Raw genomic sequence first — 113,435 nt, forward strand, 5'->3', positions numbered from 1 at the left:
AGGTATTTGCCCCATTTTGGATTGGGGCATCGACTTATTGCCTGAACATTAGAAACAGCAAATAAAGTAGGTCGTACATTACATCTAGAAAATCTAACGCTACAATTTGGGTATGCTGGTCAACCAAGTTTTTTGATGAGAATTTATAAAATTTTTCTCTCTTAAGTAAATTATGTTAAGTTAAATAGGTCGTTTTTGTCTGTACATTCTGCAGTAGCTCCTTAAATAGTTGCTAATTAAGAATGATAAGTTTAGTTGTGATACATATTGATATGGGTTTCATTTGCAGAGTATGCATGATTCAACTGCCCTATGAACATGGGGTGGATCGGCCTCATTCATCAGTAGACATTTTAAACGGCTGCAGTGAAAGTGAACAATTTGACGTCAACCGTAGTTGCTGATTTACTTTATACATGGTAAGAGAGGGGCACATTCAGGTCAGTGTGGTTATATTTGATCCGACGATGTCTTTTCTGAGTTAAGAGATAAACTGTAACAGAGCAAGTTACAATTAAGCCCAAAATTATTCCTAAAAATTCCCAAATTTGACTTTTTTTTGTTGAATTTGTGTGGCCTCGAAATTGCACACCAAAGGGGCATAAGCATAAATTAAATATTATTCCATCTTGCCTTCCTCTCACCCTCCAAAAACAAGCGAAACTGGTAACTCTCATTGTCACCATGTAATTGAATTACTAGAATAGCGCTGGCTATTGTCATGTACACTGCCCATTTTACAAAATGTCACTACAGCATCTAACAGGAAACAAAAGCTGAATAATTTTAAATTAAGTTATGCCTTTAAAGATTATAAGGATAAATCAAAGATCTTGTCATGATTACTTAGACTTTAATTTTTTCTGACAGAGTCTCATTTGTTAGGGTCAGGCCTGGATTTGGCTACTTGGTTCTCAGTCCATTATGTCTTATTGTGACTTTGACACTGTCCAAGTGTTTCACTGAAAGTGTTATGGGCTTAGCCATCTCTCGTATAGCTTGTTTAATGTTTAATTTGTACTGGTCACTGTCTGATGTCCTGGTGCAATGCCAAACTGAGAAATTTAGGTTAAACAGTCAGTGCAAATAGAACATTTTGACATGGATTAAGATTAAAAGAATTCCTTTTATTTTTAATTATGACACATCAATAGTTTATCACTGCCATAGTGCCATAGAATCATATTCCCCATATTGTTTTAGACAACAACAAGTTTGATTGTTGTATTTCTGTTTTCACAGAGCTAACTTTATTAGAGCTGCAATATCAATTTGCCAGGTTATAATACTGGTATAATTTGCACCATTTTTCCACAGCTGACCTAGAAAGTACCAACTTGAACTAGTAACAGCCTGGCATCCATGCCAATTTTGGCCATTGAACCTGAGATATGACCTAACTAGAACAAATAGGAGTAGCTGCAAAAAAATCACTGTGCTGGACCAAAATGTCATTTTTTCCGAGTTCTTCAAATGAAGACATTTGCACATTACTATTTTTGGCATTATAATTTAACACCAAAACTTGATTGCCTGCTGTCAATGTAAAATGTACTGTTATTGCACTGTGGCTGCACTGTTGTATTCATTACAACAGTGGTAGAAACTGTTTACTATTTCATCTCAGTAACAATTGTGCTGAAATGAGTTAATGCAGTTTTTTCATTAAATGGTGAATGACTTCAATCTAACATGGCTCTGTCAACTAATTTTGATAATTATAGGGTTCATTCTCTACTGATGTGTTTGTTGTACTTCCAGAGATGCTGCAGTAAATTTGTGTCAAATGATTCTTGATCTATATAGTGTTTTATGTTTGCTGATACACATGTTCAAATGCTTGTTCAAAGATATGAGCTAGTTTATGTATCGTTGGAGCTTTTTTCTTCTTGTACTTAACATTAGACTTCTTCAGGTTACCCAATCTGCCTGAGTTAAAGATGAAACTTGTTATCAGACATTAGTAAAATATAAACTGAAGAAGAGCCCACATCTGCCCTGAGGACTTGTTCAAGGTCTCCACTCTGGTCTGGCTTCAGGCCACACGGGGTGGAGCTTAAAGATGGAGTAGTTACTTTCCTACACCCCTTTGGTCTAAGTTAGGTTTTATATTTTGCAGTATAAAAAACAGCCTGCACAGGAAAGGCTGGACCTGCACAGAAGTTCAAAGAACAAGGTAAGACACAGATTTGCTATTTACTTCTACAGAGGATGCAGTGTTCATAAAAGTTATTCTCTACTAATAAAGGGGCTGCTGTATGTATCCATTTACTTAACCTTTCTTTGAACTGCTTCCAGGCTCAATCCCAATTCTACCTTTTAAGGCTGGTTTATAGTCCTGTGTTGAGCTGAGAACTAACATCCTCACGCAGACATGAACCATATGATTTTCTGTGGAGCTAATCGGGGTCCATGTGTATTGTGGTAATCCAAACAATTTAATTTGCAGTAACAAAAAACAAGTTATTAACTGTGACAATAAACAATCATATTAGGTTTTGGTTGATCCAAAAAGACTATATGGACTGATTAAAAACAACGGAGAACAGCAAAAGTTTGGCACAGAAGTGTCTGCATGTAAGCCTAATATAATAGTTACTAGTTACAGTAAATAAATAACAAATGATTAATACAAATTAAATAGTTTGGATTGCCACAATGTACCTGGACCCTGTCTGGCACCATAGAAGCTTGTATGGTTGTGACTATAAATGTAATGAAAGTAGCCCCAACGGAACTACACTGGAGACTGCTACTAGCCTGCCCAGAAACTGGAGATATCACAGGAACGGCAGGGCTTTTCCCACTCAGAATGCACCCAGCATGCTCATGATGTTGTCGACCCTTGTGGGCGAAGGGCAAGCAACTATGATGACAGTCCCCAAAAAGACAGTGTCCTGGGTCGGGACCAGATTGCTCTTGTCCATATTCGGACTCAGACCCTAACGGTTCACATGATCGAGTACAAGCCCTCTGTCACAAATGACCTGGTCACGGTTGGGTGCACAAATCAACCAGTCGTTAAGGTAAGGTAGTAACTTCAAACCTCGTGTGTGCCCAGGGGCCAAGGTCGCTGCCTTCACCTGAGTGAACACCCTGGGCGATGGGGACAGTCCAAATGGAAGGACCCTGAACTGAAAATGTCTTCCCTGTAAAGCAAAGTGAAGGAACTTCCAGTGATTGTGTGTGATCAGTACATGAAAATAAACGTTCTTCAAATCGGTGGTTGTGAACCATTTGCCTGGGTAAAGTGCTTGAAGCACCTCTGAGGTGCGTAGCATGTGAAACGGCATGACCTTTAAAAACACACTGAGACCTCGCAGGTCTAAAACTGGACATGGGTTGCCAGTTTTCTCTGGGAGAAGAAAGTATCCTGAATAAAACCCAGTCATTCGGAGCCCAGCGAAAACAGGAGGTCAGCATCGGAACTGTAGTCGGTATCCCTGTGATAAGGTGGTCAACACCCAAACGTCTGGGATGTTGGCAGCCCAGTACTGGAGCTGTTCCGGGGTGAAACAACCGACTGCCGATTCATCTATGCCCCCTCCCCCCGGCCTCTCAAAATCCCAGAGGTCTGGTGACTCGACTGTGATGACCGAGGAACATGTGAAGACCTGGGCACTCCAGGAGTGCCCAGATTAAGGAGTGGGCTGCCAAGGAGACACAAATGGGCTTGTCTCAGAGTCTCATCTGGAGCCATGATAAGGGCAGTCACATGTGGTTCAATCGCAGGCATATGCCCCAGACCAAATTTAAGTGCGTCCTGCATGGCAGCAAGAAGCCTTCTGTCAGACATCGGCTTAGAAAATACTTTCGTATTCGACCAGCAGGCATGTAGTTTCTTAATATACCCTGTAAGGGAGGAACCAAAAAGGAAGACACAGAGCCCTGTCATCTAAATAACACACTAGAAACCATAGGCTGTGGAGCAGGTGCCTCCAAATGTAAACTTGCAAAAGTGTAAAGAGGAGTCATCATCACCTCCCTGAGAGCAGGTGGAGAGGCCAACTCTGATATGTCAGAACACGCATCCACTTGTATCCTCAGTATACAAGTCAGTGTCTTGGAAGAGCATATCTGACGCTGCCACAGACAGACATCTGCCGCTGAGCAGCCTGCTGGCCACTATGGACTCAATGAGAGCTTTCATTCTAGTGAGCTCTGAGGTAAGGCTATCTACCTTCGAGGATAACCCCGCAGAGCGATCCAATTTGCTACTTGCAATAGGGGGAGCGGTGCCAACAGCAGAGCATTTTTTTTCCTTCTCGCTCGCTGGCAAATGAGTGTCCTGCATATTAGAGGGCGCCGTGGCCAGGCGGTCAGCACGTAGGGATCTAGGCATAACGCTGCAACTCATGCAAGCATTCTCAGTCAAACCCCAATCTCAATTCTCTTTAGCAGCTAGGGGTAGGGCCAAAGCGAAGGGCTGTACAGCCCTTCAAATGGACCAAATTCAGATCTCCACTTCAAACCAAAGCGTAGGAGGAGTTTGAAGAAACAAGGAAATGCACTGGCGAAATAAACTCTGAAATGTCATCAATAGGCTCTGCTATTTATACGGTCATAGCATTGTTCTTTGGTGTTTTTGTTCACTTTGCACCCCTGTAATCTGCTCAAAGCAGAACAGTTGTAGGTTACGCATTGTCGCGTATCCAGCTGTATTCATCACAGCACAGGCCCCTGTCCACCTGCTCTGCCGTTGGAATTTACAAACTTTACCAGAGAAATTAACTCAAGTTGCATTTCATTTCACGTTTACGCTGGATATGACAGAGAGCTACGGTCTGAGCAAGAGGGAGTCATGGGGGGACAGCCTCTCTTTTCCCCGCTGTGAGGTCATATTGAGCAAGTCAAACAGCAGCTCCAGTGTCCATTCATACAAATATACATGATCCAAGTGTTCCCTAATTCCAAACACTTTTACTGTCACAACAGACTGCTTAGGTTGGCCAGAAGTCGGCCGCGTTTACACCGCACTTGCCCGTTCCAGAGTGTGAGTGGAGCCACTCCGAGATCTCCTGTTTGAAGAGGTCTCCGGTTGGTCTTTATTGCGGTCCAGGGTGCAACGTTTGTGTTCACACTGGCCAAAGTGTGTCGCTCTTAGAGCAAATGTCCTTTTACGTTGACCTAACTAGTGGCAGTGTGAAAAAGACCAGAGACAGATGTACCAATGCAGAAATATATATACAATATGGAATAACAGTTAGCTGCGTGGCCTTTTGTCTTGTCATTGCTTGCTTGTTTAACTAAATAAAAAGCCTATTGATGATTGTGAACTTGGACAGTCTGTCATTACTAAACAATACAGTGGCCTAATCATTACAGTGTCTTGTCATTGATATGTCATATCGCTGGAGTATAATATCTAATAGTCCATATGATTATTAATAGCCTAAATAATTAAACCTAAATGTAGTCCTTATAATATAGGCCTATATAATAATGTAGCCTGGTATAATCATATATTATAACCTATTACATAATATTAAGCCATTTATTATGGTATAAAATATTATGACCTTATATAATGATTATATATCATTAAAAATATTAATAATTTGACATAAATAACAGAATAAAGCTCTTGGCTTATCATAATTGAAAAATAAGCAGAGACAAGATGAGGGTTGTCCAATTTCCTAGTGCTGTGTTTTCAGCCCTTCCCCTTTGCCCTAATTTTGAAGGGGTATGGGAAGGGGTAGGACGAGGGTTAAGCGGAAGGGGTTGTGTCTTCAGGCAAGATACTTCACCCACATTGCCAAGTATGAAAGTGGTGTGTGCATGAGTGATAGTGGTGATCGAAGGGGCTGATGGCACAGATTGGCAGCCTCACTTACATCAGTCTGCCCCAGGGCAGTTGTGGTTACCATAGAAGTTTGCCACCACCGAGTATAGAGTGAATGAATGATGCACAAAATTGTATAGCAACTTTGAGTATCTGGAAGCACTATATAACACTAATGCATTATTATGATTATTATTATAGGTTCAGGATGGTGCAGCGTGTGGCAGTGATCGGGGCTGGTCCCTCTGGTTTGACTAGTGTGAAGGAGTGCCTTGATGAGGGCTTGGAGCCAACCTGCTTCGAGAGCAGTGATGACATGGGTGGACTCTGGAAGTTTAAGGCAAGTGGAGAATGTTGTATATGCGTAGATTGTAGGCCAAAAGACAAGGCATTGGCTCTCTGAGGTGCATAACAGTAATAATGCAGACAGACAGAATATTGGGTTGTATCTTGTTCCTTATATTAACAATGCAAAAGTGAAAACACAGGACATATAAACCCAAATAGTTGCAATATCTGCAAATAATTATTAAACTTGATGGTCAAGTACTTTGATTAAAAGTTATACAATGTGTTATTCACGAATAAATATGCAGTTCACAAAATCAACAACAATAATGATAGTATTCCAAACAGTCCCACGTTTCGCCCACCAAATACTGCGATGGCAGCAACCACTAACTTGCAAATGTGGCGAGTGACTGGCTGTAACAAGCCTACTACTGAACCATAGAAGGATGAGCGTTAACAGTGATTGAGTTCAGGTTCTTTAGGTTCCGGGCTGGTCCGAGCTTGTCCAAAAATTCAATGTTTTGTCCGCGACTGAACGTGACTGGCAATAGCAAGTTGTACACACAATTCCAATGAACAGGCAAAACAAATAAAACATGCCAGCGGAGTTTTGATGCTAACCGCTTGCAGCTAGAACCCAGCGCTGATAACAGAGATTTCTACAAGCGTAAAAAGTACACGTTTAGTTTAAACGAATAAACATTACACCTGGGAGACTACAACTATTGGTTGCATAGCTAACCTATGAAGCAGTCCTGTGGCTCCTCTCCCCAAATTGCGAATGCAGGAGAGACCCTGGATCTATTAAAATGGGAGAGAAGCACAGGAGGCCTGTATCAGCATGAAGAATGCGATTGGCTGAACCCACACCGTGTGCGTAATATAACGCACACATGTGTCACGTGATCATGTGGCGTGTTCATAGACAGAAAATGACAGGAATTTACAGTTAATCATAGTTTAAGCACATTTTTATAACCTGGGTTACTATTGTGTTACACAGTCTTCTACAATGTGCAATAAATTATGTTTACCGTGTTCATCTGCAGGAGGTTTCAGAGCCAAACAGGGCCAGTATCTACCGCTCTCTTACCATAAATATCTCCAAAGAAATGATGTGCTTTAGTGACTTTCCGATCCCTGCTGACTACCCAAACTACATGCACCACTCAAAGATCCTACATTATTTCAGGATGTATGCTGAACATTTTAAAGTACTACAGCATGTTCGATTCCAGGTGAGTTTTACATTTGACACGCGTAATAAACAAACAAAGCTGTTAATGTTGTATAATGTTATAATGATGCATTTTTATATATCACAGACCTCTGTGAAAAGTGTAAAACAGAGACCTGACTTCACCAGAACTGGACAATGGGAAGTTATCACGGAGACGAAAGATGGCCAAGAGGAAAGACATGTTTTTGATGCAGTAATTTGTTGCTCTGGTCACTACACATATCCCAATCTCCCGCTAAAAGACTTTCCAGGTAATGCTTACGGCGGCTGCATATAGACCTGCAGTCTGTCACGTTTAAATGATATAGATTGATATTTAAAAAGATGTTTATGTAATAACTGATCATTTTTTAATTATATTTTTACCCCAAAAATGAAAATATATTTTTCCACTACAGTCTATCCAGAAGTGTTTTGGTAAAGACTGCATTATTATAATGAATAAAAAGTGGTCACTCTGCTCTTTCTAAACAGGAATTGAGACATTTGAGGGAAAGTACTTCCACAGCTGGGACTACAAAGGCCCTGAAGGCATGGAAGGAAAGAGAGTGGTGGTGATTGGCATTGGGAACTCTGGAGGAGACATTGCAGTGGAGTCCAGCAGATTTGCAGAGCAGGTTAGGTGTATCCTCAATCAAAGCAATTCATTTTACTGGGAAATGATCAGCCCTTTCTCTTGCTCCCCTCAGGTGTACATGAGCACTCGGCGAGGTGCCTGGGTCATTCGGCAGGTGTCAGACAACGGACTCCCAGTCGACATGAAATACAACACCCGATTTGTCCACATTCTCTTCCAGCTTCTACCAATGAGTGTCTTGAACTGGATTGGAGAGGGCAAACTCAATGCCATGTATGACCACACCATGTACGCTCTGAAACCCAAGCATCGGTAAGTGGACTGAATATTTGAATAGAGCTGCAATTCATGATTTTTAGTAGTCAACTATTATCATACATTACTGATTATTGGATGGCTGTCTTATATTTAATACAGTTTTAACCAACCAATTTCAATCAATTTTTAACATAAAAATATGTATTTAAGAGCCCTTAATATTGAAAAATATCATATTTAAGAGGCTACTTTTATTATATTCACAAAATGCATATCATCTTGAGCAATTTTTATTTACTTATTGTTTGCGTATCTTGCTTCTAGGCTGTTCAGTCAGATTCCTGTGATAAATGATGACCTGCCCCTGAAAATCCTGTCTGGCTCCGTCATCATTAAACCAAATGTCAAAGAAATCTGTGGATCCAATGTCATATTTACTGATGGCTCTGTTGTTGAAAAGGTACTTACAAATCGACACAAACTGCAGCATCACACAATAAAATACTCAAGTGATTCTGTAGAATGTTCAGAGTTGCACACTGTCTGAACTCTATAATATAAAACTGAATTATGGAAATACGATAAATCACAAAAATAAATAGAATTAATCAAGTATTAATATAAAAAACTATGTATTAATAAACACAAATACCATATATATATACTTCATAGATTCAATATACACAACAGGTGTGAAGTATATTATTTTAATGTTTTACTTATCTTTATTTATACAGGGAGAGCCCAATGAGAACACTCAGGCTCTCCTTTTCTTAGCCGCTCTGTTTAAAATACAGAAAAATGCAAACAAAAAATAAATATGTGCATAAGTTGATAAAAAAAATAATAATAATAACGACAGGTGCTGGTGTGAGTATAAATATTACCAGATTATTAAATTGCTTCTGTGGCACCAAACCAGTTTTCCATTTTTGGGAAGCAAAATAACCAAATGCTTTTTCCCCCATTTCAGTTCTGGTGGGGGTCGGTTTTTAGAAGTAGACAATCATGAGATGTTGTATTAAGTGTATTTAGTTCCTATATCAAAGTTCAACAAGCAAGTGAGATATTGCAGCCGTCTATAAAGTAGTCGCTTATGAATACATTTTATACAGAGTTGTTCTCTCCAGACTGATAGCGATGGCCAACCTACTTTTTCAGAGAATGTACATTGACAAGTTTTAAATTAATCACCTTTTATGAAAAGAAGGGCAGAGTCAAACAGTGTATCTAAGGGTTCAAAGTAGAGGCTGAAGTTTGCATGTACATTATGTCTCCATAATCTAATACAGAAAGAATGATGGGTTGAACAATTTCATTTCTGTAATTTAATGGAATACAAGGATTTGTTTTTATAATAAAATGATAACTGATTTCAAATTATGAGATATGTATTTTAGAATCAGTTTTTACTGTGTTTGAGTAAAAGTCATAGAAGTAAATAATGTTTTTATTTTTTTTACAGGTTGACATAATTGTTTTTGCTACAGGCTACAACTATGACTTCCCATATTTGCCCAAAAAAGTTATGTACAGAACTGGCCATCGCGTTGGCCTGTACAAACATGTGTTTCCCCCGACCCTTGAGCACCCGACTTTGGCTGTGGTTGGATTCATCCACGCCCTGGGAGCCATTATGCCCCAGGCAGAAATGCAGGCACGCTGGGTTACACGGGTGTTTAAAGGTAGGCTTCCAACTAATAATAAATAAGTGTCTATCATCTAACTGCTTTGGCTTATGGTTTTACAGGCCTTAAAAAGCTTCCTCCAACCCCAGCAATGGTAAAGGCTGTGGAGAAAGACACTAAGGACATTGAAAATAAGTGAGATCTGCTTGTTTAATTGATATTGCATTGCTACACAAAGAAAATAACTGTCAATCAATAAATGCCACTGAGAAAACCTGTCAGGAACAACAGGTGAGCATAGAGCCTAGAGACCTTTCTCCAGATCTTGAGCTAGGTAATGGTCACTGGTAGCCTGTAGCCAATTTCCCACAGGAATTTTAGGAATCTAACTCATGACCTCCAGTTTGTCATATAGAACAGAGCTGCTTCACAGGACATATAAAACCCAAAATGTTATTTACTGATGGAGTGAAAAAGGATGTAACATATGAGAAAGACAAAGCGGTGGACAGTAAGACTAGAAGATTGAGGATAGATCAAAATGAACTTGTAGCTTAGATCACTGCTAATGTGTCAGACATCTTAGGCTAATTTAAATCTATCAGTCCCAGCTCCTTTTAATTTCATTTTTTTTTAAATAAATAATTCTCTCCACAGCTACGTAGTGTCCAAGCTGACCCCATTGCAAGTGGATTTCGTTTCCTACATGGATGATCTCGCCGGGGAGATTGGAGTGAGGCCAAGTCTACTGTGGCTCTTCTTCACAGACTATTCCCTGTTTAAGAAGGTCCTGTGGGGTCCTGTCACTGCCTATCAGTACCGCCTCGTAGGACCCGGGAAGTGGGATGGAGCACGCAGGGCAATCTTCACCCAGTTTGATCGCATGTACCAAGCTCTCAAGACAAGACAGGTCCAGTGTGCTAACTAAATACAAGGACTTATCCAGTACTATCATGTAATTTCTAACCTTACATTATTTATTTATTCAGGTTGAAGAAGAGTCAGACGTATCCTACTTTGGGAGACTGATGAAGCTGACTATGGCTGTGATGGCTGGTGGAGCTGCTGTGTATTACGTTCATAATCGCAATCCAGACACCATGCCCAGCCTGATTTCAAAGATCCGCTCAATAACTTTCTGAAACAATTGCCCGAGAAAGTGAAAGTTATTATTTGTTTGCCTTATTTGTTTTATAGGCTGTGATTTGCATGGATAGAATGTTGATTTGTTGTACGCAAAGACTGTAAAATCATGACCAATCTTTTATTATATTACCATACATTTTAACATACTCTGTATGTTGCTGTAATCTTTTTGGTTATCAATGGAACTCAAAAGCATTTTAACACATGTATTCCCAGTTTTGTCAAAAAAAAAATGTAACTCCAATTTTTTCAATGCATGTGTGAAGTTATTTGAGTGTGCCCCCTGGTGATGAAACATTCTATTCTATTGCTGGTTAAAACCAGTGAAAAGAAAAGTGGTTATTCAAGGCAATTAGGCAGTGTATGAAATGTAAAATCAGTTTGGTGTGATATCACTCTAGTGGACAAATCTTTTATTATTGACAATTTCTTTCGATTTAATTAAATAAAATTATGTAATTAAATACATTTCTTTCTATTTAATTACATAAAATTATGACAGTTTGTTTTTTGTACAAAATACAGTCCTCTTGCAATGACTGAAGACATAAAAAGAGTTTTTTGGTTGTTTTTTTTTCAACTTTATTGCTCTTGTTTTGTGACAAAAAATCCATTTTCTGTTTGTATGTTAACATCAAAATCAGTCTGTGACAGTGGTTTGTAAGGTGTATTTTAGGTAATGTAACTACATTAGCATTGTCTTATATCAGTTTTTGCGTTGGCTTGGCATTCTTGTTTGCCAAGAATGCCAAGCTTTCTTTATAAAGTTTTGAAAAAGATACCGTATCACTCATGTTTAAGTTGAAAGTAGCAGTGTTTCACCCTCTTCTCTGAAAGTAACTGGGATGCTTACCAGTGGAAGTCACCAGGAGCATACAGTGAAGTCCTTTTTCAAATTCATTAATTTGTTGTTCATAGTTCCGACAGCGTTCACAGAAAGAATTCCTTTGGTTTCTTCCCCCGGACATGCCGCGGACTCGTCAGAAATTTTGTTAAAAAATGTAAAGTAGCGCTTCAGGCTGTACACCCAGCGCTTCAACCTGCTCAAATACATACACTTCCAGGTAGGTACACATCTGCTGTTACTAGCACTGTTTAGCACTTTTGTAGATGTGCAGTAAGTAATTTTGTTTTACTCAAACGTGATGGTGGTGTTTTGTTAAAACTATGTCATGTTAAACTGTAAATATACATTTTGCACAAAAGGTAAATACATTATTTTTAAGACCACAGTGAAGTGAGTAGAGTAGAGACCAGACTTTTCTGTCAGTGGGATGTGGATGTGTGTGTTTTTGATGCTGTGATGGTGTCCCCTAGCCTTTAGGGCACCCTAAGCTGAATTTGTCCTCTGAGCCCCTTACCAATTCAGTGCCTTATATTCATATTTGCCAACATTAAAACATCATCACAACCACTTATAAAAAGACTGCAAATTCTAGAGGAAAGGGGGTCTGCCAAAGAAATTTTAAAACTCTGGACATTTTTTTTCTTGGTTTTGAGTACATTTGAATGTGTTCCAGTTGACTAAAGTGGGCTTACATTTATCAGTTCTTTCGATTCGATATTTTGGCCAGTGGCTACACCACTTTAATAACAGTAGAGGGCACTGTTTCCCTTCTATGCCGTGCCAGTTCTTTTCATCTTATTATTGTAAAGTATTTTCTAGCAGTGCAGCGCTACCTCAAACTAGTATCTTGATTTACTAACTCGAAGGTAAATGACACGTGCCACCAGGGGGCGCAGACCTATTGAATGTACCGGAACACATGAATATTTTGTGCACGTCTCTGGACTCTCTTCTGTCCTTTCTGGAGAGTCCGTTGCTTCATTGTTCACATTACCTGTGTGGAACCGATTAAACTCTTCTGACTTTATGTTTCAGTCTCTTGGTCTTTGACGCTTACAATAGAAACGGCCCATGTGTCCTCCTCGCTGTAGCCGCCCAGGCCCACACCACGGACCGCACTTCCACCGCTGTCTTTGAGCATATGATATGTACGTTATTTTTAATTATTTATTATTAAATAATAATACAAGAAAAGTCAAGATGTCGTCATCGCAGCCGTTTCTTTCTGTTTAGATTGAATATCAATAGGCAAATATAAGTTTCAAGGTGATTTTTTTTCTCAATTGTAGCTACTTCATAACTTTAACAAAATATACCTTATGAAAACGTAATAACAGAGACAGAGGTAACAATGTAATTTTTACAGTCATAGTCTATAAGAGAGAGAGAGTCCTGAGACGTGCACAAAATCTTCATGCGGTTCCGGTACATTCCATAGGTCTGCGCCCCCTGGTGGGTACGTGTCATTTACCTTCGTGTTAGTAAATCAAGACATTAGCTTGATGTAGCGCTGCACTGCTAGAAAATACGTTACAATAATAAGATGAAAAGAACTGGCACGGCATAGACACGGACCGTACTTCCACTGCTGTCTTTGAGCATACATTATGTATGTTATTTTGAATTCTTTATAATTATTTATTATTTAATATAATTATTTATTATTTAATTAATTTAATAGAAGAGTCAAGGTGTCGTCGTCGCATCTGTTTATTTCTGTTTAGACTGAATGAAGTAAGGAATTAATGTTTCCCTTTGAATATCAATAGGCAAATATAATGTTCGAAGTTTGTAGCCACTTTATAACTTTAACAAAATACACCTTGTGAAAACATAACAGAGACAGAGGTAACAATGTCATTTTTACATTCATAGTCTATAAACCAGAGAACAATAATTTATTGTACATAAAGTAGGATATTGCAGTTTAAGATTCGGCATTTGGCCAGGTTCAATTTGATCTGTGGCTAAACCACTTTAATACCAGTAGCGAGCGCTGTTTACCTTCTATGCTGTGCCAGTTCATTTTATTTTATGGGGAGACCCTATAAAAGCTGTACCATGCACATCTCAGGACTCTCTTCTTTCCTTTCCTGAGAGTCTGTTGCTTCATTGTTCACTTTATCTGTGGAACTCATTAAACCTTCTGATCTTATGTTTCAGTCTCTTGGTCCTCTTTGACGGTTTCACCAGAAACGAACATTCTTATGTTATTCTTATTATTGTAATAAAGATTTCAAACTTCAAACAGTGCATTTAAGGGCATTTTGGCGAATTGGGACACAGCCGAAGCGTGCATCTATGCACTGATGGGGCTGAGTTGAGTTGATCTACCTGACTATCAAATATAATCTGCTGATAATTATATTCTTGTACAAAACATTTGTACATAGATTGTACATGGTTTCTTTTTGTATTTTCTCAAATTTAAATTAAATGTATTTGTTTTCTAAAATGGCCCTTTGTCATTTTCTCCAAATCCTAGAGTAGTTACCAGGCCTACACTCAGATAAACTAGCACCACTGTTAGAGCACCACATTCTGTAAAGGTTTCTTGCTCTTGTGCATCACTCTTACCTTGGAATAATTCATTCTCTTCAGTTAAGCAAATATAACCTACCCCAGAATGGCTGCATACAAACCTTTTGCATCCTGATCATATTTATTCCATTCTGAGATACACATGGACAAAATTGTTGGTACCCTTCGGTTAATGAAAGAAAAACTCACAATGGTCACAAAAATAACTTGAATCTGACAAAAGTAATAATAAATTAAAGCCGCAAGCGGAGTTTGATGTAATTCGGATGAAAAACCTAGGAGTAGATATAAAGCATAGACATGCAAGTCAAAGTGCCAAGTGCCAATTTCTTTTCAATTCATTGCGCCCCTGGTGGCCAACAGTGGAAAATAACCCATGGCCATAATTTAATTTTTTGTTTCTTCTGAGATCATGAATGGATTCCCCAAATTTCGTAGGAATCCGATAATGTTGGCGTTTCACCCCTATGGTAGGGGGCGCTATAGTGTTCATTTTGATTAAAATTAATATTGCATTCCATTCATGCCCCAATCTCGCATATGTGATGTGAATGTGAGCTCTGTAGGGCAATGCCTGTGTTTGCGAGAGGACATCGAAAAAACAGGAAACGAAGGCGTTTTTCGGCGGCGGTGTACGGGCGAACCGTGTGGAATTCGGAGAAAACGTGGATATTTATGAAAACCTATGTGTCTGGATGTGGCATGTGAAATCTGAGCTCATTTGGACCAAAAACCTGAGACTAGTAGCGTTTTGAAAACACACTGCGAATGATGTGGCAAATTTTTGATCCAATATGGCCGACTTCCTGTTCATCATAGGGCAGTGCTATAATTATACTTTTTGCTTCTCACAATGAGCTCTGTCACTGGTGCGAATTTCGTCAAAATCTGAGTCGGGCCTTCCTATTAAATTGAAAATCTCAAAATTTCTAGGTGGCGCTGTCGAGCCGGTGTGCTTCAGACATTGTCGTGATGCTAATTTTATGAAATTTTTTGCCAAGCCGGTCGATCCTATACCTGTATGTGGGACTTTTCGTCGATGTTCAGGGGGTGAAAACTATGATTGATTTGGCGGAAAAAGAATAATAATAATAAGAAGAAACCCAGCAAGAACAATGTGAGGGCCAATAAAAATTCTATGATATTTAACCAATGAAAGTCAGACATTGCTTTTCAACCATGCTTCAACAGAACTATTTAAAAAAATCAACTTATATAAGACACCTGGACAACCTTAATTATCGAAGGGTACCAACAATTTTGTCCACATGTTTATCTGCGCAGGTGTCCACAACACAGAGGATATCAGAGTAGGTATCTGCACAGCTGTCACCTCTACTGGAGCAAAGTACAATCCGTCAGTAGGCTATTTACAGGGAACTTAGATTATTTTAGTTTGGGGGGGAAAAAAAGATAAACAGGCCACATTAGAAATCTGACACATTTATTAATTTCAGCCTTCATTCAGAAAATTGTCAAAGAGAGTCTGCTGTCCCGACATCGAGACAGGTCGGCCTATGATGCCATGTAATAGGAGCTATATATCATATTTAACAGGCTTTGGGTTATATACACTGGTGGAAAATAAGTAAGTCAAGTTTAAAGTAGATCCATTTTACCTGTACTTCACTTTATTTGAGAGCAGGTATATCTGTACTTTCTACTCTACTCTCTACTCTCTACTACATTTTTTAACTGAGCTGAAAAGTAAAAGTATGCTTACTATTGTTTGAGCCCTTCTGAAAAGGCTGAGGGTTTATTTTTAACACGTTCATAATTTGAGCAAACAAAAATATACAAATAAAAACAACTAGATCTGCTTTGGAACAGAACGTGACAAGCTGCCGCTAGTCGCTGCAGTTTGTCGCTGCCCGTGTGTTCGATTTTAAAGCCTATGCGATGAGTGTCGCTGCACGCTGTCGTTAGTCGCTCCCCGTGTGTCGAGCCCATGACTCGGACTAGAGACTTCTGTGAGGAAAACATGTGAGGTTTGTGACTTTTCATGTTCACGTTAGTCCTTATGGAGTATTACACAGAATACAACCAATATATCAACATGGCATTTTAACAAAACCCAGATCAAGCTTACAGTGAGTTTATTCAAAGAAATGTGCGCCCTTGTGTGTTTGATTTCCTTTTCATACAAAATGAAAATGATTAGTCTGTGTGTACAGGCCACAGGCAGAGGCTGTAGTGCTCAGTAGTCAAATACAGCAGATAATAATACTGTATTTACTTGAGTAATTATTTATGTATTTTTACAACAACTTGAGTAATTTAGTTTTAATGTAAAACTACTTGGCGTACTCATAATTTGAATTAATTTTTGGGCTAATCCATTCTCAGTGCAGCGGCTATAATGCACAGCGAGTGGGTTCTGCACATGTACTGTTACCATGGCTACATATACTTTTAGCTTGGTACATATAATGTTAGCTTGGTACATATACTGTTAGCTATCATCGGATGAACGCACTTGGCTCTTTTTGGGAGAGGGCCGTGACCCCGTGAGTCACAGCTCTAATCCTCTTATCCATTCACTCTATGGTACTATTATTCCTGATTTATGTTTATTTATTATCCTTATCATATTTATTCCATTCTGGGGCATGTATCTGCACCACTTTCACCTGGGCCTACTGGAGCAAAGAGCAGTAGTCTAGATGAAAGTGGACTAGAAGCAGTTAGTAGTGACAGTAATCCTGTGACAACTAAATGTAATCTTAGTTTGATTAAAAAAAAAAAAAAAAAACCCTGCTAAATCGCTAGATTTTTTTAATTTATTTTTTTATTTTTTTATTATACAATTAGATTAACAGTTAACAATAGAAAGTACAGAACAACAAAAGAACACAGAATACAAAATACAAAATGCCAGGGGGGTATACAAAAATAAAAGAAAATTAATTTGATCCACTGTGACATTTAACAAAAATGTTTAGACATGCAACTTTCAAATGTCAATATAGCTTTTTTGTTTAAGCTTTTGGAAATAGTGGAAATGTACGATTCTATTTGATTAATTAAAACAGGAAAAAATAAGGATGCGTAAGAAAATTTAGATTTATGAATATAAAATTTGCCAAATATAATAATTAAATTAATTGCTTTTTTTTTTTTGAATCTAAGTTTTTATCATGTATACCAAAAATGATATGTTCAAATTTTAGTAAAAATTTAGAATCAATATGTTCTTTTATAAATTTTAAGCAGTCTTTCCAAAAGGACTTTGTAATAGTGCATTCCCAAAAAAGATGACATAGTGTTTCAGGGTGTTCTTTACAAAAAGTGCAATTGGGGTCAATTGTTTTGATATATCTGAGCATAAATTGATTGTCGGATAAATTCTATGCATTAGTTTAAAGGAGACATCTCTCATCTTATTATTTATCATAAATCTTTGGTTCAGAGTCCATCCTTTTTCCAAATATCATCAGGGACAAATTTTCTCCAATAAAAAATAGCAGAGGGCACAGAGATAACATCTTGTTGTAGTAGGGTACGTATTTTTCGATTATTTTTACAAACAGTAGAAAAACAAATTTGTCCTACGGTGGTTTTAGTTACATTCAGTGAGCACATATATTTATCAATGTTAGTATTTTTAAATAATTCACATATTTCTTTGGTCACTGCATCAAACACAATGGCATATTCCCGAGGAGTTACAGCAAGGTTGTATTTCAAATTGAACTCATTGTACCTCAGCAAGTGTCCATGTCCGTCAAATAACTGACCCACCAGTAGGATGTCTTTGTTAAACCAATGAGGATAAAATAATGATTTGTTTTTGTATAGAATGTATTTATTATTCCAAATTAAAAAAATATGAGGAGAGAAATTATGTTTGTATGCAAGTACCCATGCTAAGAGAGTCTGCTTGTGAAATGCTGAGAGTTTTATTGGAATTTTGTCTACATTATAATTGCAGTAGAAGAGTAGAAAATTAAGGCCACCCAAGTTTGAAAAGATGTAGTGAGGAAATATACTCCAGATGGAGGTTGGGCTTTTCAGATATGATTTAATCCAATTAAGTTTAAAAGTATTATTTAGGGTTGTGAAATCAAGGAAGTTCAGCCCTCCATTTTCATAGGAGTTCATTAAGACTGAATTTCTTAAGTAATATATGCGATTTTTCCAAATAAAATGATACAGAATTTGGTCAATTGATTTAAGTGTCTGATTGTCCACATACAGAGATAGTGTGGGATAAGTGAGTCGAGAAATTCCCTCTGCCTTCGAGAGTAATACTCTGCCTTTTAAACTTAAGTCTCTTTGGAGCCATAAATTAAACTGTTTTTTAGTCTTATCAATTAAAGGATTGAAGTTTAATAAAGTTCTATCCTTTTCATTTTTAGAAATAGTAATACCCAAGTATGTTACACTTTCTTTAACTGGAATTTCACAAATAAATCCTAAAGTACAGTTTTTGACTGGAAGGAGTTCACATTTTTTAACGTTAAGGTGAAGTCCTGAAGCTTTAGAGAATGTTTGTATTAGGCTTAGTGCACAAGAAATTTGGCTACTGTTTTTCAAGAAAAGAGTGGTGTCATCAGCTAACTGACTTATTAGAATGTCTTTGCCAAATACAGAAATACCTTTTAATTGACTCATGGATATGTAATCGGCGAGGGTTTGAGTGGCTAAAAGAAATAGGTATGGCGAAATCGGACAACCCTGCCGTATTCCTCTGTTAATATAGAAACCCGGAGATGTACCATGTTTTAATTTAACTGAGCAATTAGCATTGTTGTATAATAATTTAATTGCATTGCAGAAGACAGGACCAAACCCAAATTTATGAAGGCAACTGAAGATAAAATTGTGATTAATTGAATCAAAAGCTTTGTAGAAATCTAAGAAGAGAATAAAACTCTCATCAGATATAAGATGAGAATAATCTAAAATATCAAGTACAAGCCGAATGTTATTTGAAATGTGTCTGTTTTGCATGAACCCAGATTGTGTTTCTCCAATGATAGAGTCCAACACAGATTTTAATCGTCGTGCAAAAATTGAAGCAAAAATTTTGTAATCATTATTTAGTAGACAAATAGGCCGCCAGTTATCAATATTAAGAATGTCTTTTTTCGGTTTTGGTATCAGGGTGATCACTCCTTGGTTTAATGTTGGAGGAAGTGTGCCTTGGCCAAGGCTTTCTGAGAATACTTTTATTACAAAGGGAGCAATTTGGTTTCTAAATAATTTATAAAACTCTCCTGTTAGTCCATCTGGGCCAGGCGATTTATTATTTTTTTGTTTACTAATAGAAATGAGTATCTCATGAGTGGAAACAGGAAGATCACATAACTCACGTTCAGAAGGTTGAATTGTTTGAGAATTTATATTTTTTAGGAATGGTTCAGGAATTTCAGATGAATCATTTGGAGCATAGAGTTTGCTGTAAAAAGAACTAACAAATTTGGCAATTTTGGGGGGTTCAGAAGTTACTTGGCCATCGATGTTTAATTGATATAGTGTATTTGATTTGGCACGATGCTTTTCCAATTGAAAGAAATAAGATGAGTTACTTTCACCCTCTTCTAACCACTTTAATCGAGATCTTACAAAGGCACCTTCAGCTCGTTTTTTATAAAGATCATCTACTTTATTTTGTAAAGAGGCTAAACTAATTTTGTCTTCTTCTGAGAGATCTTTTGGATTTATCGTGGATAAGGTCATAATGTCCTGGATAATTTTATCCTCTTCTGCTCTGCTATATTTCTTTAACTCTGAACTATGTTTTCTTAGGTATTTTGTTATTTCATATTTGAAAAGTTCCCAGTTTTTATTATAACAGTTTTCAGAGTTAGCTTTATCAAAATAGTAAGAGAAATCAGAAATCAGAAATCTTTTGTTGTACCGTCTCCAGTCTAAGTAAAGAATTATTTAGCATCCAGTAGGCTTTCTTGTTTTGGGATTTACTTTGAGATAATTTGATGTTAATGTAGATAGCTTTATGATCAGTGAGTGGAGTAGGGAGAATATCAATGTTAACATCAACTGTATCTAGACAATCAGACACCAGCCAGTAGTCAATTCGTGACTGCCTGGAACCATTATTGTTATTCCATGTAAACAGTAAATCTGTTTGGAATTTTTCTCTCCAAAAGTCTTTTAGACTGAAACGTTGCATAAATGTAAGTAATTGATTATCAGTACTATTGGTCTGTGGTGGCCATCTATCTAATTGACTATTCAGTACCATATTAAAATCTCCTCCTATAATTATTACTGCATTAGGGTACTGGTTTAGTAAGTCAATTAAATTATTTTCTATGGTGGATAGGAGTTTGGAATTTTTATGTTTTAAGTTGTAACCATAAATATTAATAATAATGAAAGTCTTATTATAATAGTCCAACACCATGAATACAAAATGTCCCTCACTATCACATTTGTGTGAGAGGATATCACCTTCAAATTTGTGCTTTACCGTGAGAGTGCCAGCCGAATGTTGACTTCCATGTGAAGGGAAAATATTATCACCCCCACTGAGTTCTCCAGAAGTTAGTGTCATCACATGTAGAGTGGGATTCTTGGAAAAAGAAAAAGTCTGTATTTAAGTTTTTAGCAAACAGAAATAGTGCTTTACGTTTTATGGCATTTTTTTAACCCCCTGGCATTCAAGGAACCTAAAGATAAAGACATAAAAACAAGAGCAAGAACCTGAGTACAGAAGTGCGCGCGCTGTGTTACTTCAATCCAGCGCCATTATTAACAAATAGAGTGGAAGAAAAAAGGTATATATTAAAAAAGTGAAGAGAATTAACGTTACCTCATATAGCAAGTAATGAAAGATGCTAAGATAAAAAAATAAAAAAAATGCATCACAACCTTTTAGCTGCTAGTGAGATTTGGTAAAAGCTCAAACCGATAATATAGAACAAAAAGTTTGCATCTAGGACCACAAAAACAAAAAAACAAAAAAATTAAAAATATTGGAACAAGTGGTCAGTATTCTTCAAGTTGTAAACAGTTGAAAACAAACGTGAGCTTATACCGGGTGTAGATCAGACCCTCACAAAATCAGGTTCCTGGGAGGCCAACTTCTTTGCCGTTGATGTACGCGTGGGGACCAACGTAGTAAGCGATCTTTCCCTCTCGTCGGGCCGCCTGGACCACTGGCCATAGCGCTGCTCTCCTTTCGCGATCCGCTGGGCAAAGACCTTCCGTGAAGTAAAGATGGCGCTCTTTAAGGAAAGAATTATTTTTTGCAGCTTTCCATACAGCATCTCGGTAGGTTCTGGACGAGAATTGCAGGATGATCCCTCTTGGTCGGCTCTTGTTCTCCTTCAATTTCCCTAAGCGGTGCACAGTGTCAATCATATCGGGGAGCTTTTGTTTACCTTCAGGGAGAACACTCTGGCAGATTCGAATGGTTTCTTTTTTAACATCTTCTTTGTTCACAGTCTCTGGTACCCCGTAAAGTTTCAGATTCCAGCGTTTAGAGTAGCGTTCAGATTCAACAAGTCGTTCCTTTAGCTGGAGGATAGTACTATTTTCAATCACATCAACTCTTTGTTTAATGTCTTTAATCTGATCATAGGCGAAGTCTACAGATTTTTTAAGACCCTCAATCTTCATTGTGTTCGCACTGATCAGTTTTTCTAAGTTGTCAAAACGGGTGTTAATCAGATTTGACAGAACTCCAATTACATCTTGGTCACAGCCACATTCTTTCTTCCCTTCTCCTCCAGGCATCGCAAACAGAGCTTTTTTGTGTGCTGGTTCTTTAGAGGGGGTTCCTTCGACTGAGAGAGGCAGGGAAGGGAATTCTTCTTCTCCCGTCATCATATCTTTGTCGTCGGGTATTTTGATGTAGTCCTGTTCCGCGCTGGCTGTAGTCTTGCTATTGCTAGCCTTAGCCATGGCCGTGGAAGTAGCTAGATTTTTTCTCTTTGGAGGATCTTTTCCTGTCCCGGGAAAACATTGAGACTTCAGAAAGTGTTCCAGCAGTTTATCAGTACCGAAAAGATTTGAAGTAGCGTTTAAAAGCAGTTTTCCATAGCAAAATACGGGTTTTGGCGCAGCCGATTGAAAAAGGGCTACCGCTCAAGCCGCCATCTTGGCCAAACTCCAAATCCATTCAATTCTTCATCCTTGGTGTCACTTCTGAACTTCGTCAACTCCGGAAGTAGATGAAGCGTCACTTCTGCCTGGCTTTCATTCGTACACAAGCCTAAGGTGCCCTCGTGCAGTTGTCGGTGTGACATTAACGAAGACGAGAAATTATCTATTTTAATAATTTCACACATAAGTCGCAAAAAGTTCAACTTATATATTTTAGAATTTACAGTAAGTGTAATAATATCCCGACATGGTAGTGGGAAGATTACATTGTACCTAATGGTAGTGGTACTGTGCTTGGGTGAAATGTAACAAATTCAAACTTTATTCAGAAATCAAGACAAAACCCGCATCAATGAGAAGCAGGAAGTAATATGGCATGACATGAGCCTGCCAATCCCTGAAGACCCTGAACTCAAGTGGATGTAAGTACGATGGATTTGTAAATATTTAAACAGGAGTACAGCAGAAGTGTTGTAGGTAACATTTCTACCCCTTTTTATTTAGAATCTTATTTAGAATATTTACTGGTGACAATGTCACCACTAAAGGCAACCTCATTTATTTTCTTGTGACAATTGTTTTGTCTTACATTGTTTTTATTGCAAATTTTGTTTTTCTTCATGTGCAGATGGGACGTGTACAGTGCCCCCTGTTGTTAGTGGTGGGTCAGGATGATCAGAACTGGCCCGCTTTTGTATCTGCTATGGATGTGAGTTCACTGCATTTCTTACCAGATTTGGTGATAACATTAGACATTAGGAGCTATTGCTGTCTGTCAGGTGGAAAATATTAACACATTATTTAAGATATGTTAATTTAATAATAATATATTCTTAATATACAGTATGCAGGTAGGGGAATAAATACAAATTACGTTCTCCACAAATCTGAATGCTGGAAATTTCTTTACTTTTAAAGTCTTTACTTTTGTAGAAATTTGATTGTATATTGCTGACCTTTTGTTCTTAATGGTAGCTAAATTTGTTGTTTTTTTGTGTGTCAGATAAAGTCGATGATGGAGAAAGCTGGGAACATTCACCTGCTCACTCTGCTCATGTATCCCGACGTCGGGCACCTGATGGAGCCTTCGTACTCTCCACACACACGGGCCAGCTTCATACGACACTTGCAAACAAGAAAATTGTGCAAGAGAAGCTGTAAAAACCTTAAAAAAGTATGCTTTCAGCAAGGGGGTGGGAGAATTAAACACATGAGGAGACGTGTTTAGACACTTTATACTGTGTATGCTTTTATGTATTATTTTTTCTAAAGTGATTTTTCTTTTCCACACGATAGACCGCTCCTGGATAGGGTTTTTCATCAATCAAAATGTGTCAATAGTGACTACCTTTAAAACCTTTTCTACCATTGAGCACATGAGTTACTTTCTCTTGCATAGGCCCAGAGCACTTTCCTGCATGATCCATGCTGCTTTAGTCCCCCTTATACAAAAAGTGTGCTGATTACCAGAGGTGGGACTGAGTCATTGATTTGCAAGTCTCAAGTAAGTCTCAAGTATTTGGCTTCAAGTCCGAGTCAAGTCCCAAGTCAGTGGCCCTCAAGTCCAAGTTGAGTCCAAGTCCTATTTTGAGCTTCGAGTGAGTTCAAATTGTTAAACCAAAGTTCAGAATACAGCTTGCATTATTGCAGTTTATATGCTTTTTACACTAAATTGTACTACTTTAGAAAGTCATAAAGCAAATAGGGATGTAACAATATCCAAATCTCATGGTATGAGACTTACTGTGATATTTTGGAGAGAACAAAATTGTCCATATCTACTTTTTAAATGCCTTAATGCAAATCATTTTGTTATAATCCAAAGAATTAAGATTTAAACGTGTGTAATAAAAGTGACTTCATATGCACTAAAATGAAGCAAAGAATCATGGTCTATATAGTTCCCTCTGTTTTAGCTGTTGCTGCATTAAAACAATGCATTTAAGCAAGGGAGTTTGTAAGACATAATACAATATCACAGTATTTCATTTACCATCAAATCCCTAGTAATAAATAAAGAAGTGTGGAGGGACATGTTCCAGTTTGTTCCTGTAAAATTAAGCACCGAAAGTATCATCAGTATAGAGAAAAGTGTTCTCTAAAATCTTTTTTTAGGAGAAACGGCAAGTCTTCTCAAGTCAAAGGGCTCAAGTCCAAGTCAAGTCTGAAGTCATCATCACTCAAATCTGACTCAAATTCAAGTCATGACTTTCAAGTCCCCACCTCTGCCGATTACTGATGAGTGCATTAGTAATTTCAAAGGTGTATTTGGATGTAAACAGTAAGACAGACGCACATTTACCATAATAACCATGAAGCAAACAGGCAGTTCATTACTTTCGAAGATAAGCTCACACATACACTTTTATTCACTTGGCACTTTATAACATTCAGATTGCACTTCAATAGCACAGAGTACTAATAAGATGCGCTAATGTGCACATAATAAAGATTGCACACATTTGTATGGTTTTTAAATATTTATTGAAAACTTCGTTTGTCCCATAGATCCAGTACGATAGGCACTTCTGGTTTGCGGAGACTAACAATACAGTACGATTACAAATGGGGAAATATGCAATATATGTGCTGTATGTTAAGTTAGTGGTGTCTTATATATGTCCACATGTGTGCAGTGTATATGTTTAATAAGTGAAAGTTGTATGCGTGTATGTGTACCAGTGTACCCACTGGTAGGGTCTTGTTTCAGCAATTCATAGGTGGCGGTGTCAGTGAGGAGGCTGTTCACTTTAGCCTCATAATCAACTGAGTTCAAGATCACGGTGCATCTTCCTTTGTCAGCTGGCAAAATGTTGATGCTGTGGTCCTTTTCTAGAGCAGCGAGAGCCTTCCTTTCCTCTGATGTTATGTTGGAGGGAGGAGGTTTGGCACTGCTCAGTGCAGCTGTTACTTTCAGTCTCAGGTCACCACCTTCCGCCTCTGTAAGCTTATTGTTTCTAATGGCCGTTTCTGCTGCTGTAATGTAGTCCACTGTGGGGATCTGGTTAGATGTTACAGAGAAGTTCAGTCCTTTAGAACATACCTCTCTCTCTGACTGGGTAAGCTCGTGGTCTGACAAGTTCTTCACCCAGTATTACCATGTGCCAATTACTTTTTTTTTCTGAAAACTGAATGGCACTTAGTTGTTTAAACTTGTCTGCATATCCCTCTTAAACGATTAGATGTGTTTTATTTCCAGTAGCTAAATACGTGCTGCCTACATTTTTGAGTCAGGCATTGATGTCGATAACTACGTGTTTACACTGGTGTGAAGGACCCCCTTCCATCCAGGTGCACTCTGGGAGCCTGAGGAAGCAGAGGAATATTTGAATGGGTGTTTTACAAACTAAAAGAAATAAAGAGGGACTCCTCAGAGCAGACTTGAAATATGTCCCAACTTTACACCATTGGACCTGCAGATAAAACAGTGAGACTGGACATGCATAATTGTGCAGACAGAACATATACAATACATCAATGCAGGACAGCAGGTGAGTCAGTGTATTACACTGGCTGTTTTTGGTTGTGGCTGACCCTTTGTGATCTAAACTGTGAATGATGTGAGTGTAGCTAAAGCAGGTCACTGCTCCTGTGTCAGATTAACAACGTTGATTATGGCAGAAACGTCTGTTACATCTGCTGGACGAAAGAACGACCTTTGAACAACTCCTGAATGTGCTGTTAATGTTCATATAGGGATGCACTGTTGCCACTTTTTGCAAAAGGAGTGCAAGTACCTCATTTTGAGTACTCGCTGATGCTGAGTAAAAATACTTTTTCCAGACATAATTTTTACTGGTGTTTGATAATAGTGGTAAATCTTATTACTTTCATCGGACTTTTATAAAATAGCCTACTTTTTTATCTTAGAATTCTTATCTGCTGAAATCATTGTAGTTAGGTATAATTCCAATATAATTTATTTAGATGAGCTCCTGGCTTTAATATTTACCACTTCCTCTTTGCAGACTGCGCTCCAGGCTAACTGCTAACGCGCTAACTGCTAATGCTAACAGTTTTGTTGTTTTTTTCCGCTGGAGCATCACTTTTATACTCATGACGTGTTTAAACTGTAGCGATAACATGGCTGGTCTGTGGCACAGAACAATGTGCGCTTTTCTCTTCCTTCGTTTTTCATTTGAATTTGTGAATCCAGTTGCCCTTAATCAGAATCAGAAGACTATTATTGCCATCATTTGTGAACACAGTTCACAAACTAGGAACTTACATTGGTGATAAAGTGCAACATAAAACACACTGAATAAATATAAATACAAATAAGGGCATGCACAAAGTTAAAAAAGATATGCTTAAAAACTAAAATAAAATACTTATAGGTAGAAAATATATACAACAGCAGCATCAGAACAACAGTGCAAACATGACTTATTAAAGTGACCGGTGTTATAAAGTGTCCAGTTTTGTGCAAATATAAAGTGTTCATGAGACAAACGGCAGAGGGGAAGAAACTGTTCTTATGACGAGAGGTTCTGGTCCCAATGGACCGTAGCCTCCTGCCAGAGGGAAGTGGCTCAAATAGTCCATGTCCAGTGTGAGAAGTGTCAGCTGCTGTACGGTCTGCTCGCCCCCGAGTCCTGGAGACATACAGGTCCTGTAGAGATGGAAGGCTGCAGCCAATCACCTTCTCAGCAGAGCGCACATTGCACTGCAGTCTCTGTCTGTCCCTGGCAGTGGCCCCAGCAAATCACACAGTGATGGAGGAGGTGAGGATGGACTCAATGATGGACGTGTAAAACTGCACCATCATCTGGGCTGGCAGCTTGCCTTTCCTCAGCTGCCGCAGGTAGAACATCCTTTGATGGGCTTTCTTGATGAGGGAGCTGATGGTTGGCTCCCACTTGAGATCCTGGGTGATGCAGGTGCCCAGGAAGTGGAAAGAGTCCACAGTGGTGATGAGGGAGTCTGTCAGGGTGAGGGGAGGCAGGGGGCTGTGGCTTTCCTGAAGTTCACGATCATCTCCACTGTCTTCTGGGCGTTAAGCTCCAGGTTGTTGCTGCTGCACCAGAACACCAGCCGGTCTACCTCCCTCCTGTAGGCAGACTCATCGCCGTCCGAGATGAGTCTGATGAGGGTGGTGTCATCCGCAAACTTAACCAGTTTGACGGAGTCGTGGCTGAAGGTGCAGCAGTTGGTGTACAGGGAGAAGAGCAGGGGAGAAAGTACACAGCCCTGTGGAGATCCTGTGCTGATAGTCCACGCGCTGTCTCCTGTCCGTCAGGAAGTCAATGATCTACCTGCAGGTGGAGTCAGGCACGTTGAGCTGAGCGAGCTTGTCCTGGAGCAGAGCAGGGAGGATGGTGTTGAATGCAGAGCTGAAGTCCACAAATAGGATCCTGGCGCAGGTTCCCAGGGAGTTCAGATGCTGGAGGATGAAGTGAAGGGCCAGGTTAATGGCGTTGTCTACAGACCAATTGGCTCTATAGGCAAATTGCAGAGTTTCCAGGAGGGGGGAGGTGAAGGACTTGAGGTGGTGCAGGACCAGGTGCTCAAATGACTTCATGACTACAGACGTCAGCGCCACAGGTCTGTAGTCATTAAGTCCAGTGATCCTGGGCTTCTTGGGGACGGGGACAATGGTGGACAGCTTGAAGCAGTCTGGGACGTGACATAACTCCAGGGAGGTATTAAAGATGTCCATGAAGACAGGAGCCAGTTCCTCAGTACAGTGTCTAAGGGTGGAAGGAGAGACATCGTCTGGGCCCACGGCCTTACGGGGGTTTTGCTTCCTGAAAAGCTTAGTCACGTCCTGCTACAAAACTGTGAGGGCAGTGGGGGAGGAGGAGGGGTCTGAGGTAGGTTTGGCTGTAATGTCCATGGTAGTGAGGGAGGAGGGGGAGGGGTGTGAGACCTCAAACCTCGTGTAAAAGCTATTTAACTTTTCTGCTAATTGTTTGTTGTCCACAGCGGGAGGGGCTTTGGACCTGTAGTTGGTGATTTGCCTAAGCCCTCTCCAGACAGAAGCAGAGTCGTTGATGGAGAAATGCTGCTCCAGACGTGTATTGTACTTTGCTTTAGCCTTTTCCACCTCTTTGCTAAACGCATACTTGCAACACCTGTAGCCTTCACGATCTTCTGCCCTGTAAGCCATCTCTTCTCCCTCCTCAGATGTCTCAGTCTGGGATAGTGTTTCCCTCTTTGAGGGCTAAACATGCGCAGATACAAAACTCAAGCATCTACATCCTTACTACATTTAATTAAACATGGCTCCAAATCTTTAGGAGACACATTCTGCTGACTCGCCGTCTGCTGGTTACAATTGACCCGTACATCACAATGAAAGATCTCTAACCTATAATCTGTACCTATATGCGGTATAGCTTATATCGGGAGCTGCAGACTGGAGCAGGGCGCTCCTCGTGATGTTATACGCTCTTATCCTGCGCAGTCCTGTGGGCTGGCTTGTTTTATACTGGGGCACAGTCGATTTATACTGGGGCATGTGCCCAAGTAAAAAGGCTCTAGTGACGTCCCTGTTAGAAATAAAAAGCGTTCTATGGGCTGCACTCACACGTGCACTACACTCACACCTGCACTCACACTTGCACTACACTCACGCTCACACATGCATTCACACCTACACTCACACCTCCACTTACACCTTCGCACCCGCACTCACATCCGCACTTACACCTGCACACCCTCACTCACACCCACACTCACACTTGCGCACTTCCACACCCAAACTCGCACCTGCACAACTGCCTTCACACCGGCACTCACACCTGCACACCCACACTCACATCTGCATGCACTCACACTTGCACACCCGCACTTGCACCCACACCTGCACAACTGCACTCACACCTGCACACTCACATCCACACCCGCACCTGCACTTATACTTGCACACCTGCACTCACACTTGCACAACTGAACCGAGCCACAGCTCGGTAACGTCATCACACGATGATGTTTGTTTACATGTCCCACAGCAGTGCTAACTCATTAGCGGGGAAAGAAGTCCAGTGGCATGAAATATCTCTTAAATAGTGAGGCACATAAGAGTCCACTCACACTTGCACACCTGCACTGACACCTGCACTCACACTTGCACCCACAACTCATTAGCGGAGAAAAAAGTCCAGCGGCATGAAATATCTCTTAAATAGTGAGGCAGATAAGAGTCCATTCACACATGAACACCTGAACTCGCACTTGCACACCCGCACTCACACCTGCACACACACACTTTGATATGCACTCACACTCGCACACCCACAGTCACACCCGCACTTACACTTGCACACCCTCACTCACACCTGCACTCACACCCACACTCAACAACTGCACCGAGCCACAGCTCAGGGACATCATCACATGGCGGTGTTTGTTTACATGTCACACAGCAGTGCTAACTCATTAGCGGGGGAAAAAAAAAGTCCAGCTACATGAAATATCTCTTAAATAGTGAGGCAGATAAAAGTCCAGCTGTGATACTCCTCTGTGAGCTTATGGATTAAACAACAGTGTGGAGGAGCGAGGACCACAGGAAATGAGGTTTCAAAAGTTCTCTCTGTCCACCGTCCTTATTTAGGGCAAGCGCAGATTCATCATGGGTTTGGAGCAGAATTCATTCACATTTTCCTCTTCTCCTCTATCCTCTCCGTGCACAGGACAGGCTCGTAAACATAAATCGTGTGTGTGTGTGTGTGTGTGTGTGTGTGTGTGTGAGAGCGTGTACATGAGCAACTGTGCCGTGCTTTGGCCCATCTCCCTCAACCTATATTGAACTGAATAAACTACAAAGACATGATATTTAATGTTCAAAATGATAAACTTTATTGTTTTTATGCAAATATTAACTCATTTTGAATTTGATGTCTGCAACACATTCCAATAGGGCATTCATTGTTGGTTTTCGGCCTTGCCACTTACATGTAGAGATTTCTCCAGATTCTCTGAATCTTCTGATATTATTGAAGGGTATGTAAAGTAATAAAGCTTCTTAGTTGCATCACATATACATATATCAATATACTGAATGCATATTAGTTTGAATAAAGCTTTTTAGGTGCATTATATATACATATGTATCAAAACACTGAATTCATATATCCTTTGAATGTTGTCTAATAAGCACCATTTTTATACTGAATTCACATATCCTTTGTGTGTTGTATCCTTTTGAAGGTTGTTTAACGAGCACCATTTTTGTACAAAATTTTGAGTACTGGTTCGATACTCTAACACTGAAACTATTCATTCATTATAATAGTCCTCCTTTGTGTGTTCTGAATTATGGGAAGCAGTTGGGTGCTTTGCAGAAACTCCTTTACAGAGATAAGGCAGCCGGAGACTCGAGGCAGAAAAACAGACCGGTGCAGTTGGGGATGTCCGAGACAGGTGAACGAGGCCGGAGGGAGGAACCAAGGCGTCAACCTGGGCAACATAATATTTGCATATTCATGTTGTATTTTACCTCTGGGTCAAGGGAAAGGCAGGTAATCAGAGCACCTGACTGTAAGTCCTGCATATCTAGACTGTTAGGGAAAACGTTTTGACCCCAGAGCTCTGTATTAGGATTGTAACTGTCAGGGGAATAAAGTTTTGCGATTTGAACTGATCGAATCCAGTCGTCATTTTTGATAGAACACGCCTAACATTATGGACCAAAGATGATGAAATCTCTAAATTCCTGGCAATTGTACATTGTGAAAGGTTGTTCTTAGACTGTTGGACTATTTGCTCATGCAGTTGTTCACAAAGTGATGAACCTTGCCCCATCCTTGCTTGTGAATGACTTAGCCCTTTGGGGATGCTCCTTTTATACCCAATCATTACACTCACCTGTTTCCAATTAATCTATCCACCTGTGGAATGTCCAAACAGGTGTATTTTAAGCATTCCTCAACTTTCCCATTCTTTTGTTGCCCCTGTCCCAGCTTTATTGGAACGTGTTGCAGGCATCTAATTGAAAACGTGAATATTTGCATAAAAACAATAAAGTTTATCAATTTGAACATTAAATATCATGTCTTTGCAGTTTATTCAGTTCAATATAGGCTGAAAAGGATTTGCAAATCATTGTACTCTGTATTTTTATTTTATTTTATTTTTGTTTTCTACAGCATCCCAACTTCATTGGAATTGGGGTTGTACTTTCTCTTGCCTGTTTTTGACTTTCTCTTATAAAATTATTTTCTTTCATAGAATTGTGTGTCAAATTCCTCTCCATAAGCTTACATAGCTTCTTAGGGTGTTGATGCTTTTTACAGTTTCACTTATATACTGGCATACATATATAAATAGAAATGTGCATGTAGTATGTATGAGCTTAAGTGTGTATATGTGCATGTGTATATGTTATGTATGTGTATGTACATGTCTTATATAATGCTGACTATGACTCTTTGCTCCATTTTAGTGCAGATAAAGTAACTTTTATTACCCACTTTTAAATCGTAATTCTTTGGATTATGACATGATTCACATTAAGGTCTTGTCAAGGCATTTAAGTAGATATAGAGAATTTTTTTCTGTCTAAAATATCGCAATAAGTATCATACCTTCAGATTTGGTTATTGTTACATCCCCATTTGCTGTATGACGTTCTAAATTAGTACTATTTACAATGGTAAAAAAGCTTTCAAAGTTAGTCACTATTGACACATTTTGATCTATGAAAATCCCTATCCAGGAGTGGTCCATCATGGACCAAACAGAGTTACAAAGCATACATTGAGCAACTTTTATGGCACTTAAGGCAATGTTAAAACAGGATTGTTGTTCTAATTTAGTAAACCTAAATGAATAGTAATTATTTAATTATTATTAATTATTATTTTATTTTAAATTATTTAATTCACAGATTAGATTTTTTTCTCCTGCCATACAGATGTTCTCTCAGAAACATAAGAGACTTCCTCCACGAGTCCTCCTGAGCGCGAGCGTGGCCCACAGTCTGCCCGCCCCACAGTGATGTGTCTGGAATACAGGAAGAAAAAGAAAAGAAAAATCACTTTGGAACCCCTGATTAATTCGCCACCCCCTGCACTTTGTGCCGTATGTAGTATGTTGAAAGAATGCTTTCTTAAACGTTTTACAGCTTCTCTTACACAATTCTCTGCTTTCAAACGATCGGAAAGTGCTGGCCCGTGTGTGTGGAGAGTACGGAGGCTCGATCAGATGCCCAGTGTCGGGATACACGAGCAGAGTGAGCAGGTGAATGTTTCCAGCTTTCTCCATCATCTTCTTTATCTGACACAAAAAGGCAACACATGTAACTACCATTAGGAACGAAAGGTCAGCAGTATACAATCAAATATTTACTTAAGTAAAGACTTAACAATTCCCAGCATTCAGATTTGTTGAGCACTTCCGGCGCTGGCGAGAGCTGCAGCTGGTTTGCATCGCGCTCCTCTTTTCCAACTTTTTTTACTCTTTACCCTCTTTGTTTGTTTTGTACTTTTTTGTAAATAGTATGTAAGGCTACGGATTTCAGAAACGCGGTGTTTCTGTTTAGTTTTAATTTTTCTTCTGTTGTATTTCATCAAATTTCACCGGCGCGATGTGCGTGGGACCACGACCGCCCATTGTTTACTCCAGAGAGCAGCTGTGGCAGGATCGACATGACATCCCAGCGGAGCTGCTACGGAGAACGCGGAGGGGCAGACGAGCGGGACGTAAACTCCGGGAAAAGAAGAGACGTTTCAGACCTGTGCTCCCCTCTGTCATCGCGGGAAACGTGCGGTCTATTTCGAACAAGACGGACGAACTAGCGGCGCTCACGCGATATCAACGGGAATACAGAGACAGCAGCATCATGCTTTTCACGGAGTCCTGGTTAACCCCGCAAATCCCGGATTCAGCTGTTGCTATGGACAACTTTCACCTGCTGCGCGCAGACAGGACGGCAAAGAGCGGCAAGAGGAAAGGAGGAGGTTTGGCTCTGTTTGTGAATGAGAAGTGGTGCAAACCTGGACACTGTACAGTGAAGCCCAGCTGTGTAACAAAGACATTGAGCTGCTGGCTGTCAGCATGAGGCCATATTATCTGCCCCAGGAGTTCTCACATGTGATTGTGATCGCTGTTTATGTTCCTCCCTCTGCTAATGCTGAGACGGCCTGTGACACGCTGCACTCCTGTACTAGCACACTTCAAACAAAGCACCCACAGGCTCTTTTCCTGATCTCTGGAGACTTCAATCATGCATCTCCTGTACCTGTTCTGCCCACATACACGCAGTATGTCACCTGCCCCACAAGAGACAATAAAACATTGGATTTATTTTTTGCCAATGCCAGGGAGGCCTGTTCTTCATCCCCACTGCCTCCCCTGGGTAGAGCTGACCACAACATTCTCCATCTTGAGCCTGTGTACCAGCCCATTGTGCACAGACAGCCTGTGGTGTCCCGTGTGGTGAAGAAGTGGACTGCTGAGAGTGAGGAGGCTCTGGGAGACTGCTTTGACACCACAGTGTGGACAGAGCTCTGTGACCCACATGGAGGGGACATCAATGCAATGACTGATTGCATCACGGACTACATACACTTCTGTTTTGAAAACATCGTTCCCTCCCAGACGGTTCGGTGTTTTCCGAACAACAAGCCGTGGATTAACCCTGACATAAAAACTCTGCTGAAGGAGAAGAAGAGAGCTTTTAGGTCGGGGACGAAGGAGAAGCTGAAGGCTGTACAGAAGAAGCTGAGGAGGAAAATCAGGACGAGCCAAGCCAGCCATAAGAGAAGGATGGAGCAACAGCTACAGGAGAAGAACATCCAGGGGGTGTGGAGAAGTCTCAAGACTATCTCAGGCTTCAAAGCACCTCCTGCCCAGACGGAGGGGGACCTGCAGTGGGTGAATCTCACTTCCTGAGATTTGATCAATCCGGCTTCAGGCCGGTGGCTCTAACGTCTCACCTGATGAAGACACTGGAGAGACTGGTTCTTGGCCACTTTCGCTCCACCGTGAGCTCAGCGATAGACCCACTGCAGTTTGCGTAGCGACCTGGCATTGGAGTGGAGGATGCCGTCATCTACCTTCTGCACCGCTCACTGGCTCACCTGGAGAACCCCGGCAGCACTGTGAGGATTCTCTTCTTTGACTTCTTCAGTGCTTTAAACACCATCCAGCCACTGCTCCTGAGGGACAAGCTGGAGACCACCGGGATGGACTGTGACCTGGAAGACGGGATCCTGGACTATCTCACAAACCGGCCCCAGTTTGTGAGAGCCAAAAACTGCGCATCTGATCTCATGACCTGCAGTGTGGGGGCACCCCAGGGCACAGTCCTTGCGCCCTTTCTTTTCACCCTTAACACTGCGGACTTCAGACACAACACGGACAGCTGCATCCTGCAGAAGTTCTCTGATGACTCTGCCATCATTGGCCTCATCAAGGATGACGACGATGTGGAGTACAGAGGACTAACGCAGGACTTTGTGGACTGGCGTCAGCAGAACCACCTCATCATCAATGCAGAGAAGACCAAGGAGGTGGTGGTGGACTTCCGCAGACGCCACTCTACTGCCCCCTCAGTGAACATCCAGGGAAGGGACATTGAGAGAGTGGACTCATACAAGTACCTGGGTTTTCATCTGAACAACAAACTGGACTGGACTCACAACACAGATGCACTGTACAGGGAGGGCCAGAGCAGGCTCCATCTCCTGAGGAGACTCGGGTCTTTTGGAGTGAGAGGGCCACTCCTGAAGACTTTCTATGACTCTGTGGTGGCATCAGCCATCCTGTACTGTGTGGTCTGCTGGAACAGCAGCATCACAGAGAGGGAGAGGAAGAAGCTGGACAAGGACATCAAGAAGTCCAGCTCTGTCCTGGGCTGTCCTCTGGACTCAGTGCAGGAGGTGGGGGACAGGAGGGTCCTAAGGTCATTTCTATGCTGGGCCATGAGTCTCACCCCCTGCAGGACGCTCTGACTGCCCTGGAGAGCAGCTTCAGTGACAGACTGATTCACCCTCGCTGTTTGAAGGAGAGGTTTCGCAGGTCTTTCCTTCCTGCTGCTGTCAGACTGTACAACGAACACTGTTAACACTGAACTTGCGTCATTCAACTATACCCATGTGCAATACTGAATACCATGTAAATCCACTGAAGTCACTTTACTGAGATTTATTCTGTTCATATGTTGCACTGCACTGTCACTCTTATTGTACATAATCGTTTTTGTTGGTATTTTATATTTTGCTCTTAGAGTCTATTTTTAGTTTATTTTTTTAAGTCTATTTTAAAATTATTTAAGCTATTATCTATTATCTTGAACTGTGCAGTGCAATACTGGAATTTCCCCACTGCGGGACTAATAAAGGCATATCTTATTTTTGACAACATATGAGACACAAGGAGAACATAGGGAGAATAGCTACTGTCAAAATTCAAATAATAAATAAAATATTTTTGATGTTCCAGATTTCTGCTTGAGAGTATTTCCTCTAACTTTATCTTGATATTTTTTATTTGTTCCATTACCTATATTATGTATATTAAGAATATATTATTATTCAAATAACACACCTGAAATAATGCTTGACAAATAATGTACCACAAATAATGTCAGACAGCAGTAGCTCCTAATGTCTAATGTTATCACTAAATCTGGTAAGAAATGCAGTGAACTCACATCCATAGCAGATACAAAAGCGGGCCAGTTCTGATCATCCTGACCCACCACTAACAACAGGGGGCACTGTACACGTCCCATCTGCACATGAAGAAAAACAAAATTTTGTAATAAAACAATGTAAGAAAACAATTGTCACAAGAAAATAAATGAGGTTGCCTTTAGTGGTGACATTGCCTAAAAAGATCCTAAATAAAAAGGGGTAGAAATGTTATCTACAGCACTTCTCCTGTACTCCTGTTTAAATATCTACAAATCCATCGTACTTACATCCACTTTGAGTGCAGGGTCTTCGGGGATTGGCAGGATCAAGTCATGCCATATCATTTCCTGCTTCTCATTGATGCGGGTTTTGTCTTGATTTCTGAATAAAGTTTGAAATTGTTACATGATGAAACATTTCACCCAAGCACCCAGTGCTATACCATTAGCTACAAAGTTGAAACCAGACGTTTACATACACCATATAAAAAGACATACACTTTTTTTCTCACTGCCTGCCATGAAATCAGACTTTTCCTGTTTTAAATCAATTAGGATTACCAAAATTATTTCGTAAATATTAGAATAATAAGAGAAGGATTTTTTAAGGGATTTTTTCATTACTTTCTTCAAAGTCAGAAGTTTACATATATTTCATAGTATTTGGTACCTTCTATCCATCCATTTTCTTCCACTTATCTGAGTCCATGTTGCCAGGGCAGCAATCTAAGCAGGGACTTCCAGATATCCCTCACCCCAGACACATCCTCTAGCTCCTCCGGTGGGACCCCAAGGCGTTCCCAGGCTAGCCAAGAGACATAGTCCCTCCAGTGTGTTCCTCGGTCTTCCCTAGGGCCTCCTTCTGGTGAGACATGCCCAGAACACCTCCCCAGGGAGGGGCATCCGGAACAGATGCCCGAGCCACCTTGCATCACTGCAGACACTGCACTGATCTGCCTGTCAATCTCACGCTCCATCCTTCCCTCACTTCTGAACAAGACCCCGAGGTACTTGAACTCCTCCACTTGGAGCTAAAGACTCTCCTCACTTTTTTCCAGTCGAGAACCTTGGCCTCGGATTTGGAGGAGCTGATTCTCATCCCAGCCACTTAACACTCGGCTGCAAACGACCCCAGTGCCTGCTGCTGGTCTTGGCTCGAAGAAGCCATCAGGACAACATCATCTGCAAACAGCAGAGATGAGATCCTGTGGTTCCCGAACTGGACCCCCTCCGGCCCCTGAATGCGCCTAGAAATTCTGTCCATAAATACAACAAACAGAACCGGGGACAAAGAGCAGTCCTGGTGGACCAAAGGGCCCCAGACCCCATACTCCCAGAGCACCCCCCCAAAGGACACCATGAGGGACACGGTCAAATGCCTTCTCCAGATCCACAAAACACATGTGGACTGGTTGGGCAAACTCCTATGAACCCTCAAGCACCCAATGGAGAGTATAGAGCTGGTCCAATGTTCCACGACCGGGACGAAAACCGCACTGCTCCTTCTGAATCCAAGGTTTGACTATTGGTCTGATTTTCTTCTCCAGTAACCTGCAATAAACCTTACCAGAAAGGCTGAGGAATGTGATCCTCCAGTCCCCCTTCTTAAATAGAGGGACCACCAGTCCCTCCCAGTCCAGTGGCACTGTCTAAGACAGCCCCAAAACTTCCAGAGATTTCAGGTACTCGGGACAGCTCTCGTTCTCCCCCGGAGCTTTGCCACCTAGGAGCTTACCAACCATAAGTACTCAGCAGTGAGAAACCTGTCCCCAACCCGAAGGCGCAGAGATACAACCCTCTCATTCACTGGGGTAAACTCCAGCATGAGGCTGCTGAGCTGTGGGGCAATAAGCAAGCCCACACCAGCTTGCCGCCTCACTCTGCGGGCAACACCAGAGAAACAGAAAGTCCAGCCCCTCTCAAGGAGTTCAGTTCCAGAGTCCAAGCTGTGCATGGAGATGAGGCCGACTATATCTAGTCAGTAATGCTCAACCTCCCGCACAAGCTCAGGCGTCTTCCCCCCAGCGAGGTGATATTCCATGTCCCCCATCAGAAAGCCAGTCTTAATGTCCGGAGATCTGGTTGTCGAGGCCCTTGCCTTTGATTGCCGCATCTCTTTGCACCGGCCTCTCACAAAACATGTGTGACCTTCAGTCCCTCGGGCAGAACTGTATTAAAAACAGACATGAATGTGTAAAGGATATATTCCCTCTTTTTTTCTCCTAATGCAACGATGCTCATTATGATCAAAGAGTCTAATTTTAGTTTTGTCAGACCACAAGACATGTCTCCAAAAATTAAGGTTCCTGTGTGCATTTGCAAACTGTAATCTTGTTTTTTATGTTTCTTTTGGAGTAATGGCTTCTTCCTTACAGAGTGGCCTTTCAGCCCATGTCTGTACAGTTCTTGTTTCACTGTGGGTAATGACACACTAACTAGCTTCAGCCAGCATCTTCACAAGATCTTTTGCTTTTGTTCTTGGGTTGATATGCATATTTCAGACCAAAACACATTCATCTCTGGGACACAGAACCCATCTCCTTCCTGAGAAGTATGATGGCTGGACATTTCCATGGTGTTTATACCTGTGTATAATTGAACAGATGAATGTGGCACATTCAGGCATCTGGAAATTGAACTGCAAGTCCACAATTCTCTTCCTGATATTTTGGCTGATTTCTTTTGACTGTCCCAAGGTTTTACACAAAGAAGCAGTGTGTATCAGGTGTGCCTTCAAATTAACAAGTGCGTCTCTAGTGAATTCAAATGCTGTCAATAAAGCTATCAGAAGCTTCCAAAGACATGACATTATCATCTGGGTTTTCACAAATTCTTTAAATGCATAGTAATCTTACTGTATGTAAACTTATGACTTTGAAGAAAGTAATAAAAATTGTCTAAAAAATCCTTTTCTCATTATTCTGACATATAGCAAGTAATCAAATAATTTTGGTAATTCTAATTGACCTGAAACAGGAAAAGTTTAGTCTGATTTCATGTCAGACAGTGAGAAAAAAAAGTGTATGTAAACTTCTGGTTTCAACTTGTTGCGGAAAAAAATCCAATTCCAATGAAAAGTAATCCATTTGTGAAGCCCAGTGACTTTTGAAGTACAAAAAAAGTAAATTCTTTGTTACAGCAGATGCAGACTGGACAGGGCCCAGGCCTCACCTGGCCACAAACTGGTAGCCTTCTAGCGTCCCAAGTCTCTCTCCTTGAGCATCTCTCCCCCTGGTCCTTAGTCTCCCCCAGAGCATCTGAGCTCTGAGTATTTATAACAGCATGGCAAAGCTACATACATTTCAAAGCAGTGACTTTCATTTCACACCCATGACATAATGAACTTTTGCACCTGAGGACAGGTAAGACAACAAAGGCTTTCTTTGAAGATGGGATGAGGCCTTCACACATGTTAATGTCTGGTCTGGGTCTCTTCATTTACACAATGAGTACACTTAAGTTTCCATCACACGTTCTCCCTTTTGATTATTAATTAATCATACTTCTTAAACAATCATCATCAAACATACAGAGAAATGTTAATTGTGCATCCAAAAAAAAAAGCAGTTCATGGAGATGAAGTCCGTTCCATGATTGTTGACTGAGAGGCAAATTCAACAGTTCATTTTTAAGGAGCATTCTTGCCTTCAGTTCTGTTTGTCCATATTCAATATGATTTGGTGTCACAAGATGAATACTGTTATAACATGATGGTGGCGCAGTTCAGTTAAATCCTTCCCAACGCCCATCCTCTGTCCCTTTGTACTCCCTCTGATCAGACATTCCTGTACTCTCCATCTGCACGCAGCTTATCATCTCTCTGGGCCACAGCTCGTCTCTGGAGTTGTCCTTCAGCCCATGTGTCGATCTTCAGGGTTGTGGTTGGGAACACGAGGAGCAAGTCCAGTTCTTTTGAGTCACATAAAAAGTGAATGGCTGAACTTTTCTTAAGTCTTCCTCCAGTGACAGTTGTGAAATAGAAGGATGGTTTTAATGATGCAGGTCTGGTTCTGTCTAGGAGAAGACCTTGTGTCAGCCTGCTCAGGAGAAGACCATGTGTCCTTCTGTTCTGGAGAAGACCATGTGTTTTCCTGCTTCAGGAGGTGCTTTTGGTTCAAGTCCAGGTGTAAAGTTATCTCCTGGCTTCAGAGCATTGAGCTGTGGTGGTTGGTTTACTGTGGTTCTTTGTCTTGAAGGGTGTTGTCAGGTTACTAGTGTTGTAGTTGATGGAAAACAGTCTCTAAATGATAACACCTGTTTTCTCACAATTTAATTTTGAAAAACTAAACCAAATTTTGTAATATGACACACAAATGTACAGTTGACTTCTGGAGTCACACTCTGTACTTAACCATTTTCTTTTTTCAGTTTTCTCTTTTTCCTGTTTTTTTCCCATGTTGCCACAGTTCTTCACACTTAACATTTTAAGTGAATTAGAGTGCATTTTGCATAATATCCCCATTCTTAGATCCGATGGAGGTGCACTGCCTCTTTGAATTTATCTTCCCTCAGGAGAAAAGTTCAGCCCATCTTTACATTTAACTACACACTCTCTCATCCTTTTTCCTTTTTATTAGTTAGTAACCCTAGATAGGAGTTTCACCTAGTGACTGTTCGCTAAATAGCAGGGACTTCCACCCGTTTGACTGTTTACTAGTTACAATTAGAGGGGCCATGACTGTTTGGTAGTTAATCATAATAAACCTTACTCTGGAGAATAAATTCAAGCAGGTCCCAATACTAGATATTATATAAAGCAAAGTGCAGCAAAACATGTTCACTTTTACACAGTGTCTCACAGCCTAGTCAAAGGCAGAGTTTCAGTCATCACGGTCCCATAGACTAGACCTGGATTAGGGGCGTGGCCAGTGACTAGGGGTGGGACGATATACAAAAATATTGCTAATTCCGATCAAAAAGGTCCATAATTAATCGTTTGTAGCATTTTTTAATAATCGTGATCATCACACACAATTATAATCGCCTTTATGGCACCAGACTGCCTCATGTTTCCAGTTTCAATATAATGTTTAGATGTCAGTTCTGGTGTTTGCCCACAAGGGGGCCCTCTATTATAACAATTAAACTTCTTAGCTAGTGGGTTAGCTTCTGTGCCTATTCCGAATTGGGGATAGTTCTTCACCACCGTCAATCACCGTCATGGTTAGTGGTGACAACTGATTGCCCAGCTTGCTAGAAGTTTCGCATGGTTTTATAATCATGAATTAATCTGAATACCTATAACCTCCTAGGATGTGGCGTCCACATATGTGGACAACACACTCTGTGTTGTCTAGGCCACAATCCTTTTTTTCTCTACAAGGACCTGGTGTCCACATATGAGGTTTAATAATTATTGTGATAATATCGTTAATCATGATTATTTTGGTTACAATAATCGTGAGTCTAAATTTTAATATTGTCCCATCCCTACTAGTGACTGGGCATAATCAGCACAGCAGGGCATCAAAGGGAAGGGTGTGTAGTTTCATAGTGGCTTTCAGCTGCTTTACTTTTGATGTCACTAGTTGACTTGGATCCTCAGTTGGAATCTATATCTTTCCATTTTTGTCTCTTGAAGTTTTGCTCCCCATTTTTCTTTTAGCACTTGTAACTTCCAACAGCTTTGATTCAGTGCTTTAAAGGGATGAGCTTTCTGTCAACTATGTCCAAAAAGTGAGGAAATCAGGCTCTTGTTGTTGGAATTGTATCTGCATTTTGGTGGTTTTGCAGCATGGTGGTACACACATGACATTTTGGAGCCAAAAAGACTGAAAAAGTTCAATCAAGTAAGTGAAATATGGGAATTTTAGATTTGATAAGATGAATAAAAAATTGTATAGGATCAGAACTAAGGCTGCTGGGTATGTTTAGAGAATTCCAGTTAAGCATTTTACATTTCCAAAATACATTATCCTTTGATATCCTCTTTCAGATTTGAATTTGAAGATTTCATTTTCAAATTAAATAAAGTCTGGTTTGCAAAATCTCACCAATTAAAACTTGTTCGAACACAGTAATGGCGATCCAGGACAGAAACCAATGTCCATCCATGTTCTTCTTTGAAAGCTCCATGCATCAGTAAAGAAAACAAAAGACAAAAATTGTTCTGACACCATTATTGTTGTATGTTTTGTTGTAAAATTATAATTCTAGATGAAAAAATTATGCATTTGTGAAGTTTTGAAATACAAAAAATGGTTAATTCTTTGTTACAGCAGATACAGAACAGACAGGGCTCAGGCCTGCTCTGGTCACAGACTGGCAGCCTTCCGGTGTCCCAAGTCTCTCTGAATCTCTCTCCTCGAGCATCTCTCCCCCTGGTCCTTAGTCTTCCCTAGGGCATCTGAGCTCTGAATATTTTATACCAGAATGACAAAGCTACATACATTTCAAAGCAGAGTGACATATGTGTAAAATTTCATCCCATGAGATGATGAAATTTTACATTTAGGTATGACAACATCGAGTTTCCTGTGGGATGGATTATTACACTTAAATTTGACTGTTCGTTTGCAGCTCATTGGCAGCATCACTTACTTTAAAAAATTGTTCAGAATCTCTTCAGTGCTGCCGTTGACTGGCTGAATGTGACTTCCGCTGTAACACACTGCACATCTAAGCTGAGAAAACACAAAGAAACCACCATGATATTAGATTTTTTAAATAATGTCTTATTTCTAATGAAATGAAAATTATTTAAATACATGGAAATCTATGTAGCAGCACAAGTTCATAATCACCTTCATGACCTTGGAGTATGCGGCCATTTTTAAAGTCATAGCTGTACCTAAAGACAGGCCCCACATGGCAATCCTGCTGCCCACAATCTGAGGATGCTGCTCCAGAAACTTATAGGCAGTCTAGAAAAGCAATAACAAATACATTTACAAGCATAATGATCTAATGAACACCCTCATCATTAATTCATTGCTTTGGTTGGCTACACTTTAGCCAAGTTATGCTTATGATGTGAAAATCTGTTTATCCCTCTGTTTCAGAGTGATGAAAAATAAGGACTGTTCTTCCCTGTTCTTCCCTCACCTGGCCTCTGTGAAGGTACACCTTTCCTCTTAGGTGATCTTACACAGATGCCAGGCGTCTTAATTTGGTCTAATCTGGGTCTGGTAATGTGTCTACCAAGTATACAAAAATTGGCTGTGTAATCCCTCTGTTGTCCAGGTCTGATCCATCGTAAAAAAACAAAGTTAAATCTGTCAACTTTGCACACTGCAAAGCAAACGAAGGAAACAAAGATTACAGTAGAGCAAGCCATTAGGTCCCGTGTAGTTAGCCCCTTTCTTCAGATAGACATAAGGCAGTGTCCACCAGCAATCTGACCAGAACTGAAGAACTTGGATGAGCAGTAAAACGTTTTCACTGCTCCAACTTTTGATGAGTTGACAGATTTAACTTTGTTTTTTACAAGTATACAAAAATGTATCCTTCACTGCCCTGGACCAACCCATAATCATAATTTTTGATGGAAAAAATAGGGGCATGGACCTGCAGCGCTTTTGAATCAACTTAAGTTATATTAATAATTACATAAAGTCATATAAATTCAGGTGATTGTGGTGTCAAAGAAAGAATATGTGTGAATAATCTAAAATTTATTTAATAGTACAATTTATTTGTATGGCACTTTCAAAACAACAGTTACAAATTTTCAAAACAAGAGTTACAAAGTGCTTTACAGTCAGAAATATACACATTCCCCCATAACAAACAGAAACACATTAAATACAATAAATCAGTAAATTAAACAATGACCAAAATATTATAAGATACGATCAGCCATACATTTGCCGATATAAAACAGTTTTTAAATTGGTTTTAAAGGTGGTGAAACATTTAACTTTTCGTGGCCTCAAGGGGCAGTGAGTTCCATGGATATGGGGCAGGAGCTGAAAAGACACAGCCCCCTCTGGTGGCAAGTTTGGTCTTAGGTGCCACAAAAAAGGATTCCTCAGTAGAGTGGAGTGCCAGCTAATGTTGAGTAAATTAAAGCGTACATGATTTTTTTTTTTTAGATCCTGCAGAGATTTTAAAAAGTTGCTTTATTTAATAAATTAATTTAAGATGAAAAAACAAGATTGCACTGTACTGTTTATTTGCACTTTATTTCAATTACATAAAATGCCAAGATTTCAATTTTTTTTATTTGATCAAAACAGCTGTGGACATTTACAAGACTACAAAAGGATGGTCTAATTGTAAGATACAGCAGGATGTCATCCACAAAAAAAAAAAAAAAAATGTAGCAAATTTTAAAAGATTAACTGGTGAAGTGGTAACATGTAGATTGAAAAGAGAATGGGCCCAAGGACAGAACCTCCCAGCACTCCATATTTTAGCTCATCTGTGGATAAGTTAAAGTTACAATTTTAGATGAAAAAATTATGTTGTTGAGACAGAGAATGTCCTACGTGAATTACAAGTTTTCAAAAGCTGCTGTGCTGAACCCAAGACTTTAATCATTCTAACAGAATGCTTTGATCTATTGTGTCGAATGCTGTGCTTAAAGCTAAGAGAATTAAAAGAGAAGGTGTGCCATTGTCAGCTAGGAGCAGTAAGTCACTGGTAACTTTAGCTAGAGCTATTTCAGTGCTATGATGTACTCTAAAGCCAGACTGGAAATAGTTAAGAATTGAGTTAGAATTCATAAATACAAATACAATAAAAATAAAAGATCAAATTTGGGATGTGATGGCTTTTTCTAAAAACTAAGAAGATAAGAAACTTAATTTTGAAATAGGTCTAAAATTATCTAAAATTGATGGCTCTAGATGTGGTTTCTTTAAAAGGGGCTGGATTATGAAGGAAATATGCCAGAGGAAAGTATAGGGTTTGCAGAATTATGGGCCAAACAGTGTGAAAGACATCCAGAGCACAGGAGGACATGTTTGAGTTAGTCACTGTGTCCTCTGGTTGTGAGCGGGATAAAGTTTGAAACTGTTCGAAAAAGGCAAATGCACAGATATCAGAAAATAACAAAAACTCCACATGACAGTGCTTACACATCTGTAAAACCTCCAGACAGATATTAAATCAGCTGCACTTAAGATAAGTAGCCTGAACAGAAGGCTGTGTCCACTATCGCAGCATTAACATATTTTTAGCGATTTATAAACTCCAAACGCACATGTCGCTCCCACTGTAGTCGTCTGTTTGTTCTTCCATCACAAAAGAGTTGCCAAATAATGATGTATATACATAAAATCCACAAGAATCAGTATATTTCCTCTTGTGTGTTGAAAACAGCAAGTATTCTCCTGCTTATCAACTTTAAAACCATGAAACCAATGAAGAAAAGTCTTCACGCCCACTGCTTTTGATTGGTCACCTTTAAGGTCAATCTAAATAATGTTGTTACTAACGCTGTTATACTTAAACATCATATTTCCTAACACTGATGAATTACAGAATTGATTACTTTAAATAGAATTCTAAGATTATGTTTAGAATTTGAGATCGATTCTGAAATGTAATCCTTCTGAGCAGTCTAATATTGGCAGTCTACATCGCACAGTTTGATGGTTTAAACAACGTTACGTGCATGTCTGTGGCTTTGTTTATCATAAGCTACAGTGAAGCTGGGCTAGTTGCTAATGTCAGTGAACAACAGTATTAATTTAGGATCCAATAAGTGAAGACATGGTTGAATATTTACAGTTAGTCATTAAGTCTTCAAAATATTGAATATAATAGGAAGCTCAAGCCCATGAATAAATGTTTATATGTTGTGCCATTTCATTGTGTACCTAACAATTCTACTACTATTAAAGTTTGACTAAACTTTGATTAGATGCGCCCTAGGTCGGTAAAAGCTGTTCTGTGCTTCAGGTGCTTCCAACTTTTAAAGTTGACAAAATAAGACAATATAAAGAAAGTCCTCATTACCTCAAAGTAGTCATTCTTCATCATTTTTCCAGTTGTGATTGTGAGGTCATTGGTCAGGTAATCCAGGGCCAGAGCCGCAAACCCATGTGAGGCCAGTAAAGACGATCTATACTCCACTAGATTTCCACCTCCTCCCCAGAGGTCCAGGACGGCAGGGAACGGACCGGGTCCTGTACAAGACCTTCTGTGAGTAACAAAGTCAAACCAGATTACACACTGTGCAGAAGGAGAGCCCACCTGGAGGGAGGAAGAGTGTAGCAGTGAGGTTGTGCTCTGTAACTGGGATCCTCTGGACTCCAGGAGCCATGTACCAGCGCTCCACCAGCACAGCAGCCAGAGCTCTGTGCTCGGGGAAGCCCTCTGTCAGGTGGCCCTGGTACACCGAGACAGTCACCTTCAGAGGGGTCTCCACATTGGACTTCCTCAGCCTGATTCATTATTGTTTTACATTAGTCACATTCATAGCAGATAAAAATACTGTAGAAAGAACAGTCACACATTATAATGTCTGACCTGAGTCCAGGTTTGCTTCCTGGCACCGGTCTGAGGCTCCACAATAATCCCATTGGTTCCACCCCTTCATATGTCCCACCCAGACTGAGGTCCTCACACACTGTCAACACATTACATACATTTAAAAGGTGCACTATGTAACTTTTCTGAATGGAGGTCTTCCACCTGCTTGTCTACATGGAGATGTACTTACCTGGAATGTTCCACAGAATAGAAAATAATGTTGAGTATTTAGTCGTTTACAGGGATCCTATTGCTAACTGTGAGTGAGGTCACCTTTTTACAGATTGACCTTTAACATGGTGTGCTTGCATAACTTCTCTTCATGAAGACATACAAGAGATAATACATCTAATGGAACATTTCAGGCATTTTCCTTTAGGACAAGCATGTGACGGGCCCTCCAATAGAAAAGACTGAACTGAACAGGAGAGAAATACATAGTGAGAGACTTACAGTTGACTGACCCGGTGCTATCACAGATGTAGTGTCCGAACGCCTCCCAGTTGTGTTTGTCTTCACTGAGGAGATGGGAGTGCACTGTCAGCTCAGCCCCAGGAGAAGCATTTTGGACCAGCACTTTAAACTTCTCATCCACAAGAGCTCGGGACGGGTGAACAGACAGCAGCACACTGCACTGTTTATTTGCCATTTATACTGAAATTATCTGCAAAAAAAAAAAAAAAACAACTCTCAAGAACTCTCAAGAATCACTGATACATAATTACAGTGAAAATACAGGCTATTTACAGCATTACTATCATTGCTTTGGTCGTTTTATTGACAAGAAAAATAGGCTACCATTTGATTGTGAATAGCGGTCTACATTTTGGGTTCATTTACTGCACTGCACAGGGAACAATAAAACCTGACATGCGGACAAAAAGCAAGTCCCCACCCCGGTTAAAAGAAATCTTCAAACTGAGTATTTTGACAGTTTTGTGATTAAGTGATTTATTTTAATAAAATAGGGAATTTTGAATAACTAACCACAGAAGTGCAAGAAGGCTATAGTGTAACTGGTGCACATTCCTTGAGCTGCGCGCAGTCTGCACACTTGCCTCATCAGATGTCCAAAAACAGTTAGCCACGATTTTGACTGGTGAAGGTGTATGTACACACCAGTTCATTGTTTGCTTTTAATGTTGTGTTACATGCACATCATGGGCAGTGGAATGCCCGTAGCAGTGCCCACATAACTTGGTATTTGTCGTAACGGTGGGTGTAGCGGACCAAAGGATGCAGACTCGGGGAATATTTACAGTATTTATTAAAGAAATGACAAATGGTGCAGTTCGAGGGTTGATCCGGCGGTGAGCAGGAGGTGAGGCACGGGCCAGGATCCAGGAGTGGAACGTGGAGCGCAGCGGAGATGACGATGCGGGCAGCACCAGGGCAGGACGCAGAGTGCTAACCAGGGTCCGAGGTCGCGGAATGCAGAGATAAAACAGTCACATAGGGTCACACAGACTTTAATGCCTCTTTTAGAGGTCAAAGTCCAGAGTGCATAGTGCATAGCAGCATGTATGTAGAAGAGATGCTGGATTGTTTAACCTTATTATAGCAAAAGACTCTACTTACAAACGGAAACCAAACGCGAAGTGTCTTTTTGTTGTGATCAGGACAACAGCAGCTCCACAGATGACCGGAAAAGTTGAGGTCTGAAGTGTAGAGAACAGACGGTCACACTCTGGGTCTGGGTTGCCAGAGTTCAACGACCAAACCCGCACTAGAGCGTAAGAAAAACCGACCCAAACGCGCGGAACCAACGCGTAGCTGTATTTTCCGCTTTATTTATAACAGTGGCGCTCCACCGGTGGTGCAGACCTGCTCCCTCCCTCTCTCCTTCTCTCTTTCACTCCCTCTCTCTGTTTCTCTTTCTTGCACAAATAGAAATTCCACAGAGCGCTGCTGTCTTTAGAAATGAAGATTTGTCAACAAAATGCACGACTATCATTAGGATTATTCTCAAATCAGTTCGTTTTACATGGAAAGTAGTTCTGGCCAAACTCACGGATAATATTTTCCACCTGCGACAGCTCTTAAAAAAACGTCCAATTCCGCGGGAAAACCACCTACCTGGCAACCCTGCTCGGACTAAATAACACTAACACCTCGTACGACATGCCCATCCGTATAGGACAGATCAGGGAAGAGACGCTAGAGGGAGCAATAGGACAATAAACAGCACCCACAGGGACAGAGATCAACCACCTCTCTAAATACAACCCCCAAAGTATGGATACACTAACATCAATTATTCTACATCCTACAGTGTTGAAGAGATTAGGATGTTATATATAGCCTGGGCTTATTTGTTTGAAATATGTGTGCACTATGTAGCCTTTCTAGTGAGAGATCTGTCACCTGCTTATTTTTTTGCCACTGTCTGGTGCCCCACTGTGACATCTGATATTCACACTGCTTTCCCATCAAGTATTAGCCTGGCCTCTGCCCTGATTAGCTTCTGAAATCTGACAAGATCTAGATTTGACAAACGAGTATTGCCACCATAGAGAAACCATAGAGATGTGTTAATTGTCCACACTATGGCATTTATCTTTTCTGTCTTGTATTTCTGTCAAAATACCTTGATAAACATGCATTCTCACATGTGAGAGATTGCCTTTCCACAAGTCTGGCCTGAAACTTGGCCTGGTGGTGTAAATAAATAAGTTTAATTGCACATTGTTCCATTAAAACATTGCAGGCCATTAAATCTCCATGTAGACAAGCATATTACCAACTTTCGACCAGAAGAGTTACATAGTGTACCTGGTGAATGAAAATGAAAAAATGCTGTTAATGCCCCCTAAAGATCAGAAAATAGATAGAAAAACTGGAAGGCCAATGTCAAAGTAAGAGAAGATATTAATACCATTAGGAAGTGTGCATTGTGGGTGTTATAACTAGGGCGCAGTGTTTCTCAAACTGTGGTTCATGCCCCTGCTCGGAATAACTTAAAACATGATGTCTTCCTATTCAAAGCCCTAGTTTAAACTTGCAATAACCCTGTTATTAAGACTGATGGTCATGTTGTATTTTCTTTCCTCTGATAAGTTGAATAATAGTCATGGGGCTCACCCTGGGAACCTGCATTGTACTCTGACAACAAAAGGCTATTAAAAAAGTCTTATGAATCGAAAATTATGAAAATCCAGCACCTCGCAATCAAAAACTGCTGACCAACCCGACCCCAAGCTGTGCACCGCTGCAGTTAGTGGTAATATCTGTGGAGGTGTACCTTGTGAACCTGCAGTTATATATTGGTTATTATGGTAAATGTGGGTCTGTCTTACTGTTTACACCCAAATACATTGTTGAGGACACCTTTGAAATCGCTAACGCATTCATCAGTAATCAGCAGAGATGACTTGAACTTGAGTCAGACTTGAGTCACAATTTTGGTGACTTGAGATTTGACTTGATAAAATGGATTAAGACTTGGAATTCAACTTGGAATTGAAGGTCAGTGACTTGGGACTTGACTCAGACATGAGCCCTGTGACTTAAGACTTGATGCTTCTCCTAAATAATAACAGATAATATCAGTGACCCTGATCAGGCGATGTTCAGGATCATTTAAACCATGAAGTTGCCAAAGTAATTACAGGCTTAAAAAACTCAAAATCACTTGATGCATTTGGTCTAAATATTAATTTCTGAACAAATTTAAGGATCCTCTTGAATGACCAACCACCAATCTCCTCAATATGTCCTTCAAACATTCTGTTCAATTATGGGAACTGTGCAATGACTGGAGTGTGCAGTTATTTATTTTTTTGGCCCTTTTGTGACCCCAGCCTCTTGGGACAACAGATGGAAATTAGCCTTTGGCTATAATTCGGTGTGTTTACATGCATTGTCCCAATCAAATAAATAAATAAAAAATAAAAAATAATGATTTAAAAAAGGTTTTAGAGAACATTTTTTTCTATACAGTTGATACTTTCGGTGCTTAATTTTACAGGAACAAACTGGAACATGTCCCTCCATACTCCACACACATATTTATTACTACAGATTTAACAGTAAGTGAAATACTGTGATACCGTATCATGTCTTACAGTAATATGAGGGGCTTAAATGCATTGTGTTTATGCAGCAACAGCTAAAATAGAGGGAACTACATAGACCACGATTCTTTGCTCCATTTCAGTGCAGATGAAGTCACTTTTATTACACACATCAAAATGATGACATAATGATTTGCATTAAGGTCTTGTGATGGCATTTAAAAAGTAGATGGACAATTTGGTTCTAAATTTTGTGGTAAACTTATGTTGTGGAATTTCTAATAGTCCAAAGCCTTAAAGATATAAAAGTCAACAGAGAAGTTGTCTTGAATCAAAGGTCTGATTTATTGAATCAACTGTGCACAATTGTCAAAGAGCTGTATCCCTAGCAGTGTCGTCTCGCCCTCAGCAGAGTATTTATACCACCAAAACAATCTTGCCAGTTTAGTCTAATCAAAGTGGCTGGAGGCCGCTAGACGCACAGAAAAGACATAACAACATAACATACATAACAGATGGTATTACGAAGGTTAGGTCAAAATGATCCATAATAATACAACAAAAGATTTATGCTAAAGAAACCCATAACAATTACATGAATAGTAATTATTTATTGGTCTTATAGATTTGATGTTTTTCTCCTGCCATACAGATGTTCTCTCAAAAATATAAGAGACTTCCTCCATGAGTCCTCCTGAGCGTGGGCGTGGCCCACAGTCTGCCCGCCCCACAGCAATGTTACTGGAAAACAAGAAAAATCACTTTAGAAAAAAAAATCCATAAAAGCATACATAGTATAAACTGTCAAAGTGCTGTCCCAGCACTAGTCTAAACACATCTCCTCAGGTGTTTAATTTCCCCACCTCCTGCACTATGTGCAGTATGTAGTAAGCATACTTCCTTAAGCTTTTTACAGCTTCTCTTACACAATTTTCTGGTTCGAAATACTCGGAAGATGCTGGCCCGTGTGTGTGGAGAGTACGGAGGCTCAATCAGGTGCCCAGCATCGGGATACATGAGCAGAGTGAGCAGGTGAATTTTCTCAGCTTTCTCCATCATCGCCTTTATCTGACACAGAAAAGAGCAACAAATTTAACTATCATTAGGAACTAAAGGTCAGCAATATGCAATCAAACCTCTACTAAAGTAAAGACTTCACAATTCCCAGCATTCCCAGACACAAGGAGAACATAGGGAGAATAGCTACTGTTAAATGTCAGATAATAAATAAAATCCTATTTTTGATGTTTCACATTTTTGCTTAAGAATATTTCTTCTAACTTCATCTTGGTAATAATCCCGAGCCACTAACAAAGTAACTGGCAATGGGTATTGTTCCTGAATGGTTTCTTATTATTATTTATAATTGTTGTTATTCCCCCCCCCCCAAATAGATGTATTTTTGACCCCCTGAATATTGACGAAATGGCTCACATGCGAGTATAGGATCGACTGGCCCGGCAAAAATTTTTATAAAATGGGAATCCCGACGATGCCTGACGCGTACAAACTCATCAGTGCAATTACAAATTAGACCCCATTGGGAGTGGGAACAGGCCAGTTTTGGAGTAGGCTCGTGAGTCTCAGAACAGTGATAGAGCTCCATGAGACAAGCCTAAAGCAGAATTGCAGAACTGCCCTATGATGAACACGAAGTCAGCCATATTGGATTGAAATTCTGTTACTTTTACTGCCTTTGAATGAAACCAATCTTGTCCTTGTTTTTTGGTCCAAATGAGCTCATATTTGACATGCCATGTGTAGAGAGACAGATTTTCAAGTGATGTAAAATGTTCTGGGGTACTCTTTACGCCGGAAACAAAAACACCTTAATTTCCTGTTTCTTTGATGACTTCACTAATGTGTGATCTTGGCCTGTATATAATGGACAATGGAGCATATGAAAAGTATACACTATAGCGCCCCCTACCATATACTTGAAATGTCAACATTATTTGATTTGCACAAAACTTGGGGATTAAAATCAATGCATGAGAAAATACAAACATTTCCATTATGGATATGGGGCATTTTTTACAATTGTCCAGGAGGGGCGCAAAGATCCCTAAAAAAATTTAAAAATTTAAAAAATGCATAAATTACATGCTCATGCTTAGTCCGAGAGTGTTGAAATGTGAATCACTTATACATTGGTTGCCAATGATTACACTGATATGTCAAACACAATGATCAATGCTAGAGTGCCTATAGGAACAACGTTTACAATGGGGAGAAAAAAATACTTTTACAAAATTCTGTTATGTGCACCTGATCAGAAAAGCCAATATAGGGCATAGTAGGCCCATGCCCTATTTTGTCCAGTTTGGCCTGTACGGTCCTCCAAAGCTCATAGTGCAGTGAACTGCGCTATGACTCAAAGCATACAATAAAGACGGATAGACCTACTAAACATGAACAGAAACGCACCAAAGTTGACAGAGTGAAGCTCAGTGAGCTTAGTGTAAACTCAATTCTCATAACAATATTTTACATGAAATTCACAAATTTACTCAACACCGCCACATAGAAGTGGACCTCTATGGCCGAGGAAACGGGCAAACTCTGGAGGAGCGATAGAGCTCCATTAGACAAGCAAAAAATGAATAGAAGCACTGCCCTGTGATGGACAGGAAGTTGGCCATATTGGAACAAAAATGTATTGCCTTTTTACAGCATGTTCATGAAATGTATCAAGTCCTAGGTTTTTGGTAGAAACAATTGTGCGATCTTGGCCTGAATGTAGCCTTCTAATAATCATATGACTAGTGTACACTATAGCACTCCCTAGCCCATACATAAAACATTAACAAAATCTGATTTGTACGATTTCTACAGATGAGGGGTAGAAACAAATTGCTAAAAAATTGCAAAAAATTGCTCTACATTGCTACCTTTTAAGTAACTCCTACAGGACAGGAGGCACATGTACATTGTCTTAGGTCAATGACATTTATAGCAGTGAAAGGCTACATGAGGACAACCTTAAAACATCCATCCATCCATTTTCTTCCGCTTTATCGGGGGGCGGGTCGCGGAGGCAGCAGTTTCAGCAGGGAGGCCCAGACTTCCCTCTCCACACACACTTCCTCCAGCTCCTCCGGGGGAATCCCAAGGCGTTCCCAGGCCAGCCAAGAGACATAGTCCCTCCAGTGTTTCCTGGGTCTTCCCCGGGGGCCTCCTCCCGGTGGGACGTGCCCAGAACACCTCCCTAGGTAGGCGTCCAGGAGGCATCCGGAATAGATGCCTGAGCCACCTCAACTGGTTCCTCTCGACGTGTAGGAGCAGCGGCTCTACTCCAAGCTCCTCCCGTGTGACTGAGCTCCTCACCCTATCTCTAAGGGAGCACCCGGCCACCCTACGGAGGAAACCCATTTCAGCCGCTTGTATCCGCGATCTTGTCCTTTCGGTCATTACCCAAAGCTCATGACCATAGGTGAGGGTAGGAACGTAGATTGACCGGTAAATCGAGAGCTTTGTCTTTGGGCTCAGCTCCTTCTTTGCCACAACAGTCTGATACAGCGACCGCATCACTGCAGACGCTGCACCGATCCGCCAGTCAATCTCACGCTCCATCCGTCCCTCACTCGTGAACAAGACCCCGGGATACTTGAACTCCTCCACTTGAGGCAGAGACTCTCCACCCACGCGGAGAGGGTAAGCCACTTTTTTCTGGTCGAGAACCATGGCCTCGGATTTGGAGGTGCTCATTTTCATCCCAGTCGCTTCACACTCGGCTGCAAACCGCCCCAGTGCCTGCTGCTGGTCCTGGTTCGATGAAGCCATCAGGACAACACCATCTGCAAACAGCAGAGATGAGATCCTGTGATTCCCAAACCAGACCCCCTCCGACCCCTGGCTGAGCCTAGAAATTCTGTCCATACATATAATGAACAGAACCAGTGCATGTTGGCGGAGTTCATCTTGCACTGGGAACAGGTCTGACGTACTGCAGGCAATGCGAACACAGCTCCTGCTCCGGACATACAGGGATCGGACAGCCCTTAGCAAAGGGCCTCGGACCCCATACTCCCGAAGCACTCCCCAAAGAACACCACGAGGGACACGGTCAAATGTCTTCTCCAGATCCACAAAACACATGTGGACTGGTTGGGCAAACTCCCATGAACCCACGAGGACCCGATGGAGAGTATAGAGCTGGTCCAGTGTTCCGCGACTGGGACGAAAACCACACTGCTCCTCCTGAATCCGAGGTTCAACTATCGGTCGGATTCTCCTCTCCAGTACCCTGAAATAGACCTTACCAGGAAGGCTGACAAGTGTGATTCCCCTGTAGTTGGAACACACCCTCCGATCCCCCCTGTCCCCGACTGCCACGTGCTGTTGCAAAGGCGTGTCAGCCAAGGCAGCCCCACAACATCCAGACATTTAAGATACTCAGGATGGATCTCATCCACCCCCGGAGCCTTGCCATCGAGGAGCTTACCAACCACCTCAGTGACCTCAGCCAGGGTGATGGACGAATCCACCCTTGAGTCCTCAAACTCTGCTTCCTCTTCAGAAGACGTGACAGTGGGATTGAGGAGATCCTCAAAATATTCTTTCCACTGCCCAACTACATCCCCAGTTGAGGTCAGCAGCTCTCCGCCCGCACTGTAAACAGTGTCGGTGAAGCACTGCTTCCCTCTCCTGAGGCGTCGGTTGCCAGAATTTCTTCGAGGCCGACCGATAGTCCTCCTCCATGGCCTCCCCGGACTTCCTCCCAGCCCCGAGTTTTTGCCTCTGCGACTGCACGGGCTGCGGCACACTTGGCCTGACGGTACCTGTCGGCTGCTTCAGGACTCCCACAAGCCAGCAGGGCCTGATAGGACTCCTTCTTCAGCCTGCTGGCATCCCTTACTTCCGGCGTCCACCATCGGGTTCGGGGATTGCCACTGCGACAGGCACCAGAGACCTTGCGATCACAGCTACGTGCAGCTGCATCGACAATGGAGGTGGAGAACATGGCCCACACGGACTCCATGTCTCCAACCTCCCCTGGGATATGGGAGAAGCTCTCCCAGAGGCGTGAGTTGAAGACCCTACTGACAGAGGGTTCCACCAGAGGTTCCCAAAATGACGATATGCTTGGGTCTGCCACGTCTGTCCGGCTTCCTCGTATGCCAGCGGATCCAACTCACAACCAGGTGGAGGTGGTGATCGGTTGACAGCTCTGCCCCTCTCTTCACCCGAGTGTCCAAGACACGCGGCCAAAGGTCAGATGACACGATGACAAAGTCGATCATCGACCTCCAACCTAGGGCGTCCTGGTGCCATGTGCACTTATGGACACCCTTGTGTTCGAACATGGTGTTTCTTATGGACAAACTGTGACTAGCACAGAAGTCCAATAACAAAACACTGCTCGGGTTCAGATCTGGGAGGCCGTTCTTCCCGATCACGCCCCTCCAGGTGTCACTGGCATTGCCCATGTGGGCGTTGAAGTCCCCTAGTAGAACAATGGAGTCCCCAGTAGAAGTCCCTGGGAGGGGTACTAGACAGTGCACCAAGAAGGCCGGGTACTCTGCACTGCTGTTCAGCCCATAGGCTGGCACAACAATGAGAGACCTGTCCCCGACCCGAAGGCACAGGGATGCCACCCTCTCATTCACCTGGGTAAACTCCAACATGTGACGGCTGAGCTGTGGGGCAATAAGCAAGCCCACACCAGCTCGCCGCCTCTCCCCATGGGCAACGCCAGAGAAGTGGAGGGTCCAACCCATCTCAAGGAGTTGGGTACCAGAGCCCAAGTTGCGCGTGGAGGTGAGAGCGACTATATCTAGCCGGTACCTCTCAATGTCCTGCACGAGCTCAGCCTGCTTCCCCCCCAACGAGGTAACATTCCACATTGCCACCGCCAGATGCTGTGTCTGTGGACCAAGTTGTCGAGACACCTGTCTTCGACCGCTGCCCAGTCCTCTTCGCACCCAACCCCTGCGAGAACCTCTACGGGTGGTGAGCCCACAGGAGGGCGGACCCACGTCGTCCTTTCCGGCTGAGCCCGGCCGGGCCCCATGGGCAAAGGCACCAGGCGCTCTCATTCGAGCCCCAACCCCAGGCCTGGCTCCAGGGTGGGGCCCCGGCTGCGCCATACCGGGCGACGTCACGGTCCTTGTTATTGTGCTCATCATAGGGGTATAGGGAACTGCTCTTTCTCTGACCCGTCACCTAGGACCTGTTTGCATGTGAGACCCTACCAGGGGCATAATGTCCCAGGCAACATAGCTCCTAGGATCATTCGGGTATGCAAATTCCCCCACCACGATAAGGTGGCAGTTCAAGGGGAGACCTTAAAACATAATTTCAGCAATACTCTATATCAAACAGGAAGCCGGCCATATTTCTGCCTATCTAGTCCTATGTTTTTGATCCAAATGAGCTCACATTCCACATGCCACATCTACATATGTCGATCAATCAATCAATAGTTATCCATTTTGTGGAGATATTCATAACGTTTTTTTGTATAGCACACCATCAAAAATGTCTTTATTTACTGCTCCTTTGATACCTGCTCACGGCCACATGTATTCTGCATCAGCAGTTACACTGGCCCCTATAGCGCCCTCTAGAGTACACAAAAAGATTCAAAATTGCCAGAATGGCACCAAACTTGGGCAATACAGTCTAGGCCAAAAATTACAGCATAGCTGTATAATTCACAACGTGGTGGTTCAAAGTCATTGACTCCAATATGAAAGCTACATATGTAACTGTGATTCTATGAATGATGGATGCAAAGTGCAAAGTGACTGAAAACTGACACAGGTTGGAATTGAGGAGGTTGCAATTGAGGGGTGGTTGTGATTCAAAGGCGGCCATGATGCAGGGATGATTGTGATGTAGCAGTGGTCGTGATGCAGGGGTGGTCGCGATACCAAGGCGGTCGTGATGCAGGGGTGGTCGCGATACCAAGGCGGTCGTGATGCAAGGGTGGTCACGATGCTGGGCCAGTAGCGATGCAAGGGGTTGTCATGATGCAGGGGCAGTTGCGACTCCTTGATGATTGCATGGGAGGGGTGTGCGCAGGGGGGCGATGGCTATAATCACTGCTTGTGGCTTTAATTTTAATTTGTTCCCCCACCTGTATACTGTATATTAAGGATATATTATTAAATTAACACATCTTAAATAATGGTTTTAATATTTTCCACCCAACAGACAGCAGTAGCTCCCAATGTCTAATATTATCACCAAATCTGGTAAGAAATGCAAAGAACTCACATCCATAGCAGATAAAAAAGCTGGAATGCTCTGATCGTCCAGACCCACCACTAACAACAGGGGGCACTGTACACGCCCCATCTGCACATGAAGAAAAAATTTACTTGTACAATCTAACACTAAACATATGTCACAAGAATACAAATATGTTTGCCTTTAGTGGTAAGATTGCCTAAAAAGATTCTAAATAAAGAGGTAGAAATGTTACCTACAGCATGTCTCCTGTACTCTGCTTCTGTTTAAATATCTATAAATTCCTTGTACTTACATCCACTTTGAGTTCAGGGTCTTCGGGGATTGGCAGGAACACGTCATGCCATATTACTTCCTGCTTCTCATTGATGCGGGTTTTGTCTTGATTTCTAAATAAATCAAGGTTGAATTTGTTAAATGATAAAGCTGTTGATAGCAGCATAACTTACTTTGAATAATAGTTCAGTAGCTCTTCTGTGCTGCCGCTGACAGGCTGAACATGACTTCCGCTGTAACACACTGCACATTTAAGCTGAGAAAACAAAAAGATGTCACTAAGATAATTGTTTTTTTAATGATCTTTTATTTCCTCCTTTCCTTTCCTTCCTTTTTAAAAATTTTAATGTATGGAAATCTATGTAGCAGCACAAGTTCATAGTCACCTTCATGACCTTGGAGTATGCGGCCTTTTTTAAAGTAATAGCTGTACCAGCAGACAAGCCCCACATGGCTATCCTGCTGCCCACAATCTGAGGATGCTGCTCCAGAAACTTATAGGCAGTCTAGAAAAGCAATGACAAATACATTTACAAACGTAATGGTGTAATGAACACCCTCATCATTAATTCATTGTTTTGGTTGGCTACACTTTAGCCAAGTTATGCTTATGATGTGAAAATCTGTTTATCCCTCTGTTTCAGAGTGATGAAAAATAAGGACTGTTCTTGCCTCACCTGGCCTCTGTGCAGGCTCACCTAAGACTTTTCTCTTAGGTGAGCTTACACAGAGGCCAGGCGTCTTGACTTATTTTGGTCTGATCTGGGCGTGGTAACGCATCCAGGTCATCACTCACTGCCCAAATTGTGTTACAAATGTTCATCTCCTCCGCAGGCATGTGTCCTTCGTTTGGTGACAAATATACAAGAGTGTATCCTTCACTGCCTTGCACCAAACACATAATCATAATTTTAGATGAAAAAGTAGGGCATGGACCTGCAGTGCTTTTGAACCAACTTAAGTTATATTTAAATACTTACATAAATTCATACACATTAAACAATGGACAAAATATTATAAGATGCAATCAACACTATGTTTGCCAAAATACAACAGTTTTAAAGTTGGTTTTAAAGGTGGTGAGGCATTTATCTTTTCGTGGGCTCAAGGGGCAGTGAGTTGCATAGATAAGGGGCAGGAACCGAAAAGAGACACAGCCCCCTCTGGTGGCAAGTTTGGTCCTCGGCACCACAGAAAGGATTCCTTACTAGAGCAGAGTGAATCTTAAGTAAATAAAAGCATAAATGATTTATTTTCTGGGATTTTAAATGATAAAAACAAGATTGCACTGTACTGTTTATCTGATCTTTAAAACTCAGGGTAGAATTAAATTAAATGCCAACATTTCTAGCACTCTGTGTGAGATTATTTACCCGGTTATCACGATTGAACTATGTATAATGCTGCTATGCTTAAACATTGTAATTCTCAACACTGGTGAATTACAAAATGAATTACTTTAAATAGAATTCTAGGATTATGTTTAGAATTTGAGATAACTTCTGAAAAGTAATCATTCTGGGCAGTCTTAACTGCATGCTAATATGTGAACATATGATGTTTAAGCTCACCTTTCCATCTTGATCTCTTCAGTGATTGTGTGTAATTGTTCCACCCAGTGGTTTTTCTTTCTCTGTGCTTTTTAACAATTATTGGTGCCACATGGTCTATAATAGAGTTACAGTACTTAAAAGACTACCTAGGAGTGGACTGGGATCATCAGCAGGACAGATAACATATGTAATCACTTTCTGATTGAGTTCCTCACAAAATGTAAATGCATTAAATAAACAAAAGTGGAAGAGAATGCTGTCCAGTGCAGTGCCCAGTGGGGGTAATGGAAGGGAGAACATGGCCACTGTATGGTCCCATACTAGATTATCCTACAAATCCAGAGTGTGACCTCTTTTATGATTTGGTACATTCCATACCAATTGACGTAAAACATCTAAAAACTGGCATTGGGTCGTCATGTCATCAAAACAGAAGCCACATACATTGAGATGAATGGGGATGCAAACGGTTGTCAACTTCAAATTATCATCCAGAAACTACATTTAGCGATTTCTATCGTGCAGTTGACGACAGAAGGGATGCGAAGGACCTGTCGTTAACTACACAAAGAAAGGATGCAAAGGACCTGTGATTTGTTTTCAGACAATTCACAGAGAAGACAGTAATCCTTTTTAAACAACCGACTGGCCCCAGTTTTAATCATATAAGGATGCATGTATTTTCATATCAAACACCTGCCAATACTCATGTTTCAGTATAAATGGCCTGGTAATCAAAATATAAACAAAAACATATAAATCATTCCATTGGTATTATGAGTTTTATCAGTAATTCTCATAGAATAAACAGGCAGCCTTTTATCTGTAACATTAAGTTTGTATTGTGTTATTTTTGGATGTAACTTAAGGTTAACACCAGTAGTTATTTTTTTGGATTTCATATTGCTAAAAGAAATATTTGTAGTCTACATTGTACAGTTAGTGGTTTAAACAATGTTACGTGCATGTCTGTGGCTTTGTTTATGATAAGCTACAGTGGTAAGCTGTGCTAGTTGCTAATGTCAGTGAATAACAGTATTAATTTAGGATCCAATAAGCGAAGACATGGTTGAATGTGTACGTCATTTGTCAGTCCTCAAAATGTTGCATATAACAGGAAGCTCAAACCCAATATTTCTACGTTGTGCCACTTCATTGTGTACCTAATGTTTAATTTAGTATAACCTATGCCTTAGTAAATCTCGTCTGTGTTTTATTTGGAGATGTAAGGTCACTGAACCTTAAGTCTAATGCAGCCATTGTTAATCTTTAAGCAACTTTTGATGTACTGTGTTACCTAGAAATAAGAAGAGTGAGCTGTTATTGTGATGATGAAACAGCAGGCTTCCAAATTTTGAAGTTGGCAAAATAAGACCAAAGAAAGTCCTCATTACCTCAAAGTAGTCATTCTTCATCATTTTTCCAGCTGTGATTGTGAGGTCATTGGTCAGGTAATCCAGGGCCAGAGCCGCAAACCCATGTGAGGCCAGTAAAGACGATCTATACTCCACTAGATTTCCACCTCCTCCCCAGAGGTCCAGGACGGCAGGGAACGGACCGGGTCCTGTACAAGACCTTCTGTGAGTAACAAAGTCAAACCAGATTACACACTGTGCAGAAGGAGAGCCCACCTGGAGGGAGGAAGAGTGTAGCAGTGAGGTTGTGCTCTGTAACTGGGATCCTCTGGACTCCAGGAGCCATGTACCAGCGCTCCACCAGCACAGCAGCCAGAGCTCTGTGCTCGGGGAAGCCCTCTGTCAGGTGGCCCTGGTACACCGAGACAGTCACCTCCAGAGGGGTCTCCACACTGGACTTCCTCAGCCTGATTCATTATTGTTTTACATTAGTCACATTCATAGCAGATAAAAATACTGTAGAAAGAACAGTCACACATTATAATGTCTGACCTGAGTCCAGGTTTGCTTCCTGGCACCGGTCTGAGGCTCCACAATAATCCCATTGGTTCCACTCCTTCATATGTCCCACCCAGACTGAGGTCCTCACACACTGTCAACACATTACATACATTTAAAAGGTGCACTATGTAACTTTTCTGAATGGAGGTCTTCCACCTGCTTGTCTACATGGAGATGTACTTACCTGGAATGTTCCACAGAATAGAAAATAATGTTGAGTATTTAGTCAATTACAGTTATCCTATTGCTAACGGTGAGTGAGGTCACCTTTTTACAGATTGACCTTTAACATGGTGTGCTTGCATAACTTCTCTTCATGAAGACATACAAGAGATAATACATCTAATGGAACATTTCAGGCATTTTCCTTTAGGACAAGCATGTGACGGGCCCTCCAATAGAAAAGACTGAACTGAACAGGAGAGAAATACATAGTGAGAGACTTACAGTTGACTGACCCGGTGCTGTCACAGATGTAGTGTCCAAACGCCTCCCAGTTGTGTTTGTCTTCACTGAGGAGATGGGAGTGCACTGTCAGCTCAGCCCCAGGAGAAGCATTTTGGACCAGCACTTTAAACTTCTCATCCACAAGAGCTCGGGACGGGTGAACAGACAGCAGCACACTGCACTGTTTATTTGCCATTTATACTGAAATTATCTCCAAAAATAGAAAAAAATAAAATAACTAACTGCACTGCACAGCGCACAGAGTAAAGTCATATACGGACATATAGACTTTAGTGCAACTCATTTAGAGCTCATAGTCCAGAGTTAGTGCATAGCAGCATGTACGTAGAAGGGATGCTGGATTGTTTAACCTTTTCATAGCAAAAGACTCTACTTACAAACGGAAAAACAAACGCGAAGTGTCTTTTCGTTGTGATCAGAAGGACTACAGCAGCCACACGTGAACCACGATGACCTGTTCGCCGCACAACTAACCCAATTTTCCAGGAGGTCAGACTCAGGCTTAGTAACTCAAAACTGTACAGTCACACAACACAGGGTAAACAACTGTCCTCTTTACGCAGCACTGTGGCCAAACAGCGCATTTATCAAACGCACAGATATCAGAAAATAAACACTCCACATGACAGTGCTTATACACTTATAAAACCTCCAGACAGATATTAAATTAGCTGCACTTACGATAAGTAGCCTGAATAGAGTGCTGTGTCCACTATCGCAGCACTGAACATCTTTAAACTCATCTGTAAACTCCAAACGCACATGTTGCTCCCTCTGTAGTCGTCTGTTTGTTCTCCCATCACAAAAATCCACAAAAATCAGTATATTTCCTCATGTGTGATGAAAACAGCGAAGGCATTTGTCTGCTTATCAACTTTAAAACAATGAAACCAATGAAGAAAAGTCCTCACGGCTGCCTAACGCTATATCTGATTAATAACTTTTTAAGTTCGATCTAAATAATGTCGTTACTAACGCTCTTATCCTTAAACTGTGGGTAAACTAAACCTGAGCGCGATCCTGTGCGGCGCGCTGACCTGTGAGCGCTGAGTGGCAGCAGCGTGTCTGTCTTTTTATTTTGTGGAGTACTTTTGGCAAAAGTACAGAGAAAAGGACAACCTCGGACTGGATTAAGAGGAAGAAACAACAACGTGGGACCCTAAAAGTTAGGACTTTGCTGGAGTTACACCCTGAATTTGTTGTACAGGTCGTGTTTAAATCTAAAGTTTATATGGCCAAAACCAGCGCGGGCACGTGTACCCTGTGTCACAGCGGGGGCTTTGGCTTCATCTGAGCAGGACAGCATCGCGGTGAGTAAAACTGATGAGGTTACAGTGCGTCGCTCGCGTTTATGGGCTGGACACAGACGTGCGTAAAGACGTCAGGCGCCGCTTGTCATGTTGTAGAGCAGATTGTGCAGGACCTGGATGTATTAGGCTCAGGGGTTTACAGATGTGGTCAACAGTGTCATTATTTCCACAGGTAGACGGGGAGTTATTTATCTTACTCTGACGCTCGCTCACTGGGTGCGCACGAGGGCCAACTTAGATTTTGCGCCTTCACTTTGTTTTTGTCGTGTATTTTTGTCTAGGTGACAAAGGCTATTAAATAGTCAAGGTAATAACGCATGCAGTTATGGACACATGTGTATGTCCACAGGTATGATCCACAGTAAAATAAAAATATAAAATCTGTAAACTGGACAAGAAGTTGTAGGAGTGAAGACGTTTCGCTGCGCATGGCTTCTTCAGTTCTGGTGGACAGTGCCTTATCTCCGTCCTCCCTTCAGATAGATTCAAGGCATGAAGACATGATTAAAGTATGATAAATATGTAAGCCTACAACAAGTAGCATCCAACCGAACAAAGTAAGCCTAATCATTAGGAACAAGTACTATTAAATAATAATTAGGAAAACATGAAAGTCGTCATGTGCAACCTTTTTGAACCTTAGACCCACATGAGCCTCGGCTACCACCACCACACAGTCCGATAAACTCATCCGCTTGTCTTATAGCCCCGTTTAGACACTTTAAGCAGGTAGAATATTAGCTCTGTGTCATAGGGAAAGTATTACTGTGTGACAAAGAGAAAATCACAGAAACCTGAAGCTCGGTTGATAAAAATATGTCAAATACTGCACACGACCCAGCTCTGACACAGTGTGCGTCCAGGGGTCAGTAGCATGAACTTACAGACATGACATGACATCACTCAGGCTTCACACATCTGCGCTATCAGTCCATGTTGTTAATCAATTTTATGGAATAGGGCACGAACGAGTTTTTATAGTTTTTATAGGCTACCTGTTATTCTCACTTAAAGGAACCCTGTATCTGTTCCCTGCAGGAGCTCATCCTCTGTGTATGACCCCTGTGCCTCTGAGCCGGGGGTCGTTACTCGATTGAACGAACAACAACAAAGTGCAGTGGTCTCGTGTCATCAGCTCCCCATCTGTCCCTGAGGGGCCCTAAGACCAAAGAGCACAGACATGTCCTAAACATATGCCTCTGTTCATCAGATTATAGACCCATTTATTATTTCTGGTTAAAGGACTCCCTAATGTCCATCGGAGCTCCAAAGTCAGTACACAGTAATTAGGCCATACATGGTTCTACTAATTGGCCAAATAATGTACAGTTAATGGCTATAGTGGATTATGAGGGAGAGGGGATCCATATTAACCAATATCATTGTAGTTTTCAAACAGTATTCTTACAAATTCATGTATATTACTATAGTTCATTTGTTTTTGATACCTTGTCAAAAAAAAAGCACTTAATAAGTTAGTCAGTTATTTCTTCATCTAGTCTGCCCTGAAATGGATTAAAGGATCATTTTATATGTATTTCCCTCTGTTTTTTTGTTTTGTTTTTTTTGTTTGGTTGTTTGTTTGTTTTTTGTTTTGTTTTTTTGCTGCACCAACACAATGAATTTAAGAAAAATGACTTGTAATTTGGTATATTTTAACAGCCCATTATTGTAACAATACAATGTCATAATATTTTGTTTATTGTTTCATCCCTAGGTATAATAAGAGAATATTACAGATATATTTGATCTTTGCTCTGTTTTTATTGTTGTGTTTTTCAGTATTGTGGAGGCTATAAACATTTATAGCAACATTTGCATTTACTGAATAGTTTAAAATGTACAATCATAATCTCCTTTGCTGCAATATGATAGAGAAAATCATGTAAACTGTACAGACATTGACACTGTCTTTAAGGCGTCTAGTTACCATAGCAGTCTTGATCACTACGCTCTACCACATTTTCACATGTCATGTCGTGTGAGACAAATGTGTCCAATGCCAGCTGTGTATCTATTATTCCTGCAGCCATGATTTGCATGGTTAGTGTCATAATATCCTCACGGGCACACTGAATAGGGCTAATAACAAATAACTGTGAAGAAAACATATTGAGTCGAGTTAATAGGTCAAAGGTCGCTGCCTCCGTCAGAGTGAAAAATGTGTGATGCCACGCCTCCCCAAAGCCAAAATGTATGGTCCAAATAAATCAGGCTAAAACACAGAGAATATGGCTACATTTAATATTCATAAGGCTCACTCATCATTGTCTAGTTTGGGACAGAGGAAGCATGGGGGGCCTAAATTGGGGACTGTTCATTCAACTGCACTAGACACAAAAGATGGGATACTAACTAACGTAACTAAACATTTGGTTTGTAAAGCAATTTCATGGTTAACTAAAGCGCTTTACACACAGAACAGGGAGGGTGGGGAAATCTAAAATAGAAAATGGATTTTTGTAGTTAAATAGATTTTCTGAATATCACTTATTATTTCCTATGTAATTGATTGAAATGAGTTGTTTTGGGGAGTTTTATTTTTTCACTGGTTCTGTTTTTATGGGGAATGACTCCAGCTACTGCAGTTATGGCTGTGCACATAATCAGATTTTAATTGAGGTCAAGGTCCATTTCTATGCTGACGATCTTCAAGTATATCTTCCTGTGACTTCAAATTGTTCCAATGCACTTCAGTCTGTTCACAGTGCCATGGCAGACATTAAACACTGGCTTTAAATGAAAGCAAAATAGAATGTATATTGTTTGGTTCAAAATTTTTCGATGTAGTTCCTGATCATGGTTTTTCTCTCCAACATGTTGTCAGAAACCTGGGGGTTAAACTTGATGAGTACTTGCAGTTTGATAAACATATTGACGGTGTAGTTAAAGCCAGTTTTTTTTTTCAGCTTTGTCTCTTGGCAAAAGTCAAACCATTTCTTTGTCAAGCTGACATGGAAAAGGCCATGCATGCTTTTATTAGTTCCAGGATTGACTACTGTAATGCTCTTTATATTGGAGTAAATCAATACACTCTCCAACGCTTGCAATTAGTTCAAAATGCTGCAGCCTGACTTCTGACAAATACTCGCAAACATAGTCACATTACCCCGGTTCTGTACTCCCTCCACTGGCTCCCAGTACGTTTCAGGATTGATTTTAAAGTTTTACTGTTTGTTGTAAAGCTCTGCATGGTCTTGCACCTTTATATCTTTGCGAGCTGTTAACGGCTCATACGGCCAACAGAGCTCTGCGGTCGGCCAGTCAACACTTGCTGGAGGTCCTCAGAACCAAAAGGAAACAGCGGGGTGATCGTTCATTTTCTGTGGCTGGTCCCAGACTTTGGAACTCTTTGCCCCTAGAGTTACACTCAGTCACTACTTTGTCCTTGTTCAAAGCCAAGCTAAAAACTCATTTGTTCAGGATTGCCTTCAGCTAATGACTGTTTTTATTGTTTGTTGTTTTGTATATAGAATTTTTGTTGTTGTTTTTTACATTTTAATGCACTTGAAAAGCACTTTGGTTCAGTTTTTTGCTGTTGTAAAGTGCTATACAAATAAAGTTTGATTGATTGATTGATTTATTGAAGATCCTCTGTCAATAAAACCATGTGGTTCAGACTTTGGAGGAAGAAAGTAGGTTATTTTTTTATGTCAAATGGCAGTGATTCTTTATATTCAGGAAAATTATAGATTGAAAGTCATTTTCATAAGACAAAATAAAATTGAATTGAAAATCAAGATCGATCAATATGAGGACCTGCAATCCTGTCTGTCTCAATGGAGCTTGCAGTGTCAAGACTAAATGAGAGTAAATGATGGAACTTATATCCCAACACATTCACTCACTGTTAGTTTAAGGTTAGAGGTGTTTATTGTCCCCAGGGAAATTTGTCCTCTGCATTTGTCCCATCCTTCAATGCCACTGGAAAGCAATTGGCAACACCAATGAATGACCACAACATATCATCTGGAGATCTTTTTCTATCTGAGTCAGAAGAACCTTAACCAAAATAAAGCACTTTTTGGGTTAGTCTAGTTACCAGAAATTGATACATTGATTGATATTTTTGATTGATATTTTCCTGAAAATATCTTTAATATATATGCCAAATCAACTTTTTAAAATTAAATAGCACATTATACAACAAGCTGTTTTTGCTGGGGTATAAGGTAAACCCAAGAAGATATTATGCTTTATTTCTAGTATTTAGTGATAAATTACACACATTACATGCTGATGATGAAAAAAAGCAATATTTATGTAATACCACTTAATGATATAAAATGGGCCCATTGACTACCAGAAAACTAGAAGCTAATTTTCATTTTTAGTGTTTTGTTTTTTAGAAATATAAGCTACGCTACGTTTTATGTTTTATGGCCCACAGTCTTTTAAAAGAATTTCATTACAGTGGGTAAGGGGGCATGTGAAGCTCAAGATCAAAATACAACTCTGAGTAATCTAAGTAAGAAAACAGATAACTATTATAAGATATAACTAATGCCTTGAACATCCATGGACAGCTAAAGGTTGTTCATGGATATGTCACTCCACCGAGTAACTCCACTCTGCTGCGCATCATGGTGTTTTAGACTCTGTGTAAACTGTGTAACACACTGCTCCTTGTGGTTTAATCCTTACATATTTCCATCTTTTTGTCAATTCTACTGGACGTGTTAAAAATGTGAACTTTGAATAGAATCCAATCATTAAAATATAAATCGCAAATATAATCGCAGCCACAAAGCTTATCAAAAAAATCGTAATTAGATCATTTTCCCAAATCATTTTGCTCTGGGTAGATGTTGTTTATTTGAGCTGTAAAAGCCAAGCAATACAAAACCAAGCACATCTGATCACTCTCTGCTACAGCTTGCTGACTACAAACAACGTCACGGGGTCACACAGAGGATGAGAGTAGAGTTGGTGCTGACAATGACATCACTCGTGCGGACCAGTGGCTCGCGTGTTTACCAGCTTTATTTAGACTGACCTACTTCCTGTCCCACTCTCTGGAGTAAAAACATGCTGCGTGTAAACTGTGGTTTGTTTTTGCTACATGCTAATGCTAAAGCTGCTGTGGCTGTTTTTGGTTTGAAAAGATCATATGCCGTTCTGTCCAGACAAACCCACAAAGGACAAAATGTCAATATGTAAATGCTGCTTTCTCTTTTAATACTGTTCCTACTTCAACATCTTTCTGTGTTATATGCATTACTGTATGTCCCTGCTGTATTGTTTGTGACTGTCTTTTTATTGCAGGCACCAGGTCTGCAATAAACTTGTGTTAACGGTGCACTGTGTAACCTTTTTGGAGGGTTGTCCACTACCTCCTGACCTCTTGCTCAGAATGTTCCACAGTATGGCATTAAACTGATTCAATTTCCATTGAAACAGGGTGTTTTTGTTTCTAAAAAAACATGTTTTGATTCTCTCCATATGTAAGTTTAATGCTATTCTCAGGAAGATTCCAGGCAAAACAATAATATAAGACAAGCAGGTAACAGACCCTCCACCAGCAACATTACACAGTGAGCCTTTAAATATTGATTTACAAAAATCTAAAAGAGCTTGAACAGTTTAAACAGTGACAGTTTGAGTCTCTGTTTGCATGCAGTTTATATGTACTGAAAAGAGTAGGGATATTCTGCTGCTGCATATCAACCATTTGTAGGACCTTTTTATTGCTTAGTAAATTAAGGTCAAACTATGCTATGACAAAATGCTGCAGTCCATTAATTGGACCCTAGCTGGACCCTCTGTAACCTCAGCATGAGACCTTGAGTCTATACTGTAGTCTGTATCAAGAAGGTCCTAAACTGGCCCAAATGTTAAATCACAAATGCATGGCCTATGTTAGGGAGTAGGTAGAAGAGGACAAGTGGGTCTCCTGGGTTTTAGGGGCCCAAATTATACCTAAAAATGTTTCTAATGGAAACATATGACACTTTTAAAGACAAGATAAACTTAAAAATAAACGTACAGATGGTAGCTTTAATCAATGCCATTTACTACAAGAAGCAAAATTAATTTCAAATGTATTCTTCCAAATCCTGATCTCAGCTACAATTATTATGTTTTTAATGGCGTTCGCAAAACCATTTCAAAATTAATATGTGAATAATTAAGACAACTCTGACAGTACTAACAGCACAATTCTCCAAAGTAGTAACAGCACAATTATCAAGAATGTATTGTCAGATTGTAATGGGCTACTGAGTGCTTCCTTTTTAGCTGCACATGTAAACCACAAGCGACATTTAGTCTAATGTTAAAAGGATATGATTTAATTGAAGTGTCCATTGCTGCTGTACTGGTGCCTGGCTCAGTTCTATCCTCTGTCCCGTCTACAACACCATGCAGTGTCAACACAATACTAGCAAAAAGATGCTCATTTACAGGCATGAAAATATAATGTTTTTCTGCTCTGGTGTTGTGATACTTGATATATCACTATGCACTTTTTTTAATATATTGTAAAACTAATATTTGGCTTCACTCGCAATGTTTTGCTTGTTTGGAAAAGGGGAAACTTCATGTTAAACAATTGGACAAAAACAACAAACAAATGAAATTCATGAATGATTGCGCATGTATCAATATGCTGTAGTTTCCACAATTTAAAATAAAATATTAAATATGTATTGAATTGCAGGATAATAAAAAAAATAAAAAATAAAAAGTAAAAACTATGGGCCTGTTGAGTACATCAGGTCAAAAAAACTTTGACAAATCTTAATCAAATCTCAATAAATTATTCTTACTCTAAATCAATATGTACTGGACACAAAAAGACAGATTTAATATTTGTGGAAACCATGGCAGGGGAAAATAAAAAGTAAAAATGCTCAGACAAAAATAATTTTTTAAAGTAATTTACTTTTAATTTAACTGAATTATTTCTTATATGTACAATTCTATTTACATCATGTTTTTCTCTGGCAGCTTGAGAAGAAACGTCCAAACTGATCCACTTCTTGGAAAACCTTTCATCTGTCGCCTGGGCTTCCATGTTTTTTTGTCTACAACATACTCCTGCGTCATACTCCTGTTAAGTGTCAACACCGAGTCTCCTCTTACTACAGCTGTGAATAATGACCCTTTGCTGTTAGCATAGTGTCCCGGCAATGTCGTCCACTGTCCTGTTGTAAGATTGTAGCACTCCATTAAACATCTCAAAAAGTCATCTGACGGCCCGTTTCTCATCACATACAAATTATCCCTGTGTCCAACCATGCAGTGACCGTAACTTTGCTTCCTGATTAGCGTTGTAACTATACACCACTTATCCTTGTTTGGGATGTACTTATAGATCTCTGTAGTCTCCACTGGCTTCCATAGACAAACAAAAATCCAACCTAAAGCTTTGGTGCATGCTACTCCTGCTCCAGGACGAGGCAAATGGGCCACAAATTCCCATGTATTTTTCTTAACATTGTAACTTTCTACTGATGACATTGCAACTCGATTATACTCTCCACCAATGGCATAAAGTAGTCCGTCGAGTCCAATAAGGCTGAAGTTATACCGCAACTGGTTTGGGCTTGCAATCTTGGTCCAGGTGTTCTTTGAAACATCGAAACAAAAAGAAACATCAGCAACTTCTTTGTGAACTCCATGTATTCCTCCTACAATGTAAAGCATGTTATCCAAAACAGTAACGCCAGCTAACGACGTGCTAGCGGCTAATGGAAGATCTGTCAGTACTTCCCAGCTATTAGCATTTTCATCAAGATAACAAATTGTCCTAGATGCAGCATGGATTGTTTTGCCATCTGTGCAAGTTACGTGAGCCCCTACAGCAACGAAAGTACTAGGAGTTAACGATTCAATATAAGACACTAGCTCAACTGGCAAAGTTTTTTTCACCTCTAGCTCAAAATCATTGTACATGTTTCTTATGAATTGTGCCGACTTGTAGTAAACCTCCATCAAACCATATGTGGCAGCTGTGTGGTACATTAGCAAGCAGTTGTCAGAGTCAATAATATTAGAAAGATGTTTAGTTAGTGGAGAAACTTGAAGGAACGAAGCACACTCTATGGCCTCAATGATGTCATCTGCATCCAAAACTGGTTGATCTCCTCGTAAAACAGATAATGCAATTACAAATCCCCGAGCTTGAAGACAGTGGATGTGGATTTCTTCTTGGTAGCACTCTTTCATTCCAGAGCGATACAAAGCTTGAAAATAGTCACAGCTTTGTACAAGTAGAGTCTTCTCTTCAAGGAAACTAGTGTCCCCTATTACAATGGTTAACTTGGGAGAAATTAAGCCAGGATCTGTGTCGTCATTGTTGATCTCCTTTGAAGACATGACCAGTTTGCAGTTTCTAAAAATGCAATCTTGACAAATATCGAAGCAAGAGAGAACAGCAACTGTGAAGTCGTAGATGAAGAGCAGTTGTTTGACCATATTAAAATAGCCCTGGCTAAACTTAGAATTGGACAAGTGATATCTGTTTTAAAAAGACAGTGCCTGTATGGACATGAGGGGTTCAATTCTGCAGGAGGACAATAAAGAGTCAGAACTTTGCTTATGATTATCACCATGGCAATATGCTCTCTGTCAAGCAAACTGAACATACATTTGATTTACTGTCCCAGAAATTATTTTCCTCTCCAACTGTAATTTTAATGGATGAAAGTGAGCGTTCATCATGTTTGGTCTGTGTCCAAACTAAACTGGGCCCAAGCTCATCAATCACTGACCAATTATTTGCCAATTGTTCACCCTGTTTGGCTTTGTTTAGATTAATAGATTAGATTAATTTCATACATGCAGAATCACCGATATTTGTCAGAGATAAGTCAGAAATCGCCAATGCATGGTTTATGTCTATTTTTCTGGGCTCCAGGGTTTTAGGGGCCCAGAATTTGACCTAAACATGTTTCTAATAGAAACACATGGCACTTTTAATCTTAATTTCATGAAGACAGACGGTTAATGGAAAACAAAACAACAAAAATTAAGATACATTTATAGATGGTTAATCAGTGCCATTTACTACAAGAAAGCGACATTTGGTCTAAAACATGGTGCCTAAACTAGCACCTGTCCTCACACAGATTACAAATTATTATTGACCTGGTCTTCAGTCTATTGTCAAAATGAGATAATCTAAATCGTTGTCTTCACATCATTTTAGTGTCTTTGACTGTAATCTCACCTCACTTGGATCGTGGACCATCTTTTTCCCTCTATCTATTTCATTGACATACAGTAAATACATGTGGGGGGAGGGGAGGTGTGGAGCTGACCTACATTTGAACTGACATAATACAGCAGGTCATGTGATGTATGTAGGCCGCTCCCTCTGCAGTCACAACAATCCCAGTGGCTCCAGCATTTCCTAAAGAGACTGAAGGGATTATGGGAAATACAGTGAAAAAGGCTTTGATCTGAACAAGTGGCTGTAAGTGAAGGAACATGTTGCGTACAGAAATATATATATATATATATATATATATATATATATATATATATATATATATATATATATATATATATATATATATATTCAATTCATTTTATTTTTGTAACGCCCAAAATCACAACAACAGTTGTCTCGAAGGGCGTTCATGTTTTGGTTGATGGGGGAAGCCGGAATACCCGGAGGAAACCCATCCAGACATGGGGAGAAACATGAAAAACTCCACACAGAAAGGCCTGGGCGACCCGGGGATCGAACCAAACCTTCTTGCTGTGAGGCATGGGTGTTGCCACTCAGCCACCGTGCTGCCTACACACAAAAACAAAACAACAGGAAAAATCAGACAAAACAAGAAAAATTGGCCAGGCGAGGAGGAGGCAGGGGGGCGGAGGAGGGCCAGGAGAGGAGGAGAGCCGGGCAATATATATATATATATATATATATATATATATATATATATATATATATATATATATATATATATATATATATATATATATATATATATATATATAATTTATTCATAACAATATAGAGAAAATAAATACATCTTACAAATACAGTCTGATAAATGGGTTTCAATAATTCATCAAAATTTAAATTATGAATAAGAATAAGCTTATAATAACATGCGAAGGTTTTATGGCATAGCCTTTGAATCTAATTTATCATTTAGAGATCTCATTCATCAAATGTTATTCTATGGCTACTTTTATTTGTTGTTCAACTGTGGATAAATACACATCTTGTCTTAATAGTAATCTATACGAATATCGTCTTTATAAGTAGCTAAATGATATGATTTGATTGAGCTCATTGTCCTGAGTCCTGACAAATACAAAGCACCTCTCTAACAAACCGCATCACTTAGATTTTCCAGCGCTGATTTTACTACTATCAAATAGTCCCTAACGTTTCTCCTCAACTGTGTCTAATTTGGCATAATTTATTTCAACTGATTAATAAAACCATTTCTACTATAGTTTTAATTATGTTTTACTTATTTTAGTTATTTTATATGTGTAATAACTGTATTCCAGTTCAATGTTGTGCAAATGCTGATGGGGAATGAGGCGGAGGGATACCAATCCCAATCAAAACATTGGTTTAAACGGTTCAGTGGCGGAGCGGCGGCGTGCATCGTGCAGCTGCTGTCCTTTCCTAAGAACATGGCTGCGATTTTAAAGAATTTCGGTCACGTTTTCATTTGTGGACCATAATTACTCCTTGGATTCTTTCTGGATAGGTGTTAGGAGTTTTACCCCATCGTTTGGGGGCAGCATGCTGCTCTCAAAATTGGGCGCTTTTTCTCCCATCTCGACCAGCATGGATTTACCGGCGAAGCTCCAGCTGCAGCAGCAAGGTAACCCAAATATAAAGGATCAGAGCTACTGCGACTCCTCTGACCAAGTGAACCCACTGACCCCGTATCCTCTTATTTTATTACCCAGGGATTCAACATATCATTTGATCAATGTTAGCATTTTTCCAAAAATGTGGCGGTTGGTGGGTAGATCGGCGTTTGTGCCTGTTTTGTTTGGATTTTACCGGGTCTCCCCATAGACTGATTTCTAACTAACCTCATCATATACAATCAGTATAAATGGCATTAATGGAAAGAGTGTTTGGATGTGAATGAATGATACGATGCGACTACCATCCATCTTGAAAGCAGCCAACCACGGTTTGTTTATGTTGTAAAAGTGGCGCGCCCTCTTTTTTTAGCGCGCTTACGCTCCAGTGACCACGTTAAATATTTTAAATACTTTGGGTTATGTATAGTTTGTGAGTTTTCAGTGTAATTACGACCGAAACCAATGACGACTTGCTTAGAAAAACGAGGTCAGTCTGCCGGGTTTTGTTGTGGGTGGAGGATACGTTAGCGGCTTAATTCCACATGGTCTCAGATATCTCTTATAAATGTACTATAACGTGATTTCTTTGTGTTTTCCAGCCAAAATGGAGAGGCTACCGTTTGAAAAGCAGTACCGGCTTGGTGCGGTGCTGGGCAGTGGAGGCTTCGGCACCGTGTACTCTGCTGTTCGTGTGACCGATGGTTTACCGGTGAGAATGAAGCGGGGCAGGCTTTGTTTTGGCCCGAGCACATGGTTCCAGCGCGGGCGGGGGTTGTCAAGTTAAGAGCCGCCATGTTTCCGGAAGTGGGATCATTTTGAAAATAAGAACAGAGAAATGTGTTTGTTTGTAGTGAACTGTTTAATCGTAACAGGTTAAAACGCAGAGAAGCAGAAGATAGTTTTTTCTAAAAAAAATAATAATAGTATTTTCTATCTTAAAGACTAATTATTATTATTGGTCTGCTTTTACTCGGGGATCAAAGTTTAAACTTCCTGTTTCCAGTGACATTTTGAAGCTTAGCATTAACAACATAACGTCATCATATTTTTGATTGCGTGGTCTTTTAACAAAGGGAGAGGGATACCTCGCCACAGGCTTACTACAGTTTATATTATCCAACTGACCAAACTGATGTTAACATCTCCTTTTCCTTACAGTATATAATGTCCTTTCTTTCAGGTGGCTGTGAAGCATGTATGTAGAGACAGAGTAACCGAGTGGGCCACTCTGGTGAGGACTTCTCTTGATTTTAAATCACTAAAAATATAGTATAGTGCAGTATTATTTCTGAGATTTAGACTGTGTTTCCTAAAGTACCTGTACTGTTTGAGAGTTTATTAATATGCTATTTAGATATTTAACTTTTTAGCCGAATTGTGTTGCAGCACTTACAAATCAGTGGATTTCGATTCCTACTCAAAGTTCAGTAGTGCCCTCTGGTGGACAGAATTTAAATTTGACTTTTAGCAATTTTACCTAACGGTTTACTTATAAGTATAACAAAGAAATAAGAGCTTTTTAAAAAGTCAAGTTGAAAGATTGAATAAGTAATAATTAAAATACTTAATAATAATTAAAACACTTCCTAAACATGTCCTAATACATTTTTTACACGCTGATTTGATGCAGGCCAGCGGCATGGTTCCTCTGGAAATCGTCCTGCTAGAGAAGGTGGGTGGTGGTTTTGGGGGCGTGGTGCAGCTGTTGGACTGGTGGGAGCGGCCGGACGGTTGGCTGCTGGTGATGGAGCGTCCTGAGCCGGCTCAGGACCTCTTTGACTACATCACAGAGAGGGGAACACTGGAGGAGGACGTGGCTCGAGGGTTCTTCCTGCAAGTTTTAAAAGCCGTGGAGCACTGTTTCAGCTGTGGAGTCGTTCACAGAGACATAAAGGATGAGAACCTCCTTGTGGATTTAAGGACTGGAACACTCAAACTGATAGACTTTGGCTCTGGGGCATTTCTAAAGGACTCTGCCTACACTGACTTTGATGGTAAGATTTTTACGCTAACTATAATCGAATGATGTTGGCTGCTAAATACAACTTTTGTGTTATGAATTTCCTAGTGTCCAGACTATGATTGTAGGTATTGTTTAAGTCAGGGGTCGTCAACCTTTAACACCCAAAAAGCCATTTGGACCCAGTTTCTATGGAAAAAAAGTACACTGGGAGCTGCAAATACTTTTTGAAGATAACACTGCATATATATATATATATATATATATATATATATATATATATATATATATATATATATATATATATATATATATATATATATATATATATATATATATATATTTGTATAAACAACTACAGTGTGTTGCTTAAGTGCTACAAAGACTTCTGCTCCTGAACCTCTGTACAGCCCCAATTTGCAGACGCTTTTCACAAAGTCATTTTCATCTCTACGCAGGACTGTAAGCTGTCTTGTTTTGGCGGGTATACCGGCTTCAGGGAATGTGACACTTATTTTGAGCATCGAAAAACAATAAAATATAATTTTATTTTAATATTTCAAGATCACAATAATCTTCCAATTTAAAAAAAAAAAAAAAACTAACATAAATGAAAAGCACTTCAATTAAATACTCAATTTATTTTCCCAAGCCACGCGGAGCCACAATGGGATGAAATCGCTGCATGTGGCTCAGGAGCCGCGGGTTGCCGACCCCTGATTTAAATTGTACTTGACTTAAAAGTTAAACAAGATATAGATATGTGTGTGTATATATACATATAATATATATGTATATATATATATATATATATATATATGTACAATCAATTTACAAATTAATAATGAGCAATCTCGTGTTTATTCAGGCACTCGTGTGTACAGCCCTCCAGAGTGGATCCGACTGAAGTGCTACCACGGCCCCTCTGCCACAGTGTGGTCTTTGGGGGTGCTTCTATACGACATGGTGTGCGGGGATGTCCCATTCGAACAGGATGAGGAGATCCTCAGGGGCCTTGTCATTTTCAGAGGACAGGTGTCACAGGGTCAGTATAGTCAAGCTCGATGCTAGTCATCTCTTTAGGATTATAGTATCTATGTCACTCAATCAGAGCATTCTTAAAGACTTATTTTTCTTGTCTGCTTTATAGTTATAATCTAAAACACCTGTAGACCTGTATGTTTTTCATTGGAATATTTTAAATTCCAATATTCATCTAAAGAAAGTCAGTTGACTGCCACGTTGCTGCAGTGGGAGCCCGATGGATAGCTGCACAACACACTTTCGAGTAGCTTTCTTTTTTTTTTTTCCTCCACCATTTGTACCAAAATTACTGTATGACCGATTTCAGAAAATACAATTGGACAATAAGTAGAGAGCAGTGTGTTGCTCAAACATACATAAATCACTCCAAATAGAACTTCAGGTGAACAATTGGTGAGACAAAACAACTGTAACATGGTGAAAGGCTTTAAAAAGTCGATTTTCCATGATTGGATGGGTGGATGGGGAAAAAGTATCTTTTGAACATAGAGCATTCAAGAGAAAATTGAGAGAAAATTAGATCAAGAATTGATTTTTTTTATCACCATATCCCCCATCCCTAAATTGAACCCTGGTTAATTAGAAGTCAAACTCATAAAAATTATCAACAGTCAAATGTCATGATGTATATTAAACAATATGTGTAATGTCCTTGTCATTTCTCTCACAGAATGCCAGCAGCTGATTGGTTGGTGTTTGAGTCTACAGCCTACAGAAAGACCAACTCTAGAGCAAATCCTGGTTCACCCCTGGATTACAGGCACAAAGTCCCACCAAACAGAAAGATGTGAAATTACACTCCACTCTCTCACAGACCCCTCTACCTCTCCTTCATCTACCTCATCTAGCCAGGACAGCGTCTGATTGGGCATCATTTAATAAATGCACAAATGCTTATTCCAATGTGCCTTTACTTTCAAACCATTAAACAGTGGTGAAATTATTTTGAAGAACAATGAGTACTGTTTTTGAAATGTTTTGTAACTTCATGTCAAAAGCACATATGCAATGCAAACATATTTTTTTAACAATGACCTTTTGTTATTTTTTTATTTGTATATTTTGGTACATTTTCTTTATTTATTAAGTGTGCAATTATTCATTTTGTTGTAAATTTATTTTCAGTCAGAATTTTTGTTTACTCTAAAGCTGAAAATAAATAATGTTTAGGAATTAATATTGCCTGTTGTCTCCTAGTTTGATAAATATAGAAGTTCTGGTGACTATTTTCATGAAATTATTTTTAACATTCTGTATAAAATATAAATACAATCAACGTCTGATGGGTCCCTTATTTTGTTCAAAAATGTCTGTTTATTTATGCGGATTCTGTTTCTACAAGCTATCAAGCAATTAGTAACTGGGAAATTTGTACACATTTTATAGAAATTTATTACAATGGACGATAAGAAAATTTCATTTTCACAAGGATATGCTGATTCGATGAAGTGTACTTTTTGGTCAGACAATGACAACAGATGTGACCGGTTAATTTTGTGACAGTTGCCTTGCAATAATACTGTAAAGTTACAAAGCTCGCAAGTGTGCTTCTTGCGTAATTTAGGGAAGTTTGAGTGAGTGCCCATATTTTGTTTATATAGATATTTTCTTCATACCTGCATAACAATTTTAACGAAATACCATTTACCATGTCAAACCAACAAACATTTCTAGAGTACAGTAGCGTGATTTTTTATTTATTTATTTTTGATCAGGCACAGTACAGGGCAGCTGTGTGGGTCCTCCCAGCATCAACATAACGGAAGCACGCGTTGTAACCAGTAGTGTGAGTATTTTATATGAAAAAAATGCTTTTTTGCGTTCATATCTAACTTTTGTGCATAGGCTATTGTTAATTTGACGTTTTATGTAATGATCCTTTACATAAAGAAATAAGTACTTGCTGGAAGTCATTCAAAAGCACGTAGCTCACTTAAACAAGTGGTTCTTTAACTTAAAGTGTGTATTGTGTAATGCAGTTAAACAGTTGCTGCGGTATAGAGCTAGTCATGGTTTGCCTGTTACCGTCCAGTGTCCTGATCACGGATTTATAATGACAAAAAATTATACCGTTATAATATCCTGATAAAGGGCTGTCATGTGTGGTTTGCGCAGAAAGTGAAAATGGGTCGCTCCTCCAAAGACAAGAGGGACATTTATTACCGTCTGGCCAAAGAAGAAGGTTGGAGAGCCAGGAGCGCCTTTAAATTGCTCCAAATGGACCAAGAGTTCAACTTGTTCACAGGTAGCATATCCAGGTCATTTACAAAAATGTTTATGATGTTGCATTATGTGTCCATCTTATCCTCTTACCCGCAGGAGTAAACAGAGCAGTGGATCTGTGTGCAGCCCCAGGCAGCTGGAGCCAAGTCCTCAGTCGGAAACTCAGGTAGGTTCAGCCTCTCTAAATAAGACTGATGCACACAAGTTATTGTGACACAATCTTTGTTTCAATAAAATAATACTTCCCTTAGAGGTCGAGAAGAGAAGGGTGATGCTGAAGTAAAGATTGTTGCTGTTGATCTCCAGGCAATGGCTCCTTTACCTGGAGTCACTCAGATTCAGGGAGACATCACTAAGGTAAATGTGTGCTGGATTTTAGGGCCAATACACATAGAGATGCTCTGCTGTGTAGAAACCAATATGCCTCTGTTATATAGTCACTGCACTTGACCATGCACCAAGATTAGTCCATGATGAATTTATTTCAGTTGAAACTTTATAACTTTAAAAACAACCAGGTTGAACAATGTGCCTAAAAGTGGCACCAGAGCCAACCTAAGCCTTAAAGACAAAACAATTGAAAATTTGTAACATTTATTTTAAGTTAATAAATAATTAAGTAAATACATAATAAGTGATTTAGTAGTGCCTTTTAAGAGCCATGACTGGCCACGTCTAAAATGTCTTGACACACTCTGTTGACACCCTGGGCTTTAATGTGCGATGGCTAAATGTTGATATTTTCTTATTACTGTAAATTGGATTTTTGAACATGCAATTTATATTCTACAGATATCAACTGCAGAGGAGATAATTCGTCATTTTGAGGGTCAGCCTGCTGATCTAGTAGTCTGCGATGGAGCTCCTGATGGTCAGATATACTTAACACTTGTTTGCAACTGAGTTTTATACTCACTCTTATTCTTTTCACTGCAGTAACTGGACTTCACGATGTGGACGAGTACATCCAGGCTCAACTTCTGTTGGCTGTAAGTCAAAAAATGTTTTTGTCCTTACTGATGAATAATAATAATATTAATAATAATAATTATGATGATGATGATTATCATTATTATTGTGCATTAGTCTTATATAGTGCTTTTCCAGATACTCAAAGTTACCGGTACATTATAATTTTGTGCATTATTCATTCTTTCCATACTGTGATGGTAAGCTACTATTGTAGCCATAGCTGCACATAGCAGCTCAGGCACAAGGTGGTATGGCCATAGGGTAAGTTTAGTTTAACAATTCCATCATTGTTTTACAGGCTTTAAACATCACAACACATGTACTGAAACGCGGAGGAACATTTGTTGCCAAAGTAAGTTACCCAAAGTTATTCCCAAAGACACAAAGAGGTGTTCCAGCAAATTATTTATCTTTTGAATTAATATGAATTAATATGTATGTTTTATTATATCTTGTGTCTCAGATTTTCAGAGGAAAGGATGTTACATTGCTATATTCTCAGTTGAAAATATTCTTTAGTGGTGTAACCTGTGCAAAGCCACGCAGCAGCAGGAACTCCAGCATTGGTGAGATGTCGTTACAGCTTCTAACAACAACTACAGTTAGGTCATAGGTTTTGCTATAAGTACATAAGCCAATTTTGTGTGTTTTCTTTATCATTTCAGAGGCATTTGTTGTCTGTCAGAATTACCAACCTCCTGAAGGCTACATCCCAAATATGTCCAATCCTTTGCTGGATCACTCTTATGGTATATTATATTTATTAGTAGTTAGTTCTGGGGATTTTACTTGTTTTTTACAGTAAAAATGCATTTGTTACAATGACTAATGCAAATTCTTTTCATTCATTTTTCGTGCATTTTCATTCTTGTTCACAGATGTGGACTTTAACCAGTTGGAGGGTCCAAACCGTGTCATTGTTCCTTTCTTGGCCTGTGGTGACCTCAGTGCATATGACTCTGACAGAACTTACCCTCTGCAGGTAATATCCTTCTTCTTTTTTTTTTTTTTTTTAGAATCAGCTTTATATTACACTTACACTTACTTCACAGGACCACTGTCTCAATCTTGGTTTAATAATGTATCTTTTGTTTTTTTTTAGTTGGATGACAGTAAAGAATACCAATACACCCCCCCCACACAACTCCCCATCCAGCCTCCATACCAGCAGGCCTGCCACCTACGGAGGAACAACCTTCTGTCTAAAGAGGATGCTCCATCTGCCTCCAACAACAATCCAGACTCAGAGTCTTTATAGTTGCTCTGTTTTTAACATTTTATTAATAAAGACATGGATGTCTTTACATTTATGCTATAATATTCATGTAAATAAAATGTATGTAACTCACATTGTTTTCTCTATGCTTTACTGTAGAGAAGCTGCGGGCACTTGGTCCAGTTCTGAAATGTACCGGTAGGCTTTTTCGGTGCAACATATACATTCTATGAGTAGTATTTAAGGCAGCTAGACAACTCTCGGGTGTTGTTAGTTCATGCTGTACTTTCTTCGGAACTTATTAATTATAAACGTTTCGTTATTTATTTTATAGGCAGCCATAGGTCGTTGTAAACCGAAAACTTGTCTCGTACTTCAACTGTATAACACCACAACATGACCTAGTGCTCACTTCCGGGTGTTCGCTCGTGCGCGGTGACGTCGCGGCAGAACGCCTCGCAGCTGCATTGTTGTTGGGGTAAGAGAAGCTCGGGCTGCCGCTGAGGACTGCTACTTCAAACCTCCTCTCTGCGCTTTCCTGCAGATCAATACACCTCTCAAATACTGTATAGCACATCAGACCGAGCCCTCAGCCCTGGATGACCGCCGGTCTCTGTCGGGATCTGTCCGGTTCTGCGCCTGCCGCGGCCGCCTTTGGAGGAGCTGACTGAATGTGGAATTAAGTGCTGCTGTGCTCCACAGGCCGCGCCGCCATTGCTCCTGTTTTAAAAGGCCGAAATCTTAAATATACACAGGTAGGAACTGTCTCATTTTGAGCACACGATTGAATGTTTGTTTTACACATTCTATGTTTATTTAAATGAAAACCATTCTCTCTATCTTAAACGAACAATTAACTTTTCCAATTGAGGCAGTTTGATGTTGTGCTGGTCGCCATATTTCCTCCCACAGTGAGGCTACAGGCTAGCAGGAGCTAGGTTTGTGGACGGAGTGTCCTAATATGTTTTACGGACCACCACAGAGGCCACTGCCCGGATCCAAACACCATCTGGCCCCGCTGCCGCATACCAAGCCTCTGCTTTAATCATTATATGCGTTGGAGACACGATTCTTGGTTTATTTTAGCACTGAAGGTCGATGGAGCCAACCCAACATTAGCACAGACAGATCCTGTTCATTCAGAGCGAGGCTGGCCGAGTTAAAGCTGGTGGCTGCCGCTGTAATTCAACAACAGCCCGCTCCCTCCGGCTGAGGGCGGATAAAGGCGCATTGTTGTTTTCAGCCTCGGGTCAATGTGTTTTTATAAATGTAGCTTGTAATGTGGGGAAAGGAGCAAGACTGCTGTTGTCTCATAGGCTTTAATCTATGTCAAATTTAAAGGTAACTCAACAACAAGTACTCGTTTATGACTCTGGACAACGGCCTGAAACCTAGGTCGTTTGCGTTTTGCATTTAGACATTTAAACACTTAACATGTAAACAGTACCACGCTTCATAGTAGCGATCAGGCAGTGCTAAATGTTTCTTCTAATGGAATTAAGCGGCCGCAGCTATCGAGTGACTTTGTCTCTTGTAGCGTCGCTTGGTGTCCAGACTGTCCTTTTGTTTTGGCCAGGCTTTTTCACCTCACGCCCCCCTGACCTACATGAGTGTCGAGGGACTCTTCAGTTCAGACACAAAAAAGGAACAAATGAAGCGGACTTTGCTTCACTTCAGAGAGGGTTGTAATTTGTAATGGCAAAGACGCTAGTATCACACGACGTAGACTGGAAATGAACTCCCACGTATGCTTGTGACATTTCTGCTTCCTACATCTGAACGGAGGAGGAAAGGGTTTCTTAAGATCTCATACACAAGTACCTAAGTATTACACTACCTCTTTCAAGCATTGTTCTGATATTGGAAACAAATGGTAACAAACCATTATAGAAGTTTAAAAGTACTGTTGATTGAACGCTTAACACATTAACACTTCAGAGCAGATTCATGAGTTTCAGACACTAGTATTCCTTCCAGATTTTATCTGAATTGAGTTAATTTAACAACAGAGTAATGTTGCTATATCAACTCAATTCAGATAAAAATGTATCTTTTGAATGGAGAAAGGTCCACAAAAAATTATCCAAATAAGGTAGGAATCATATTTCAGCTTCAAATAAATAGGCATTGTTTCTACGTTTATTGAATGTGAAATTATGCCTAAATTAACTGTCATTTGTTTGTCTTGTGTGTACACAGGGTCTACACAGTTCAAGATGCGGAAAAAGGGTCGAAACCAGCGCACGTCGGTTCTCAAGCGCGAGTCATCCCCCATCAAGCCCTCGCCCAATCGGGAGACTCTGACCTATGCCCAAGCCCAGAGGATGGTGGAACTGGAGGTGGATGGGCGCGTCCACCGCATCAGCATCTATGACAAGCTGGATGTGATCACTGATGACGACCCCACGGCGCAGGAAATCATGGAGTGCAACAGTAACAAGGAGAACCATGAAAAACCTCAGCAAGTTTTGGTCCGCTCAGTACGTCTCAAAAACAACCAGCAAAAGAAGAATGCAGCTCTGGTGGCTTCCCAGGCGCCCACACACGCAAACAACAGTGGTTTACTTGAGCCGAAATTCAGGACTGTAGAATATAATCTCCCCGTGGTGCCCAAGAGACCACCAGCATATTATAAGTATACAGAAATGACCGAGGAGGAGCTGGACGAGGAGGTGGAGTATGACATGGACGAGGAAGACTACGCCTGGCTGGACCTCATGAATGAGAAACGGAAAAGCGAAGGTGCCAGTCATGTGTCACACAACCTGTTTGAGTTCCTCATGGACCGTTTTGAGAAGGAGTCCCACATGGCCACACAGGGTCAGAGTGATCACCAGTCTCTTGTGGACGAAGATGCGGTGTGCTGCATTTGCATGGATGGCGATGGGGCAGACAGCAACGTCATCCTCTTCTGCGATTTGTGCAACATCGCTGTGCATCAGGAGTGTTATGGCGTCCCCTACATCCCCGAAGGACAGTGGCTGTGTCGTCATTGCCTGCAGTGCCCTTCTCGCCCGGCCGAATGTGTTTTCTGTCCCAACCGAGGAGGCGCACTAAAGAGGACCGACGACGATCGCTGGGGACATGTGGCATGTGCAATCTGGGTGCCTGAAGTAGGTTTTTCTGATACTGTTTTTATCGAGCCCATCGACGGAGTGCGTAATATCCCACCGGCGCGTTGGAAGCTCACCTGTTACCTTTGTAAAGAGAAAGGCGTAGGCGCGTGTATACAATGTGACAAAATGAACTGTTACACAGCTTTCCACGTCAGCTGTGCACAGAAGGCAGGGCTATTTATGAAAATTGAGCCTTTGAAGGAGGAGTCACCATCTGGAGCGACCACTTTCTCTGTGAAGAAGACTGCTTACTGCTGTGCCCATACGCCTGGTGGGTGCGACAGGAGGGCACTGAACATCTACGAGGAAGCACACAGGAAAAATGGAGCTTGTCAAAAGAGAAGCGAGAAGAGGAAGGCCCGCTCTAAAGTGTGGCATCGGAAGAAGACCAGGAAAGTAGAGCCCGAGCCAATAGTAGAACCAGAGATGCCACCAAACAACGGGCCCAGTATCACTGCGTCAAGGTAGGACACAGACCACTGAGAATATTTAGGTGGCTGCACTGAGCCTATTAAGGGCTGCAAGATTAGTCACAATTGAATCGAAATCACAATTTGAAGTGATGCAAAGGCTGCAATTTTTCAAGTACCATCATTTTCTGCATATTCTGCATACAAACTGCTAACTAGAGATGCACTAATCCAGCTTTTTCGGTTCTGATACGGATAGCTATACTTTGACTTCTGAAGATAACCGATATTAACAAATGCCAATATAGGGATAGAAAATGGCACTTAATTCCTTAAAACACAGTTAACTTATTACACAAGGGATATTTATACTTCAAATGATTACAGAACAGATACCTATTAATAAAGGTTTACACATTATGAGACATTCTGGGCCAAAATCAGCCTGTAAATAGTCTCATCACATCCAATTAAAGGCCCAACCAGGATATCCAATATCATGAAACCGATACCTGATCCAAGAATTTCTTTTAGTATCGGTACTATATTTGATGGCAGCATTGACATCAGGGCATCGATACTGCTAACCCTGCAGTTTAGTTCTGTGCAAATGTGCTGAAATGTGATTCTTGTTTTTCAGTTCTTATTTTTTGTCAATTCTACTGACTGAACTTTGAACTTTGAATCCTATCATTAAAACATAAATCACAAATCTAATTGCAATTGCGATACTTGTCAGAAATCTCAATTGGCAAATATTTTTCTCAAATCCTTCAGCTCTACGCTCTAGATAACATTTACGACAAAATAAATCTTAAAAGTCTATAAAGTAATACTCTGAATTGTAAATTAAGTTTAAGTAAATTTTTGATTAAACTTGAATGAGTGAGCCAATTTCTGTCAGTCAGCACCAGGGCAGCTGTGATTACAGTTGACGCTTAGATCAGTGAATACATTATGAATAAATTATTAATGCAACGTGTTAATCCAGTGCAGTATTTCTCAGATTTTTGTATCCTTATTGAAAGTAAGTATTATTTACTAGAGGATAAACTTTATTTGGGGGGACATTTTTGAAAGGCTGCTTTTTTTTAGAATCAGCACATCATTGGTTATGCATTTGTATAATCTAATACACAAAACTATTTCTGACTAATCTAAGTATATAAGAGTACAAGAATCTAACATCATATTTCTTTTCCTCCCAGTTTGAACACCATCCTGAACCAGGTGTCTGTGCAAAGGAAGCGTCCATTTGTGGAGCGGGTGCTGAGTTACTGGGTACTAAAGAGACAGTCGAGAAACAACGTGCCTCTGATTCGAAGACTGCAGGCCAACCCACAGACACCTAAAACAAAACAGGTCAGTCCTTTACTTTGTATACAGTCTTTGTGTCTTTAAGCAAGACATTTCACACATTGCCTGAACTAATATGTGAAATTGTGGAATTGGTTGTGGTTGAAGGAGCCTGGAGGAGGAAGTGAATGAAACATGCATCCTATTCTAATTTTTGAGTAAGTGAACCAGGGCTATTGTTAATATTGTTTTATTAATTTTGTTGCAGGAGAGTCGTGCCGAGGCAAACCAAGCTCTAAAGGAGCAGCTAAAAGAGTGGCATCGCCTTCGCCACGACCTTGAGAGAGCTAGGCTATTGTTAGAGCTAATCAGAAAGAGGGAAAAACTCAAGAGAGAAGAGGTACTTGGCTGCTTTCATCTAAAAAGCAAATAACTGAATGTTTATAATAACCAGTCCATTTAAATTATGTTGTATCTTTTTGTTGTTAGATGAAATTGCAGCAGTCTGTCCTGGAGATGCAGTTGACCCCATTCAACATCCTGCTGAGAGCTGTGCTCCGGCAGCTCCAGGAAAAGGACCACTACAGTATTTTCGCTCAGCCAGTCAGCGTCAAGGAGGTACCACTATTTTGACTGTTATATTTTAAACTGGTCTATTCCTAAGGCCTGTCATGATAAATGCTATATTGACTTATCATTCAGTGAATGATAGATGAAACCATAGGTACTTTTTCTTTGTACGAGTGGGGGGGTGTTTGTTATTTTTTTGCTCTATGATAAGGTTTGAGCTTCTGTAACCTCTTTCCCATTGGCACTCTTCGCTTGGGGTTGCCTTGAAGCAGGTTTCTTTGGTGTGGCTTCATCCCACCAAGTTTTGTTTCCATGCCCCAAGCATGGCTCCAGGTCCATGGGCAGTGCTCTGCTCTGCACTGACATCACCCAAACATTATAAAAGTTTTATTAATAAATAAAATCAAAATCATCTTTGAATTATACTTGTAATCATAAGGCCGGTTTCAGCAATTCACAAAAAGACGTTTAGTTTGTTGTGCTGTGAGACATGTCCGAAGCTAGCATTACCACAAAGCTACGTCTGGTTTATTGTCAGCTTTTTCTGCATTTATTTCATTTCTCTCCACCTCTGTGTTGTGTTTACCCTCTCTTTATTTAATGCAGTGGGCTTGGCTCATGTTGGATGCATTACGCACTGAAAATTATTTTTTCGATCTACATATGCAAATGCTGTGCATCAGTAAAAAAAAGCTGTTGCATTTATGCTTTGTTTTGCGACACATATTTGCTCAACGTATAACGTTGCCATAGTTGAAAATAAAGCATGAAATCAGCGTTTGGTGAGAGATTATTATTTTTTGTTTATCTGCTTTTTGTTGTCCTGAGTCTGCATTCTCTCTTGCCCAATGATCTCGTTTCTTGTCTTACCACGCCTTGGCTAAAGTGATCTGTGCCGTGTTGTCCCCTCTAGGAGCTAGTACCCTCCAGGATCTGCTTTGGACCCCTCAGACAGAGCGGTACAGTTTAATTCAGACAGTGGAGACACTTGAGGCCCATACCAATCCACTCCAAAGCAAATCAGTGGAAACAAGGCTTATGACTCATTATAGATACTAACTACTTAAGTGTTTTATTCAGCTAGTTATTTCTTGGACCTCATTTTTTTTCAATATCATATATTTAGAATAGTTTTTGGGGGATAGTCAATTTGTTTAAATACAGGGGTCTCTCATTTATGATGGGGTTATGTTCTAAAAAGGACCCGCATTCTCAGGCGAAACGTGTATTTCACAGTTCCTCTGATCGTGCTTCTTTGTCCTGGTGCCTCTCCACTGTAGTGTGGATCGAACATTTATGTAAATTTGGCTGAACGCACCGAGGAGATTGATTGACAATGGTCTACAGTCCCTTAGCCAATCAGGGCGCAAAACACAATGCGTGTTCATACGCTGTAAAAAAAAAAAGCACGAAACTGCAAGGCTGCGAAAGGTGAACCGCGTCATAGCAAGGGACCACTGTATTATTTATGGTCTATTTTCTTCTGCTGTATTTTGCAATTCAAAATTTGTTATCGTGGTAGACTTACTATTCCCAATGCATTTCATATTTTGGAGCCAACGTTTTAAAAAAGTTTAACAAACACTAGAGACTTATTTTACAAGTTGTTTTTTTCTTACAAGTGATGCAATTTCTCTTGCATATTTTAATTATTGATGTGGATTTGGTTAGGGGTCTGTTTAAAAAGCTTTTTGTCTAGACTAGAGATGTGACGGTAATCATTGACTTTTTGGCACTTTTTGTATAATCGCCAACAAAGTCACGATTGTTGCCATTGTGTCACCAGAATGTGCACAAAAAAACTATATCTCCTCTAGTTCATTGTTGTATTCACGTATACAGTACTTGAACAGTTGTTTAAATATGGAGCGTATTCATAATATTAAAATTGTAATTATTCATATCCAGAACATTTTTGAACTGACAGCAACAATAATCGTTAATCCCAATTATTTTGGCCATGATCATCGTGATGCAAAATTTCAATATTGTCCCATACCTAATAAAGACAAGTATAGCTGGACTATAAAGTAATCCACATTTCTCGTGCTGATTAGCTCTGACATACATTTGCAAACAATGTAGATATGCAAAGTTGTCCTATGCTATAGACTGTGAATGATGGTGTTTTATGAACAGCAGATTATATTACTCTACTCTGATAGGCATTTCATACCATTGTCGTCAACTTACTGCACCACCCTTTACTTTTTACTTTGGCAATAAGCTATGGATATTTTGTACAGTTAATTGACCAACAAGATTTTAAGTAAAACTAGGGATGTGCGATGTATCGGCGTTGGTTATACCAGAGGGTTTTCCCAGATACCGGTTTTCGGTTGGATGTTGAAAATGTAGCTGATATTTGGCACCGAGATTTTTTCCCATGTGCTGTTCCCATTTTGTTTGTCCCACTGCATCAGATGTGTGTCTTATTAAATTGATTGTGCCCACTAATTGCTTTTCTTTGATCAATCAGCAAATACTGTTTTTAGCCACAGCAGTTAAACAGATGTTGCATGTCTGTATTGGCTCAAAAAGTCCATATCGGATGATCCCAATCTACCTCTGTGATTTGATTTTGTCTCTTCCTGTCTTTTAAACTGTAACTTAAACATGCTGTACCTTTTTTACAGTCTTAAAATGTGAAAAACTAGTTCATTTCAAACGGTTTGCACTGCAGTGGTCCAAAGTTATTCTTCACACTTGCCTTATGCATTCCGATTGAGTTTATAAGAACTTTTCACTACTTTCAGATACAAGAGTGGAGTTGGTGGAAAAGTTAGCAACAATTAGCAGTGCGCTTCCTGATCATCGGACAATAAAATGCTTTATAATCGGATGCAGACAGAAACCAGGGGTCATATTTTGACCTCAAGAGCTGCTTATACAAAATATCTGTATTGGGGCAAGATAAATTTTGCTCAAATACATGGGGAAAAATGTGTTTGTTTCATACAGGTGCCGGACTACCTGGACATTATCAAGAACCCCATGGACTACTCCACGATGAGGAAACGCATCGATGACCACGTGTACAGGAATCTGGATGAGTTTGAGGCGGACTTTAACCTCATCATCGCCAATTGTTTGACCTACAATGCCAAGGACACGTTCTTCTACAAGGCAGCTCTCCGCATGCAGGACCATGGGGGGGCCATCCTGAGGCGAGCCCGCAGAGAGGTGGACCGCATCGGCTTCGACTTCCCCAGCGGGATCCACCTGCCTGAGCCCCCTAAACAGGAGGAAACGCCCCCTTTCACCTGGGACGAGGGTAAGGACTGTTCAAGTTTAGGATGGGATTGCTAGCACATTAATGGAAATGAATGGGTTGATTTTGTAATCAATCAGCAATCTGGACAGCTCATAAGTTTCTATGGCTTGCTACTGGATTACATAACAATGAACTGTCACTCCAGCTGGCCCTTAAAATGTCTTGTCAGCCGACTCTAGCAATAAATAACCCATGTCCTCTACATTGTAATGATAGTTCTAACTCCTTACAAAGTCCTAATTCTTTCCTCACCTGTTCCCTTCTTACAGTGGACCAGTTGTTGACCCCCACCTATCGGCAACGCACCCCTCTGGAGGAGCAGCTGAAGGAGCTGCTGCAGAAGCTGGACTTGAGTCGGGCCATGAAGCAGAGCCCGTCTCGCAGCAAGAGACTCAAGTTACTGAAGAAGACCATCACGGAAGTCCGCAGTGAGATTGGCCTCAAGAAGCCACTCCCCCAGTCCCCCACAGCCCAGGACCCCTCCCCAACACCAGCCCAACCTGAGCTAAAACCACTACCTGAACTCCACGCTGCCACTGCACACGAGGACAAGTTCATACCTCTGCCCGCACTCTCGCCCACACACTCGCCCCCCAGCTCCGCCCCCTCCGTCACGGTGTCCAAAGCGGACACGGACGAGGACCCCATGGAGTCGGACGCATCTACCTCACCGCCGCGGGATACTCCCAATGGACACCTCCCCGACGAGCTTCTCCTCAACCTGCAGCCTGAGCTCTCGCCCCGGGGGAACAGACGGACCAATATCCTGTTCAGGAAGTCCAAAAGCGTCAGCCCCCACAAGCCCGCCCCTGCAGAGGAGTCCGGAGCACCACTTGCCAAGACCTTCTTGTCTGTGGTCATCCCTCGCCTGGAGACGCTGCTGCTGCCCAAGAAACGCACGCGCAGCAGCAGCGTTGACACACATGAAGAGGTGCCCCGGAAAAGGCCCAGCGCAGGTGATTATTACAAACATTTAAATGTATTTATTATTAGCCTACAAATACAGTATAGCAATAGCTTAAAGGTGCACTATGTAACTTGTCTGAAGGACGGTCTGCCACATGTGTATTTTCATGGAAATGTTATTGCTTTGCCTGAAATGTTTCACAGTATGGTATCAAACTCACTATCTCCGTGGAGACAAGCAGGTGACGCTACCTGCTCAAATTCCAGGTCATGTGTGGAGAGGTGAGTATGTATTGCTAAAAAAACAGACATTCAAACACCTGTAATGGATAAGTTTATTGCCATACAAAGGAACATACCAGGCAAAGCAGTAACATTTCCAAAGAGACACAGGAGGCAGGAGACACAGGAGGCACCTTTTAAATCATCCAGGTCTAGTTGTGTGAGCTAGATACATTTATTTGATGAATTGACATAGATATAATCTCATAATTTTTTGATGGCATTTTGAAGTCAGAGGTTAAACATATTTTCTTGTGCATCCACAGGGCTCACAAACGGTTTTGTCGTGGAGGAAGAGGAGGAAGGCTTGCTACCTTCTCGGCCTCTGGAGCCACGCAGACGTTGTGCCTCAGAGTCCAGCCTCTCCTCCAGCGAAGTCCTCTGTGGCACCAGGTCAGAACAACACACCTATACATGTAGTCAAGACAGGGGTCATATTGTAATAGTGTTCCCTCATCATCTTACACAAATGTGCGTTTCAATTGAGTCATGCATATTTGAGTAATCCTGTATTGTCCTGCAGTCGAGACTCGAGTGCTCAGAAAAATGTTTTCACTTATCATCTATAGCCACTAACTTTGCATCTATTCAAATAATTTTGACTCTGGGTATCTCATATAGGGTTCAAAAACGCTTGCTAGGATGAAATGCATCTATGATGATGTGGGTCTTTCAGTTCTGCAGTTTCAATGGACCCGTTTACCAAGCTATTTCAGATCAGTGTTGCAGTTTACAATGAACAAAATGTAAAATAAGTATCTATACATGTTGTAGGTTATTACCAAGTGCTACAAAAAATCTAAATATGCCTTATCTAAAATATCCAATTAACTCTTCCCTTTCCTTGTATTTCAGCACCACCTCAGTGTCTAAAAGTGGTAAGGGTCGGCCGGCAGCTCGTAGAAGCACTGTGGATGATAAAAGCTCCATCATAAACTGTGTGGAAAATGGAGAGTTCGCCAACTCTGCAAAATTGTCCACAGGTAAAACATGCTGCTCCTGAGCCAGGATCACAGTTCTCTTTAAGCATGAGTCGCATGGCACGCTTCAAAAACCCTCTGCAAAAGCCCCAAACTAACATTTTATGTATGTGCCCTCAGTGACACCTGAAGCTGTGACACAGGACTATTGTAAAAAATAGAAATATTTATTTATCAAAGTATGAACTTTTCTTCAGCAAAACCAAATTACACAGTGCAAATTACACATTACATGAACACTACAGGATCTGTGTGGCTGTCTCTGATGCCTCTGTATTAAAATGTCTAATACAAACTTGATTGCTCCAAGGGCCCTAAAACTTCATGGCAGATGTAGGCGTTCTGTTTTATGTTTGTCTATTTATATGTTCATTTGTCTTTGTAAATTACATTTTTTAGTTTTAAAAGTTTTTTTTTTTTTACAGAAAGTTTGCGTCAAGACTATCAGAGTATCAGAACATGACAATCAAGATGTAAAAAATGTCATGAAGAACCAAATTATTTGACTGTACCACTGTATGTATGTTGTGTCTGTTGCTGCTACTATGTAATTAACCCAACTATAGTTGCTTTTCCATAAATTTATTTACATAGAATTTTGATAAATTGCAAATGAAATTGCTTATAATAAAAAGTACAATCTATTTTTGAGAGTCTGTGATGATAAAGTGTATCAAAACAGTAGCACAGATTTTCCGTTCTGCTTATTATAGATGTAGCACTAAGGGTCATGAATGTTTAATTTCATCCTCGTTTAAACTTGAAAGCAAAAATATGTTTGTATATCCACATCCAGTAAAAAACACAAATAACCACTCATCAGTTCACAAGATATTTTTGTGAGCTGTTGCCTATAAGAAAGGCCTACCAAATAAAAGTATGCAATATACAACAGTTTAACCATTGAAACATTCTGAACCTGCATTATATCTTATATCCCATTTCCAGTCTTTGCTTTTAACAGGTTTAAAAATTCCTTTTCTTTTTATGGAAACTCAACTTGGCAGTGTGGCTTTTCCCGTTGTGCGTCTTGTGTTTAACCTGCTGTTGTTGTCCCTGTAGCTGTGTGGAAGCCTACAGACTCCTCTGCATTTGTGCTGGAGCCTCTTAAACTAGTTTGGGCTAAGTGTAGTGGATATCCCTCGTTCCCTGCGCTGGTGAGTGCCGCCCGGTCGCGTCTGCCTCGTCTTGTGGTAGTGCCTCCTGGCTGCTTCTGCTGCATGTGGAGCTGAGTGCATGCCTGTGCCCGTGTCAGCCGCTGGGAGCTTGGCGCTGTTGCCATAGAGAAGAGTGTTGATGTGGTATGATGGTCTGTGTGTGTGTCTCAGATAATGGAGCCACGGGTGCGGAGGGCGGGCTATCTCCTCCACGGGCTGGACCTGCCCCGGCCACCGCGGGACGTGCTCAGACTCGGAGAGCAGATGCAGTTCAAGTCCGCCGAGAAACTATTCCTCGTCCACTTCTTCGACAGCAGACGCAGCTGGTGAGGCCCCGCTCCTCTTGAGATATATACAGTCATATGCAGTATTTGTAATATCCATTTCCTATAGACTAGTCCCACTGGCCAAACAAACACTTTTAGGTGGTACAGTTTGTTTGGGGTTTTTTTTGTTTTTTTTAAGCTGTGCCTGATTTTTACAATCTTAAAAATGTGAAAAACTGAACAGTTTCATTTGACACTATTGGCTGTGGGCCACTGACTTTGACCCTTTTAAAATATATCTGTACTGGTGCAAAAAAGATTTAACTTAAATGAAAATCAGGTACAGCCCTCTGATGTGCCGCGATGTCAGAACGTAAAGGCTAATTACACAGGCCTCTTGCTGTCACATCTGTTACATGCATCTTCTCTCTTTAGGCAATGGCTTCCTAGATCTAAGATGGCGCCTTTTGGCATCCAACCATCTCTGGACCGCTTGAAGCTGGTAGAATCGTGTTCTTCGTTCCACAGGAAGGCTGTGCGGCTCGCCTTCAACCGCGCCATGGACCACCTGAGCCGTGTGTGTGGCAATCCCAAACAGAGCAACAAATAAACCAGCTCTCATAGACTGAAACGCCCCTTCCCCAACTCTTAACAATACCCACAGCTTTCTTTTCATCTTCCTTCAGTAATATTCTTTTTATTTTTTTTACACAATCGCCGCCAACACGCACAAACACTCACCCGTCATGTTTACCATTTACCTGTCAACTGGAGCTGGCTTGTTTTTTTTCCATTTTGTGTATCTTTGTTGTTCTATCCACACCACCTCCTTTACAAACACTGTAGCTTCTCAACACATATCCCTGTTTTGTCTCAAGAGCTATGCAACGACTCGGTTAGCGGGTGAAAGAAACGTGAACCATCCATCGTGAGCTTTGATTCGAGCGACTGAAATCTGTTGAATGTGTCAGTTTTTGAGTCTGACCTCCTCCAACGTGCTGCAAAAGACTGCTGCAACAATCCCACTGCCCATCTTCGTCCAAGCAGCAGCATCCTGTACATACTCCAGGCACCCCGACACTAATTTATTCCTCTTAAGTTTGCATTTTTATATTTTAGTTTTTTGGTGGTTCATTGTATGTTTTGATACATTGAACGGGACAAGTGGCTGCTTACGTTGGTGCTATCTCTGCGAAGAGACAAACTAAAGCCTCGCGTACACCAGGTGTTACGGTACGGTTCAGTCCCAGGTGGTAGTACGGTATAGGCAGACATCACTGTGAGAGAGATGAAATAATCATATCAGATTCATGTTTCTGTATTTTTAACAAATTCAAAAAAGTGATGAGTTGTTTTGTGGTTGTATAAGTTGTTTTATATGCGCTGTATGGACCCTTCTGCTGCAATAAATTGTACAGGAAACAGTTGAGCGACTAAGAAAGTTCAATATTTTGCAAATGGGGTTTTATGAGAACAATTATCCACATATATAACTTGTAATTGTGTTATATATACACAAACACAATAGAAGTATATTTGAAAAAAAAAACATTTCATGTATTGTTGCATATGACTGTTAATTTAAAATATGAGCCTTAATGAAAAAGATGCCATTTTGTGGTATGTCTCCTTTTGAGTTGTACTCCTTATAACTAATGTATTTTTCTAAATCGATGTTTTTGTTTCTTGACCAAGCTGTTGTGTATAGCTCCATCATTGTACTGTCTTCTTGATCCCATGCAAAGGCATAAGGGGTGCCAAATATTTAGGACACTTACCTCTGTTACCATGGAAACAGCAGAGATCACACCAAAGCTGAACCGTACCGTACCATTTGGTTAAACCTAGGCCTAAACTAACCTGCATACTGTTTTTATCCACCTCTTTTTTACGGTTTTGTAACTTATTGGCTTCAAGTTCTCTTTGGCATTAATTTGTTTTGTGTGAACGCATCATTATTTTTTTACTGTATGTTTTTACTAGGACATCACTCATGCATTCATTCGTTTTTTGTTTGTACATATTTATATAAAGTCTATATAGAAATTTCTAAAATGCCTGAAGTGCATAATTCATTCGAAACCAAAAAAATCTGCTGCCCACAAGTTTTCCACTAATGTGTTTATTATTTGATACCTTTTTTTTTAAGTAAGAAGTGTTCAGCCTTTCTTTTGTGAGTGTGTTGTGTGCTGTGATAAGTTCAAATGTCTTCTGTAAAAACGGCCATCTTTTCTTTACATGAACGATGGACAGGATAGATCGTGCCTGAATTAATTTATTGTAAAGCAGAAATTGTTTATGCATCACTTTATAGAGTATTGTAAAAGTAACTTCGGGCACAGACTGCAGGGGGCGCTCTACGTCTCCTACTATTGTTTTGTGAGGTTCTTATTTTTTTATTTCAAATGGATAGCATTAATCTGAGCGGTGCGGTGGTAGTGTTTGGTGTTTTATTTGGTGAGGTAGTCTGAATGACGTTGTGTGTAAATACATTTGGTACTTTAGCTGATTCTCTGGGAAAAAGACCACAGTATAGCCAACAGACGCTGGGATTTTTATACTAAAACACTGAGAAATTAAAATATGTTATTGAATCACTAACGCCTGTCTTGTGATTTATTGTGTGTGTGTGAGAGAGAGATATATTGCTGGGTTGACCCTGACAAAAGGTCTACATATAGGATCAGTTTGTGCATATGACAGGTTTTCCTATTTTTTGCTGAATATTACGATAATATAGCCCAATACTGATAGATATACAGAAGTTTTATACCAGTGAGGTGGCAGTTTGTGAAGAAAAGTTATTTTTTTTAAGTTGTTGGTCAATATTTTGGTATGAGAAACGCCACTTTTTCTACTTTTAAACATTCGTGCACCAATACGACGGAGTGTATGGTCCATTTAAAAATGAATGATGCAGGTGAATAAACTAAATACAAGTAAAGACGTTATTTTTATGTAGATTTAGGCGCTGACAGGTCAAAGCGCAGAAGATCAATGCGCCTCCACGACCAGAGTGCACAATGGCCTTTATCTGAGTTAAAAGCTTAAACAAAAACCTACCTACGGTGGATGTAGAACTTTATATTGCTGGTCTTTTAAGCATTAACAACTGTCGAATAATTTCCCCGGGAGTTATCCCCATGTGCGTCTATCTGAGCGCTACAGGACACAGAGCGCTCCGACCCACAGACAAATACAATTATAGGAGCCTTGGCGCGATTTTCCCAAAAACTGTTCTCTTGACTTTTATCAGCTCATGTTTACGCAGTGAACGCAGAACATCGACGGATACGCGGTGGACGCAATGCTACAGACTGTACCGGGAAAGAGCGAGGACAGAAGGCTGTGGTCGCTCCCGCATAATTCGGGATCGGGGACTGAAACCAGTTTCAACTCTGTGTATTGGACTAAACAGATTTGGAGACAGAAACAGGACGGTGTAGTGGCAATAGAGATTAGGCTATATTATAATCTGTGCGTAAAACCGGGGCTGCCCAGTGCGCACGGCTCCAAGGCCCATAACGAGAATTATTCACATCTTTGAAAGGTGATTGTGTGCAAAGTGTCCACGTTAAGAAAAGAAAAGTGAAGCTTCTGTATTCTTAACGTGGGCTGAGACTCCTCCACCTGTTTACAGATTGGAGCACAGCCTGTGCCCTGACCAATGAGCCTCTGGGAGCGCCATGCTCCGCGGGTTTTTTCCAAGGAGTCCCGTCACTCCAAGGGGAAAAAATGTAGCCTACTTCATTCAGTTCAGTTTGTGATTGAAGCGTACGAGCAGAGTGGCCACAGCTAAACTGCAGTGGAGATCTGTGTGATAGTTAACAAACATGAGGCGTGTAAAATGACAGCATTTCAAAGTTTGACCTCCTTTATGGGCATTTATGTAAACTTTTCAATCATCTTTTGCAGTCTACTGTCACTTTGATTCAACTTAATTCTCATTTAATGTCGAAATGTCACGACGTATATTTCTGAATGAGCAGTAGTACTATCTGTGTGCATTTTTATTTTATCATCATTTGCAGGAGGCTATCTGAATAACTGGATCCAGTAGAGGGAGCTGTGTTTCTACTTTTCCATATATTTGGTAGGTTACAAAACCCATTGATCCATTAGAGAAACCCTGACTAGAATCAAACATTGCGGTGCAAGTTTGAGCATCTCCTTTTGGGGAACGTAGGTGTGGTTTGATCAGTGATGTGTGAATTTAATTAACACATTATCAAAGCTTGAGATGTATACTTACATTTAAAAACTGATTTAAGTAAATATTTGCACACATGTAATTGTGTTATATGACAGAAGTAGCCTATATTATTTGTTGTTGCTTACGGATGTTAATTTAAATATAGGGTTAATACCTCCAGTCTGTCCATCATCTTTGTGTTAGAGTCTCACTTATGGTCCAATTAGCGCTGGTATTTTGGGCCTCCTGATCTCAGACACACTGCTGCCTCTCTGCCTCTCTCAGTCTCAGGAGGTGAAGTGTCTTTGAAGTTTCACATAATTATCAAGCGGCTCATAATTAACAGTGTCCATCTCATTAACAAACACGACCATGCAATGAAGGCATCTAGAGTCAGTCATCATAGAGCACTCATCTACTGAAGCTGTTAGATATTTTCTTATTTAGGTTATACATATTTTAATCTGTCAGCAGTCATTATAGGGAAGCCTGTACAAAGGTTGTCAATTTCGATGAGCAAAATATGAAATTGTCTCATTTATATGCATTTAAATTACATTACGGTGATGTGGGATCCATTCAGTCAACTTTAATCTATCCCAATAGGTCTGCACTATCTGTATAATCTTTGTTAGTGATGCTGTTACACTTCGTCTTATATGTCATACTCTCAGGCATATGCTGAGATGATTACATTGTATTATTATTGATTAAAAAATAAATAAATCACAATTTAATACAAATATTGGCCTATAAAATTTTGTGTTGTTATCTGAATGCTGAACCCGGTCAAAAACCCAGTGTCACCTGAGAGACATAAAATAAATGATCTATTCTGTATATTTTTGCTCTACTTAGTATGCCCACCCACTGAGACCTGTTCTGTGTTTCCAGATTATGTTTGGGAGGTGAAGGATTTCTGTGTGCATTCTGGGCGACTCTGGAGGATTTGGGCCTGGATTAGTCCTGTGGCACTGAAAGAGCACAGTCTCATCTGAAGAGGATTTGGGCCAATAAGCAGCTCTCCATGTGTAGTGTTGTTTTGAAGAGACAGGGGTTAGGTCATAGCAAAAATGCCAGGCACATTGCCAGCCTCTTTGTTGTTGGATTGATTTCTGGCTCTGACAAATTGCTGAATGTCTCTCCTCACTCTCTCCCCATTTTTCACGCTGCTTACTGCTCTATCCAATATAGCTTATGGGCTAAATTTGTTAAAAAAAGAAGGAATAATAGAAATACATTTTTAAAAATTCTCATAATTCCCAGATTAGTAAATGTGTGATTATGTCTACATGCATAAGATTGCATGTCTTATATTACTAACGCACTTCTTGTTCTTTCTATATCTACCATCATTAAAGTAGAAACGACAGAAAACAATCTTTGGTCCCACCTGTCTCTATCTTATGGTTTGTGTCTGACTCATAAATGTTTGTTTTTTACTTGCACCCCTCGACCCCTGGACCCCAGTGCCCCGGGTCAGGCAGAACAGGGGGAGCAGGGAGGGCAGGGGGGCAGGGGGGCAGAGAGGGCAGCAGGGAGTCTGATAGAGCTACAGTCCATCACTTCTGTGTTATTATCACCCTGCTCAAAGTGGCACAGACTAGAGCAGAGCAAGTGGAATCTATTAAGAGCTCAATCTATATGGGTTTAGATCAGAGCTGTCTGCCAAGTCGAGAGGGTAATACTTGACATAATATGATGAGATGTCTGTAGGTAGCAGTAATAATAGGACATCACATTTTTGGACATATACGTTAGGAAATATATTGAATTAATATATATTTTTTTTCGTACTGATTCATCTATCAGTGCATTTTACATCAAAGCAGAGAAGGCCAAAGTGCTTTACGCGGGAACATATCATGCCAAATATACAAAGTTGTTGATCACAATACATGACACAACATTGAAGGAAACTTAAAAAAAAACTGAGCATTTAGAAAAATAAATAAATAAAAAATAATTAAGGATTTCCCTTATTTGATCATGGTGTAAATAACTGTTAATTATTGTGCAATTGTGTTTCTTCACAATTTGACATGTGACAACTCTTGATTATAGGTAACCAGGCTCACACCAGAGGCTGGGTTCTGTGTGTACTCTGAATTTAGTTCTACACATGAGTCTGGGATGGCTCGGAAAACGGCTGACTGGAGCAGAACAAGATGAACAAATCAAACTTTTGTTAAATCCAGTTGAGAGAAAAGCACAGGCATCTTACTGATTTAGAAATGCCCGAAGTGCTTCCCTCTAAATGTATTTGAAAAAAGAAATAGTCTGTACTTTTGCTCAGATAGGCTGAAGTATTGGCATCATCCTGTTTGTTTTGGTTCTCACAAATATCATGAGAATTCACATGGCCAGGTTAGATTATTGAGGTAACATTGCAGAGTGTGTAGGCCTAAATAATACAGTTGCTGGTTCTACCTCCCCAGGCTGAGTGCTCTTTCAGTTCAGTCCTCAATCCAGAGACACAAGACAGGCCAGTCAATAGTTTAATATTTCACTTTTTTATTGTAATTGTCTAAACTTTAATTGCAGGAAATGTATGCTAAATATTTTAATTTGTAACACACTTCCACACCTCGAAATCTATCATTTAAGACTATGGCCAAGTTGAGTGTGACATTTTCAAACCAAAGTTTAAATGCCCAATCCTAAGCTTTGTTGCTCTCCTCCTGTCTTCATCTTTCACTTGGCTTCACTGGGAGATGAAAGACCCCAAAACAACATGGCCAACACTTTCCTCAAGCCCAAACTCCCCTTAAACTTATCGACTTTTCTTATCCGGTCAGCAGCAGTGGCACGACAGCAGACCATCTCCCACATCTTCCTGGTGTTGACATTTAAACAACAAAATGTCGTCAGCCAATCACAGCCCAGTGCTCCAAATCCCCCTGCCTTTATTTTGACAGGGTTCATTTTCTCCTGTCACCACGGAGACCAGACAGTGAGGGATTATGGGAGACGGAGACATTAAGATTGATGATGTCGCTCGGTCACCGCTGATGTAATGGGAACTGTCACCATGGAAACAGAGTGTCCATCATCGCCATGGAGATGAGCAGAGCTTTTTGCACCTGGGGAAAAAACCTTAATCGCATCAATTAACAAAGTGTATAGACAATCGTTTAGATTTTCCACTGACTCTGGACTCAAAAATATATTGTGGAGAGTTTTTTGTTAGAGGTGAATAAGACATGGTTTGAAGTGCAGCTGGTCAAGTTCAGGCTTAGTTTCAGATATGGCCACAGTAAGTTACAATTTAGTTTAAAATGGTGTTAAAGATTTAAAGATGCACAACTTTTCTGGTAGAGGGTCCTCCACCTGCTTCTCTCCATGGAGATGTTATTGCTTTGCCTGGAATGCTTCATAGTATGGCATTAAATGTATCCAACGTTAAAGAAACAAGCGTGAGAGTTACAGGTGATGCTGCTGACTGTAAGTGCATGTTATTCTTTTTTTTTAGCCACAAAATTTAATAAATGTAGAAGAAGAGTAGAACTTTTTAGGGAAAGCAATTACATCTCCATGGAGGCAAGTACGTGACAGACCCTCCACTAAGAAAAGTTAAACAGTGCTCCTTTAACATAAACAGTAAAAACAAAAACAGTTTTATACTTTTAACTAATGCATTCATATATTTTTCTTATTTTTTATTGCCTAAATTCAACTTGTGTCCTACCTCTGCAGACACATATGGAATAACATGGCATCCCCTTCACCCCTCCACTCTCCATTGCTCTGCTGCTGGTCGGTCTGTGAGCTGCAGGGGGCAGGTGCCTCATCCAATCATCTCATAATGACCCAAGAGCCCTGGGAAATACAATCGCATTTGAGCTTTTTCATCACCGCCTTTTACAAAACAATATTTCTTTTTTTAACAATATGGAAGGTACAGGCCATCATAAGTTACTTTTACTATTAGTTTTACTATTAGTTTTACTCAAATAACTTTTCCCCTATACAGTGCTTGTCTCCGTAGAGATGTTATATTGCCCTCCCTGTAATGTTCCACAGTGTTGTATTAAACTTCCATCTCCAGAGACAAGCAGGTGTGGAGAGGTGAGCCTGCACACAGAAAGAATGTATTTTTTAATTTCTAGGTATTGCAGTAATACAAGATACAGAGGAACATTCCAGGCAAAGAAGTAGTTGGCAGTAACTCCATCAGAAAAGTTACAAAGTGCACCTTTAACATAGGCTACTTATTTTTTTCTCCACTCTTCTCTTGTTATGTTACTTTTATGATGATTATTTATGTTTTGATTTGTTTTATTGTGATTTGATTGTATTTCTTATTCTGTAAAGCACTTTGAATTACTCTGTGTACGAATTGTGCCTTACAAATAAACTTGCCTTGCCTAGTATTATTGTGATATTGAATTTTCTGGCCATTATAAAACTCACACACGCACACTGAAAAGATCTGCACCACAAATTGAAAAAAAAAAAAAAAAAAAAAGCCATTTATTTTTAGAAATGCTAGAATGTGTGTTATATTGTGTTTGTTGCAAATAATATTTTGTCAATAAATACTTTTGAAATGAATTGTATACCTGCTTTTATCTGTGTGCAATTTTATTTTTTTCTATGACTTCAAAAAAGTCTTTTGGGCCACATGATCTCCATATGGTGCTGTGTGTATTTCATTGAGCTGTACTGCGGCTCTTGTCTTGTTAGCGGTCGTTAGTGTTAGCAGATTGGCTGAACATGGAGCAGGGGTGCAGCAGAAGGTAATTGGACCAGCCCTGACCACACAGGTGCCCCACTCTCCCCCATTTCATCATTAGGTAATTACTACTTTGTCAATCATGAACTCGCCCCAGATACTCTTTGCCCGCTGTGCAGTAGTTACAAAATGGGAAAGGGTTTTTGATAAGGACTCAAAGTTTCCTGTGCCAAAGTCATTATAGCTACAATTAACACAGCAGTGGAGGTAATGATATGGAGAGCTGTGTCTGATGCAGGACAGCCAAAATGCTATTACCATAACCTCCAAGTGTCTGTACTCGCTGGACATGTGACCTTAATGTAAGTAAAAAATGTGGAAAAACCAAACTAGTTCATTTTAAAGGGTCTGCAGCGGTGCAACATTATTCCTCTTTCACCTTGTGCATTCTGAGCATCCTAATTATTCACTGCATTGAGTTTAGAAGAGCTTTTCACAACTGTCAGAGGCCAGAGTTTTGCCATAACAGTAAAGCTACCAACAGCTAGCATGTTAACAGTGCACTTCCTGATTATTAGACAGTAAAATGCTTTATAATTAGCTGTAGAAGGCGCACAGCGAACATTTTGACCCTAAGAGCTGCTTATACAATAGATCTGTACTGGGGCAAGTTTTGCTCAAATACATGTGAAAAAATCAGGTGCCGTTTTCTGCATACATTATTCTACATTATTTAAGCTTAGTTGTTATTTTTAATTGCACTAAAATCATTGTGTTTTTTGAAAACACTGATGGACAAAGAGTAATTTTCAAATGAAAATTGTTTTTCTAAATACATTTGTAAAGGGGCAGTGTAAACAAAACAAAGAACAAAATAAAACTTGTTATTAAACAGTCTTATCTACATAAGCCTATTTGTTTGCAGAGGTAGTAACATGAAACGCTGACTCTTTTAAGTTGAGCCAAAGCAATTTTGTGTATTTAGTTTACTTAAATAATATATATTCAATTAACTTGAAATATTTAGTTTATATGAAGGCAACATTTCCTTTCTTCCATGTCCGTGTAAGTCTGAAAACTCTGAATCAATAATGTACTTGACACAGTTGATACGGACAAGGCATAATTTAAGAATAAGTGTATTTTATCCATCCTTGTGAAAAAAAACAAAACAAAACAAAAAAAATCCTAATTGTATAGTTTGCATTTAATAACATGTTGGGGCTAATTTAGTTTGAAAATGTCATTGCAGAAGAAACAAACAAAAGACAGTGAGAGATAGACATATATCTAGACCAAATCATTCTATGCCAAGGTCATTCTGAGGCTGCGCTTCTTTTTAAATTATGAAAGAAATGACAAATTGAAAATGAGCCATTTGATTATGCTGCAGAGGGAGCAGCAGTGATGCATGGAGGCCGCGTCGTCCCATCTCAATTCAGGGCACATAGAGATAAGGAGAGAAAGAGAGAGACCATATACCCCTTTTTGGTGTGGCATGATTCCAATTTTATTTTAGTTGTAGTCATATTCTTCTCCTATTCCTCAAATCCTGATTTCAGAAGCTAAGCAAGGCTGGTCCTGGTTACTTTTTGTATGAGAGATATCAGGTGCCACAGTGGGGTGCCAAATTAATTGTCAAAACTGTTGTTATGTCTTTTGGCAAGACACTTTGCCCACATTGCCTAGTATGAATGTAGCATGTGGGTGAGTGTTGGTGGTGGTCGGAGGGGCCAATGGCTCAGATTGGTAGCCTAATTTGTATCTGTGTGCCCCACGACAGCTGTGGCAACGATAACAGTTTACCACCACATAAAGGTGTAAAGTGACTTTGAGCATTTAAAAACTTTCCAATTATTACTATTTTTTTCATCGTGATCAGTGTAGAATTTTTAAAATGAAAATAAATGTAAACAGAATTAAACATGACAAAAAATAATGAATTAAAGAGGGTGTGACATCGTAGACTACTGAAACAACTGTAATATAGACTACAACTTGTAAACAAAACACTAACAAAAACTGTTGTCTAGTTTAATTGTACTTCATTTTTTGGCCTTTTAAGCTTGCCTAAAAATATCTTCCAAGTCTATATTTATTGAGTTTACCTTGTCCACATCCCAAGGTCTGGTCCTCTGCTTTCAATTTGAATACAGCCACAAATCGTTGCTCATTTGCGACATGTTGTTTGTCATTTTATCACTGATTCAGCTGCTTTCCATCCTGGTGCTTACCCTGCAGTTTGTGACCTCATACTAAACACATTGTGCCGTGTCAGTAGCCAGTCACTTCTGGCCTAATTAAAGGTGTGCGATATGCTAATGAGGCTAAAAGAGGCGAACACAGTGGCTAATACAGAGGCTGCATGTCCATGTGAATGTGTAGCAGCTCTTATACATGATAAGGGATCGATAGTATTTGTGATTGGGCCAGTACAACATGACCTTGGCTTCAGTTCAGTTTGTTCAGATCAGGAAGCATATGTAACAATTCAAGACAAGCGTATTAGTAGTACAGAACAGGTAGCCTACATTATAGTGGGCCTATGTGCAACTTGAAATTGCTCTAAATGTGTCTTGTATGGGTGTGAAATAAAATATCCAAAGTCTAATAATAGATGAAAACATTTCTAACTGACAAACACTTTTAAAATTGTTTAAGCGTTTTTCTTGTAAAATAGTGAGTTTAGTTATCCCACCATATAGCACAGTGTAAAAGCATCACTTTGGATCACAAGCAATATGTGGATCCATAAAACTTTGTATTGATTGCAAATTCTCGAGAAAGACCCTGATACATCACTAGCAACTTGGAATTAGAGTGTTGGCTTGTGATGGCAGTCCAGCTTACTCGCCTTCGCCTCTGAAAAAGCTGTTTGAAGCAGTGCATGCACCCAAAAATATCTTGCATGTAAATTCAGAGTCTGTGAGAGCTAGAAAATGGTCAGATAGGTAGTTACCTGGACATCAGTTATACCTTAATACGCCATTTATTTTTCATTTCTCAGCAGAAGTGGTGGTTACAGTGTGGTCAAGTGTTATTTAGCTCAGTGTATTATAAATCCTAGTTTCTCAGATCAGTACCATCAGTTTGAAAATGACTGGACAACTGAACAACCTTGTTTTCAAACACATTGTTTAGATGTCTAATAGTGAAACTTTTTACCTTTTTCTCACCTCAGATTAAATTTTGTGATTCACTTCTTGATTCTGCAGAAATTTGTAGTCTTTTTCAGCCCCTAGTGATATTTTTTCTGATCTTTTTTCCTTGTAAGCAACCATATTATTTTTGATATGATCAGACAATTTGAAGTGGAGTTTATTCATTGTTTTTCTTTTTTATCATCATTCATCAGCGCACATGACAGGGCAACTGTACCATGCTTTGGGCCACCACCTCCAATCATGCCAGTCTAAATTGTGACAAATTCCAAAATGTGTTGTGCTTGGGCATGGTTCATTTGGGTCAGTGTATGTGCACCCTAAATGTGGAAAAAAGAGTGAGCGAACCATTTTACCTTTAACACAAAGCAACTTTACATGAATTTAAAATTTTTCTGTCAAGACATTTATAAAATCATCCTCCAGAACTCCTACTTTTTTTGTCCCATCTTTGCTCCTGCTCTTGGTGTCACCGGCTCTATCCCTCACCTATCACTGTGAACAGGTTAACCTTTGTGTCTTGGTGGCGTGGTGGGGTCCTGCTCCTCAGATTAGCCACTGGCGCATTTATCACCCGATGACAAATGAGCTGTCCCTCCACATGCCTGATTACTTGACCTTTATTTGTTCTGGACAGGGGGATGTGGGTGGCCTCTTGATGTCCTATAACTATATGGGACATGCTCCTATGCAGTATATACCAAGAGTGATGATAAAAATGGCCATGAATTAAAGGGGGGGCATATTAAGATTGGCTTTAACCACAAACGAGGTAATAGAAAATCTCACTTGGACACATCAGGCAGGATAGAGGCCACAAGGGGTGATGGGTAGTGGACATTAAAAGGCGACAGGAAAAGTGGGTGGTGATTGCACAAAAATGGACATCATTACAGAAGCCGTGGTGGTTTTATCAAGCAGAAGATTGTCATTTATCGCCCAAGTAGGAACCTGCGGCGTTTTTAACCACACAATGCTGATTGTTTCATTAAGGGCTGTTTCTATATCTGTGGGCTGAGAAGGAACAATGTCTGAACCTCCTATTTCTACAATAGAGTTTATAAAAATAGAATGTGCTTTCCTGAAATGCACACTAAATATTGTAAGGAATCGAATCAATATATTTTTTGTGGTATATAACAATCAACGATTACATGTAGATTCTATATTGTGTTCATGCAGTCTTCATGGAGACACGCAGGCGACACCACAAAACCTAGTCAAAGTAGTGTATTCCATACTGTGGAACATTCCACGCAAAGCAACACCATCTTCATGAAAAGTTACACCAGAAAAGTTACATACTGCATCTTTATAGCAAAAGAAAAACTCAATTCTGTCAACTGGACAAAACTTTTCAAGTGAACCAAGTGAACAACGGACCAAACAATAGTGCAGAGTACCTGGCCTTCTTGGAGTCCCTGGGAGTACTAGAAAGTGCACTGATGGGGACTGGGGACTACAGCGCCCATATGGGCAGCACCAGTGACACATGGAGAGGGGTGATTAGGAAGAACGGCCTTCCTGATCTGAACCCAAGCTGTGTTTGGTTATTGGACTTCAGTGCTAATCACAGTCGGTCCATAACAAACACCATGTTCAAGCACAAGGGTGTCCATCAGTGTACATGGCACCAGGACACCCTAGACCGGAGGTGGTGGACATCGGAAGTAACAGATGCCGTCAGGCTGAAGGAGTTTTATCGAGCCTTGTTGGTTTGTGGAACTGCTGAGGCAGTTGACAGGCACTGGCAGACCAAGTGTACTGCAGTTCTTGCAGTTGCAGAGGCAATAACTCTGGGTTGGGAGGTGTTCGGGGAGACCACGGAGGAGAACTATCATTTTAACATTGTTGATAGTGCAGGTGGAGAGCTGTTGACCTCGACTGGGGATGTCATCGGACGTGTAAGGAATACCTTGAGGATCTCCTCAATTCCACTGTCACGTTTTCTGAGGAAGAAGCAGAAACTGAGGACTTGGATGTGGCCTCATCCATCACCCTGACTGAAGTCAAGCTCCTTAGTAGCAAGGCTCCGGGGGTGGATGAGTTCAATCGTAAGAGTCTTAAATATCTGGATATTGTGGGGGTGTCTTGGCTGACAAGCCTCTGTAACATCATGTGACAGTCGGGGACAGTACTTATGGATTGGCAGATCAGGCTGGTGGTCCCTCTGTTTAAGAAGTGGGACTGGACGGTGTGCTCCAATCTCAGCCTCCCCAGTAAAGTTTATTCCAGGGTATTGGAGAGGAGAATCTGACCAAAAGTTGAACCTCGGATTCAGCAGTGCAGTTTTTGTCCTTGTTGTGGAACACTAGATCAGCCCTATACTCTCCATTGGGTGCTTGAGGGTTCATGTGAGTTTGCCCAACCAGTCCACATGTGCTTTGTGGATCTGGAGAGGGTATTCTACCGTGTCCCTCGTGGTGTCCTTTGGAGGGTGCTCTTGGAATATGGGGTCCAGGTCCCTTTGCTAAGAGCTGTCCGGTCCCTGGATGACAAGAGCAGGAGCTGTGTTCGCATTGCAGACATTAAGTCAGACCTGTTCACAGTGCATACATATTGAACACGTCTAGTGCCTGGTCTGGGTATTCCTTGGGGTCCCACTGGAGGACTGGAGGAAGTGTTAGGAAAGACAACCCATCTTTGAATAGGAATGGCCACTTTAGACATTGTTTATCTCTTATTTATAACTCTATCCTCAGTCCTAAATAAACCTAATAAACCGGACCCCCTCCGGCCCCTGACTGCGCCTAGAAATTCTGTCCATAAATACAATGAACAGAACCAGTGACAAACGGCAGCCCTGGCGGAGTTCAACATGCACTGGGAACAGGTCTGACTTACTGCCAGCAATGTGAACACTGGTCCTGCTCTGCTCATACAGGGACCGGACAGTCCTAGCAAAGGGCCCCAGGACCCCATACTCCCTGAGCATCCCCCAAAGGACACTATGAGGGACGCGGTCAGATGCCTTCTCCAGATCCACAAAACACATGTGGACTGGTTGTGCAAACTCCCATGAACACTCGAGGACCTGATGGAGAGTATAGAGCTGGTCCAGTGTTCCGCAACCGGGATGAAAACCGCACTGCTCCTCTTGAATCTGAGGTTCAACTATCAGTCGGATTCGCCAACTGTCGGATTCTCCTCTCCACTAACCTGGAATAGACCTTACCGAGAAGGCTGAGGAGTGTGATTCCCCTGTGGCTGGAACACACCCTTCTTGTACAGAGGGACACCATTCCAGCCAATCCAGCAACACTGCCAGCCAAGACTGCCACACAACATCCAGAGACTTAAGGTACTCGGGACAGTTCTCATCCACCCCCAGAGCCAACCACCTCAGTGACTTCAGCCAGGGTGAAGAATGAGTCCACCTCCAGGTCCCCAGTCTCTGCTTCCTTCTCAGAAAAAAATGATGGCGGGATTGAGGAGATCCTCAAAGTATTTCTTCCACCGTCCGACAACATCTCCGGTCGAGGTCAGGTTGTGCGGTCACAGAGGTAAAAACTTGGGGTTGAGAGGAGTTCGGGGAGGCCATGGAAGAGGACTATCAGAGAGCCTCAAAGAAATTCTGGCAAACTGTCTGACGCCTCAGGAGGGGGAAGCAGTGCTTCACCAACACTGTTTACAGTGCGAGCGGAGAGCTGCTGACCTCGACTGGGGATATTGCACCTTTAATCATAGAAAATGGTCCACTGACTCAATATTTGCTGCTCATCCCTCAAGCCTCAAATGACAATAATGCGCAAATCAACCAAAATATAATTAAGACGAGGCCCTGTCCCAACGCCCATACTAGACATTACACACATTTGCATTGGGCATTTTCTGAAAGTGCTTGAAGCGTGTGAATGCACAAGGGATCAGGGGTGGTAAGAATTAGAACTGGGGCAGTCTGCACTTCAGATAACTCGCATAGTGATGTGATAAAACATTCAGCTGTGCAAAACAGCTGTCAGCGGGGTTGTTAAAATACAGTTAATCAGAAAGCCATAGCCTAGCCTTAGCCATGTCTAGATTATTTGCATTTTTACTGTGTTGTCACCTGGACAACAACAATCCACATATTAAATTTTATCCAATTAGTGTTGATAAGGCACAAGTTCTGCAGTGTTCCAAAACATTCCCGTGAAGTGCATTGTGGGGAATATACTTTCCTGAAGTCTGCATCACCCCATACTTGCTTGAAGTGTGCAAAGAAGTGCATGATCAAGTGCAGATCAAAGCACTGAAAAGAACTGGGACAAACCGTACACTTCAGCTCTTTGTCGTAAATGTGCAGTTGAAGTGCACAAGTGAAGTGTGAGTATTGGGACAGTGCCAGAATAAGGTAGACTAAGATAACCAATATAACACAGTGGTTAAAAGCTCATGAAAGTCAGCTTTGCATAATATGTCTTTTTAAATGTGCTATAAGCTTATAGACAGTGAGTAGCATGAAATGGTGTGCAGAGTGGGAAGAGATATTTAGCAAAGCATTCAGCGTGTCACAGAGCCAGCATGTGTGTTGTGCCAGCATGTTGGATCAATTGTTGGGTTCATTTTAAGACTTAAAACATAGTGTCCCTTTTGCTTTCAATTTTTTTTAAAAAATAATTTCTACCACATTTTCAATGCAGTGTAGATGTTACAGTCATTTTTCTATCTTTATCTTGGACACCTTAGAGCAATTGATTTCTGTTTCAACTCTTATTAAACTCCAGTAACTTCTCAGTCATTTTGATTAAGTCACCTCTCTTCTCTTCAAATACAACTTTCCCATTTACCTGGCTTTAAACCCGAGCCTCAATCTTGTCTCGTATTTCACGTTTGGTCCGGTCTTGGGCCATTCTTTGTCCCTGGGAGGTCCTCGAAGGTCCCCTGGTCCTGAGCTTCAGATGAGCAGAGCAGCAGGGTGTGAAATGGGGCAGTGATTGCTCTAAACTGGAGTCCAAAGCCCATTCGGCGTCTGTCAGCTCCTAACAGCAGAGAGAGAGATTACATGACCCAAAGGTGCAACTTGGGAAGGCCTTCTGTGAAACCCAAACCTAGGACATATGGAGTTGAGATAAGGTATAGGCCTGAATGACAAAGAAGAAGGTAACTCAAACGTCCCTATCAGGTTTATTATTACAGTCTGGCTTTTTTTTTTAAATTCTGAAGTATGTGGGGAAGCATTTGTTAAAAAAATAACTACATGGCTGTTACTTTCACAAGTTTTATTTATAAAAATGTGTATGGCATGTCCAGAGTAGAGTAGTACATTTTTCAGAGGTCTTAATGTTTAATGGGAGCTAAGAGAAAAGTTTGTTTTGTTCCAGATTATTTACATGATGAATTATACATTTGTGACAATGTAAAAACAAGAAAGTCACAATTAGAAAGAAAAAAAGTGGCTATTTTTAAACACCTCAAAATGTAACCCTGTTTACCGTCCTTCTAACTCCATATACAAGATACTAATATTTGTTTAGATCTGGAGCTCAGTTTCTCAGTGAATAAATAAAAAAATACAAAAAATTGTTCAAAGAGCTTTGGAAGTCCTCTCTTGAATCACCACCTTAATGTGGTGGACGGGTTTGAGCACCCGAATGATCCAGGGAGCTATGCTGTCAGGGGCTTCATGTCCCTGGTAGGGTCACCCATAGCAAACAGGAAGGATGAAGCGTGAGATTGACAGGCGGATCGTTGCATCGTCTGCAGTGATGCGGTTGCTGTATCGGCCTGTTGTGGTTAATGCGCAAAGTTCTCGATTTAACGGTCAATCTAAATTCCTACCCTCACCTATGGTCATAAGCTTTTGGTAATGACAGAAAGAACAAAGTAGTGGATACAAGTGGCTGAAATAGGTTTCTTCTGAAGAGTGGCTGAGCGCTCCCTTAGAGACAGGGTGAGAAGCTCAGTCACACAGGAGGAGCTTGTAGTAGAGCAGCTGCTCCTAGACGTCGAGAGGAGCCAGCTGAGGTGGCTCAGGCATCTGTTCAGAATGCTTCCTGGACTCCTCCTTAGGGAGGTGTTCCAGGCATGTCCCACCGGGAGGAGGCCCCGGGGAAGACCCAGGGCACACTGAAGGGACTCTGTCTCTCGGCTGGTCTGGGAATGCCTTGGGGTCCCATCGGAGAAGCTGGAGGACGTGTCTGGAGTGAGGGAGCTTAGACTGCTGCCCCCACAACCAGGCCCTGGATAAGCAGAAGAAAATGGATGGATGGGCTTTGGAAGTTCCTTTCAAAGCACTAAATTCTTAGCTATTCTATGCGTCATCAGAAAAACAAAAAACAAACAAAAACAAAATAGATATACTTGGTACACTTGGTAGACTTGGGCTGTACTAAAAGAAATATAAAAGACTTTGGTTTTAAAGTAGTATTAAAAAAAATAGCAAAAACTTATACTCCAATTAACTTCAAACTAGCATATATAGTAGGGTAATATTTCTCAAGCTGTGGTATAGTACACAAGCTCTCTCAGGTGGAAGTTCATATATTTGCTAAATTAAATGTCAATTTTATACTCTTTTGGGCTAGTCATTATTTTGATATTTTAGCAACTGTGTAGTGCTGTTTTAGACCTGGTTTAGATCTAGTGGTACTTGGTGAGAAAGCTGGTTGTCCACTTCACAAAGAGCATGAGTTTGCAGAGTTTAAAATGTAAATTCCTGGTTCAGATCTTGAAGTCGTGGTTTAGACCTTAGATTCACTGGTTTGTTTCTATTCTCTCTGTGCTCCAGTTTTTGGGCAGTGTTTTGTTGTGCTCCGCTCCCTAATAACTCACTGCAGTTATAAATATATGAATGTGGGCTGATGAATGGATCTCCAGCAGGCTTGTCTCATACACTTTGCTGCGTAATTTTTCTTGTGAGCTCATGATCACATTATGTAAGTTAGAGCCGCTCTCATCCATCGCACTGCCCTTGTTAGTCCAACAGAGGGCACCGCTGATTGGTCCACATACACATCTGTGTTGATAGATACCAATATAATGACACTCATGTGTGCCATGGTGTGAATAGGTTAAGGGTCATGGCTCAAATTAGGTTCTTGTGAGGATATTAAATATTTCCATGGAGACAAGTTTAGGTGGCCATTCTCCTGGATAAATAAGAGTCAGGTTTGTGGAGATGCAAGCCCGCTCACCATAACATGACATATGTTTTACAGTGCAATAAAAACATGCCTATTCTTTTGGCTAAAAACTGTGTTTTGGGGCTTTAAGGGTACAATTATAGCTCACTTGTCAACACTAATTATTTATCTATCTTCTTTCACATTTTACTCAAAAAAGCTCAAGTATTTTCTCCCAAAAATATGGTGTACTAAAATCGTCAAGGAAAAAAAATCCATGCTACAAAGCTATAGTAGCATATATAGTTCATAATGCCGAAACTTTGAAAAACGCACTGAAAAGGGTTGTCTCTCTGTTCCTTCATTAGTTTTGGACAAGCACAAAATGTAGTGCAGTGTATTGTCAGTGAGGCAGGATGCTGAATGTAAAGTACAATATTTCTTCTTGTTGAAAGCACAAATGAAGTTGCAGAGCTTGTCAGTTTTCCTTGCTGCCTGACTGTATACAAACTTGTGTTATATTCAAAGACACACTTAGTATTCATGAGTCCCCCTCCCCTCCTCTCTGGACCTAATGGTTTATTCAATCACTCCCACAGGCCGGCTGCTGTGTTATGACAACCTATTAAACACTAAATTAAATGCGTTTTTGCCTCTGAGGACACCAGGTTTTCTTCGATATTGCTGTTTCCTTTCTGAAAAGCTTTGTTCACAATGTCCCAGGCAGCGACAGCAAAAAGGGGGCCACGAGGTGTCAACGTCCTGACTTCAAACTGAGATAAATGGC

General features: G+C 40.5%; 7 protein-coding genes across 9 annotated transcripts; 4 read left to right on the forward strand and 3 right to left on the reverse strand.

Moving 5' to 3' along the window:
* The first annotated feature begins 5,990 nt into the window (after window positions 1-5,990).
* Window positions 5,991-11,697, forward strand: LOC117372868 (flavin-containing monooxygenase 5-like). The gene is made up of 10 exons (XM_033968742.2): window positions 5,991-6,125; window positions 7,126-7,314; window positions 7,402-7,567; window positions 7,791-7,933; window positions 8,006-8,205; window positions 8,476-8,611; window positions 9,617-9,836; window positions 9,902-9,974; window positions 10,437-10,689; window positions 10,769-11,697. Exons 1-10 carry the CDS (start codon window positions 5,994-5,996, stop codon window positions 10,919-10,921), a joined length of 1,665 nt encoding a protein of 554 aa, XP_033824633.1. The 5' UTR covers window positions 5,991-5,993; the 3' UTR covers window positions 10,922-11,697.
* Window positions 11,698-32,209: 20,512 nt separating this feature from the next.
* Window positions 32,210-48,075, reverse strand: LOC117372148 (acyl-coenzyme A thioesterase 5-like). Of its 2 annotated transcripts, none has more exons than XM_033967907.2 (11): window positions 47,963-48,075; window positions 46,838-47,048; window positions 46,382-46,481; window positions 46,106-46,296; window positions 45,869-46,038; window positions 42,709-42,828; window positions 42,506-42,588; window positions 36,254-36,347; window positions 35,984-36,064; window positions 32,463-32,604; window positions 32,210-32,331 (listed from the first exon to the last, which is right to left on the reverse strand). In XM_033967907.2, the coding sequence occupies exons 2-11, from the start codon at window positions 47,031-47,033 to the stop codon at window positions 32,210-32,212; spliced, it is 1,299 nt and encodes a 432-aa protein (XP_033823798.1). In that variant the 5' UTR covers window positions 47,034-47,048; window positions 47,963-48,075. The 2 variants fall into 2 exon arrangements, with proteins under 2 accessions (XP_033823798.1, XP_055078317.1); XM_055222342.1 differs by having other exon boundaries at window positions 47,959-48,069.
* Window positions 48,076-50,994: 2,919 nt separating this feature from the next.
* Window positions 50,995-61,995, reverse strand: LOC117371844 (peroxisomal succinyl-coenzyme A thioesterase-like). The gene is made up of 10 exons (XM_033967520.2): window positions 61,784-61,995; window positions 61,328-61,427; window positions 61,052-61,242; window positions 60,815-60,984; window positions 58,254-58,373; window positions 58,041-58,123; window positions 57,887-57,980; window positions 57,619-57,699; window positions 51,324-51,465; window positions 50,995-51,138 (listed from the first exon to the last, which is right to left on the reverse strand). The coding sequence occupies exons 1-10, from the start codon at window positions 61,977-61,979 to the stop codon at window positions 51,017-51,019; spliced, it is 1,299 nt and encodes a 432-aa protein (XP_033823411.1). The 5' UTR covers window positions 61,980-61,995; the 3' UTR covers window positions 50,995-51,016.
* Window positions 61,996-70,038: 8,043 nt separating this feature from the next.
* kbtbd13b (kelch repeat and BTB domain containing 13b) lies at window positions 70,039-71,433 on the reverse strand. The gene has a single exon (XM_033967521.1). The coding sequence runs from the start codon at window positions 71,431-71,433 to the stop codon at window positions 70,039-70,041; it is 1,395 nt and encodes a 464-aa protein (XP_033823412.1).
* A 2,252-nt stretch (window positions 71,434-73,685) lies between these two features.
* Window positions 73,686-78,203, forward strand: LOC117371793 (serine/threonine-protein kinase pim-3-like). The gene is made up of 6 exons (XM_033967462.2): window positions 73,686-73,913; window positions 74,505-74,614; window positions 75,086-75,136; window positions 75,536-75,899; window positions 76,734-76,910; window positions 77,580-78,203. The coding sequence occupies exons 1-6, from the start codon at window positions 73,832-73,834 to the stop codon at window positions 77,771-77,773; spliced, it is 978 nt and encodes a 325-aa protein (XP_033823353.1). The 5' UTR covers window positions 73,686-73,831; the 3' UTR covers window positions 77,774-78,203.
* Window positions 78,204-78,637: 434 nt separating this feature from the next.
* On the forward strand, window positions 78,638-81,453 carry ftsj1 (FtsJ RNA 2'-O-methyltransferase 1). The gene is made up of 11 exons (XM_033967461.2): window positions 78,638-78,695; window positions 79,025-79,154; window positions 79,229-79,298; window positions 79,384-79,489; window positions 79,925-80,003; window positions 80,069-80,121; window positions 80,403-80,456; window positions 80,568-80,670; window positions 80,770-80,853; window positions 80,983-81,086; window positions 81,207-81,453. Exons 2-11 carry the CDS (start codon window positions 79,034-79,036, stop codon window positions 81,360-81,362), a joined length of 930 nt encoding a protein of 309 aa, XP_033823352.1. The 5' UTR covers window positions 78,638-78,695; window positions 79,025-79,033; the 3' UTR covers window positions 81,363-81,453.
* A 278-nt stretch (window positions 81,454-81,731) lies between these two features.
* On the forward strand, window positions 81,732-96,178 carry LOC117371790 (bromodomain-containing protein 1-like). Of its 2 annotated transcripts, XM_033967460.2 has the most exons (12): window positions 81,747-82,075; window positions 83,520-84,900; window positions 86,055-86,208; window positions 86,411-86,542; window positions 86,632-86,760; window positions 89,674-89,986; window positions 90,256-90,942; window positions 91,441-91,567; window positions 92,030-92,157; window positions 93,217-93,311; window positions 93,483-93,637; window positions 94,013-96,178. In XM_033967460.2, the coding sequence occupies exons 2-12, from the start codon at window positions 83,537-83,539 to the stop codon at window positions 94,185-94,187; spliced, it is 3,459 nt and encodes a 1,152-aa protein (XP_033823351.1). In that variant the 5' UTR covers window positions 81,747-82,075; window positions 83,520-83,536; the 3' UTR covers window positions 94,188-96,178. The 2 variants fall into 2 exon arrangements, with proteins under 2 accessions (XP_033823350.1, XP_033823351.1); XM_033967459.2 differs by lacking the exon at window positions 93,217-93,311 and having other exon boundaries at window positions 81,732-82,075.
* The last annotated feature ends 17,257 nt before the right edge of the window (window positions 96,179-113,435 follow it).

This window comes from Periophthalmus magnuspinnatus, chromosome 6 (assembly GCF_009829125.3).
Source record: "Periophthalmus magnuspinnatus isolate fPerMag1 chromosome 6, fPerMag1.2.pri, whole genome shotgun sequence".
In the NCBI taxonomy this organism is placed as follows: domain Eukaryota; kingdom Metazoa; phylum Chordata; class Actinopteri; order Gobiiformes; family Gobiidae; genus Periophthalmus; species Periophthalmus magnuspinnatus.

Bases quoted from the DNA above. Each gene is read 5' to 3' on its own strand.
- ftsj1 (XM_033967461.2), top strand. From the start codon at position 79,034: ATGGGTCGCTCCTCCAAAGACAAGAGGGACATTTATTACCGTCTGGCC. The intron at 80,122-80,402 runs GTAAGTCAAAAA...ATTGTTTTACAG, and splicing joins AGGCTCAACTTCTGTTGGCT to GCTTTAAACATCACAACACA. The intron at 81,087-81,206 runs GTAATATCCTTC...GTTTTTTTTTAG, and splicing joins ACAGAACTTACCCTCTGCAG to TTGGATGACAGTAAAGAATA.
- LOC117372868 (XM_033968742.2), top strand. From the start codon at position 5,994: ATGGTGCAGCGTGTGGCAGTGATCGGGGCTGGTCCCTCTGGTTTGACT. The intron at 7,568-7,790 runs GTAATGCTTACG...CTTTCTAAACAG, and splicing joins CCCGCTAAAAGACTTTCCAG to GAATTGAGACATTTGAGGGA. The intron at 9,975-10,436 runs GTGAGATCTGCT...TTCTCTCCACAG, and splicing joins ACTAAGGACATTGAAAATAA to CTACGTAGTGTCCAAGCTGA.
- LOC117371793 (XM_033967462.2), top strand. From the start codon at position 73,832: ATGCTGCTCTCAAAATTGGGCGCTTTTTCTCCCATCTCGACCAGCATG. The intron at 75,137-75,535 runs GTGAGGACTTCT...GATTTGATGCAG, and splicing joins TAACCGAGTGGGCCACTCTG to GCCAGCGGCATGGTTCCTCT. The intron at 76,911-77,579 runs GTCAGTATAGTC...TTTCTCTCACAG, and splicing joins CAGAGGACAGGTGTCACAGG to AATGCCAGCAGCTGATTGGT.
- LOC117371790 (XM_033967460.2), top strand. From the start codon at position 83,537: ATGCGGAAAAAGGGTCGAAACCAGCGCACGTCGGTTCTCAAGCGCGAG. The intron at 84,901-86,054 runs GTAGGACACAGA...TTTTCCTCCCAG, and splicing joins CCCAGTATCACTGCGTCAAG to TTTGAACACCATCCTGAACC. The intron at 93,312-93,482 runs GTGAGTGCCGCC...TGTGTGTCTCAG, and splicing joins ATCCCTCGTTCCCTGCGCTG to ATAATGGAGCCACGGGTGCG.
- LOC117372148 (XM_033967907.2), bottom strand. From the start codon at position 47,033: ATGGCAAATAAACAGTGCAGTGTGCTGCTGTCTGTTCACCCGTCCCGA. The intron at 46,297-46,381 runs GTCAGACATTAT...ATAATGAATCAG, and splicing joins GGAAGCAAACCTGGACTCAG to GCTGAGGAAGTCCAATGTGG. The intron at 42,829-45,868 runs GTAATGAGGACT...TTGCTTTTCTAG, and splicing joins TGAAGAATGACTACTTTGAG to ACTGCCTATAAGTTTCTGGA.
- kbtbd13b (XM_033967521.1), bottom strand. From the start codon at position 71,433: ATGTCTTCAAAGGAGATCAACAATGACGACACAGATCCTGGCTTAATT.
- LOC117371844 (XM_033967520.2), bottom strand. From the start codon at position 61,979: ATGGCAAATAAACAGTGCAGTGTGCTGCTGTCTGTTCACCCGTCCCGA. The intron at 60,985-61,051 runs GTGGGCTCTCCT...GGTCTTGTACAG, and splicing joins TACACTCTTCCTCCCTCCAG to GACCCGGTCCGTTCCCTGCC. The intron at 51,466-57,618 runs GTGAGTTCTTTG...TTTCTGTGTCAG, and splicing joins CTTTTTTATCTGCTATGGAT to ATAAAGGCGATGATGGAGAA.